Source organism: Aulonocara sp. 'chitande type north' Nkhata Bay, linkage group LG23 (genome assembly GCF_057382095.1).
Source record: "Aulonocara sp. 'chitande type north' Nkhata Bay isolate Kocher_YH1m ecotype deep benthic linkage group LG23, A_spYH_male_GT1.1, whole genome shotgun sequence".
NCBI lineage: Eukaryota > Metazoa > Chordata > Actinopteri > Cichliformes > Cichlidae > Aulonocara > Aulonocara sp. 'chitande type north' Nkhata Bay.
Genome location: NC_141365.1, coordinates 14,233,400 through 14,349,217, shown reverse-complemented (window position 1 = coordinate 14,349,217; position 115,818 = coordinate 14,233,400). Strand labels below are relative to the sequence as shown.

At 40.6% G+C, this 115,818-nt stretch overlaps 1 protein-coding gene and 1 long non-coding RNA gene across 3 annotated transcripts; one reads left to right on the top strand and one right to left on the bottom strand.

The window, feature by feature from the left end:
* Nucleotides 1-10,528: 10,528 nt before the first annotated feature.
* On the top strand, nucleotides 10,529-104,166 carry gabrg3 (gamma-aminobutyric acid type A receptor subunit gamma3). Of its 2 annotated transcripts, XM_086283146.1 has the most exons (10): nucleotides 10,529-10,831; nucleotides 11,043-11,188; nucleotides 52,682-52,749; nucleotides 75,740-75,960; nucleotides 80,963-81,045; nucleotides 92,083-92,220; nucleotides 97,021-97,173; nucleotides 97,424-97,447; nucleotides 99,712-99,911; nucleotides 100,897-104,166. In XM_086283146.1, exons 1-10 carry the CDS (start codon nucleotides 10,779-10,781, stop codon nucleotides 101,176-101,178), a joined length of 1,368 nt encoding a protein of 455 aa, XP_086139272.1. In that variant the 5' UTR covers nucleotides 10,529-10,778; the 3' UTR covers nucleotides 101,179-104,166. The 2 variants fall into 2 exon arrangements, with proteins under 2 accessions (XP_086139272.1, XP_086139273.1); XM_086283147.1 differs by lacking the exon at nucleotides 97,424-97,447.
* On the bottom strand, nucleotides 84,370-89,376 carry LOC147301406 (uncharacterized). Its single transcript, XR_015127166.1, has 3 exons — nucleotides 89,106-89,376; nucleotides 88,882-88,993; nucleotides 84,370-84,476 (listed from the first exon to the last, which is right to left on the bottom strand). It is a non-coding gene; the product is annotated as an uncharacterized LOC147301406 (long non-coding RNA).
* Nucleotides 104,167-115,818: the final 11,652 nt, after the last annotated feature.

Here is a 115,818-nt window from a genome sequence, read left to right as displayed (position 1 = left end):
CCTGATGGTGGAATTAAACTCAGGACCTTCTTGCTAACCACCGTACCACCACGCTGTTCTTATTACCATTTGATTCTCATTTCATTCAGATTTTCTTCATCTGGTTAATGTTTTTATTTATTTGTTTGTTACGAACACCTTTTTCCATGGGTACACATCTGCCTCTGCTAAAGCTTCCCAGACTCTATCCGACTGCTTTTAGTTCCAAAATATCAGCGATGATAAAGCATGAAAAACCTTCATCATCTCGGCTGTAGCATTGCATGTATGGAATGTAATCTGATGAGTGCAAGATGCTTAATCAGTTTCATCCGTTCATATAAATACGCACATTGAGTGAATAAATTTTTTGCTACATCGACGTGGTGAAAGAGACGATGGCTTAATCTTGCTTGATGGAACAACAACTGCATGTTCCTCTGCTCCTCCTTTGAATACATACATCTATATCTGGCTCGTGTAGCAGTCCACTTGTTTGTTAAATCTATCGTGGGGGTCTCTGTGGCAGTAACATCTGGCTCACATCTGTTCAACAAGGATTTAGCTCTGTTTAAGTTGCTTTTCCCGTTCAGCAAGGCCATACTCTAAGTCACAATAAGCTGTCACCAACATCACATGTCCACAGCCCAGGTTTATCCCTACCTGGGTCTGTCAGACCATCTCTCCCTTCTGCTACACCCAATATACACACAAAAGATCAAGAGCACTGGGATTACAACCAAAACCGTGAGAACATGGCCGCAGGATGCTATTCCGATGCTTCAGGACTGTTTCCACTGCACAGACTGGGATGTATTCAAGGTGCAGGACACTGACAATCGTGTCGCATTGGACAGTTACACCTCCACTGTCTTGGACTACATCTGTTTCTGTGTGGACAATGTAACAACTTGGAAACGATTCCGTGTGTTCCCTAATAATCCACCCTGGATGACACACGGAGTTCAACAACTTATTCGAACAAGGAACAACGCTTTCAAATCCGGGGACCAGGAGGCATACAGTGCTGCCAGGGCCAACCTGAGAAGAGGCATCAAGACTGCCAAGCAGCAGCACAGGAGGCGTATCGAGGCCAGGTTTGAGAACAACACAACAACACTCCTTGGGGGGCTCAACCCGGGGTAGCGGTCACGTCCGGTTGAGGGCTCTGTTGGCTCTCAGGTGACTGTTTCCTCGCGGCTGCGTGCAGCGGGGCTAGGGGAGGGTCTGTGCTGACGGACGCGGGTTACTGACCTGGCAACCTGGCTGCCCCTGGGTGGGTCCGGGATGGGCGTGAGGTTCTGGGGGCGCTCCGTCTCTGGGCTGGGGCCCGGGCCGGGCCTCGGGGGCTCGGGTCCTGGTTGGTGTGTTGCCAGGGTTGTGGGCGGGTGGGTGCATGGGGGCCCGGCCCTGGAGCAGGGTGCCGCCGGTGCATCGAGCCGCCTGGGGGGCTCTTCAACTGGTGGGGGGGATGGTCACATCTTGCAGGAGCTTTCTTCTCTCAGGAACTCTCTGCAGGAGGGGGAGATACAGGAGAGGTGGAGGAAGATCTCAGCCTGGGCGTTTACCGTCTTATGTAGTCTGGAAGATGTGTGGTTGGTGGGGTGGGTGCAGTTTTCTCTGTGGTGGGGTTGGGTGGACTGTCCAGGGCTCTGTGGAGCCGGGGGGCGCTACTGCACTGGGCCCCGGTCTGATGGGCCTGGGCCCCCCTTCCCTGGCGGGTCGCGGAGGGTGGGAGTGCCTACTGGGGTCAGCGGGGGAGCTGGCCCCAGGGAGGGGTTACCTGCCCCTCCCTTCCTTCCCTCCCCATCTCCAGCTGCCTCCCTCTTCCCGCTCCTCCACAACCACCCACACATGCAGGGCCTTGGAGTGGGGGTATGTCACCAGGGTGCAGAGGAGGCTACCCCCCCCCCCCCCCCCCTGTCCCCTTCTGGCTGCCTCTGCCTCAATTTTATCCCACAACTTAGACATTCACATTATTCACACTCTCATTACACATACATATAGGATCTTGGGGGTGGGCACAATCACGGAGTCCAAATCACCATCAGGGTGTATACCTCACCCCTGACGTCGTTGCCCACCTCTCAATTTTAAATACACTTAGTCATTGAGGGTTAGCAGGAGGGACTATGCGCTTACCTGCTGCTCCTTGGCAGGTAGCTCCATGCCCTCCTGGGTTTTAATTGCACCTTAGAACACATATGCATCAACATTACAATGAGCGGGTGTAGGGAGGTTTGGAGTCTTCTCCCACCCCCATTCTCTGCGGCCTGCTGGAGCGGGAGGGCTAGTAGGAGGAGTTGGCCGTCCGACTGCGGTCTGGGGTGTGGGGCCTCCCTGCTGCTGCGGAGTCGGGGTGGTCTGCCTCTCCCCACCGCAGGGAAAAGGGTAACACCACCTGGGTCTGGGTGCAATTCCCCCCTCCAGGGGCAAGGGTACCTAGACCCGGTTTGTAGAGTACGCTTGGGGAGTGTGATTATGTGTACAGCGTCTCTTTATGTCTGTCTCCACGTTGGTTGAGTGTGGAGTGAGTGCATATGAGAGCATGAGGGTGGGAATGGATGTTTGTGTCTGTGTGTGCCTGTATGTCTGTGTCTATATGTCAGGTTGGGTATCAGACGCCACCTCTCTGGGGACACCTCAGGCCCTCCAAGGTTTGGAGGCCTATCTCCACCCACCACCACTTCCCCTGCCGGTGGCGGACTCCCTCAGGTGTCGGTGTGTTGGTGGTTCTTTGTGTCTGGGGGTGGGCGTCCGGGTACACACCGGCTCACTCCTTGGCGGCCGCTTGTCGGGGCCTGGGGCCTGGGGCTCGCTCGGGCCCCTTTGGAGGTGGGGTGCCCCCGGCCTCTCGGCCTAGGGCTCGGTCACTCAGGCGCAGCTGGGGGCCGGCGGAGCTCACGGGCGCGTCACTGCAACTCCCCCTGACTTCTGCTCCGCGGCTGCTGGGCGAGCCCTCATCTGGGACTCTCCTCAGCTCTTACTGGGACAGTGGCGCGGCTGCCCCTCTGTTGGTCTTCCATGGTCTCTTGTGTTCTGGGGGCCTCTGGATGTCTGGAGTTTTGATCTCCTCCATACCCGCTTCACACCCTGGAGGACGGGGCTGTGGCCCCCCCACACTCCCTAGCAGATCATTACATGGAGAAACCTTTGGAATGCAAGCATGCTGATCCACACAGGTATGCACACATGGGTATTCACAGACGCAGACTAAAGCTTTCTTGGCTGCTGCCTCAAAGCACACTGTGCGCTGTCTATCTTGCGTGCTGCACAATATCGTTTATTACTTAGTAAATACTGATATCTATGACTAGCTAGTTTATTGTGATGGTGCTTTGTTTTCTCTATTATTATGTTGCTCTTTGTTGTTTGCTGTCTCCTCTGTTTGTTTTTGTTTGTTTGTTTGTTTGTTTGTTTTTCTCCATACAGGTGACCCAGGAGTTTTTTTTTTTTTTCTCTCTCTTCCCCCCCCTTCTCACCGTCTCTTCTCCCCTTTGGTTTTCTTTCTTTCTCTCCCCCTCTCTCTCTCATTCATTCCCCCTGTCCTATTTATTAAAAAAAAAAAAAAAAAAAAAAAAAAATGACAAAGGATGAACTGAAGCTCTGCCATCACGTAATGTCGCATACTGCTGTTTCTGATGTCATTTAAAAAAAAAAAAAAAAAAAAAAAAAAAAAGAGAACAACACAAACCCAAGGCAGGTCTGGGAGGGCATCAGGGCTATCACGGACTACAAAAGAAGAACACCATCACCCTCAGCCGACAGTTCTACTCTGGCTGAGGATCTAAATCTCTTTTATGCCCGTTTTGACAGGGAGAACACCGACCCTGTCCTGTCCCCTCTCCCCTCAACCGACCCTGCTCCGGTCCTGAGCACTCATGAACTGAGGCGTGTGTTCCGGAGCATTAACACCAGGAAGGCGGCCGGGCCGGATGGAGTGCTGGGCCGGGTGCTAAAAGACTGTGCTGCGGACCTGGCGGACGTCTTCACCTCTATATATAACACCTCGTTGTCCTGTTCACTGGTACCATCCTGTTTCAAAGCAGCAACCATCGTTCCCATCCCAAAACAGTCAAATGTCACATGTCTGAACGATTTCAGACCTGTGGCACTCACCCCCATTCCCGCCAAATGCCTGGAGAGACTGGTCATTAAACACATCAGAGCTGCTTTTCCACCATCCCTGGACTCGCACCAGTTTGCATACAGGGAGAACCGGTCAACCGAGGATGCGATCGCCACAGTGCTGCACACATTACTGAAGCACTTGGAACACAGGAACACCTATGCACGGCTCCTCTTTGTAGACTACAGCTCGGCTTTTAATACCATCCGGCCATACAAACTCCGTCCCAAACTCCACCAACTGGGACTTAACTCCTCTCTGTGCAACTGGATTGTGGACTTCCTCACTAACCGTAGACAGAGTGTCAGAGTGGGTAAGAACACCTCTTCCACCCTTGTGGTCAACACCGGTGCCCCTCAGGGGTGTGTTCTGAGCCCTCTGCTATACACTCTCTTCACCCATGACTGTATTTCCTCCTGCACGTCCAATCTCATTGTTAAGTTTGCAGATGACACTACAGTGCTCGGACTTATATCCAACAATGATGAGACAAACTATAGGACAGAGGTGCAACAACTAGAGTCATGGTGCCACGACAATAACTTGGTCTTAAACACCAAAAAGACCAAGGAGATCATTGTAGATTTCCGGAAGAGGGGTCATAACAACCATCTGCCTCTCTTCATTGGCAGTGAGGCGGTGGAGAGGGTGAGCAGTTTTAAATTCTTGGGGGTAACTGTGACCGAGGACCTGTCCTGGGGCAACCATATCACCTCAGTTGTACGGAAGGCCCAACAGCGCCTCTACTACCTGAGGAGACTGCGGAGCGCACACATTCCCAGATCTCTGATGTTGAACTTCTACAACTGTGCCATCAGCAGCGTTCTGACGTATGGATTTCTAGTGTGGTTCCCCAGCTGCACCAAGGCCGATCAGCAAGCACTCCAGCGGGTGGTGAAAGAAGCTGGCAGAATTATTGGAACAAGTCTGCCAGAGATCAGTAATATCTTCCCCACTCGCTGTCTGAGGAGGGTGCACAGTATCCTGCGGGACCAACATCACCCTGCGCGCCACCTTTTCCATCTGCTGCCCTCAGGGAGAAGGTACAGGTCTATACAGGCCAGAACATCCAGACTGGCCAACAGCCTGTATCCACAGGCTGTGAGGCTCCTGAACTCTCTGCCCCCCTCTCACGGACAATAACCATATCCAACTTCTTAATAGCAATGAACTGGTCTGCATTGGTGCATCATATCTTTATTCTCTTCCCCCTCCTGCCCCCCCCCCCCCCTCTTTCTTAAATAGATAACTATCATATCTGATATCATATCTCACAGTACAATAATACTGAATGGGTTGCATTGTTGTATTTTGTCATGTTTCTCAGGTCTTTGTCTGAATTTCTACGAACATTATTGCTAAGGATTGTCTTATTGCATTGGAGTCACACTGGGTTAAATATGTACACTTGGGTTTTAAGGGGTATTTATTATTTTCTTCTTTTTTTTTGGGTTGTATGGAAGCCCCAAACGCAATTTCATTGTTCTTGACAATGACAATAAATAAATAAATACTAAATACTAATCAAACCACACTCCATGCTTAAAGAATGTGTTATTCCTTCTGTCCCTTTATGCACACATTTTAAATGCCAGACTAAAGAAAAAGTGACATTTTCTTGATGAACTGGGCCAGTGGCACTCCCTGCAACCTGTAGGTCAAGCTAACCCATCATATGAAAGTCATTAGCTTTGTTTAAGGACAACATGGGATTCAAAGCACTGATTTCTGATTTGATTTTGTGGCGCTGTATACTATTGATAGCAGCATAAACACGACAAGTAGACTTCTCCCTTGGTGGAATGGATAACGCATCCGACCACTGATCAGAAGATCCTAGGTGCACTCTTGGCCTGCTCTGCACTTTGAACGCTTTCCCCGGGTTAATCAAGGATTCTGGTTATACAGCATCAATGTATGCTAAGACTTTATATTGGAAGAGCCTTACAAACCCAATAACTCTTCATGACTAAACTCTTAATAACAGTGAGGAGGAAATGCATTTTTAAACAGAGGAAACCTTCAGTCGAAGGAACTGAGACAAACGGGATTTGAGCTGCAGTCACCTGACTGAAAGTCAGGTACATCTGTGTTTCCATCACTAACCTTCTCACGTTTCTACAGGTTATATCAAAGCTTTTTCTCTAATATTGACTATCACAGGCCTTTAAAGCCTGAAACATGAAATAATTCCCAGAAAAATCTTGATTTTTAAAAGAAATCAAATGTTTATTGATCCTTCTGATGAAATAAAATAATATTAATGTATCAAATGCGATACACTTGACTTTAAAGTGTAGGCTGCATTCACGTTCTGTTATAATAACCATGAATACAAGTTTGCAGCTTGGAAATAGCATTCAGTTGCAGAAAGCATGCAAACCTATCTTCATGTCCAGCCCTTTAAAACTGTTTGTTTGCAAGCTCTTCTTATTTGGTTTGGCACAGTTCATGGTGGACAAACATCAGAAGTGGAAACTATTAAAAGTTAAAGAAACTTACTGTGCCAAGTAAAAAATAAACATTCTTTTCATTATGCATACTGTATAAGACATGTCTCCAAAACTGCTTGGTCATAGGACACATTCACTGTACCTTATGTTCGGGCATATAATGCAGCTACTTTTTCATCATACAAAATATCTATAGCCCGTGCTTATAGCTCTCTGGTGTAAGTTGATACATGAAATGCTGAATGTGCATTTTGATTAGAAGATTCATATGTGAATCTAACTTTCCTCTGCAGCAACACGAAAAAAATGTAACATCAGAGCATTTAAAGTGGTTGTGATTTTGTTTTTCACTTATCTTTCCTCCACCTTTATAAAAATTCAGTCACTGCACAACCTTCAGGGTCAGGTGGAGGCATTGTGTTGAGCTAGATAAAGTATGAAATCACCAAAAAGCTTTCAGAAGAAATATTATAGAAGTGAAGTGTAATATAAAAAAAAATCATTAGTTAACTTTGATTCACAGGTTTTAAATTGCATGTGCTTAACAAAAGCCTTTTAATATAATAATACAGCGTTTTATATTATAGTTGCAACGTGCCAGACAAAGGACAAAAACACATTTGTCAGAAAAGTGATAAAAAATGAAGATAACAAAGCTAACATTGTTAAATGGAGGTCAGAGAGGATAACAGCCATAAACAGGACAGTAAAAAAGAGTGAAAGTTAAAGCAAATTATTCAGCCTCATCTTTTTCAGCATTGTATTTCAAAGTCATCTTCACATCACCAGGAACATGAATCACTGAGGCTTTGCAGGATGCTGAACTGCTGGATTGATTAAAGGATTTGTATGGAAGATATTCTGAGGGGTTTTTTTTCTCCCCACAATGCTTTTTTTTTTTACATCTTTGCAAATTCTGACATTTTCTGTGCGACCTTTGATTTCGTCAGCACAATATCCTGCTCCCTTGCTAATCAATGTACATCAGTGCCTTACTGCAAACTTTAATTTAGAGCTTGGACGGATGCTCACACAGTGCAGTCATGTATGCAGAGAAGGAAATGACTTAAAAAACAACAACAAAAAGAAAACAACACATTAAAATACTGATATCACAGGTATCCTGCAGGCGTGGAGTCTCTGCACTGATGCATAGTTCATGAAAGAAGCACCATGAAAGATAAGCAGAAAACTTCTAAGTGGTATAAACTGTCTAAACTGTGTACAAAAACAAAGGTTATGCTGCCTCTGACAGAACGAGGAAGAAATTGTTTGATTTGAAAACAGGTTTCATTTTTTCTTCATCAAAGAATTTTAAAACTTTGCTGTGTTTTACAACAAATTCCCACTTGTCACAAAAAATGCTAGAAATCAGCGCTTTCTTGTCAATCATCTCACCACCAGAATCTGCATGTGTGCACTTCACTGAAAGCAAAGGCCAGCATTTAAAGAAACGTTTCAAAGTAGCGCTAAAACTCTAAAAACAGATAACACAGTCCTGCTTTACTTCCTGTGAGGGAAATATTGAACTTTTCGCTGCGTGACTGTAAAGTTACTTTACAAAGGGAAACAATCTGTTTAATAACCAACTAATAGATTGATGAAAATCACATAGATGCTGTCTTATTACTTTGGCAAGTTTCGCAGGTTTAAACGGAGAAAAAAAATAGTGAAAACTCTTAGGCATTATTAAACTATCGTTATTTTTTCTACACTGAAATGTGGACTATATTGTATTTGTAAAGCACTTTTCAAATTAATTAATATCTCTTGTGGATGTTCACACTGAAAGTCAATTTATGCCAAAGGTAATACAAATTAGCATGTCCTTAATCACTTCCTTTGGGTCTACTGAGCCTGTATGTTTGTAGTAGGCAGCACATTAGTGACCAGTTAAAGCAGCAGGATAATGAGGACGATTTATGTTGTAGCCTTGTTTGGATGGAACAGTCCTAATTAGAGCAGCACATGCAGCACTCAGTGTTTTAGAGTGTGCAGATCTACTTTTAACCAGCAGAGGGTGACAGCAGCACTGCAGACAGGCTTCACTATGGGTCTGTTAAAGCGCACATCCAACCAGGCCCGTGCATGTGAGTCCTGTGAGGCTGCTGTGGCTCACTGCTCATCGTGCTTTACAGTGCTGGCACAGAGGGATTATTTATCTTTGTGTTCTTGCTGGACAACTCCTCCTCTATTGTCCAGCCATTCATTTGAAATCAATGCCACCAAGGACCAATCAGAGTGTTCTCTGAAGGAAAATTATGATTGCTCCTGAAGAGGGTCAATCATAAAACTGTCAGAAAACACCTTTACCTGCAGCATGGGGTTGCTTGTTTTATGCCTTGTCATCGGTGGGGCTTCATGCCCTTGGTTTTTTATTTTTTAAAGGTACACTTCAGTACTTTCTCTAGTCCCCAGTTTCATCCTGGTGATGTCATCCGTTTTGTCATCAGGGTTATTCTGACAGAAACTGAAAACAGACATGTTTTGGAGGTGTGAGCATAGGAGGCAGCTGCATTGTGGGAAACAAAGCCTGACTAAGCAGCAATCTCTGGGGCTAAAAAATTTAAATCATCACAGAGGTGGAAAAAAACTGCAGTTCCTCTAATGTCCACTTGAGGCTCCAGCAGTGAGTCAGTCCCCATAGACTCCCCTGTTAAATTGTCCAACTTTACTGGAGAAATAAACATGTCTACAGCCTACTACAAAAAATGTTTTGGGCTCTATAGTTAATGTCCCCCTTCTTGACAACTGGACAGGGGGTGCATGTAATAAAAATTCACCCTCTTTGGGTGCTTTGATTGACACGTGGATACCAAAGCAGGCATCTACTTATTAATGTCCTAGAAATGGATCTCTTGAGTGGTGTCAGTGCCTCTTGGAGCATTACTTCTGCAGTTATCTGACTAATAATATGGATGATGTGCAGTTAATTGTACTAAAAGAACATCCAAGAAGTCTGAGCACCAGTTTGGGTGAGTGAAATTCTAGGACTATATAAGTATGTTATGTCTGCTTGCTCCTGATTCACCCCTACAGTTTAGCCTATCTGAGGATTAGCCTTCAAATAATCAAACTCCATCTTTGATATACAGCCTATGAACTTGACCCATACTAGAAAATAAATATCATAATGTTTGAGCCTTTTTTCCATCTTTGGAGTCCTTTATGGAGGCACAGCATTCAGTGGAGCACCACCTTAAGCATCCAGCCTTAAATAAATCACATCCTCACAGGGAGAAGACAGGGGCTGTAAACACAGCATGACAAGGGCTCTCAATTACAATCTCAAACACGGCCACAAATGCGGCTTCATTCTCTAAGAGGCTGCATGCCAATTAGCAGCGTTTGGTAGCTTTAAAGGGGCTCTTGCTGCACTTTGATATGCAAGCTTTCAAATGAATAACAAAGAGGCTGCCTCACAGGTGCATCATTAAAACACATGCAACAATTAGTCGATCAATAAAAGCAAATCAGTAGACAAATGAGAACGGCTGTTATCTGATAATCGATATCTAGCTTATAATAAATATTAAATAAATATAAATTCTATTTTTATATATAGAACTTTTTGGTCGCACATAAGAGGCAATAAGATGACATCACCCGTATCACTTTTACTGTTCTGTCAGAGTTTTTGGCACCATTTAAATTTTAAAAATCCACTAAAATAAGAAACTTTAGTTCCTGCCATAAAAATAATCATATCTATGCACACAGACGCTCCTGCCTTGCATACAAATAATCTATACTGTATTCACAAAGGGATGCGTTCTTTTGGCACTTTGTACGGATAATTAGAAAGAAAGCAAAACACCACTAAAGAGAACAGGTGTAACAGCTCTAATAAGATCTGTAAAGTAGCCCCTACAGTGGAGTGACGCAGGTTTGGCCACGGAGGAGTTTTTGGTGGACCAGGGGCTTTTAGAGGGACGCATTCAGTGTGCGCACCTGCGTAAAGCACAAGCAGCGTCCGCTATCCAGGAATTGCAACCCTGTACAGGTGAGACCAGCTGCTCCTCCGTCTATACGAGGAGGCACTCCCACGAGGAAGGATCTATTTCACAACAATGAATGACATTTCTGCTGGATTACAAACTACGAAGGGCTGCTCTTACGTTTTCTCCCCTGAGCAGCAGTGACCGTCGCGTCCAGACACCGACACCTTGCGCACCGTCCTCTCACACATCTCTACTTGTTGTCCTCCTGCGACAAACATGACATCCCCGCTACTGGCTTATATCCTACTTCTTTCAGCCCTTCATACCTGGTAAGTGGCGCCCTTTGGTCGCGTGATGCGTTTTGGTGATGCTTTAAATGCTCAGGAAACTTTGTGGCTGGCTCTTAAGTTTGCGTGAAGGACTCAGTGACACTAACGATGTCTTTGCGTGCATGCACTCTGCAGACTGCGCTGCATGTTTTAAGTCAGTGTCATTGCTCCTGCTGTTTCCAGCCACCTTCTTTTATTTGTGTCCCTGTAGCTCTCTAACAATCGAGTCCGAGGAGGACTACGAGGATGTCACTGTGAACCAGATGCTGGCTCCTAAATCCCAGCAAACCGACGCCACGGAAATACTCAATAATTTACTGAAAGAATATGACAAGAAACTGCGACCGGATATTGGAGGTAAGGGTTACTTCTGTCTAGGGTTGCCAACTCCCTGAAAAATAAATAAGGGACACCTCGTGGCCAGGGCCGGGCGACCCAGTTGTCTTCACCCTTCCCAGTGTGGTGAATTTTCTAGCTCTTTTTTTGTGTGTGAAATTATTTTTTTTTAACCCTTTGACTTGAATTTGATTTAAGTAGATGTGTATTCTTTGTGATATGAACACATGTGAAACAAATGATCATTTAGCCATTTATTTTTAGCTCAAAATGACAACATTAACACAGTAAAACAGGTCTCTTTCTTAAACAGAAGCCTGTCATGCTTAACTTTTGAGAATATAAGTAAATCTTTCTTTAAAAGAACTCTGTCCTGCTTAACTTAAAATAATAGAAAACAATAGAAAGAAAAATATTCTTGTAACAGTGCACATTTAGTGCATTTAGTACAATTGGCTTCAGTTGAGGTATTATTTCAGCTTTTCTAATGCTAATCAGCTGCTCCCGTTTGAAAACCCGCTTGTTCCCATGATTACGCATCTTAACTCATCATCATTATTCATCTATGTATTACTTTTATGTATTAGTCATCTATTTGTTGTAATCATCTATCCTTGCAGTCGTTTATTACACAAAATAAATTATATTATCACACTTCTGGCCACATAGCGCTGATATTCACTGCACATGCCCATATTAACTTTTTCCAGCCAGGTGTTTTCCTTTTCCCATTCTTCCCTTTCTCTGAGGGGGAACAAACATTGCTGCTCTAACGCTGGGCTTACACTGTGCGATTTTTGGCCCATTTTGAGCCGATTTTTGAGTGATCGGACCGATTTTGGCCTTCATCGTGCGACGTGTAGTATACGTGGGGTAACGAGAAGTGATTAACACCTCACGACCAGCTCCCGATCATCAATCGCTCGTGAGCCGCTCACACTGCTCGCGCGCAAACACGTAAACGCCGTGAAAAAGACGGAGCAGCACGGCTGTGCAGCGTGTGATCTGGACACAAGCGATGGAGGCACAACTTGTAGAACTTTGAAAAGCTCATCCGAGCCTTTTCGATGTGGCCTCACAAAATTATCACGACCACAACAACCGTGAAAATAGTTGGATCTACATCGCTGCTAAATCACAGCTGCCTGATCATGTTTTTCATTAGCAATTTAGCAAAGTTGATGGTGGTGGTGTGTCTGTGTGAGTGAGAGACAGAGAGAGCGAGCGACAGATTTTCTGTTATAACCTTAATTTTATGGACGCACAGTGTGAGCACTCAGGTCGCATCAGAGCATCGGGCGGTATAGTGTGAGACCCTGCATCGTGACCTACCAACTTCTAACCCCTGCGAGTCAATCGTGCAGTTTGAGCAGGAGCTGAATAACGCGACTGAAAAAATCGCACAGTGTCTGCCCAGCTTTAGGTGTACTGTCGTCCGAGACTTGCACCGCAGTGACGGCGTTTGTTCCCCTGTTGGCCATGCTTCTTGTTGTGGTCATCTGTTGTCTTCCGGTATTTTCTCCGTAAGCGACCTTTCCTCGACCAATGAGATGAGCGGTAATCTGAATTGTCATACTCGAATTGTCATAAGTGTGCTGTCAGCTCATTGGTCACAAAGCAGGAGAGGGGCTGGGAATTATGTTTTCAAACAAAGCGTTAATTCCATTAACATTTATAGACTACTTTTGATTCTCACTGTATTACGGGACAAAGTGCGTCCCTTATTAGCTCAATACGGGACGTGTACTTTTGTTTCTAAATACGGGACGATTCCGTATTTTAAGGGACGGTTGGCAACCCTACTTCTGTCCCAATTTCTCAGCTAACTAATCACAGAATTTGAATGCAAAGCAGCTTTCTCCTTATAGCCACACCTGTGTGAAACCTGGGGATGCTATTAGTTCTAGAATCAGATAAATGTAATGTTTAATTCAGAACCTACATAACACTGTACGCACGAACTGTGTACTAAAACCTTTAAGTGTCAATATTAGCTAAAGCCTTCCCAGGTTTGTCGCCACTGCTAACACTGAGCCCAAAAAGTCTGTTCCGAACATTTTACAAGCTTAAATGTTCTTGTACAAATGTACATAAAATACCTTTTTATTAGTCTTTTTTTAAAGGTTTGCATTAATGAAAGATGCCCTCTCTGAAGACTCCATAAAACTGTCCAGCCGTTATAATGAAACAGCAATACTAAGTAAACCAAAACTTTTAAAAGGACTAAAAGTATTGACATTTTAAAATGTGAACTTACTATCAGCTATTTAAACACTACAATCTTCAGACATCCACACATGAAGCACAGGGGATAGGTGATTTCCTCCATCTCTCTTTGGCTGATAGAGGTGTTGGAGTAGCACTTTATAAAGTCTAACTTCAATAGCAGTGACAATGCCAGGGAATTTCTGAATATTGTAGAATTTATTTGTTCCTACAGCAGATGTGATTGTGCGGTGTTATTCCAGGATGTCAGGACCATTCTGCAGGAAAGTCTTTGACGGTCAGCTCTCCTTGGTCTTCTTTGGGTTTTTTGTGGTTGTTGAAAAGCTTTGAGGTGTTTGACTTCATCACCCTGTTGACTCGTTCATTACAAAAATCCAAACTTGAGGGTGGGACATGTCTCTGAAGAATGGAGTGCTGCTTCTCCATGGTCAGAGTGGCGTTGATTCAGTGCACGTGTCCAGAATATTCCCACCCTCTATGGGTTTCATATAATGTGGTAACATCTCCTTATAGACACTCTTCTGTTGCTACCACTATCATCAAGATATTATTAATATTGTTTTTCTTGCTATTCGCTGTGAAGTGCTCCCTTAGTCTACTCTTGTGGTCATAACTTTAAAGCAATGAATTTAGGGACATTCTTTCTTATTAGATGACACTATTTCATGCATTTAATGGGCAGGTAAAGTTTTTTTAGTGGTTTTACTTTCTGACCCACGATCACAAAGGGTCAAGGTGTAACTCATCAGCATGTCCTCATGAATATAAATTACATCTGAAGGTGGAAACTTTGAGTGGAGGAGAGAGAGATGTAATTCCCTGACTCATTTTCTCCTGGATAAAGTGAATGTGTTTGTCAACTCTGAAGACTCTGAAGAGGCTCTGCTTCTGTTCTTGTTCAGGGTTTGCAAAGTGGCCTCTGGTGGCAGGCTGCTGCCATATGGTAATGTAGTTAGAATCAATGCATAACAAAGAGGGGCTTCTTAGAACACACTTCTGTGAGTTGTTGCTCGTTAGGTATTAACTTAAAAATGGACAACTTTCATCTTTGCAAAAAGAACAAGCAAGACATGGTTGAGCTGGAGGTCAGTCGTTAACCATCTGACAAAGCAGAGTTGCTTTGCAAGCAGCAGCAGCAGGCGACATCCAGTTGACACCTAACAGCCTGTTGTGTTTAACAGCAGGCGTCGCCTCAGATGTGACCAAGATTCAGCTCGTGATCACGATTTCTTCTTTGCTGATGGAGGGTGTTTGCATTTGTAGCCTTGATGTAGATGGCACCTTGCTAACAAAACCTGTCCACAAATATCTAACTAGTGCTGGCAGGCCTGGAATCGGTAGTCTTGGTAAAATCATACTTTTATTAAAGGTGCTGCAGTTGCTATAGATGTGCGTAACAGTGCATCAGATGACTTTTTATAATGTGAATTTGTTTTGTTTTTTGCAATGATAGCCGACAGATAATGACACTGGATTCTTACTTTGGGACATGTAGGCATTTCATGCTAATATCAGCACTTTACCATCATCACATAATCATCACCAGCTGCTGTAATAAATCATACACCCAGTGACGAGAGTTAGTTGAGTGCTTGCGACTCATGAAGTGTGTGTATATGTGTGTGTGTGTGTATGTATGTATATATATATATATATATATATATATATATATATATATATATATATATATGTATGTGTGTGTGTGTGTGTGTGTGTGTGTGTGTGTGTGTGTGTGTGTGTGTATATATATGTGTGTGTGTGTATATATATGTGTGTGTGTGTATATATATATATATGTGTGTATATATATATGTGTGTATATATATAAAAATAAAAAATTTTATTAGGGGTGCAACGATATTCGTATCGATATTGAACCGTTTGATACAGTGCTTTCGGTTCGGTACGCATATGTATCGAACAATACAATTTTTTTTTTTTCAATTTTTTTTTTTTTTTTTTTTTTTGTGTCCCGTTTGGATCTATAGCCATCAGAATTGTTGTCTTGAGGCCAAGAAAGATGCCAAGAGGATTTATTTTAAGTGGATCATCATATTGGTCCATTTGATTGACCTTTATTATAATTATGAATTTATTTTATTTTCAGTTGCAAACGGGACAGACATGACTGTGGGATAGGACAGGGGGAAAGAATGAAAGAAAGAGGGGGAGAGAAAGAAAGAAAACCAAAGGGGAGAAAAAAAAAAGAATGTTATGTATTTAGTAAAATCAGTTTATAGTTTGTGGCACTACTTTCTGTTATTGAGTGTAGAACACAAAGTGTGGTGTATGCGCGCATGGATATGCCTGCGCCTTGTTTTCCTTAGACTGGTTATTAAAGTAAATTCCTACGACTAAAGAAGGCGTCGTTACTTACCAGTTAAGTTATAAGAGAACATAACAGACTGGCGACGAGGATTAAAACGGATCCCCGATGTGCATTGGACGACAGAGAGGGGGAAATCCTTGTGAAAGTGGCCAAAAAGACACGAAAAACGGTTAGGGCCAAAACAACTAACCCTCCGTGTGGATGCTAGCTCACCTGCCTGGCTAAAGAGAGGACGTGAGTAACATCAATTATTTTAAGTGAAGGACGCTTATAAAAATACCGAAAAATGTCAGGAGGCGTTGGACAAATGGACGTTTTCGATAATGGCACAGAGGATTGGACAACATACGTAGAGAGAGTTGAACAGTATTGTCGAGCTAATAAAGTAGAGGACGAGAGGAAAGTTGCTGTGTTACTGAGTGTGATGGGAGCGAAAACATACAACTTGTTGCGCAGCCTCATCACACCGATCAAACCAGCTGACAAAAGTTTCAAGGAGATCACAGAAGTGCTCCAAAAACATTTCCAACCGAAGCCACTGGTTATAGCCGAACGTTTCCGATTTCATAAACGAAATCAACTAAAGAATGAGTCCACATCGGAGTACATCGCGGAACTCCGGCGGCTGTCGGAACACTGTCAGTTCGGGGAGGGGCTGTCAGATGCGCTGAGAGACCGTTTCGTCTGCGGCATGAACAATGAAGGCACACAGAAACGACTTCTCACAGAGGATAACCTCACTTTGCACCGTGCATTAGAGATAGCAATATCGATGGAGACAGCAGCAAAAGATGCCGGAGAGCTTCAGGGAAAAGGCACGGAGCCGTGTTCTGTAAACAAAATATATCCGCAGCGCAATAACAAATTACCGATGTGCTTCAGATGCGGCAAGAAGTCACATGACGCTGCTAATTGCTGGTTTAAAGAGAAAGAATGCCTGCAATGTAACAAAAAGGGGCATATACAGAAAATGTGTAAATCAAAGCAGTATGATAAAAAGAAAAACAAAATGTGGAAAAGAGACAGAAAGCTGCATGAAGTAAACGAGTCAGAGCCAACTGATTCTGAGGAGGATTTGGCATGCCTGGAACTGTACACAATGCAAGAGAAAGATAACGATGCAATATGGCTCACACCTAAAATACAAGGGATTGAGTTACAGATGGAACTGGACACCGGGTCTGCTCTCTCACTGATTTCATATGAAGATTATAGAAGCAAATTCCCCAATCTGAAACTGAAGCACACCTCGGTGAAACTGAAAACGTACACAGGTGAAAGAATAACTCCTCTGGGAAAACTAAAAGTGAAAGTGGAATATGAGAAAAAGAAATGCAACCTGGAACTTTGTTCTGAAAAATGGAGGTGTGCCATTATTTGGGCGTGACTGGTTGAAACACATCCGCCTCAACTGGAAAGAAATAAAGTCAATGAGACTGAAACGAGGCCTGAGTGCAAATTCTGTAGATGAAAGACTGAAACAGATCCTTAATAACCATGCCCAGGTGTTCAAAGATGGAATCGGCACCCTGAAAAATATTAAAGCACAGATCATACTAGAGGACAATGCAAAACCAAGATTCCACAAGGCACGCCCTGTACCTTATGCTCTACGCCCTAAAGTTGAAGCAGAGCTTCAACGCTTGGAAGAGCAAGGAATACTCACCAAGGTGGAATGGTCAGATTGGGCTACACCAATAGTATCAGTAAGCAAGAAAGCAAGTGACAGTGTGCGGATCTGTGGTGATTTTAAGGTTTCAGTGAACCCAGTTCTCCGCATAGATCAATACCCACTTCCACGGATAGAAGACATATTCACAGCAGTAGCAGGTGGCAAACACTTTTCAAAAATTGACCTTGCCCAGGCTTATCTCCAGATGGAAGTAGAAGAGACATCCAGAAAATATCTGGTAATAAACACTCACAAAGGCCTATATCAGTACAACAGACTGGTATTTGGTATTGCCAGTGCCCCAGCAGTATGGCAACGTGCCATGGATCAGGTCCTACAAGACATTCCAGGAACACAGTGTTTTCTGGATGACATAATCGTCACTGGTGTTGATGAGGAGACTCATCTGGCTAACCTAACAGCAGTCCTGGCCAGGCTAGAAAAATATGGACTGAGAGCAAACAAAAACAAATGTGAGTTCTTTAAGGATGCCATTGAGTATTGTGGACACAAGATCGACAGACATGGGCTCCACAAAACCAAGGACAAAGTTGAAGCAGTCCTGAAGGCACCAGAACCTAAAAATGTGAGTCAGCTGCGCTCTTTCTTGGGCTTAATTAATTATTACCACAAGTTTCTACCAAACCTTTCAACAGTTCTGCACCCGCTGAACTCTCTGCTGCAACAAAATGTCAAATGGAAATGGACAAAAAAACTGTGAAGAGGCATTTAATGGCGCTAAGCAGCTCATTACATCAGAGGAGGTTCTGACACACTTTGACTCCAATCTACCACTTCGCCTCGCCTGTGATGCCTCACCATATGGCATTGGTGCTGTGCTATCTCACAAAATGCCTGATGGATCGGAACGCCCAGTTGCCTTTGCTTCAAGGTCCCTAAATGCAGCCGAACGCAACTATGCGCAGATAGACAGAGAAGCACTCAGTCTAGTGTGGGGCGTGAAGAAGTTTAATCAGTATTTATATGGACGACACTTCACCCTGATCACAGACCACCGACCGCTGGTGTCCATCTTTAACCCTCAGAAAGGTATTCCAACCATGGCTGCGGCACGCTTGCAGCGATGGGCCTTGTTCCTAGGTGCACACACCTACACCATTGAGTTCAAAGGGACAAAGTTACATGGAAATGCAGATGGACTTTCACGTCTTCCACACATGCAACCCACTGAAGAACTGACTGATCCAGCTACTGTGTTTCACGTTACACAAATGGAACCCCTACCTGTCACAAGTGCTCAGGTGAAAAGGGAAACGAGCCGAGACACAATCTTGTCCAAAGTATACGATTTTACTGTGAATGGTTGGCCGTCCTGCACTGACACTCAGTTCTCTGCGTACTCCACCCGCAAAGACCAACTATCCGTTTGCCAAGGATGTGTTATGTGGGGAACTCGTGTCATCCTGCCACCCAAACTACGTACAACGGTACTGGACTCACTGCACATTGGACATTTAGGTGTGGTTAAGATGAAATCTCTTGCTAGAAGCTATGTTTGGTGGCCAGGCCTTGACTGTGAAATAGAGAACATGGCAAAATCCTGCACTGGTTGTCAGCAGACGCTGCGTCAACCTCAAACAGCACCTGTACACGCGTGGGAGTGGCCATCCGCTCCATGGCAACGCATCCATATAGACTATGCTGGCCCATTTATGGACCAAATGTTCCTAGTTGTGGTTGATGCTCACTCAAAATGGCCAGAAATCTTCCCCGTAAAGCAAGCAACAGCTGCCAGCACGATCAATAGCCTTCGGTCACTGTTTGCACGCACAGGTCTGCCACAACAGCTCGTAAGTGACAATGGTCGTCAGTTTACTGGGGAGGAGTTCCAGTGTTTCCTTCGGAGTAACGGCATACGACATATCACTTCAGCTCCCCATCATCCTGCAACAAATGGACAAGCCGAACGGTTCATTCAGTCCTTCAAGCGGTCAATGAAAGCCAGTCGCACAGAGGGGAAGCCGCTACAACAGAAAATAGACAATTTCTTACTGGCTTACAGGAACGCCACCCATGCAACAACTGGACACACACCTGCAATGCTCTTCATGGGACGAAATCTGAGATCACGTCTAGATTTGCTGAAACCAGACATTCGCAAGAATGTCCAAGACAAACAGTCTTCCATGGTGGACGCAACAAGAAACAAAACTAGATTCTTCAATGCCGGACAAAAAGTTCTCGCCAGGGACTACAGAGACTCAAGTCAGAAATGGCAGCCTGGCACGATCCTGTCACGGACCGGACCACTGACATATACTGTAGATGTTGGAGCCAACTTAGTCTGGCGTAGACATGTTGATCAGATTGTAGATGCGGAAAGCCACATGGTTCCACAGCCACCTGAGAGCACATCTACACACCAAGATTCAGAAGAGTTTGCCCTCGCTCCACCACCTGAGGTTCAGGATTTACGTGAAGCTACCGATGCTCACACACCTGAACTTACCACACAGAGCACTATGGAGTCTGACCAAATAGGCAGACGGTACCCTGAGAGAAATCGCAGAGCACCTCAGAGACTGAACTTATAGGTTTCACGTTAATTCTGTAGGAAAGCAGTTCAAATGTTTAAGAGGAAACAACCTACCTACATGTTGTAAATCACTGAGTAGGTGTCATATTTCAGTTCAAGTTAAATTATTGGTTTACAACATTATCTGAAATATTTTGATTGTTTGGTACCTATTGTGTTCATCAAGGTTGGATGGGAGGAACTGTTATGTATTTAGTAAAATCAGTTTATAGTTTGTGGCACTACTTTCTGTTATTGAGTGTAGAACACAAAGTGTGGTGTATGCGCGCATGGATATGCCTGCGCCTTGTTTTCCTTAGACTGGTTATTAAAGTAAATTCCTACGACTAAAGAAGGCGTCGTTACTTACCAGTTAAGTTATAAGAGAACATAACAAAGAACAATACAAAATTTGTAATTTATTTTATCAACTTTCCTTCTGACGATGCTGTCTGTGTTGAGCGCTCAGTGAATCTGCATTTGACTACTCCGCCTAGGCTCGAGAGTGCAGCCTAGGCGGAGTAGTCGAACGCAGATTCACTGAGCGCTCAACACAGACAGCATGGTCAGAAGGAAGAGCGCAGGGCAAGCTAGCGAGACAGAAGTGGACCTCCCCACCCTCATTCAGATCTGGCGTTTGGAATTATTTTGGTTTTCATGTGACGTATGACCCTGAAGGTAAGCGAGTCATGGACTAAAGTAAAACAGTATGTTGGATGTGCCATGCAATGCTCAATTACATGGGTGGGAGCTAGTGTGTTAGCGCAGTTAGCTCGTTAACGTGTTGGCCGTCTAGCCCCTCTGTATAGGGTAGCTCGTTAACGGAGATTTGCCATGTTGTGGCGTTAAGGTTATTTCAACGAGATTAACCTGAAAGCACTAGTGGGAACACAACGAATATGACTGCACATTTACACCGACATCATCCTAGTGCAAAGACAAAAACAACAAGCATGCATGCTACAAACTTTAGCCGAGTCATTTAGACAGCTGTTAGCACAGGATTCTCCTTATGGAGACCTGATATGTTTAATATGCTGCTGAGAATATAGCCCAGAAGAAGCGGATAGTATAGCTTTTATTTTGGAAAGAGACATTTCTCTGTAATAAACTCTCTTTTCCAAAGATGAGTGATTCCTCAATCAGATACAGGGCTCGCAATATCGCTAGCCCTACGTCCTGGGGCTATCTCTGCCCTGCCTGTCGGGCTATTGTAGGAAGGAAAAATATATGTCAATGCTTTTGCATTCTTTCAGAAATGTAGCTGGGTAATTATGTCATTGGCATCGGTGAGCCACTGTCAATATGTGACATATTGAAATCGTGTTTGAATTTGCGCTTGTTTTTTTGCTTTCACTTTGCAATCGCGCGAACTGTGTATAGAGAGCGACAGCACTGATCTGTGAGTGATGATAATTTGTGCACCAATTCCTCTGACATCGTCTTATTAATCGTTAGCTTACTATGCAAACATGACAAGTGAAATCTCCCACAGCTTAAACATGTGAGAGGTTGATCGCGCAGAGAATCGCTGAGCTTATGTGAGTGCGGCAGGATATATATTTCACTACGATGACCTGGATGACTGAGAACCTTCACAGACAGATATATATTTTAGTTCTGCTGAGCCAAATAAGACGGGTCAGGGTGAAGAAGTGACAGCCAAAGAAAAGCTTACCACAAAACGGAGAAGTTATGACAAATCAGACTATAAGGCAAAAAGAAAGTGCAGCTTTATGGTTTCATGGACAAAAGAATTTCTGTGGCTGCAATATGACGAGCTAAAAAACAACACGCACAAGGGTTAGGGTTAAATTTAAAAACTGTACTTTTGTGTTAAAATATATATTTATAATTTTAATAAATGACAAATTAAAAAGGCATGAACATTTTTTTTTTGTATCGAAAAAATATCGAACCGTGACACCAAAGTATCGAACCGAACCGTGAATTTTGTGTATCGTTGCACCCCTAATATATATGTGTATATGTGTGTATGTACATATATGTGTGTGTGTGTGTGTGTGTGTACATATATATGTCCTGATATGCAGAGGCAAAGAGTTTAGGAGCAGTCACCGCAAATGCCCGGTCTCCTCTGTGTTTTAATCTGGACCTTGGGACAACTAGTAGCATTTGGTCCGCAGAGCTCAAAGATCTTGCAGGAGTATACCAGGTTAGAAGACCAGAAACATATGTAGGAGCTAGTCCATGCAGCGTCTTAAAAACAAGTGTTAAAATCTTAAAATCAATTTGAAAACTGTTTGGCAAATCAAATCAAATCACTTTTATTGTCACATCACATGTGCAGGTACATTGGTGCAGCACATGTGAGTGAAATTCTTGTGTGCGAGCTTCACAAGCAACAGAGTTGTGTAAAATACAATAATGTAAACAAGCAAAATACAAGAATGGCTACATCTGAAACTAATAAATATATGTACAATATATAATAGTATATGCATTTCTGGATGTGTATACTAAATATTTTTCTACGTGTGTGTGTGTGTGTGTGTGTGTGTGTGTGTGTGTACACATATTTTACAAGTTAAATAGAGTAAACAATGAATAGAATTGTTTGAGGATGCTCTCAATGGCACAGTGATAGAAGGTCCTGAGGATGCGGGGGCTCATGCCGAGTCTTTTCAGTCTCCTGAGAAAGAAGAGGCGCTGCTGCGCCTTCTTCACTGTTTTGTTTGTGTATACTGACCACGTAAGATCCTCAGCCAGGTGTACGCCAAGGAACCGGAAGCTGCTCACTCTCTCCACAGCAGCGCCGCTGATGGTGATGGGGGTGTGTACTTCTCTGCACCTCCGGAAGTCCACTATCAACTCCTTTGTCTTTGTGACGTTGAGGGTGAGATGGTTGTCTTGACACCAGTGGGTCAGGCCGCTGACCTCCTCCCTGTAAGCTGTCTCATCACCGTTGGTGATAAGACCCACCACTGTAGTGTCGTCCGCAAACTTCACAATGATGTTGGAGCTGTTAGTGGCTTTGCAGTCGTAGGTGTAGAGTGAGATAGGTAGGATTTAAACCATTCCAAAACAATTCATTTAATTCCGACACATAGTTGCAGCTAAAAGATAAGAATCCCATGATCTATTGTATCAAAAACAGCACTGAGATCTAATAATTTTAAAATGTCAGAATCTCCTGAGTCAGTAAAAGTTAAAAGATCAGTTTCAGCACTGTGGTGCATTTTAAAACCAGACTAGAATACTTCACCAATGTCATATTTATCTAAGAAGGCCTGGAGCTGCCAAACCTACAATTTTCTCCAGAACTTTTGAAAAAAGGGCACTTTAGAGATTGGTCTGTAATTTGATAAAACTGTTGAGTCCAGATTCTGCTTTTTAAGGATAGGTTCCACAACAGCATGTTTAAAGTCGGAGGGAACGGAGCCTGACTGAAGACTATTGACAATGGAAAGTAAGCATGAACCAACAGTGTCAAAAAACTTGTGCAAGTTCTTTCAAATGCAAGCTGTAAGCTCCGGAGCTAAAAGCCAAAAGATGGCAAAACCACCTAAACATGTTATCAGCCTGCTACAAAAGTGTCTGCTAGGCTTCACCTGAGTTTTTGGAGTCACTCAACAGGAGCTCTGCACTGTCCTCCATTGTTCAAGCATTTTTGATGCAATTATATGGCGATGGCTGCTGCGTCGTTCATTGTATTAACCGACCATCTGAGAAGTCTGTGCTGCAGTTTTGATGAGTGAAATTTTAGGATTTTATTTGGATGCTTCAAGATGAACTGCTGAGTCCAGAACCAATAGATGACATCACAGTGGCTATATTCAAGCTTTTTATACACCCAATAGCGAAACTCTTCTCATTTCCAAATGTAGATCTACTGATCAAGATTAATCATTCATTTGGGGAGAACTGCATTAAGAGATAAATTAGTGTTCTCAAAGCATGCAAACTGGCCCAAGTTTTCTCTTTAACCTAATTGGGAAGTCTTAACTCATTCACTGCCATTGACGTCTATAGACGTCAATTGAAAAACTTACGTTGACTGCCATTGACGTCTATAGACGTCAATTACGTTTTTCAATGGGAGGGGGCAGGTGTGGGATTTGAAGGGGAAGGTGACTGGAAAGGCAGAAAAACCCCAAGGGCACCTTACAACACCGACCCTGATAGCAGGCTAGACGGTGACCTAGGCAGGCACCAACTTGAAAAACTGAAGCCCACCAGCAGTAAAAGTAGACCTGCAAGGAGGTGCAGGGTTTGCGCACGTAAGGGATTGCGCAGTGAGACAAAAATGTGGTGCAAGTCTTGTTGTGTGCCCTTGCATCCCGGAAAGTGTTATAATGATTACCACACAAAAGTGAATTATTCATTGTGAATAAATGTTTCACTATGTACATTTTATTTTTTCATATATTTGTAAATAAATTGTTTTGATAAAACATAACCTTTCTCAGTGTTATTTCTGTTTTATAGAAGTGAAAAACTATTTTATATGTTAGAGGTGTCACAAAGCAAGAAATATTAGTGTCAAAGGCACTTTTCTGCTTGAAATGTATTTTTCACAAAAAGCTCGTTTTCTCCCTTTTTTTGGTCAAAACAGGCATTTTTGGTGGAACCCACCTCTCTTCTACAGCTGATTACTAAAGAATGGAAAATGGTAGAAACAAGCTTTTTTTTTTTTTTTTGGATGAAAGAAGAGTCTGTTCTTCATTTTGGTAGGTTCAGCGTTTATATGATCATAACACACAGTTTTCTGTGGCTCTTCAAAAATGAGTAAAAATGCTCAAAAACCCTGGCAGTGGGGAGTTACCTGATTTGAAAATGGCTGGCAGTGAATGAGTTAATAGATCCATAGAAGAAGAGACCATTATTGTCGGCACCTGCACCATTTGGCTTCAAAAAGGGAGAAACCCACAGATGATGTCACAGTGGCTACGTCCATCTTTTGTATACAGTTTGTTGTTTTGGACAACGAAGTAGGTGGATCCTTCAGCATCTCTTTGAGATTCTTCAGTCACTGCTTTAGCAAACAGGATTTTTACAACCTGAATCTTGTATAATATCTCTGTTACTATGGATACCAAGTAGTGCAAGCTCTGTTGTTCCTGTCTGGGAAAAAATAAAGGGCACAAAAGAAAGAAATGTGATTGGTACGCTAGGTGTTACTCAGTGGCACGTATAGATGACCTCACACATGCTCTGGAAAAGCCCTTTCAATGCATTCCTGAGAGAGATGATCCCGTTCTTACATCCTTAGTGCCACTTTATTAGAGTTACTTTCTCAATGTTTCACTCCAGCAAATAACCCTGAACTCTCACTTTCCTCAGTTGATAGAACAAACCTAAAGTTTACTATGTAATCTGCTCATCCTGTGGTCAATTTCAGTTTTTTAAACTGTTTTTCTTGGTGTTTTAAATCCTCTCCTGACTGTTGTGATTCATACAAACAAGGGATCGGTTAGATTTTCCATCAGCATACGGCATAACGATGGCCTTTGTCAGAGCTACATAAATACCGCTTGTTCTAGAGTTATCCAGTGCTCAGCTGGATGCTTACTTTTAATCCAAACATTAATGTCATGTAAATTTGTTTTCTCTTGCTATTACTCATGTGCTTTCACTGCAGTTTAATCTAAGCTTCCTGAAGCTTCAAGAATAACATATTGGAGAGGATAAATAATGTGCAATTTCCCTGTAGCTCGGTAATCTATTTTTCATTATAACCTGGTAACATCTAACAGTAATATAACTGAGTTTCCCTGGAAACCACAATAACAAAAAAAAAATCTCAAACAGGTCCATTTAGTAGCTTATTTGTGTGCTTTCAGTAATGTTACTTAATTCCTTACAGCAGTTAGGGCTCAGGTCCAGATCCAGTCCAGATATATGTAGATATGGGAGGTGATAGCAGTGAAGCCATTAGACTCTGAAGCAGATATAAGTCCTGGTGACTGTGGACGCCATCTGAGTTCAGTGAACTCACTGTCATGCGATGGACACGGTCAGCAGCAATGCTCACAGCTGTTTTTCCAATCTTCTGTTGTCCAGGTTTGATGAGTTACATCAACAAAAGAGATTTGTTTTAAAAGTGACCTGTTCTGCTAATTTCCTGCTTCGTTTATTCCATGACTTTATCAGAGTAAAATGGCCTGTATTTATATAGCGCTTTACTAGTCCCTAAGGACCCCAAAGCGCTTTACATATCCAGTCACCCACCCATTCACACACTGGTGATGGCAAGCTACATTGTAGCCACAGCCACCCTGGGGCGCACTGACAGAGGAGAGGCTGCCGGACACTGGCGCCACCAGGCCCTCTGACCACCATCAGTAGGCAACGGGTGAAGTGTCTTGCCCAAGGACACAATGACCGAGACTGTCCAAGCCGGGGATCGAACCGGCAACCTTCCGATTACAAGGCGAACTCCCAACTCTTGAGCCACGATCAAGCTTGGCATGAGTCACAGTTCACAATAACATTAATCAGTTCATCCTGTCTCATCCCTGTGTCTTTAAACCAGTTTTTACCTGACTGTTAAGTCAGAACTCATTATTTGAAGCTTTCATGCTTATTATGAGCCTGCATCAATATAAACACTAATATATTTAAACTTAACGACCATTTTATTAGGAACACCCATTCAGCTATTGAATCAGCAGTAATGGTAGCAGCTAAATTCATTTAGGCATGCAGACATACTCAAGACTTTAGATTGAGCATTAGAATGAGGAAAAAAAGAGATTTAAATGACTTTGAAATGGCTGGTGTCACACGATCTGTTGAGTGTTTCAGGAACTTTACCCTCAAACAACCATCTCTAGGGTCTAAAAAAGAGAAAATATCAAATAATCGGCAGTTCTCTGGGTGAAAATAGCCAGATTGTAACTCAAATAATGTAATAACTCTAACCACACATTACAACCAAGCCATGCAGACGAGCACCTCTGAATGCACGCTAAACCTTGAAACAGATAAGCTACAGCAGCAGAAGAGCACACCGGGTGCCACTCCTGTTAGCTGAGAACAGTAAGCTGAGGCTTACAGTTCATGTAGCCTCAGCTTACTGTTGATGTAACTCATCAAACCTGGACAACAGAAGATTGGAAAAACAGCTGTGAGCATTGCTGCTGACCGTGTCCATCGCATGACAGTGAGTTCACTGAACTCAGATGGCGTCCACAGTCACCAGGTCTCAGTCCCAAAGGTGCAGTCACCTTTGGGATGTGGTGGAGCACAACAAGGATGTGCAGCCAACAAATCTCCAGCAGGGCTGTGATGCCTTCATGCCACCTAATTAATAATGTCCCTTTTAATGTATGAAGTAATAATCTCTTTGCAAAGACATACACTGGAAAAATACCATTAATGGAGATGTCAAAGCCAGGAACCATTTGAACTTCTGGCCCAAAAGGATTGAAGAATTATGCCCACATGGTGAAATTGAGGCATAGCTGATTTTTCTGTGTGTGTTCAGACAGCAATACTTTGCTGAATGCTTTATGATGCCATGGTATACGAAATATACCTGTAACCCTGTCTTCGCTTCTTTGTTTGAATTTTGTCTCTAGCACAAACTATAACAGCATTCCGGTCATTTAAAGGAATGGCTACAATTACATATTATATAAACGTAACTGACATCCAACAGCACAATTTTCACTCTGAAAAGGAAAAGAAACAGCCATGAATTTACGCTGAGCCAAATGGTCAATAGGACCGTCTAAAAAATGCTAAGTGCAATTATGAGGAGCATTTCAAGAGCCTGAAGAGTCACAAATCTGCTTTTTTTGTGTATCGCACACACAAAAAAGCCTCAACAATGTTCTTAGACTGACGGTAGCTCAGACAAACTTTCTCAGCACTTTTTCTGCACACAAATGTATATTTTTAAAAATCCTGTTTTATCAGGATTGTGATGCAAACATTGACATCACATCACTTATAATTTTACACTGAATATCAGGTTGAACACGGTTCATACTAAAAAATCTAAATTAGCAGCTGCATAACGAGTTTATCGTTTGTGTTTTTCTATCATTCCCCTGTCGTGGAAATGATACAGGGAGTGCAGAATTATTAGGCAAGTTGTATTTTTGAGGAATAATTTTATTATTGAACAACAACCATGTTCTCAATGAACCCAAAAAACTCATTAATATCAAAGCTGAATGTTTTTGGAAGTAGTTTTTAGTTTGTTTTTAGTTTGAGCTATTTTAGGGGGATATCTGTGTGTGCAGGTGACTATTACTGTGCATAATTATTAGGCAACTTAACAAAAAACAAATATATACCCATTTCAATTATTTATTTTTACCAGTTAAACCAATATAACATCTCCACATTCACAAATATACATTTCTGACATTCAAAAACAAAACAAAAACAAATCAGCGACCAATATAGCCACCTTTCTTTGCAAGGACACTCAAAAGCCTGCCATCCATGGATTCTGTCAGTGTTTTGATCTGTTCACCATCAACATTGCGTGCAGCAGCAACCACAGCCTCCCAGACACTGTTCAGAGAGGTGTACTGTTTTCTCTCCTTGTAAATCTCACATTTGATGATGGACCACAGGTTCTCAATGGGGTTCAGATCAGGTGAACAAGGAGGCCATGTCATTAGTTTTTCTTCTTTTATACCCTTTCTTGCCAGCCACGCTGTGGAGTACTTGGACGCGTGTGATGGAGCATTGTCCTGCATGAAAATAAGTGCCTGGAAGTGCCTCCTCGTGGTGTGGAGTTTTTGTTTGGTTGTTGTGTTCTTTGTTGTTGCAACCTTTTTTCCCTTTTTCGGCATGTTATTGGTAATACGGCGTTGCCGGCTCCTTATGTTATGATTATCTATAATAAAGACTATGTTATTTACTAAGAACACCTGTCTGTTTTCCTTTCATTCTGTTCTGGACTCATTTGTTACTGGTCCCCTCACTCGCATGCCTAGACCCCTTCGGGGGGGACGTAACACACTGCTTGAAGAAGGTGTCTTCCAGAAACTGGCAGTAGGACTGGGAGTTGAGCTTGACTCCATCCTCAACCCGAAAAGGCCCCACAAGCTCATCTTTGATGATACCAGCACAAACCAGTACTCCACCTCTACCTTGCTGGCGTCTGAGTCGGACTGGAGCTCTCTGCCCTTTACCAATCCAGCCACGGGCCCATCCATCTGGCCCATCAAGACTCACTCTCATTTCATCAGTCCATAAAACCTTAGAAAAATCAGTCTTGAGATATTTCTTGGCCCAGTCTTGACGTTTCAGCTTGTGTGTCTTGTTCAGTGGTGGTCGTCTTTCAGCCTTTCTTACCTTGGCCATGTCTCTGAGTATTGCACACCTTGTGCTTTTGGGCACTCCAGTGATGTTGCAGCTCTGAAATATGGCCAAACTGGTGGCAAGTGGCATCTTGGCAGCTGCACGCTTGACTTTTCTCAGTTCATGGGCAGTTATTTTGCGCCTTGGTTTTTCCACACGCTTCTTGCGACCCTGTTGACTATTTTGAATGAAACGCTTGATTGTTCGATGATCACGCTTCAGAAGCTTTGCAATTTTGAGACTGCTGCATCCCTCTGCAAGATATCTCACTATTTTTGACTTTTCTGAGCCTGTCAAGTCCTCCTTTTGACCCATTTTGCCAAAGGAAAGGACGTTGCCTAATAATTATGCACACCTGATATAGGGTGTTGATGTCATTAGACCACACGCCTTCTCATTACAGAGATGCACATCACCTAATATGCTTAATTGGTAGTAGGCTTTCGAGCCTATACAGCTTGGAGTAAGACAACATGCATGAAGAGGATGATGTGGACAAAATACTCATTTGCCTAATAATTCTGCACTCCCTGTATGGGAGTGATGGATGCACTGAAACAGCAAACAAGTGAAAGTCATGAATAGAACGGGACTTTTACTTTTTATGGATGATGTGTGTGCTAGACTGTTCAGCAGTCACCCACAGGATGTATGAGTCCAGACTTCGTGTCTGAGTAATAAACACAGTGACCTTTTCACTAAGCTTCTTCAGGGACTATTTTTCTGGTGGGTTTTTTTGCTGTTTTTTTTTTTTTTCTATCGCACCCACGAGGAGTCATTTACACGGAAAATTATTATTCTATAGTGTATCAGAGATCTGTATTCCTCCTGGCCGCCCAGCCACAGCACACTAAATTAACTTGTATGGATAATTTCAAAGAAGAGACGATAAATAGGATGCGGGCAATTAGCATTTATTTTTTGTAATTCCCCTGACCACACACCACAGATAAGTACATTAGAAAGCCATTTGTTGTGTTGTGGGTCCTTTGATGACAGATGGTGAGCTGAAGTCATTTGACCTTGTCCTGCTGGCATTAATGAATGTGACTTTTTAAACTCGTAGTTAAACAAGAGGCGTTTCCAACACATGGGCTGAATGTAAAATGATGCCTCTGTTGATGTTGTGGAGTGAGAGTCAACTTTAAATGTCCAAATGTCATTTTTTCCTGTTATTGTACTTCACTGGTTATGATTTTAGGAGGAAAATATAAAGAAAAGGTGAAATTTAAGTAAACTTGATATTTTTCCCACCTGGTATTGTTTTTTTTAACCTTTAACTGTCTGAGTGGCATCAGTTGTGATCCCAGCTGTATATTTTTATGTACTGTAGTAATGTGAAATATCATAAAAACCCTCCTTATAATTAATTTTCCAGAATACTTGTCCTGTAACTTCTGATCATTGGTATAGGTTAAAACATGGAAAGCTGTGTGGAAATATGTGTTTTTAACATTGTGGACTTGGACTTGTGGATTCAATTGTAATTTGTTGGTAATTATTCAGTGATTAGGCTAGGGGTGGGCGATATTACGGAGCCCCGCAGGGGACATGGGAGAAAAAAAAATTAAGACGGACTTTTGCGAGATCTCTCAAAACTAACTCAGGATCTCGCAAAACTTTTGCGAGATCTCACAAAACAAACTCGGGATCTCGCAAAACTTTTGCGAGATCTCGCAAAAGTTGAATTCCAACAATGGCGGCAGCTACTTAGTTGTAATATTACTCTTTCTGGGTCACAAAATACACTTTTAAGATATTTTGAGGCGTGAATGTAGTTGTGTAAACGTCAGATACCTGCTCGGTTTACAAGACATCACATATTTGCAAAAGTGCTCCGATGTTTTCGGAGATCTGACACCCACTAGCTCGAAGCTAGCTTCTACAGCCGGGAGGGACACCGCTTTCCCGGCACATTGCGCCTCGACCTCCCGGTCGGCTTCGAGCTGGCGGCCATCGAAGAATGCGGCTAAAACTTTTGCGAGATCTCGCAAAACTTTTGTGAGATCCCGAGTTTGTTTTGCGAGATCTCGCAAAAGTCCGTCTTAATTTTTTTTTTTTCTCCCATGTCCCCTGCGGGGCTCCGTATGATATAAACGATACATGATAGAAACGATATAAATTTGGCCAACGATAGAGATTTTGACTATACCGCTCTATCGCATGTTGATGATGTCATCAACATGCGCAATGCTTTTTGGTCGAAAGCATTGCAGCGGCTACAACCATGCAAATTATGCCGACAGTCATGGCAAAGAGATGAAGCACTTTTGAAATATGGGGAAAGCCAAAAACTGCGCTTCCTCCACTTCCGTAACATTGATTTATTAAAGTTGAATTCTCTCGCAGCTGTTCTCTTCCCATGTTGTTGCAGTATATTAATAACTAACCTTGTATTGTGGATGAATAATCTCAGTTGTTCTCCTGACTGAAGTTTGGCCCGTGTATAGCATCCTGCTATGCGATTGCATTTGTTCATACAGAATCCCTCACGTTAACTTTTATCGAGTGGAAAAAAATTTGGCGTTCATCCTCCAGCTTCACTGTGCTAATGTTATGCTAACATAGCTGTGTCGCTAGCGATCACGTAGCACAACATTATATACCAGGTAGTCGAACTTCAGTAACCCTGCAAACGCCACTGCTGTTTAGTTTTCTGTCTTCATTTATGTTGGAAGTGATAGCAGAGCTGTACGTTTTAATTAGTTTCAGAAATCTCAGTCAGAACATGGTATGTCATGTTTAGGTGGAAACTAGCGAGCTAACTTCCTGTTAACTTCTAACTCCGTTAAATTTAATAAATTCTGTTTTCATGGATGCATGGATGTTAAACTTAATTGTTACACCTGCTGAAGCAGCAACGCTGATGATTTCATTAAAGATGAAAGAATTTAGACCGTTTTTAACTCTCAGTGTTCGTTTGACTTTGGGACCTGAAATGGACGGAGTTTTGGACCCAGATTACTCCGCGAAGCTCCTCACTACGGCAGCCGTAATGCTCTGACAATCCATCAAGCAGTGCGGCTTACCAAAGTTGTACTAAAACATTTTTAACAGATTTCTGCACACCAAAATCGGTTTGAGGTCAGTAAGCACAACCAGAATTCATACATAAGGCAGACTCTCGATTTTTGAGAAAATTAAAGGATTTTAAGTGTGCCTTATAGTGTGGAAAATGGGTTATACAGAAGAAAAGAATATATCGTGATATATATCGTTACCGCACGTGCTTCAAATTATATCGCGATATGGATTTTAGGCTATATCGCCCAGCCCTAGATTAGGCATTACATTTTGTAAGGAGCAGTTTTTTTAAATAACCTAGACGCTTTTGATTTGTTCTGCTGAAAAAAAAAAATTTGACACCAACATGATGTTTGTTCAGATTTAATTTAATACACAAGAATGGGAGTTATAAAGGATGAATAATAATAATGATAAGAAGAAGACGAAGAAGAAGATACGAAGAAGAAGAAAGTTGTGAAATTACTGTTACAGCAGCCAAAAACATAACAAATAAAAAATGAAAAACAAATACATTACACTAAAGAAAGAAGCACTAAAATATTTAAATAGAAAAAGTTAAATAGAAAATATAGAAAAGCGCTCAATAAATCAAAATCTCAATATGATACAATAAGGGGCTTCAGTATAAATTAAATGCAGGTATCTCTAACATCTGTGTCAGTGTGTCAGCTTCGTGTTCCACTGCATCTCCAGCAAATGGTGGGGGGTCGGGATCCATTCATTATCCACATCCATTAACCACAGCCATTTGGGTAACCTCTGAGTTAGCTGATTGAGGAATCCAAACAGGGTGTTGATTCAAACAGTGATGAATTCCCTCGGTGAGTAACAGAGACACATTCCAACAGCTTGCAGTTCAGCATTCAGGTCCCAAAAACGTGGCTTTTTCACTAACATGCCTGATATTACAAGGACATGGTACTGGAACCCGTACCTTTTAGACATAACAGGTGGAGTCTTCACATTTATTCTTACGTCTCTGTCGACCTGAAAAGTCTCAAAGCTGATGAGTGAGGCAGTCTCAGTGCAACGATCCATGAACTCTTCTGGTCTTAATAATCTAATCAAGTTCATCCATATTATTGTCCAAACACCACACTGATCAGCTACATCTTATTACGAAGTCACCAGGTCATCTAGATTTTGTTGTTAAAATGACAAAAGAGTGTGTTTGACTTCTTCTGAAATAAAAGTGTTTGAAATCTATAACTAATGACTTTTGAATAGTTAGTAATATCTGTCACATGCAGATAAAGGAAATGGTACAGGTATGATAAACACATGATAATAACTTATCACTTTAGATGTTAAAACACAGGCAATTTTACGTAAAACACTTTAAGAAATCACTTAACTGTATATGAAAGATAAATATAGTTATGGTTGGTGATGTTTCATTTGAAGCTTAAGGGTTTAGGGGACCGTAACTCCGACAGTCTTGGTCGTTGTGTCTTTGGGCAAGACACTTCACCCGTTGCCTACTGGTGGTGGTCAGAGGGCCCGGTGGCGCCTGTGTCTGGCAGCCTCGCCTCTGTCAGTGCGCCCCAGGGCAGCTGTGGCTACAATGTAGCTTGCCATCACCAGTGTGTGAATGGGTGGCTGACTGAATGTAGTGTAAAGCGCTTTGGGGTCCATAGGGACTAAGTAAAGCACTATACAAATACAGGCGATTTACCATTTACCAGTCTATGGAAGAGGACTGGTCAAGTTTAGCACATATTCCTGTATAAGAATTCCAAACAGCTGTGTTTACAACACCTCTGGATTGACATGTTGTCACACTTTCCTCAGGCAGCTTTTTCTAGCTCCATTACCAGACGAAAAATTACGTTATACAGTAATGAGACCGCTCGAAGTGACAAATTGTGATGAACGATGGCAGTCATCTAATCTATGACAAATGAATTGTTCTCTGTGACTGCTTCACAGTCAAGGCGCCCCGTTTATTTTTTTCTTTAAACATGAAACAGCAGTAGTTTGCATCTGCAGGAACATAACCCCTGTCCGATTTAAAAACAATGGGGTGATGGATGAAAAGAATAAAAGTAGTGCTGCATAATAACAGGCGCACATACGTAGCCCTCTAATGAACTTTAAATGTTTTCTTTCATTAATGTGCACAAAAGGTTTAAAGCTAACAACTACAGTAAAATAAGAGGCTTTCAAATGACAAAAGAGGAAGAAGTACAAAAGAAATGTGCAGCTTCAAGTGGAGCCCATTCACACAGAAAAATGACGGAGACATTTGTTTAGACATTTGTTACCTAGTAACTATTTTGGCTCCTGTCAGGATGCGTCAGACTCAGCTTTGAAAGCAGTGACAGTGATTGATTGATCCAGTTTACACATTGTACGTTTGGTTCACTCTAATACATCACGAGTATTTGTCTCAGTGTCTGGGAAGAAGAGAAAGCCTCCTTTGTATAATGTGGGAGATGAGCGGGGCAGTCTGTCACAATCAAGTCAACCGGTTATTGTTACTGTTGTTTGTGGATTTAGACTTAAACATCTTTATTTATACTGCTTAAAGGATTTTTGTGCAATTAGGTTGGAAGTTTGATCATGATCCAAGGAACAGATATTTCTAACCATAACATAAGGTTGAAAGCATCCTAGAATTCAAGTTTAGATTTTTCTGTCAGGGTGATTCATGTGGCCATTTATAAAGAGCCTTATAGTATTACTTCAGTAACTGCAATGTGCACCAGTAAGCCACAATATTAAAACCATTTGCTTGACCAATAGGGGAATATACTCGGGACTTGTGCAGGTGCCCTGTGGTCTCTGCCTCGGGGCCATTGGCAGCAGATCTTTTAGGTCCTGTGGGTTGCAGCACAGTTGGTGTTCAAAATGCTGAGGAGGGTTGTCATGAACCACAGTGGATGCACACAAGTGGGATCCAAGAGCAGACTCAATACACCTAATGCGTATTGAGTCTGAAGAACAGCTGAACAACCAAGTTAGCGAAAATGTGGAACTGAAGAAAACCACGAAGACAAACGAAACAGGGAGGCCGTAATTGGGACCGTGGGAGGGATCAGAGCGGGACCGTGGGGCTCAGAAGGGGGAAGTGTGTCCGTGGGAAGCGAACCCGAGGAGGCAGTGATGAGGACAGATGGTGCACTTAGTGATCCGAGCAGGCTGAAGGACAGGCAGGTGGCAGACACAAATTGACGTAGTTCATGTAACACATATATACAAAGCTTTTGCGGGGAGCCCAGTTACCACTGAGGGGTGACTAACGGACTGGCGTGGAGCATCCGTCAGCGCAGGGTTAAATAGTCCTCCAGGTAATTGCCCGGAATGGGATGCAGGTGTGATGGTGATGGTCCAGCCCGGGGGTGTGGCCACCGGGGCATCCCACACACTCCTTAGACACAGGGCCACGGACCATGACAAGGGTGGTACATGTCAAAACAACCTACTCACCAGGACCCAAGGTTTCATAGCAGAACTTTGCACTTTAACAAGATGATTAATAGGCATAACTTTAAAGTCAGTGGTTTTATTGTTTCAATTTAAATCAGGGGCTCTGTCGAAATACATTTAACGGTCACAATCTGTGATGCACTCTTTATACGTGCAACAAGAGACAGCTGAAAAGTGCTAAAAGCACTAAGGTGTGAGTACAACTCTTAGATTGAAGTTGGCCTTGATTGCAGCTGTATTGCAGTTATTTTCCCACACTTTCGTTAAAGGGCCCTCCTTAAACTGGCTCTGGTGTCTACTTACTGGGTGACAGATGATCAGCTGTGGTACAGCTAGCCCGAAGGGGGTGATCTGTTCTGCTTTTTGAATATTTCAGAGCCCTTGGCATTTCTTCTTGCAATGAGCTCAGACAGTGAGAGTAGAAGTCTTTATGCCATCAGTCCTTATGCTGTGGCTTAGAGTATGCAGACGCCAACCGAGAGGCTGGGACTATCCCATGTGTGGTTATGTCATCAGGAGTTCCTTTTTTTTTTTTTTTTTTTTTTTGCCTGTCCCGTTTGGCTCTTTTGCCATCAGAATTGTTGTCTAAAGGCAAAGAAAGATGCCCAACGGATTTACTTTACCAAATTGACCATCCCAGCCTTGCCACAATGGTCCATTTGATTCACCTTTTATTGTTTATTTTATTTTCACTTACTGAATATGGGACAGACTTGACTGGGGGAAAGAAGGGGAGAAAGAAAGAGGGAAAGAGAAACAGCTGAGAAGAGGGACGGGGGAGAAGGGCAAAAACCAAAAACCAACAGAATGAGCAGAAAAAGAAAAAAAAGAAGAAAAAAAGAAAAAAAAATGCATATATCAATCACCTGGGTCACCTGCTGAGAAAGAAAAAAGAAAACAAGCAGAAGAGAACAAGAGTAATAGAATAAACAACATCACAATGATATATGGGAATATGACAGTAAATACTAAATATTAAACATTATTGTGCAGCACATAAGATCAACAGAACACAGTGTGCTTTGAGGTAGGAGCCAAAAAGGGTGTAGTTTGTGGGTGTGATCACCCGTGTGTACACCTGTGAGCATGGACGTGCTTGTTTTTTTTTTAAAAGGTTCCTTCATGTAATGATCTGCTAGAGGGTGTGGGGGGGCCACAGCCCCGTCCTCCAGGGCATGAAGCAGGTATGGAGGAGATCAAAACTCCAGACATCCAGAGGCCCCCAGAACACAAGAGACCAAGGAAGACCAACAGAGGGGCAGCCGCGCCACTGTCCCAGAAAGAGCTGAGGAGAGTCCCAGATGAGGGCTCACTCAGCAGCCGCGGAGCAGAAGCCAGGGGGAGTTGCAGTGACGCGCCCGTGAGCTCCGCCGGCAGCCAGCCGTGCCTGAGTGACCGAGCCCCAGGCCGAGAAGTGGCCCGAGCAAGCCCCAGGCTCCAGGCCCTGATAAGCGGCCGCCAAGGAGTGAGCCGGTGTGTACCTGGACGCCCATCCCCGGACACAAAGAACCACCAACGCACCGATGTCTGAGGGAGTCCGCCACTGGCAGGGGAAGTGGTGGTAGGGGGAGATAGGCCTCCATACCTTGGAGGGCCTGAGATGTCCCCAGAGAGGTGGCGCCTGACACCCAACCTGACATATAGACACAGAAATACAGGCACACACATATACAAACATCCATTCCCATCCTCATGCTCTCATATACACTTACTCCACACTCAACCAACGTGGAGACAGACATAAAGAGACGTTGTACACACGATCACACTCCCCAAGCGTACTCTAAGCCCCGGGTCTAGGTACCCTTGCCCCTGGAGGGGGGGAACTGCACCCAGACCCAGGTGGTGTTTCCCTTTTCCCTGCGGTGGGGGGAGGCAGACCGCCCCGACTCCGCAGCAGCAGGGAGGCCCCACACTCCAGACCGCAGTCGGACAGCCAACTCCTCCTCCTAGCCCTCCCGCTCCAGCAGGTCGCAGAGAATGGGGGTGAGAGAAGACTCCAAACCTCCCTCCACCCGCTCATTGTAGTGTTGATGCATGTGTGTTCTAAGGTGCATTTAAAACCCAGGAGGGCATGGAGCTACCTGCCAGAGAGCAGCAGGTAAGCGCATAGTCCCTCCTGCTAGCCCTCAATGTCTACGTGTATTTAACATTGAGAGGTGGGCAACGATGCCAGGGGTGGGGTGTACACCCTGATGGTACTTTGGATTCCGTGTATCGTGCCCACCCCCAAGATCCTATATGTATGTGTAATGAGAGTGTGAGTAATGTAAATGTCTAAGTTGTGGGATAAAATTGAGGCAGAGGCAGCCAGAAGGGGACGGGGGGGGGGGTGGCCTCCTCTGCACCCTGGTGACATACCCCTACTCCAAGGTCCTGCATGTGTGGGTGGTTGTGGTGGAGCGGGAAGAGGGAGGCAGCTGGAGATGGGGAGGGAAGGAAGGGAGGGGCAAGTGACCCCTCCCTGGGGCCAGCTCCCCCGCTGACCCCAGTAGGCACTCCCACACTCCGCGACCCGCCAGGGAAAGGGGGCCCAGGCCCATCCAGACCGGGGCCCAGCGCAGCAGCGCCTCCCGGCCCCACAGAGCCCAGGACAGTCCACCCAACCCCACCACAGAGAAAACTGCACCCACCCCACCATCCACTCTTCTTCCAGACTACATAAGACAATAAACACCCAGGCTGAGATCTTCCTCCACCTCTCCTGTATCTCCCCCTCCTGTAGAGAGAGCCCCTGAGGAGAGGAAAGCTCCTGCAAGATGTGACAATCTTCCCCACCAGTTGAAGAGCCCCCCAGGTGGCTCGATGCACCGGCGGCACCCTGCTCCAGGGCTGGGCCCCCATGTACCCACCCGCCCACAACCCCGGCAACACACCAACCAGGACCCAAGCCCCCGAGGCCCGGCCCGGGCCCCAGCCCAGAGACGGAGCGCCCCCAGAACCTCACGCCCATCCCGGACCCACCCAGGGGCAGCCAGGCTACCAGGTCAGTAACCCACGTCCGTCAGCACAGACCCTCCCCTAGTCCCGCTGCACGCAGCCGCGAGGAAACAGTCACCTGAGAGCCAACAGAGCCCCTAACCGGACATGACCGCTACCCCGGGTTGAGCCCCCAGGAGTCATCAGGAGTTCCTGCTAGCTCATGTGATTAACAACCAGACTAAAATATGCAGCAGTGGGTAGTAGCTACTCCAACTATGGGGAAGGACAAGAAAAAAATGATAATAATAATTTTTAAAAGATTTTTCTAAAGCTTGAGATACTTAATAAATTATGTAGTCACGTGTGTGAGGTATCTAGTCAAAAAGATTGGTTGGTAAAAATGTTTCTTGGTAATAGTCAGAATTTGAACAAGTTTTTTGGTCAGTTATTATAATCATAAGTCAAAATTATGACTTACTGAAGCAGGATTATAGAACAGTTATTCAAACATTTGATTTGACAAAATAATCAGATTGTAAGAGAAGTTTTTTTAAGTGAACTTATGTCATCAAGGTAAATGAGTTGTTAAAGCCGGTTTACGTTAAGTTAAAAGATCTTTTTTTTAACTTAATATTTCAATCAAAGTTTCTTTGTCTGATAAATGAAAGGATTATAAACATAAGTAATAATGTTGTGGTACGAGGACTAGTAGAAAAACTATATTTCATGTTACATTGTGACTTAGATTGAAAAGAGATACTCAAAACTATGATTAATTTTAAAATTAAACATTTGAGTTATTTCACAATTTTAAAATGACAGAAAATTAAGACAGACATTTTCCACTTGAGATTATATGATATAACATTTTGTTTAACTACAGAATTACAATTTTAATTGCAAGATAAAATGTTAATAACTAGATCAAAATCATAATATCCAGTGTTCTTATATTCACCAAGTCTGTAGTTAAATACGGTTCATTTTTATATAGTCAAACTTTTTCAGTTTTATATACTTTATGGTAGGTTTATACATTATGAGTCTTTATAAGTATAGTATAATTATGACAACACTTTGCCATCACTGTGTAGATCAGAATCCAACTGAATTAGAAATAAAGAAACACAATAATTACCAAGATTAGAAAAAACTGATGTGAATTTTGCAATATATGTATTTAAAAAGTTTAACAAATACTTTGTAATGATATTAATGTGACAACACATAAACTAATTAGACTTGAAAATCTCATAATATGAAGAACTGTATTAAAACAGCTCTAAACAAAGCGAGCACAACAGCAAACTGGAACCACCAGATAACAAAAGAGTCAAGAAACAACTCAAACATTAAATATACTTAATCTCAAAAGGAAACTAAAACTCAGAAAACTAAGAACCATTTCTCAAAGACCTGGGAACCATGGCACTTACTTCTTGCTCTATACCTTTTTGTGATAAGTCCTGAGAAATTACTGAAAAACAGAAGGTAGCCACTCAATAGAGGATTTGGTGGGTAGAGCCAAATTCCCTCAGAATAACACAGGAGGTCAGAAGAACTGATCAGTTTGACTATTTAAATAAACTCGGATGGTTACGAATGTTACATCCAGTGAAAGCAAAGATAATGAAAATGCATTTTCAGTGCTGTTTGTCATTGTTTGACAGTTCATGGAGACTAAAGCAGCAAAAGATAAAGAGAGGTGAGAAGTAACATGGACTTATAGATGAGTACCGTCCTGGCATTCCTTTGTCTTTTATTTTATTCAAATCCGTTCTCTTTGAATAGAGCTGACAGCCGAGCGCGGCCTGACAAGGACATTTCTAATTTTGTTTTACCACAGAAAGGCAAATATGCAGCTACGGTGACACGTTTTTGTTTGCCGTAAATATCACTGTCAGTGTGTCAAACACAGAGACGAGGTTGCAGTTTGTCTCCGCTCGTCACCGCCGGCTCATGTACAGACAGGGCCAGGCTCCAGTGCAAACCTGAAGCAAGATTAGCTAATGTCTCTATAGACCTGTTCATCATGCTCTGCCCACTCTAATGGCAAATAAATCTCACAACAGGCTTCCCTTCATTGGAGGAGCGTATAAATGTCTCCAAGTGCCCGTTCACCAGTGCACAGCTGATCGCACACTTTTTAATGTGTTGGTATTTGATCTGAACAGTACAACATATTTAATGGAACCACAGATAGTATTCTCTGATGGCTGCATGGATAAATAACCTACACACTAATGCTAATTAATTTCTAGTTCATGCCATCTCTTTCCCTAAAGTTAATGAGCTGTCTCCATCTACTGATTGACTAGTCACAGCCTAACTGTTGCTAAAACAAAGAACTTACAGATCGAAATTTTTAAGGTCAGCTGTGATTCTTTTTTAAAACGAACTTGCATTGAGCTACAAAAACTATGAAGCTACATCTCCTTCACTGAAACATTTCAGAGGGTTGTATTTGTAATTCTGCAAAAACTCTGGTACATGTTCTTTTTCATTTTTGTGTATAATGTGTCCTTTTTATTATGTAGCTGATTGTCTTGATTTTTATGTTTTCTTCTTTTATTTTTTTTTTATTTTTGTTAACCCATTTTACACTGATCTATGAATCATTCAAGCATAAAAAAGGCGCCTAAAAGGAATGAAACACTGTTAATCCCACATAACATAACAAACAAGTATGAACCAATTCTAAAAATGTACCTTTAGGGACTTTGTTACAAGCAGTATGTCACAAAAAATAGTTTTCTAATTTCTTTAGCTGAATCATTGAAAAATGCCAAAGATAATGCAGCTCGACAGGCATAAAACAGATTTTTTTGGACTAACAAGGTGATTCTCAAAGAGCTATTAGCTCAAAACTTGGCCTGTCTCAGCATGGTGTGCAGCGTGTCCTTTAAAAATAAATAAAGGATCATCTATGTCTAAAACATTCTCAGATTTTATGAAACAGAATGATCTTGTTGATCCATGGAGATTTCGCAACCCTTCAATCAAAAAATTTTCATTCTTCTCTCAGGTCCACCAGTCTTATTCCAGGATTGATTATTTTTTCATCGACAGAACTCTTAATTCATGTGTTAATTCTTCCGACTATTCTGGTATTGTAATATCTGATCATTCTCCTCTGCTATTGGATGTTCATCTTTCTACCCATAAACGTAGCCCTCCACTTTGGAGATTTAACTCTCTCCTTCTGGCGGATAAAGAATTTTGTGAATTTATTTCAGGCTCTATTGAGGAGTTCTTGTCCTTCAATCAGGATGATTCTGTCTCATATTCTCTGCTATGGGAGACTCTTAAATGCTACCTGAGAGGTCAAGTTATTTCTTACTCTGTCCGTGCTAATAAAAAGATTAATGCCAGGCTTAAAGAACTTATAGCTGCAATTAGTAACCTTGATCAAAGTTATACACTGAACCCTTCTCCAGAATTACTGAAGCAGCGCCTTGATTTGCAAGCAGAATTTGATCTTATGTCAACCAAAGAGGCTGAGCACTTATTACTACGCAGTCGTGGCTCATATTACGAATATGGTGACAAGGCTAGTCGCTTGTTGGCACATCAGTTACGACGTCAGGCCTCCTCGCGTGTGATCCCCATTATTAAACACTCTGATGACAATATTACTACAGATCCCTTGGAAATTAATTCTACCTTTAAAACATTTTACTCTTTGTTGTACAGGTCCGAATTTCCCACGGATAAAGCTAAAATGAATGCATTTCTTCATAATCTTTCAAACCCTGTTATTGGTGCTAATGATGCGGGGCAATTGGACTCCCCATTATCTGTTGAAGAAGTATTAAAAGCTATTACAGCTATGCAGTCTAATAAAGCCCCGGGCCCGGATGGGTTTCCAATTGAATTCTATAAAACATTTATTGGTAAATTGGCACCATTGCTTTTGTCTGTGTTTAACGAATCCTTGGAAACCGGTTCATTACCACCTACTTTCACACAAGCAACCATAGCGCTCCTTCTCAAAAATGACAAGGACCCAACCTCCTGTGGTTCCTACAGGCCATTATCTCTGCTTAATGCCGATGCAAAGGTATTGGCTAAAGTAATTTCATCTCGCCTTGAGGATGTGCTTCCTCGAATTATATCTGAAGAGCAGAATGGCTTTATAAAGGGACGGCAATTGTTTTTTAATACCCGTACACTCTTTAATGTTATTTACTCAAAGCGTCTATCTGAACTTCCTGAACTTGTGATTTCTTTAGATGCTGAAAAGGCTTTCGATAGGGTGGAGTGGGAGTACTTGTTTGCAGTTTTAGAGAAATTTGGTTTTGGTGATAAATTTATTTCCTGGATTCGGCTTCTTTATTCGTCCCCTAAAGCCAGTGTTCATACTAATGATGTTTACTCTGATTATTTTGCGCTGGGTCGTGGTTGTCGTCAAGGTTGCCCTTTGTCTCCCTTACTCTTTGCCATTGCCATCGAGCCTCTGTCTATTACATTGCGATCTTCTTCTGTATTCAGGGGAATCATCCGTAATGGAATTACACATAAAGTATCATTGTATGCGGATGACTTGTTATTATATATGACTGACCCCGCATGCTCCATCCCTGCTGTTTTAAGTATTCTGGAGAACTTCAGTTCGTTTTCAGGTTATAAATTGAATTTGGGGAAAAGTGAGTGTTTTCCTGTTAATACGGCAGCACGTCAACTTCAACAGTCCGATCTACCCTTTCGTCTCAGTCCGTCTGGGTTTAAGTACTTAGGGATTAACGTGACTCGCTCTCTAGCTGGCCTTAAATCAGCAAATTTGTCTCCTCTTATATCTAGGGTCACATCTGATATTCAAAGATGGGGTAATCTCCCCCTTTCTTTAATCGGTAAGATTAACGTTGTTAAAATGAACATCTTACCAAAATTTTTATTTTTATTTCAGTCAATTCCCTTATTTTTGCCGAAACATTTTTTTGTTTCACTGGACAAGATTATTGGTTCTTTCATTTGGGGAGGGAAGCCACCTAGGGTCTCTAAAACTTTGCTGCAGCGATGCAGATTTAGTGGAGGACTTGCATTACCTAATTTTTTAGTCTATTACTGGGCCGCTCACATCCATAAACTTTGCTACTGGCTAAAATCTTCTGGTTCCTCGTGGTGTAAATTGGAGCTATCATCATGTAAGGGCTCTTCTTTACCGGCTTTGCTCTATTCCTCTTTACCCGTGAGACCCTCTCTGTACACTGATAATCAGGTGGTTCTTAACACACTCAAAATCTGGTTTCAGTTTAGACGTCACTTTAATTTTGTAATGCCGTCTTCCTCGGGTCCTCTAAGCGAAAACCATTTGTTTCCCCCTTCACTTTTGGACTCGACATTTTCAGTGTGGTGTGACAAGGGTATAAAACAGTTCAAACATTTATATGTGGATGGTGTTTTCGATAGTTTTCCCAACTTGTCTTCTCGTTACAATCTCCCTGTTACCCATTTGTTTCGCTATTTTCAAATTCGAAATTTTGTTGCTAAGTGTTTCCCAAATTTCCCCTCTTTACCTCCAGAACAGCAGTGGGACACTACGTTATCATTTGTTCCTCATCACAGAGGAACCATTTCGAAACTCTATGATGCTATTCTGTCTTTTAGTAACCACTCTAATGTTAAGCTTAAGCGTACATGGGAAGAAGAACTGGGATTTCGAATACATGAGGAGTCTTGGGAACGGGCTATAACGAGGATACGATCTTCCACCTCCTGTGCTCGTCTTGGACTTATTCAATTTAAGGTCATACACAGGGTGCATTTCTCTAAGTCTAGACTTTCTGAATTGTATCCAGAAGTGGAAAATAAATGTGATAAATGCCATGGTTCTCCTTGTCACCTTAGCCACATGTTTTTTCTGTGCCCTGAGCTACAAGGTTTCTGGACAAGGTATTTTGCTATTATGTCAACTGTTCTTGGGGTAACTCTTCATCCTTGTCCTCTGATTGCTGTGTTTGGGATTCCTGCTCGCTCACTTACACTTGATTCCACACAAAGGGATATTATAGCCTTCACATCCCTATTAGCGAGACGTCTAATATTGTTGCATTGGAAGTCTGCTAAGTATCCTACTATTTCCCGGTGGCTTAAAGATGTCATGTTTTTTTTAAAACTTGAAAAAATTAAATATACGTTGAGAGGTTGCACAGCCAAATTTTTTCACAAGTGGCAACCCTTTATCTCTTATTTTGCTAGTCTAGAGGTATTGCCTGTTTAAATCTACTTTTGTTACTGTTATATTCCTCTAATATGTTTGATGGTTGTGTTGATCTGTGTGGGACTGGGGGGGGGCGTTGTGTTTTGTTTTTTTGTTTTTTTTGTTGTTGTTTTTTTCATATATATATATATATGTTAATTTACTTAGAAAATTAAGAAAGGTTGATTGTATTTCGGTAACTGCAAGTACTGTTTTCTTTTTTCAATAAAAATATTTTCAAAAAATAAATAAATAAATAAATAAAGGAACTGGACAAGTAGAGGACAAAAGCAGAAGTAGCAGGCCTAAAAAATTATCTAAAGCAGATGAACAGTATCTGAAAGTCATGTCCTTAAGAAATAGGAAAGATAACAGCAGAGACCTGACACAGGAGCTGAGAGAAGCATTTGGACCTTCAGTTGATCTGAAGACATATCGGCTGTCAACGAGTCATTCTTAGGGAAACAGCGAAAAAAGGCTGTGGTATGCCAAGTTACACAAGAACTGGACTGAAATCAGTGACAACAGGTTTGATGAAGTGAAGAATCCAAATGTGGAATTTATGGTTCAGACAGCTCAGGCTGTGTGAAGAGTAAAAGTGGTCAGACAGTAAGCACAGTATTGAATCTTTCATACATTACAAATATTAGAAGCACAAACAGAGAACCAATATTCTTTTATAAAATATAACAATCATTTTAGTTGCTAAATGGCTCGAGACATTTGAGGGTTTAATTTGTAATCAAAATGCTCACTTGCCCTTTGAAAACCTCGACCTCCACATACTTTTCATTGCACAGTATGACATCACAGTACTTCCTGTTGAACTTTTTAGGTCAGTGATTCATGCTGATCCATTTAAGCATAAGAAAAGCACAGTTACACAGCAGTATACCTTTATATAATGATAGATGTACTATGACTCACGTGTGCAATCAAAAGAAGGGGAAATTTTGGGGTCACTTTAAGTCATTGTTTTTCTGCTTGTTTGACCCTTGTCTCCATCTCTGTTGACTGTTATAAAATACTGAGAGTGTGACTCTTCCTTATTTGAAGACTGACCTCATGAGTTTTTTGTTTTGAAAAAGAAAATTGACCGGTGTTTCTCATGTATGCGTGCTGTTCAGGAGCGATTAGCACAGGTGAGGAAACGAGCAGCACGAGTGTGTTGCTGCCCAACTATCAGGGTTAATTGTGTCCAATTACTTTGTTGCCTGGGCGGTCGCTCTGCTGCCAGCACGTATCCTGTTGCAGTCACTGACATAATCATCTGACAGCTTCCACACACTTCACCTGTAGGAGTGTAAGTACTTGCAGCCTGGCCTATGTGGTGGTGGTGGTGTTAAAAAAAGTTATGATGAGAGGTTTTGGACAAATATTCCAGATATTTTTACATTTTACCTCAGATCAATTTAGTTTGCTCACCAGTTGTTGTGCCATTATGAATATAGTGGCCTTGAAAAGCTGCCTCAGCGGGAGCTCTCCAGAAATGTTCTCTCATGTGCCATCTGTTAGCATGTGAAGCGAATGCTGGAAGGGAGACTGGCAGGTGTAAAAAATTCTTGCTGTGCATTTAATTGGCTGAGACATGAAGACTCTAAAGACAGGTAATGTAAAATGATGGAAGAGCTCATGTACAGACAGGGCCAGGCTCCAGTGCAAACCTGAAGCAAGATTAGCTAATGTCTCTATAGACCTGTTCATCATGCTCTGCCCACTCTAATGGCAAATAAATCTCACAACAGGCTTCCCTTCATTGGAGGAGCGTATAAATGTCTCCAAGTGCCCGTTCACCAGTGCACAACTGATCGCACACTTTTTAATGTGTTGGTATTTGATCTGAACAGTACAACATATTTAATGGAACCACAGATAGTATTCTCTGATGGCTGCATGGATAAATAACCTACACACTAATGCTAATTAATTTCTAGTTCATGCCATCTCTTTCCCTAAAGTTAATGAGCTGTCTCCATCTACTGATTGACTAGTCACAGCCTAACTGTTGCTAAGTGGTACTGTATGCAGGTGCTGAATTACAGCCTGCCACCCAATTATACTGTACATAATGAAGAAAGTAATGTAATGCAGCTTCACTGCCAAAGATACACATCTTCAATGAGACATAATTAAATACTGAACTAGATTTTGTTTGTAGTCTCTTACAGCCCACTCAGTTCGATCTATTCTTGCTGGAGTGGAAGACAAGAAAAACTTTCCATTTATGCTCAATTCTGTGTGTATAATGATATGAGTGGCAGACTTTGTGAATGTCTCTTATTTCAAAACTGTGGTTTCTTCATTTCTGGGAGAACTAGCCGTTTCTTGATAAGGCAAGACTGACAGACTTGTCGCTTGCGCCTACTGGTTATGCAAAATCAGAAAAATTGCCAGAAGAATCTCCGCCGATGAGTCGTGAAGCAAGGTTTTAGAATTGGAAAATTTTTAAGTTGTACAAATGCTGATTCACCTGTTTGTGTCATGATATGCAAGGGTAGATTGTGTGAAGAGAAAGAGGTGGAACCAAATGCAGACAACGGAGAGGTGGAAGCCTTTATTGTTGGCTGCACAAAATACTACAAAGCAAAAGGCAAGAGGAGACTGGGATGACTAATAAAAACATAAACTGCAGAAAGCTAAACACAGAAAACCAATACTTGATAACCTGAGACCTGGATGGAACCTTTGACTTGACAAGACAAGACAAGACAGCTGATATGACGAGACAAAGGGGAAACTCAAAACACGGGACGCGAGACTGTTAAAGTAAAACAGGAACCAAGAGATGTGCACAAAAATGCAGACTTGACATTGTGACATATGGAAGAGACACAACTGGGAAACAGATGAATAAACATAAAGACAGAACCAAACCTACACTGGAGACATGACCCACTAAACATGGGAGGCCCATTTATGACCTGTCATTTTATTTGCCATTAGAATATTTTAAATTTCATAACTATTTCCTGCCATGAATTTGTGAATATATTTCTTTTCATGCAGGAATTGGCCTGTTAGTCTGGCTAATGGTTTCCAGGATTATGGAAAATTGCCTGAAAATATGTATGTTTTTTTTTTAAAAAACATTAGAATCATTGATTTGGTTGTAATTTGGTGGTAATTATTCCATAATTAGGCATCTCGTTTTGGCTCGTTTTTGTAGTCACACAAGGGAAAATAGTGGCACAACCAAAATTGTGATGGTGTGCATTGCCTTTGAAATGGTTATTCCAAAGACATGCACCTGGTCTGCAACCACACAGACTTATGCTTTTCTCTGATCACACATAGTTTTATCAAAGTTTTAAAATAAGTCTAAGTATGACATTTACAAGGTCACCTACAATTATCCAGCCTGTAGTCCATGTTCAGATTTTTCTGGATGATACACTTTTAAAAACATATTAAAAGACAATTAAAGCTGAAAATAGGATATTTTTATAGAAACAGATCTCAATTCGCTAGGATGGTGAACCCCAGCAAATCGAAGAGAGTATGTATTGCATGTCTGTCAGTGACAAAGCTCTGCTGCAATGACTGCCTCCTTACCGCCGCTCCTTGATTGAATTTAAACAAAGAACTTACAGATCGAAATTTTTAAGGTCAGCTGTGATTCTTTTTTAAAACGAACTTGCATTGAGCTACAAAAACTATGAAGCTACATCTCCTTCACTGAAACATTTCAGAGGGTTGTATTTGTAATTCTGCAAAAACTCTGGTACATGTTCTTTTTCATTTTTGTGTATAATGTGTCCTTTTTATTATGTAGCTGATTGTCTTGATTTTTATGTTTTCTTCTTTTATTTTTTTTATTTTTGTTAACCCATTTTACACTGATCTATGAATCATTCAAGCATAAAAAAGGCGCCTAAAAGGAATGAAACACTGTTAATCCCACATAACATAACAAACAAGTATGAACCAATTCTAAAAATGTACCTTTAGGGACTTTGTTACAAGCAGTATGTCACAAAAAATAGTTTTCTAATTTCTTTAGCTGAATCATTGAAAAATGCCAAAGATAATGCAGCTCGACAGGCATAAAACAGATTTTTTTGGACTAACAAGGTGATTCTCAAAGAGCTATTAGCTCAAAACTTGGCCTGTCTCAGCATGGTGTGCAGCGTGTCCTTTAAAAATAAATAAAGGAACTGGACAAGTAGAGGACAAAAGCAGAAGTAGCAGGCCTAAAAAATTATCTAAAGCAGATGAACAGTATCTGAAAGTCATGTCCTTAAGAAATAGGAAAGATAACAGCAGAGACCTGACACAGGAGCTGAGAGAAGCATTTGGACCTTCAGTTGATCTGAAGACATATCGGCTGTCAACGAGTCATTCTTAGGGAAACAGCAAAAAAAGGCTGTGGTATGCCAAGTTACACAAGAACTGGACTGAAATCAGTGACAACAGGTTTGATGAAGTGAAGAATCCAAATGTGGAATTTATGGTTCAGACAGCTCAGGCTGTGTGAAGAGTAAAAGTGGTCAGACAGTAAGCACAGTATTGAATCTTTCATACATTACAAATATTAGAAGCACAAACAGAGAACCAATATTCTTTTATAAAATATAACAATCATTTTAGTTGCTAAATGGCTCGAGACATTTGAGGGTTTAATTTGTAATCAAAATGCTCACTTGCCCTTTGAAAACCTCGACCTCCACAGTATGACATCACAGTACTTCCTGTTGAACTTTTTAGGTCAGTGATTCATGCTGATCCATTTAAGCATAAGAAAAGCACAGTTACACAGCAGTATACCTTTATATAATGATAGATGTACTATGACTCACGTGTGCAATCAAAAGAAGGGGAAATTTTGGGGTCACTTTAAGTCATTGTTTTTCTTCTTGTTTGACCCTTGTCTCCATCTCTGTTGACTGTTATAAAATACTGAGTGTGACTCTTCCTTATTTGAAGACTGACCTCATGAGTTTTTTGTTTTGAAAAAGAAAATTGACCGGTGTTTCTCATGTATGCGTGCTGTTCAGGAGCGATTAGCACAGGTGAGGAAACGAGCAGCACGAGTGTGTTGCTGCCCAACTATCAGGGTTAATTGTGTCCAATTACTTTGTTGCCTGGGCGGTCGCTCTGCTGCCAGCACGTATCCTGTTGCAGTCACTGACATAATCATCTGACAGCTGGTGGTGGTGGTGTTAAAAAAAGTTATGATGAGAGGTTTTGGACAAATATTCCAGATATTTTTACATTTTACCTCAGATCAATTTAGTTTGCTCACCAGGTGTTGTGCCATTATGAATATAGTGGCCTTGAAAAGCTGCCTCAGCGGGAGCTCTCCAGAAATGTTCTCTCATGTGCCATCTGTTAGCATGTGAAGCGAATGCTGGAAGGGAGACTGGCAGGTGTAAAAAATTCTCGCTGTGCATTTAATTGGCTGAGACATGAAGACTCTAAAGACAGGTAATGTAAAATGATGGAAGAGCTCTTTGCTATGCAAATGTGAACACTCGTGGCAGCAGTGTGTCACAGCTGTCACTTAGCTGTTAAAGCTTGAGGTTTAAATGACACTTTTACACCTGTCCATGAAATGACCGAGAGCAGCAGAGGCGGGGAAAGCCAGGGGTGTCCCTCCATGAATAAGGCAGGCTGGTGTAAATTAATTAAAGAAAAGAAGAAAGGAAGTCCTTTAAGTTGTTGTGTTTGGAATGTGTGTATCGATGTATATTGATGGTGGTTGCAAAAAAATGAAGACTGAGGCAACTTCCTGGTGTGAAAATTGTTGGCTCAGTGTGTTACAGCCATAATTACCAGATTGTACAGATGCAGCCAATCTCATCTTATTTGAAAGCCTAGCATGTATTTAGTAAGTTATCAGTTGCTGTATACATATCACCTAATACGAGCCCTTCTAGGTGGCTTGGTGGATCCATAGATCAATCAAATATTAGACTGGATGTAAATTTTGGAAAACAAGAAGCAAATACAAACACCACCCACTGAACACTGGACGTGGGATAGACGTGCATTGGGTTCATCAGTCCATGACCAATTCTGGACATCTATACAATGTCCAAACTAGGTCCACAAATTGGACGTCCAAGCATGACCCAACTTGGAGGTCAATATGATGGTCAACATTTGAACTTTGGACTGGGTATTTTGTGGTTTATTCATTTAAATTAATCAACTTATTTGTTTTTAACCAGGTCAAACTGTAATTTATTAAAATGTGTTGAAATAAGTTTAAAAGAACATTTGCATTATATATGGTTCATTTTTTACAGTTATCCTGTTTTATTGTGAAGAATGAATGAAGATTGTGGTTGTGATCAGTAGCTAGACTGAGAGAAGTTGCGACAAAAAGTATGAGAGTTAGTCCAGTTCATACACAAACACTTGCACAATCTGCTAGATAGTCTTTGTCGATATAGCCATTGTGCAAACTTCCTGTGAGAAGCTGGGGACATTTCTGCTCCAAATTCACCGTGCAGCTGCTCACTTTTGTTTTAGCATCAAGAGCCCGCACCAACCATCCACTGATTATGGACCATCACTCTGCATTCCTTTACACATAACTGTTTCCCATGTTTCCAGGGGGTGGGAACAGGTCCTCCACCCTCTGGAAACATGGGACTACAGAGCCCCTAGAAGCAGTATAAAAGTGCCATCTAAAATGAGCCTAAGTTTGACATTGAAATAATTTCTGTCATTAATCCAACATCTCTTTGCACAGTGGGCGGATGTTTTAAGCTTTGTTTACATATAGTGTATACTCTTTGCAGGCCACAGTCACTGACATGCTGTGGTTACATAGATAACCCTCATCATGTGTAATATTAATCATATTATATAATATTATATTAATGATTTCCTTAAGTTGAGAAACATTTTATGTTACCTGTGAATTAAGGTCACCACAGTCACACAAACACAAGTCTTTTAAGCCTATTTTCCATTAGTACCTACTATTTTTTGAAGCCATTTTTCCCATTGCCGGGTTTCAAAAATGGCGGTTTTGATTTTCATGAAGGAGACACTCTCATGACTCATTAAGAGATGCTACTGACCAGCTAATCGGTGGCATGCAGTCTGACAACGCCACATTTTAGTACCTGTTCGGATCGCTTGGAACTAAAAAAGTACCTGGTACCAGGTACCTAATGGAAAAACCTGAAAACTGTGGTGAACCGTGTCGAGTCAATCTAAGTAGGTCACTGGTATATAAATAGCAACAAACTGTGTTCAGGAATATTGTGAAGGTAAAACTGTGTGACGTGTCTCCTCAAGTCTGTGGTTAAATAATTATATTATGCTGTGATTAGATTAGTAGCTTACAAACTAACCGTTTTGCTCTGTTAGCTTCTTGCTACCTGTGCTGGTGACCTCATGTCAGATTTTGGCATTTTTAATTTGTTTTGTCATTTACTACCTTCATATGATATAGAAACATCAGTCCACATCCACTGGTCCAGTCAGAGATGGAGGCTCCAATGGTTTATCACTTAATTGCATTTAGCTGGTGTCTCGGGTGTAATTCAGCTCACGATTAGCTGGCGAGGGTGAAAACCTGCAGGGAAAAGTGGGACCAAGACCCAGTGGACTACTTCTGATTTTCCTCTGATATTCTACATGGAGTTGTCTTTGTCTGAAATTAAAGTGTAATTCTGCGCTGCACTGTGGTGCAGTCTGTGGCCCGTTGGTGAAAACGCAGCATAATTGCTGCATTAAAGATTTTTAACAACCAGAACTTCCAGAGGGTTGCTTCTCTCAGCAGCTGCTCATTCTTTAAATAATTCTGAACAGTAAATTTTCATTAATGCATCTTCGCTCTGCTTCTCTTTGATTTACAAAGAGGCAGGTATGGTTTTTAAATGTCTCAATCAGCACTGATTTTCTTTACCCTTTTTCTTCTGTTTCCCCTGCAGTTAAACCAACTGTCATTGACGTTGATATATACGTGAACAGTATCGGGCCAGTTTCTTCAATAAATATGGTAAGTCAGACCTTTCTCCATTAATCTACATGAAATTATATGTACATGTGGGTTTATGAGGAATACACAGTGCACAGGTTGAAAGGTGAGAGTGTCTCAGCAGCAGCAGCTGATTCAAACTTTTGGATGTCAGCGACTGACACTTGAACTAATTCAGAACAGTTTACCTGTCTGTGTGCAGATAAAGATATTTTAGGTCCATCCTAACACAAATATGTTTACCTGTTTTTGGTACTCACCATTTATAAGATAATTTCACTGGAACAGCTTATACAACATGGCCAAAATTCATTATGAATTTTGAATGATATTAATATTTATCTCTGAGAGTTTGTTTTTTTTCTCCTAATGGATCTGTCGGGCATAATAGAGAGTGGATATTCCTAATATGGTCATCTCGGGGCATGGCAGTGCTGCGAGTACATAAGTTCCAGTCACCTGCTGGTTTGCAGGAGACAGCCAATCAGATAAAAGCTACCTTAAAGGGAGACAGCTTGTTTCAGACACCGAGTCTGGTTTTGAGCTGTGCTCATACAAAGCTGTGCGGTGCGCTCGGGAATTGAGCATAATAGGTCTAATTCTCCTGCTGGTACCAAAACAAATGCAGAACAACATCTTTATCTTTCATCTTAAAGCATCACCACTTCATTTATCTGTCAAATCTGTTTCCATAACTTATTATTTAGCAGTTACTTACTTAACAGTTATTTACTAACTGTTATCTTTTCAAGCAGCAACATATGAATATATGTAACTTTCCACTTTGATGATTTTAATGTACAAACATATCTAATCAGTATATAATAGTATTTTAGCATTTAGTGCAGTATTTAGCACTTTTCCCCCCTCTGTTGTGCAGTATAAGGGTTATATTTTATTTTAACATGTTGGCTTTAAAATTTAATCTGAATTTATTCCAAAACTTGCATATATTGCATAAATAAATGTAACACTTCTTATAGTTTAAATTCTCTCCTTACATTTCTGCATGTATTATGCGCAGCATAATTCTGCTTAAAGCATAGCCTTGCTCGTTATCTTTTATGTTTCCTCCAATCCTCAATATAAAAGAAGAAAAGAAAGGAAAAAGTGCAAGGACAACATACAAATATCACAAGAAATCAGCACAGAAAAATGAAAATGAAATGAATAAATAAAACCTCATCTCCCAGAGGCTGAGGAGCCTGCAGCATGAGAGGCTTAAATGCTGTCAAATCAGAGGGATGAGATCAGTTTGGATGTAGGAAGAGGAGGAAAGCATACAAATTGTTAAGAGAGGTGAGAGATGGTCACTTTTAACACACTTAGAGTGTATGTGAAGAATGAGGGAGGGGCTTCTGAAGAAGATAGAGAGAGGACTGATTGTCTGATAAGCTGAGGGATGTGAGTTGCTTAGTTTAAAAAGGAAGAACTGCTGAGCCAAACAAAAAACAGGATCATTTCTGTGTGGCATTAAGTCTGTAAAATAAGAGAAGTAAGTGAAGACAAAGGTAAGGCCTGCAATGCTTCATCATAAAATCCATCGTTTGGTTAATTACTGTAGTTTTTTTCTAATGCCAGTATGACATACTATTACTGCTGTTACTGCTTTAGTCAGGTGTGTTAGGCTGTCTGTTCACAGATTGACACTGAAATAAGGAATTTAAGTTCTTCATCTTTGTTACTGTTCTTTAAGCAGCATTAGCAAAACCTTGAGGAAAAAATTATTTAAATTGTGATGCTCACAAAGCATTCATGCAAGAGATTTTATGTGGTTTGTAAACTTTCACAGCCCTGGTCTCAGAGCTTCTGCTTCCATTGTGCCATAATGGCCCCTTTAAAAAATGTGTTACCTCTATTTAGTCTTTTGGAGGCTCACCTCTTCGCCATATTTCCTCCTCCTTTGGTGTTTCAGCAGTCTGCTGCTCTCCAGTCCTGATTGTAAAAGGAATGCAGTCAGCACGTGCCAATCAATAAATCCATCCAAATCTCTCATTTTTGATAACATGATATGATTAACACATAATCTATCAATTTCTTTATACACTGATTCAGCCAATTGCTTGAACGCATTGGCATATATGAGATTGCAGAAAAGCAAATTATCGATCTTTTGCTGCCTAAACAGTCATCAAAGTTTGCTATTTGATGCCAACACTACGGGTTGCCAGCTATAGGCTAATATTTAATACAGCAAAATATGTCAATCAATCAGCATTTTATTTACTGCTTCACAACCACATCACTTCCTTTTTTATTAACTTTCCCCCTTTTAATGTTGTATTAAGTGCTTTAACAATCAGTCTCCTTTTTATGTATTTTCATGAGCTTTGTCTATCTCTGACTTATTTCACACAAACTACTCTTTGCTCTCTTGTTAAATGTAAATAAATATTGATTTATTTCATTAATAAAGAAGGGACAAGGAATATAACCCAGTAGATAAATAGGGTAGGGCAGCACGGTGGCACGGTGGTTAGCACTGTTGCCGCACAGCAAGAAGGTCCTGAGTTCAATTCTAACATCAGGCCGGGGTCTTTCTGTGTGGAGTTTGCATGTTCTCCCCGTGTCTGCGTGGGTTCCCTCCGGGTACTCCGGCTTCCTCCCACCGTCCAAAGACATGCAGTTTGTGGGGATAGGTTAATTGGATAACCCAAATTGTCACTAGGTGTGAATGTGCAAATGAATGTGAGTGCGAATGGTTGTTTGTCCCTGTGTGTTAGCCTTGCGACAGACTGGCGACCTGTCCAGGGTGTACCCCGCCTCTCGCCCTATGACAGCTGGGATAGGCTCCAGCGCCCCCCGCGACCCTGAAAAGGATAAGCGGAAGTGAATGGATGGATGGATGGAGATAAATATGGTCTTCTTTACGAGCACGGTTAGTTCCGTTACACCTCAGATGAGCCTGGGGACATTTTGTGCCACTCCATTTTCTTTTTTTGTTTTCATGCTGTTTTGGTTGTGCTGAATAAATATAGATAATTTTTTCCAGGTGATTTGTTTTTTTTGTTTTTTGTTTTTCATTTTAGAATTGTTGCCTCAGTTCCTTAAATTAGCTTAAAATAGCTAAGCTACAGTGGGGCAAAAAAGTATTTAGTCAGCCACCGATTGTGCAAGTTCCCCCACCTAAAATGATGACAGAGGTCAGTAATTTGCACCAGAGGTACACTTCAACTGTGAGAGACAGAATGTGAAAAAAAAATCCATGAATCCACATGGTAGGATTTGTAAAGAATTTATTCGTAAATCAGGGTGGCAAATAAGTATTTGGTCACCTCAAACATGGAAAATCTCTGGCTCTCACAGACCTGTAACGTCTTCTGTAAGAAGCTTTTCTGTCCCCCACTCGTTACCTGTATGAATGGCACCTGTTTGAACTCATCATCTGTATAAAAGACACCTGTCCACAGCCTCAAACAGTCAGACTCCAAACTCCGCCATGGCCAAGACCAAAGAGCTTTCGAAGGACACCAGGAAAAGTATTGTAGACCTGCACCGGACTGGGAAGAGTGAATCTACAATAGGCAAGCAGCTTGGTGTGAAAAAATCAACTGTGGGAGCAATCATCAGAAAATGGAAGACATACAAGACCACTGATAATCTCCCACGATCTGGGGCTCCACGCAAGATCTCATCCCGTGGGGTCAAAATGATCATGAGAACGGTGAGCAAAGATCCCAGAACCACACGGGGGGACCTGGTGAATGACCTGCAGAGAGCTGGGACCAAAGTAACAAAGGTCACCATCAGTAACACACTACAACGGCAGGGAATCAAATCCCGCAGTGCCAGACGTGTTCCGCTGCTGAAGCCAGTGCATGTCCAGGCCCGTCTGAAGTTTGCCAGAGAGCACATGGATGATACAGCAGAGGATTGGGAGAATGTCATGTGGTCAGATGAAACCAAAGTAGAACTTTTTGGTATAAACTCAACTCGTCGTGTTTGGAGGAAGGAGAATACTGAGTTGCATCCCAAGAACACCATACCTACTGTGAAGCATGGGGGTGGAAACATCATGCTATGGGGCTGTTTTTCTGCCAAGGGGACAGGACGACTGATCCGTGTTAAGGACAGAATGAATGGGGCCATGTATCGTGAGATTTTGAGCCAAAACCTCCTTCCATCAGTGAGAACTTTGAAGATGCAACGAGGCTGGGTCGTCCAACATGACAATGATCCAAAACACACCGCCCAGGCAACAAAGGAGTGGCTTCGTAAGAAGCATTTGAAAGTCCTGGCCTAGCCAGTCTCCAGACCTCAACCCCATAGAAAATCTGTGGCGAGAGTTGAAAGTCCGTGTTGCTCGGCGACAGCCCCAAAACATCACTGCTCTCGAGAAGATCTGCATGGAGGAATGGGCCAAAATACCAGCTACTGTGTGTGCAAACCTGGTAAAGACCTATAGTAAACGTTTGACCTCTGTTATTGCCAACAAAGGTTATGTTACAAAGTATTGAGTTGTATTTTTGTTATTGACCAAATACTTATTATCCACCCTGATTTACGAATAAATTCTTTACAAATCCTACCATGTGGATTCATGGATTTTTTTTTTCACATTCTGTCTCTCACAGTTGACGTGTACCTCTGGTGCAAATTACTGACCTCTGTCATCATTTTAGGTGGGGGAACTTGCACAATCGGTGGCTGACTAAATACTTTTTTGCCCCACTGTATGCAAAAACGGCCAAATTTTATCCTAAAGCCCAAAAATGCCCCATTGAAAATTATCAATCATGATCCCACATTTATTTTGACATTAACTAATGCGTTCCTTTATGTTCAGATTTTATTTTGGACTACTTGCCTTCAATTTTTAATTTTTATTTTTTCCACCTTTTACCGTTCAAAGCATGCACATTTCACACTTTTTCTATTTTCTGCAAGAGTGCCTTGCTACTAAAGTAAGTGTGTGTGTGTGTGTGTGTGTGTGTGTGTGTGTGTGTGTGTGTGTGTGTGTGTGTGTGTGTGTGTGTGTGTGTGTGTGTGTGTGAGAGAGAGATGTTCACCTTCAAGTTTTTTCTCTTAGAAGGTGACGCTCGGGTTTATAAAATAATTCAATAACAGTAAATGATCAGTAACCTGTCAGAGCTTTAAAGATCTCTTAGCAGCAAGAACCAAAACAAAATTTGACAGTGTTTTGCACTGCACCCATGCTTAAAGTATGGTCAGTAGTGCAAGAGCTGTCAGTTTGGAGATTGCAAGACTTTGCAGCACACAGGAGGCTCTGGAAATGCTTGTGCAAAATATTTGTGAAGGTGATGCCTCATCCTCCTCTGAGGACTGAAGCTGACATGGAGGAGGCCTCAGTGGTAGAAACAGACCATCTAGAATCCAACTCTGACTCATCTGAAGGTGAAAGTGGAGAGGAGTTGAAGCAGTGACAGGATGGACTTCTCCATCTCCATATTTTGGTCCTCTACAAAAACTACAACACTCTGCTACATGCCAGCAGGAAGAGGTTAAACCCGGGACCAACACACCATGCCACCAGCTATGCACTGCTGCTGATGGATGAAATCCTGCAGCAAATTGTGGCCATGACAAACCTGCTTGGGAAAGACTAAATACTATGTTTATGAAACTACTGTGATAGAACCATATCCAGTATTGTCTCGGCTATAGCCTAAACCAGGCCCAGATGTACTCAAAGCTAAATGCTAGTGTTAGCTCGCTTCAGTTTTCTAAAACAAGCACGTGTCTTTAGTTATTCTGGGTGGTTAAACCATCTCATGTGTAACATACATGTGTAAGCTGTTCCACCCATCCATTATCAACTTTTCTGCTGGCTGTCAGTTCAACAGTCTTCACACACCCACACACAGTTTTTCCAAAGTCTAATCAGCAAAATTAGGCAAAAACACCTCTGTGGTTGCACCATGGGTTAGCCGCGGGCTTTAACCTTGTCATCACTGTTGCCACTTGAGTGACTTTGTCACAGATGATGAATGTACAGACGCTTTTAGTCACTTTATTTCACAAAAAAAAAAGAGGAAAGAAAAAAAGATTTCGTTGTAGCTGCAGACATCAGCGTTTTCCTCAAACCTGATACAGCTCTCGAGCTTTGCTGTTGGTGCAAACTGAAAGCTACTTTTTGTCACAGTGTCTGGAAGAGGAAAGTGCAGTGCTTGCACAGACCTGTGTGACCCAGAAGAAAAGCAGGAAATAAATTAGATCTGCTTGTGTTCAGATACAAACCAAATCCTCCTGTCAGAGGAGAATCATTGTGACATGCTTACTTGTTCCTGTATTGATCCATTTTGTCATGCTGAATGTTTCACTGTTGCTTTGATGTTCTGACTTCAGTAAATGAAAAGCAAGCCTTGAAGTTTATATTTGGGATATTTGAGACAGTGGGAGAAATATCTTTTGACCCTGTGCTTAATTTGTGAGTATGCTTAACTAACAAAGAAATGAACAGTTTCTAAAGTTTATGGTTCTTTCATTTTATTGGCGAGAGAAAGAATGTCAACCACAAATCCAGAAAAATGTATTTCATAAAACTTAAAAATTCATTTACAAATAAATATTTGATTCTGAAACAAAATATGATTTATTACCTAGTGGAGAAACTCCTGTTGGTAAGCCTTTTCTTGTAGTTGGTCACCAGGGTTGCATACATCTTGGGAGAGAATTTGGCTCACTCCCCTTTACAGAAACTCTCTAAATCATTCAAGTTTCTTGGCTTCCGCTTGGCAACTGAGGTCTGGAGACTTGCTAGGCAACTCCATGACCTTAATTTACTTCTTCTTTAGCCACTCCTTTATAAATTTGGTGGTATGTTTTGTGTGATTGTGATGATGGCAAATCTATCCACAACCAATTTTCAGTCTTCTGGCTGAGTGAAGGAGGTTCTCGTCCAAGATTTTCCAGTACATGGCCCTGTCCATTGGTCTCCCCAATGCAGTGAAGACGCCCTGTTTCCTTATCAAACACAACAGCCCCAAACCTAATGTTTCCATTTCCTCCCAACACAGTGGGTCAAGTTGACGCCAAACAGCTTGAATACAAAGCTGTGCGGTGCGCTCATTTTCTTTTGCGCCTTCTTTTGCACTGCAGCATTTCACTCAATTACAGCATACTTTGTTACCAGCGATGTTTTTGGTGACTGCAGTCTCAACTGCTGTATAGTGTTGGGCTGATCAACTGCCTTTTATCTTCACCCAAAGAGGCAAGATCTTTGACGGAGTTGCAGACCGAAGGTAACTGATGGTTACATTATTTGGAAATAGGAGAAATATAAAATGACCAACAGTTATCACCTTCTTGTCAGTCTTCTTGCAGATGGTCTTGTAGCCCATGTGCAGGTCTGCAATCTTGTTCCTGATGTGAGGCAGTCTTTGGGCTTTTTCCAGGTGGTGGAGAAGTTTGAATGGAAGAAATGGATTCTATGGACAGGTGTCGTACATGCAGATAATGAAATGATCAGGAGCATCTATAATTAATTGACTGATTGAGAGCCAGAATTCTGACTGGGCTGTCGGAGATCAAATACTTTCTCTCAACTCAATGACATGCAAAAGTTGCATAAAATTTCTCAATTTTTATTTTTGGATCTTTGGATTCTTTGTAAGTGAGCAAATGCACAAATTTAGCAAGGGATCAAATAAGTATTTAATTTGTAAATATGTAATTTGTCCTTGAATCAGCTTTACTGCTTATAAAGTGCTCTATAGGCTGTAAAGCACCGTCTCTGCTGTGCAACCAGCTTACAGTATTGTAAATCGTATAGTCACAGAGCAGTTCATGTGGTCACATCAGTTGTCATACTTGTATTGGTTCTAATTACAATGCAACGTTTATTTCAGGGTGCCATGACTTCTCCAAGAGACAGGTGGTGATTAATTCCTTTCTGAAGAAACTCAGCAGACCGTTTTCACATGTCAAAGACTTTTCTGCACACCTGTGGTGACATTTTTAACAATGGCCCGATTAGTGTTCATTTGTTCCCTTATACATTATGCCTAGTCCTGTGACGAAAAGCTGGCAGCGCCTACGTAGAACTCGTGAAGTCGAAGTACTGCCGGAGACAAAATGAAACCCTTCATTCTGAATCTCAAACATTCATACCGAGATGCTAACGTTCTTCCATTCAAGCATAGTTTGTGTGTATCTGTATCTGCGTTCAGAGGTTTGCCAACCAAAGTCACTCCTGTCAAAGCAAGCAGCACAATTTTATTTCTTCACGCATGAATCCAGCAAGCACAGATTAAAAGACATTGTCCAAGTTGTATAGATTTGAACTTTATTATTATTTTTCCAGTTAACGCTTATTTTTATTCTTAAAATGAAGTCTATGAGAAATTAGTCAACCAGAATTTTACAAGAGGTCAATTTGGTCAATTTGAAAAACTGTCTTTGAAGATTATTTATCTTACAACAATCCCTAAATTTGATCAATGTATTTCTATTTTGGAAAGACTTTATGCTTAATGCTAATTGGCATAAATGCTAAGATATCAGGTATTGTCATCATCTTGAACATCATGAGTTAACACTGAATACAGGTGAAATGTGTGGCATTATTTTCACACTAAAGTTTTATCTGAGAACAGATAAAAAACTTTCATCTTTACAGAAAACACTTAAATGTTTGTCTAACATTGATTAATAGTGTGCTTACTAAAAGCTTGTTCATGTTGCTGGTAAAAACAGCTTTTTGTAGGCTGTTTATTGAATCTCCTGAGGAAATAGTATACCTGATAAATTGCCTGTCTTCTAAACCTGTCAGAAGGAAGCGAGTCCACAAAAGATAATATATTACATGTCATGTCCCAGCTGCTATGAAAAAGTGAGGACAGGACAAGGACTTCTACATGTAAGATTTAATTACAGTACCAAAAGTTCACCCTGTCTTGCAAACACAATGAAGTTCCACTTTGAACAACTTCATTTAAAAAGTGACTTGTAATAACTAAAGAACAGACTCTTCAAACATGCACGACTGTGTCAGGAGATAAGGACTAAAAATTCCACGTCCACTTTAAAGACAGAGTATTCAGATTCGACCCAAATCTGAAGAGAAATTAAAAGTTATTACATTTTTTATTATCATTATTCATTTTTTGTATGTATTCCGGCTATTATTAAAAGCTGAATGTAATGGCTAAACAAAGGTGCTGGAAATGAGTTTATATATATTCACTCCTGTGAAAAAGTTAATTATTGCCTGCTTCCTAATTTTAAATTTTGTTTGGTTTTTTTTGCATATTTATCAAATTAAATGTTTCAGATTAAACAAATTTTGATATTAGACAAAGAAAACAAATATTAATACAAAATGTAGTTTTTAAATCATTTAATTAATTAGGGGGGAAACTGTGTGGAAAAATAATTGCTCACTCTTGTTAAATCATGAATTAACTGTGATTAACCCAGACCTGATTACTGCCTGACCTGTCGAATAAAAAAAAAAATCACTTAAACGGAGGTTGCCTGACAAAGTGAAGTAGGCTAAAAGATCTCAAAAAGCAACATGTCGCCCCGCAATCTAAAGAAACTGAATAACAGATCTTTGGAAAATCTTCTGTGACCTGATGAGAAAAAAGCTGAAGTTTCTGGAAGGTTTGAGTCCCGTCATATCATACAAGTAACGGCAGCAGGAAAAGGAACATCAGAATTCCCCTCTCTACCAGAAAATAGTGAAGGAAAAGGTCCTAAAAAGAAAAGCAAAACAAAAAACGAATGAAGGTTGTGAAGTAGCCTGGATTTAAATCAGACTGAGATACTTTGGCGCGACCTTAAACAGGCTGTTCTGTCAGTGTTTTCTGTTTGGACTTTTGTCAGTATTTAGTTTACATGCATGTTTCCTGTTTTGTTGTGTTAGCCTTTTGTCTGTGTGCATTACGCCAAGTTCTACTTCCATTGTCTCATTAGTTCGATTTAGTTCAGCTGTGTTCTTACCCGTTTCTAATCATTCTCGTCATCCAGTGTATTTAAGCCCTCGGTTTCTCTCAGTTCCTTGTCTCATCATTGTTGGTTCCGCGTGTGTTTCCAGTCCAGTCCAGTCATTCAGTTTAGTGCAATCTGTCATGTTCTGTTCATTCTGTCTTCATAATAAACACCGTCCACATCCTCAATCAGCCTGCGAATCCTGCATTTGGGTCCCCTCTTCTCTCTCTCCACACACCGACGTGACATGGTCATGCTAAAAAAAACCTCCAGTGTAGCCGAATTAAAACAATTCTGCAAAGGCAAAATTCCTGCATGTGAAAGACTCGTTGCTAGATATCACAAATACTTGATTGCAGTTCTTGCTGCCAAGGGTTGCACAACACGTGCATGTTTCTTTTTTTCACAGACGAGTAGGCAGGCTTGGATAACCCACTTTTCTTAATAAAATAACTGATTTTAAAAAAGAGATTTTGTATTCACTCGGGTTATCTATATTAAATCTGTTTAATGAGAAATTAGAGGGAAGGTTAATGCTTTTCAGAGTACTGTATTATATTATATATGCATATACACTAAAGAAAGGGGTTTTTTTTTTTTTTTATTAAAAGGTGATCATATTATTTCTGAAAAGAAAACAAGTGACTGTCGTGTCTTCTTTACCTCACTGTGCTGTATTAAGATATAATGAGCTCCTAACTGCTCTCCTGAGCCTGGTGGGTGGAAATCACCAAGCGGCGCTAATCAGTTGATGAAAAGTACAGTTAGAATTGCTTTTATCCCCCCGATGCCCACTACAGCAAGACTCAGCCATACCTCAAACAGAAACAAACTTTTATATTTAAAAAGTACAATTTCAATAATACCTCTGTGGTTTTCTACATGATCTAAATGCTGCTGAAATGAATTAAAGACAGCATGAGGAGAAAAGCTTTTGGGGCTTAAACTTTAAGAATTGAAGACTTAATATTACGGAAAAACCACTGGCAGCTTGTTACCAGGACTTTGTCCTATAATTATAAGCAGACTTCTTTTCCATAAGTTGTTTATTTTAAACTGTTGATTTGCTCCTCCAGTTTTTTTTTGTCCAAGTAATGGTCTTTCCATTAGTGAAAACTTTGTCGGAGGTAAACTGTAAACTGACATGGTAATTTCCATGTGTTCCTAAGTGAAAGAGTCGATCAGACTGGACTTTTCAGGGCCATGTGTTTGATGCTCCCGAATTAGAATACCATACACCAATGTGTCATACACCTGGATCTCTCAAATGTTCCTCTTGTGCTGGTTTATGGTCATAATTTAGTGTATTTGCATGTCAGTCCCAAAGAAATGTGCTTCTTGTGTAAGGTATTTAATGCAATAAAATCAGCATTTTATGAAGTGCATAAATCAAGATTATGAGGGGTAGGGTCTTTACAATATAAAGCGCCTTGAGGCAACTGCTGCAATTTTGTGCTCTATAAATATTTCATAGTTTATTATATAAACTTCAGTACATTGTATTTTCAGACTCATGTTAAGAACAACCATCATCACATTAACCAGCAGCCAGAATTAGTTCAGTCAGATCATCTAAACATTATGCACTTGTAAATTCTCCTTTGGGTTAGGGTTACCTTGTGATATATTTAATTAAAGTAGGTTATATTATTTATTTATATATTTTCAGCATTTGACAAAAACCCTGGGGTCTGGCTGGGCAGAGGAAAAGGAACAAAAGCATGAAGTAAAACCACAACAAGAGAAAACTAACAAGAAACCAAAGACCAATAATAGTGAACATGTAGACAAATGCAGGCGAGCACAGGCAGCACAACACTGCACAAAGAACCCAACAGAAAACACAGACCAGGACAGATCCCATGCCGAGTGTAAAACAATCAGGGTCATGTGGTTTAGAGAAAAGGTGTTGAAAAGGAAAGCATCTAAATGGGGACCGATTTCCAGTAAGCTGTTTAATTTGAAAATAGTGACAGTGAAGCACAGCAAGAAGGAGCTAATCAGAAAAAGCAAAGCTCTGAGACATGTTTTTGTTAGCAGTGAACAATATGCTTAATCAGAGAAGACCAAATCTTTGTAATCATAAAGTAGTTGTGTTAATACAGAACTTGCTGGGAATGCAGTGTCCAAGGAAGCCTCCTGTAAACAAGGAATTCCTGCCAAACAAAAGCCAACAATGCTTTTCTCACTGAGAGCTTCCCACTCACAAGCTGTTTGTTATACACTGGATGACCAGAGAAACACATTATTTATGCCAGCTCATTTCCTGCTGCAGAAAGAAGCTGCTGGCAGAGCTCCTCCAACATCCCTGCTCGTGTGGTTTTCTTTAGCTCCCACCATAACATTAATTTGTAATGTCCCTGCAGTTTGCAGTCACTGTAACTGTTTGGCTCACACCTGCTAGAATACAAAATGACCTTGATCATTTCTCATCCATGGTGTAAAGAACAGTTTTGTAACTGATGGTTTAACAGTTACAAAGCGTCTAGTTGAACAAAGAGAATGTTGCATTTCTTATTTTTACTTTGTGGCTGAAGATTTGGGAAATTAAGCCATCAGCATGAGGATCAAATTATGAGGCTCTCGGTAACACAACATAGAACAGGTCTCTGGAATATTAATATTCTTCACGTGTGGTTCAGTTAGTATTTAATGAACTCAGAAATATCTTTTCTGTTTTTAGCAGTGTTCATAATTTTCATGATACCTGTGCGTACAAAGGATCCTCTTTGTCTTGCCTACTGTTAACAGAAGCAAATTTTCCTAGTAGGAAGGAAGGATTCAGTGTGTTTTTGGTTTGTTCTCTTGCAGGGCAGATTGTCTGATAAAATCTGCAAAACCTGAGGTATCAGTTTCAGTGATGCAGTTATGTGGGAGAGTCTGAGCACCTCTGGGGATGTCACAGTGTGTTGTTTTTGGGAGTTAATGTACAGCCACTGTATCAAAAGACATAAATAATCCTTGGTTTTTTTTCTAATATATTTGTTCTTCACAGTTTATTTAAGTAATCTAAGAGTCAGCGACTACCTAGTAACCTTGCTTGGCAGTAGGGGTGGGCGATATAAACAATATACGATAGAAACGATATAAATTGGCCAACGATAGAGATTTTGACTATATCGCTCTATCGTGATAGCGCATGTTGATGATGTCATCAAGCTGCGCCTGTTTTGGTCGAAAGCATCGCAGCGCTACAACCATTATCATCTGCAAATTATGGCGGGCGACAGTCATAGCAAAGAGATGAAGCACTTTTGAAATGTGGGGAAAGCCAAAAACTGCGCTTCCTCCACTTCCGTAACATTGATTTATTAATGTTGAATTCTCTCGCAGCTGTTCTGTTCCCATGTTGTTGCAGTATATTAATGACTAACCTCGTATTGTGGATGAATAATCCCAGTTGTTCTCCTGACTGAAGTTTGGCCCGTGTATAGCATCCTGCTACGCGATTGCATTTGTCCCTAACCACCAGAATCCCTCACGTTAACTTTTATCGAGTGGAAAAAAATTTGGCGTTCATCCTCCAGCTTCACTGTGCTAATGTTATGCTAACATAGCTATGTCGCTAGCAATCACGTAGCACAACATTATATACCAGGTAGTCGAACTTCAGTAACCCTGCAAACGCCACTGCTGTTTAGTTTCCTGTCTTCATTTATGTTGGAAGTGGTAGCAGAGCTGTACGTTTTAATTAGTTTCAAAAATCTCTCAGTCAGAACATGGTATGAAATGTTTAGGTGGAAACTAGCAGGCTAACTTCCTGTTAACTTCTAACTCCGTTAAATCTAATAAATTCTGTTTTCATGGATGCATGGATGTTAAACTTAATGTTACACCTGCTAAAGCAGCAACGCTGATGATTTTATTAAAGATGAAAGAATTTAGACCGTTCGTTTGACTTTGGGACCTGAAGCGGACGGAGTTTTGGACCCAGATTACTCCGCGAAGCTCCTTACTACGGCAGCCGTAATACTCTGAGAATCCATCAAAACATTTTTTAACAGATTTCTGCACACCAAAATCGGTTTGAGGTCAGTAAGCACAACCAGAATTCATACATAAGGCACACTCGATTTTTGAGAAAATTAAAGGATTTTAAGTGTGCCTTATAGTGTGGAAAATACGTTATACAGAAGAAAAGAATATATCGTGATATATATCGTTACCGCACGTGCTTCAAATTATATCGCGATATGGATTTTAGGCCATATCGCCCAGCCCTACTTGGCAGGTATTTTCAGCTTCTGTTAGAGTTTTTCCAGGTCTCGTTCTGGCCCAGTGATGTGACTCTCTGTCCTTGACATTACTGTATTTCAGAAAGTGCCTTCCATCCATACTTTTAGTTTTTTTTTTTTTTCTCCCCTGAAAGAAACTTCAACTAACAGCACAAGAATCAAGGTTTGAGAAAACCTTTTATTGGCATATATTCAATTTCTTTAATGACCCTGAAGCCATTCAGACACACAGCATTGCTAACTTCATCAGTCTGCTACTCAGTCTTTTGTTAATATTCCTCATTCCGCTTTAACAGCTTTAGTAAAATATTCTTTTAGCACTAACAGTCATGATGTCTAACATGCATTCAAATTTGTGCAATGATAGAAGTTGTGTATAAAATAATGTCTCTCTCTCTCTCTCTACATAACTTCATCTGATTGGTCATAAGCAGAAGGTCTGAACAGCTCAGACATCTTCACACAGATTTGGCAGTAGAAAAAAAAAAGTTGAGCTGTCTGCAACCTGAGCTTTAGTCTCTTAGGAATTATTTGTTCATACAGTGACCTCATCATTGATCATTTGTGTGGTGTCAACAACTACCTTATTTAAGAGGAAGTAACAAAAATACTGGCAGCCACCATTGCTACTCAACAGAAAAGGTCAAAAAAAGCAGAACTGGTCCACCTTTTTCTCTTTTCTCTGGTTTTAGTCCAAGTTTCAGGGACGAGTCACATGTTGGCAGGTTGTAGTTTCATGCAGGAATACCGGAGGAATGCATGCGCTGGGATGCGGTCTCAGAATTATCAGCTGTAGCTGGGCAGTTGATGAAATTAAAAATCTTAATTCATTACCAGTGTCACCTGTATCTGATAAGTTCTCTGCTAACTGGATATGCTGGCCATTATGATCAGTAATGTTCAGAGGACTTAAGGCTGTTGAGTGTTAGCAGAAGGTTTGAAATATTTTTTTTTTAATTGGCTGAAGCAGACTAAAAGACAGAAACACCGGATAGCTTTTTTGTGGGCTGATAAAGTTAACTCAACTCTGAAACATGAATGATAACCAAAATAAACCACAACAACCATTGTTTGCGTGGTCTAGCGATCCATGCTAAAACCATCCTCAGTCCATTTACGTTCAGCAGACTCTTTCAGTGGGAGAAAAAAAACGGAGTGAGGCAGAAACAGGTTTGCATACCACGTCAATGTGTTGAGGTTGACCCAAATGCAGATGAAGACACGGGAATGAACTTGTGATGTTTGCTGAAAACCTGATAAACAAAAGTCACATGAGAAACTACACTTCAAGTTAAAATGATGACAGAGACAGGGAACACGTCCAGAAAACACCACAAGAAATGGCAAAGATCTGGTGAAAACCAGATAACCCAGAACAGTATGCGCAGTCAGTTTTATCACATGCTTGTGATCACGCGTGCCCCGAATCTAAACTGAATCTAAGTGTGAATTATTTGGTTTTCAGCCTTCACCTACTGTATCTGTGCACTTTGAGCACTAGGCCCTACCACATGGATGATAAAGTTAGCCTCCTTCTTACATGTAACCTTTTGCTGCCTTTAATAAGTACAAGAAGAAAACCCTTAGCCGGGAAGGAGAGTGCCAAGATGACTCAAAGCAGAGGACAGATACAGTATGTACTTTGTGCCTTTTTCTGCATAATCATTAAGTGCCAGCTTCACACTGCAGGGCTGAAGCTGTACACTTTGCCCTAGTTTATCGTTCTTGGTGCAGTGACCCACGCTGAACTTACGAATTGGAAATTAACAATACAACTCTAAAAGGCTACAGATTTTAGCAGGACGATGTTTAGTCAGGCAGGTAATTGCTAGGTAGTTGAAAACAAGGATGTGGCAAGAATGAAAGATACAGCTATTTGTGATTTTCAGAAGAAATACTTGTTCTGAAAGTGCTTCAGTTCAGTTCATGTGAAGTAAAATATAGACTTTATAATCCTTGAAGAACTTGAAGTTGGGCACCAATAGTGCAACCACAATCTTTGGAATAAAGTCGATGAATACCCAAGGGTGAAAATGCAGTTTGCTCTCATTTTTCTTTTATTCTATCCATTATTCTATATTTTCAATTCTATATTCATATGTTGGCACATATCAGCATGCCAGCTCTACTGCTGCCTTTTAATGTCCAGTTAAAAGTCAAGTCTTGTTCACCTTTTCTGAGAAACTCCCATAATAAGGCCTGACCTCAAACTTTTGATAATAGTATACAAAGAAGCAAGATTTATGTATTCATCTAATGTTACCTAAGTTGCCCTATTTTATTTGAAACACGGTCTGCACACAAAAGCTAACCAGCTGAACAGAAATGCCAGTTGGGTGTTGATTAAATTAACTGCTCTCTTACGGCTCAGTCAACCGTGTTTATCGATGATTGGGGGTTTTTTTGCTATTCACACCCTCAACCACTTCTAACTGTAAGGTGATTGCACAGGCCACCTGGTGGAAGACCCCAAACAGCCAAGTTCTGATCACACACAGTCACTGTCAGTCAGATTAGTAGAGGTTTGCAAATAATTGCCATCTAAATTGTAAATGCAGTCAATCGATCTGAGTCAGTCTGCACCAATGAGCACAACTCGTCTGTGTCCAGTCTTTTTGCAGTAGGGGATTCAGCTCATCTGGTTGCCAACTGGTTGTATTCTTGTCATACTTCTGTTTAGATTTGAGACTACCAAGCAGATATCCCATTTTGTAGTTAAATCACCATCCTGCAGCAAATGCGTCACTAATAGTGGAGGAATTTCAGTTTCAGATCCACAAGGTTCTGGCTGCACTCTGAGTGTAAGTATTTACCATGAATTCTTATGTCAGGGTTTGAATGGAAGGTCCCAAATTCAGACTCAGTTGGGCAGGATAAAGAAAAACTTAACGTAAAGTCCAAAAACCAAAATGCATTCCTCAAGGGGAAGCAGAGAAGCAAAGGAAAATCCTGTTTTAGCCTCCCTTCACTTTAAGTTTTAGGTATCATTTTAAAATTTTAGTTCTAACCTTTAGGGCCCTACATGGTCAACCTCCCCAGTATTTATCTGACCTGCTGAAACCACATTCATCGTCTCGAGCTTTAAGGTCATAAGATCAGAGACTGCTGGTGGTACCACACACTCGTTTTAAAACTCATGGTGATCGGGCCTTTCTGGCAGTGGCACCACGGTTGTGGAATTCTCTTCCACTGTCTCTACGCTGCACGGACTCCATTGATTCTTTTAAAAAACAGCTGAAGACATTTTTATTTAAAAAAAAAAAAGCATTTGATTAATTTCCTCTTATGGTGTTTTTATTGTTTTGCATTGCTGTTTTATTTACTGTTACATTGTTTTATATTTCCATTTCTTGTGTTGTAAAGCACTTTGTGATTTTTATCTGTGAAAAGCGCTATATAAATATAATTTACTCACTTTACTTACATTTTTATTTACAATTTACAGTGTCCCACGGTTTTGGAATTGAGTTGTAACCACAAATTATAATATATCAAACAACTCGTGTGTGCGTGTCTTACTGCAGAGCTTATAGATGCATAATTCCATGCAGGGGTCAAAGAGGCAATTTTAATGTTTTATATTTCAAGTATTCCTCTGCATAGGCAGAATGTGGTGATTAGGCATATCCCACCCATTTGAGGCGACACAGTGCAGAACAAGGTTATTCTATAAATTGCTTTGCATCTAAAAAAGTCATTAACAAAGATGTATTTACATAAGAAGACAGGAAGGTTAGTGGAAGATGGCCCTGAACAGCTGAACCACTGCAGGCGGTTCAGAGCAGAGGTGTCATCCTGCCTCACATTTCAGCTGTACATTCATTCCTGAGCCATTATTCAGCCCGGTGGCTGTCTCATTTGCATTCTGGCCACTTTAAACAACGGGTAAACTGTGGCAGAATAATTCCTCGACATTAAGCCATGTGCATGTGCACATGATTTAAAAGCTGATGAGGAATTATTCCATTATGAGAGTAAATGTGGTCAGCGTGACCTAACTTAACTTCTGTCAGACAGGACAGAATGAGAAATGATGGGATAATATTTAGCTTTCTCCACAGTGTATTTAAAAAAGTAAATTTACACTGGTGCCTCATATGAACCTACACTTATTTTGTCAAGCATTTTCCATGTCTACATGTCAAAACTGCAAATGAACAGAATACCCTTATTATCTTCAATTACCAAAAACCTCTATAAAAACCTCATGTTTGCACTTCTGCACATGCTTTTAAATAGCTTGTAGCTTGCACTTTTTACATTTAGAATATAGTAACCCTTTTTAAACACAATTAATCACATTTTTGGAGAACAACAAAAGGACTTTTGTGAAAAATTAGTAGTTTTTGATGTTTGTCAGTGTTTCTAAGGGAGAACAATTTTCAAAAGCCAAACAACACAAAAGCTTAAGAGTTAGGTACTCACCATCATCTGTGATAACTCTTATACACTGAATGAAAAAAACCAAAACATTGCATAATGTTATGGCCCGTCTAGGGGTGGCCAGACCATAACATAAGGGTGATCCATCCCCGTATGACCCCAAGCAGCACATCACACAACGAGTACAATTTTGATGGTGATTTATTTAGAGTGAGTGAATTTTAACAAAGCAAAAGGAACGGACTATAGCTTTGGGGTGGACCTAACGCCAAAACAACAAACAAAAGGGAGCCTATCTAAAGGATGTACCAAACTTATCTATGAAAAGAATCAAACCAAATGACAATGACTTATCTCCCCAACTAACAAAAACATGAGAAAAAGGTCATCAAATAAAAAGGCAGTCCACCCCTACATGCTCCTGTATAAAGAAACAGCGGTCGGTTAAGGTGAGCTGAGGATGAATGACTGGCAGTCCATGGCGGTGTCATCATATACGTTGTCTCCAGGTAGTTAGCCAATCCGTACATGTTTTCTTGTCCGCCCCCTGTATGCACCAATCACGGAGAGGCACCTGCACACTCAAATTTGCATATCAGCCAACATTACGACAGCAGTTGTAACCAGTGTTGGTCAAGTTACTTGAAAAAAGTAATCAGTAACTAATTACTGATTACTTCCCCAAAAAAGTAATCTTGTTACTTTACTGGTTACTTATTTTCAAAGGTAATTAATTACTTAGTTACTTAGTTACTTTTTAAAAAACATAATTTACAACCTGAATAGGTGATAAAGCGATAGATCTTTCAGCCCAATTCTACTTTTTCTGCATAATCCATCATACAAAAAGTAATCAAATGGAAAAGTCTCTTTTTTTTTTAAACTTGTTTTATCAGTTTTAATCTTTTAACTTTATGCATCAAGCAAAAATTAAATTATATGCACCATTCTCTGACTTGAAGAAATTAGTTTAACATCCATCCATCCGCTTATCCTTTTCAGGGTCACTGGAGCCTATCCCAGCTGTCATAGAGCGAGAGGCGGGGTACACCCTGGACAGGTCGCCAGTCTGTCGCAGGGCCAACACACAGGGACAGACAACCATTCGCACTCACATTCATACCTAGTGACAATTTGGATTATCCAATTAACCTATCCCCACAAGCTGCATGTCTTTGGATGGTGGGAGGAAGCCGGAGTACCCGGAGGGAACCCACGCAAACACGGGGAGAACATGCAAATTCCACACAGAAAGACCCCAGCCTTTCTGATGCTGGAATTGAACTCAGGACCTTCTTGCTGTGCGGCAACAGTGCTAACCACCGTGCCACCGTGCTGCCCTATTAGTTTAACATTTTCTCTGGAACTCGAATGCCACAAGCTGTCGGGACAGTTCACAATTGGTCAAAGTTTGTCCAATTTGAAGTCGGCCGGCACAAAAGAACTACATGCTCCCCCACTCCCCAAAAACTGAAATTTAATGGTTTACTCACACACAATGAGGGGAGTTGGGGTCTTTCCACAGGTGCTCAAGCCTGGTCGCAGAGATTTGGTCCCATTTAGCCACAGAAGCAATAACGAGGTCCAACTCTTCCAGTTTATTGATAACACCTGGCTCACAGGTGACATTGCAGTTAATCATAATAGTGTTAAATGGGATGAAGGTCACACCAAATTGGGAAAATCATTATTTTCATGCCTCTGTCTTTTTGTAGAGAGACATTGCCATATCGAAATGAGGTGGGCCATTTCCCAAACTGCCAACACAAAGCTGGAAACGCTGTTTTATTCTTTTTTTCTTACTGGACAGCAAATCAAAACCTTGCTGGTTAAAGTGAAAGATGAACATCTTTTATTCTGTACTTTATATTGAATGAAATGATCATGTGGAGTCCATTTGTAATGCACATCAGCACCTTTAAATTTAACATGAGTATGTACAGTATCTCTACATCAGCAATCTTAATATAGCTGCTCCTCTGAGGCATTTGAGGTGAAAGACCCATTTTCTTCACAGTAACACCTGCTGTAATGACTGGAAGCAGCTGCAAGCAGCAGGGAGGGGAAGTGTGATCGATACTCCTTCAGAATAGTTAAAATTACCTCTAATGTGAAATTATACAACACACTCAAAGCTAGAATTGCTGATGGGTAAGGGTTACGTCTCTCCCTCCACCTGCAGCTGACTGTTTCCAGATGTGATTCAGCTCATATTAAGTTTCATTGTTTGATCTGCAGCTCTGTTCTTTCACTGGTCATTAAGTGCTGGATATTATTTACATTTTTTTCCCCTGAGCACCACACAATTAAAGGTCATGAGTACCCAGTGGTTCTCTTGATTATGGACTTCCTTCTAATTGGTGAGCTATTCAAACTGGTGCAGAGACTGGGTAAAAGGTCAAATGCATCTCCGGCGGTGGCAGCAGAATAAAAAGATGTAGGTTGCTGGAGGAGGGCAGGCTATCATTAATTTCATTATGCTTCACTTCTTTGTCTGTATTGTTACCAGAGGACTGTAAGAACTCAGCTGTTGCTGAGGAGGATTTTAGCTTGGCATATCGCAGATCGCACTAGCACAACTCATCATTGCTCATCTACATGATTTATATGTTTTCTTGTCACAACACGGATAGTTACTGTATCTTTTGAATAACAGTCAATTGTTAGCTTGATTAAATTGCATCCTATGTGCAATTAATGTAATAGTGATGTGGTTCTTTAATCACGTTGTGTCTTAAATAACTTTTTGTTTTAGTTTTATTTTCTTAGGTTTTAAAAAGTACTGAGTGAATGTCTAAGCATCATCTGCAGACCAAGAAAACCTCCAACTCCATGAGTGCTGCTACCATAGAGTGCAGGATTTCAGCGTACTGAGTGAAGTCGTGCTTGCTTATAAGAGCAACACTGGGCCGAACTGTACATTGAGAACATATATTTACTCATAAGAAATGCAGGAGGCTTTTCACTGCCACTTTACACCTTCAGGTGCTAAAACCACCACAAATACCAGGAAGTGTCATAACAGTATATTTGTTTGGTTTTAAATCCTGAAAAAAAAAGACTTTATATCAACGGCATCATCGGCTCTTCGGTGGTATGCTACTGGATTCATTTTCAAATTTTCCTCCCTGCTTAAATGGAAGACTGTAACCTGCATATAAGCTTTTTGATAATAACTCTTGGCAGAGTTAGTAAGTAGTTTTAATATTAGGAGAGAATTAAAAAACCTACATGAGATAAGATTCAGATAATGTATTTGAGAGTTAGATAAGAAGTAGAGTGAGTCAAGACTAAAAATGTAAATAAGTGAGAGAATGTCAGAGGTTCAGTTTTCACTTTACCATGAAAATTCGAAAATAATTTGACTAAGAAGAAATAATGGCTACAAAATGATCGTGGTATCAAATGTAGGTAAAAGGAGACCTGTGATTTGCTCTAACCTGTACTGAGCAGCCACCTATTGCACTTGGTGATATGGAGCCTTGACAATTTACCCAGAATGCACTTTTTGTACTTTTCTCCAGTAAAATATTAGAAAACAGTCAGTTTCAAATGCATTTTTCATGCCTAATTTTTTTTTTTTTCATTTTTCATGTGGATATCACCTTATGAAACTCTCAGGGTTAAAAAAAAAAATGCAGAAAAATGTGTGAATGTGAGTTTGAATGGTGGGCTGTCTCTCCGTGTTAGCCCTGACATAGACTGGGAACGTGTCCAGAGTCTACCCCACCTTTTGCTCAATGGCAGCTGGAATACGCTCCAGCCACCCTGCGACCCTGAATTGGATGGATGGATGGACAGACAGTCATGGACGGGTTTTTGTAGTTTAAAATGAATGCCATTCAATTGTTCTTCTTTTAAAGACTTCACAGAGTCAGCTAAATGGAGCTGAAGTGGTAAATTGTTCTTGAGTCTTGATGCTGCAGATGAAGAGCTCTGTCCATCCTACTCTTCAGGCTTGAATGAAGGACAACTAATAGAGTATATAGTATTTTAATGAATACAGTGAGCAGCAGTGTGTTTAACAATATGATTTTTTTTTTTTTTACATTTCACAGGTCTGCTGGTTAACACAGGCGTGCCATCGGTCTGTCCATCAGCTGTCTCATTCTCATTTACATATTTCACATTAATTGTAGTAAATTACCATTTTATTCAAAAAAATACAAATTGATAAAAAATAATGTAGCCTTTGAAAGGTCAGACCAATGATGGAATAAGCATCACTGGTCACATATGGCCAAGTGAATACATAAAATGATAGACGCTGACCCCGGTGAAAATGACACATGATTGATGGTATAGACTCATGTGTTTCTGACACACACAATACTCCTATAAAGAGTCATTCACAAACAGAAATTCAATAATCCTGGTTAGCAGGTGACATCGCTCCTGTTTTCTTCCCATAGCCACAGAACAGCATTAGTATTTTATTTTTTAATAGTTTGGATTATAATATGGCAAAAAAAATGATGCGTTGTTTGGTTTTGTTTTTCTAGGAATATCAAATTGACATCATCTTTGCCCAGACGTGGACCGACAGTCGCCTCAGATACAACAGCACAATGAAAATACTGACTCTGAACAGCAACATGGTTGGACTTATTTGGCTACCTGACACCATCTTCAGAAACTCCAAGACTGCAGATTCCCACTGGATTACAATGCCTAACCAGCTGCTTAGGATATGGAACGATGGGAAGATACTTTATACCTTAAGGTAAAGACAGAACTCAACACAGACATCTGTTCATGTTTTACTGTAATACAACACAGTCAGAAGATATGCAGAATTGTCCCTCAGCGTACCCGGACAAATATGGAGACACAGTCAGAGAGTGTAAGGAACCCTTTAATCCTGCGAATTGACCTGACCCCCAAAGTCCAGTTCAGTGTCCAGACATACCATGCCCTAAAAATCTAGTGCGATCACTAACCACAGACGCTTCACTTGCAAATGCCTCTGTGAAACTCATGCCCCAGTTACATGCATTCAAAGATGAACCTCCCTGTACTTAATCCATACATTCTTCAGTTAATTTTTGTAGCCGCTTATTAAACTTGGGGGTGGAGCATATCCCAGCTGTCCAGATGGGGTACATCCCAGACAGGTTGCCACTTTGCTACAGTGTGTCTACATAAATAGCTCAGGAGGGTAGATCATCTACTAATCGAAAGGTTAGTGGTTTGATGCTCCAATCTGCATGCCAAAGTATCCTTGGGCAGGATAGTGTACCCCAAGTTGCTTTCTGTTATGTGAGTGTTAGCTAGAAAGCACTTTGGTGTAGAAACAAGTGCTTCAATGAATGTGTGTGAATGGGTGATTGAGGCATGTTCTGTTCAGCACTTTGAGTACTCAAGCAGAGTAGAAAAGGACTGTATAAAGCTCAGTCCATTTAGCCCATGCAGGCACAGGGAGAACATGCAAACTCCACACCCAGCCAATTATTAGGCTGCTGCGAGGTGGTGGTACCAACCGCCACCTTTTGAAGTTTTGAACTGAAAACTTTGAAAGGTATTTAGACCGTTACTGCTGGACTTTGTAGAGCAGTTGAAGCATTGAGTCAAAGTGTTCAGGTGCATTTTAAGTCTGGGCTTTTTGCTGGGCAACTCCAGGACAGAGATTCTCATTCTTTTGTGTTCTTTTGCCTCTATGCTTCTCAGCATGGCTTAATTGTATATGCATAAACTTGTATATCCACTAAGTATGCATGAGGTGCCATAAATAGCATATGGCATACCCACATTCTTACGTCTGTCCCCATATTTGCTTATTTCTTAGTTCTGTTTGTTTTAATACTGGACACATAATCATAATTTGGCAATATAATATTATGTACACAAATAGTTAAAGTATAACATAGTGAACATAGTATAACAATAGATTTACTTGTGCTTATAAATAAAATTTGAAATGTATGTTGTTTCATTCGGCCCCATTTAAGCTTCTGATACATGTGCTCTCTATAAGGGTCTTTGTATTCTCACTGTGCTCATTTATCCTGTAATTTGAGCCAGTTTCAGTGTTTTTAGGTGGGACTGATGTGCCACCAAATATCACTTCCCTCATTACAGGAAGAAATGCTGCAGTGTGGGCTTTATTCTTTCAGTTGTTAAGATAATGTTACTGTTCTTACTGCTAATTTTGCTTGAGTTAGCAGGAAGAGGCGTTAAGTGATCGGATGTTTCATCTTCAGTATGTGATGGCATTTTATTTTATTGCACAGCATGTAACAGCAATGCAAAACAAATGTCCTCTGTCTGCTTTTAACTCCTTGCAAGAACATAAAATTTTCCCCAGTCCAGAAAATTGCCTGCATAAAACCTGCACATTAATCCTCTGCGTAAACGTGGGATTTCTGTAACCCTGTGACATCATTCCTATGGTACATAGCATATCAACATTTTTTTCCATATGATTTTTGTAATTACTTTTCTGGATCTTGATGTTTTCTGTGCCGTGTCACCTTTGAGCCAGCAACATCCATTCATTTCATCTTGTAAGGAAATTTAGCGTCCTTATTTAATAATAAAATGAAGGCAGCACAATTGTCCAAACAGAGCAGTGCAAGAGCAATTAGCCTCTATCTTCAACTATTGTAAGTGCAAATTGGTTGCTTGAGATATAAGACCAATTTACAGAGGCATCTACCCTCGTACCCTCGAGCACTCTTTGTAATTGCAGCACTTCACATTTATAATAAAATGCTCGTTCGCTAATAAGCATCTCTCGACTGTCCTCGGTCTTTTTGTAGCCGCCCTTATGTTTGACATCTTCACATTTTTTAATTGACACTTTCTGTTGAGGCAACTGTATTGCCAAGTATTCCACACGTAGTGTCTTTAAAGGCTATCAGACTTTTTTTATTCACACAGAGTAGTAAATCCAACAAAGAAGTAGCAGCATTTCGGTGTCCAAGTCAAGCCATAAACAAAGATTGGTCCTCATGAAGCTTTATTCAGAAGCGTGCAAACTTTGAGGAGTAATATCCGCTGATGGCATGAGACAAGGCTATGAAATGTCATTTGGTATTAATTGTGCACTGGCTTGGCTGGAGTAAACAGAGATGACATTTTGTGATATCCATGCCTCTCCCACATGCATCGTATTGTCCCAGTTCCATGCCTTAATGAGGCTGAAAGATCATACCAGAGTCACTCTGCAAAGATCCTTCTCTCTGCTGTTCTTCGCTTTTTACCGTCTTTTTGTTAATGTGACACATGTAATCTACACGTACAGAGCATTCCTTTTATACTTCACTGTAACTAAATTGGGAAAGCCATTTTGGAATAATTAATATAATCCTTTAAGATTTTTTCTCCTTATTTTAATGGTTGATTACTCAGTCACATGGTTTGATGTGTGAACAGAACCAATTCCATTATGTAAAAAGAGGTCAAGGCATCCTCATCACTTCCTGTAGCCTCTTTTTTCAGTGAAATAAGAAATGCCATTTGCTCTTTTTGGTTTTGTCTTTTTTTTATTATTATTATTTTAATTATATCTCAGTACAGCTTTACCCCTTTCTATTATTAATTATATTATTATTTTATGTCAAAGTGCATACAATCACATAGACCTGGGGAGAGGGATACAGCAACCTAAATGACTGTCTTTTGAGTTTTATAAATCCATTGAAGGACAATAAAGGCTGTCACAAGTGCACAGTCAGCCAGAGAAAGCCATGAAAACTGTATAAAACTATGCACATTCACCTTGTGTCACTAAAAAAGATCTAAGCCATCGGTCCCCTCTTGCTGTGTCCTGTCATGTGTGGCAGTGGGACATTTAGAACATGGAACATGGAGTAGAGTTAGATGGACTATTCTCAGAGAGATATCTCAGTCCTGAGCAGTTATTGTGCTACTGCCCATTAATCTGGAATGGGCAGTAACAGTGAGCAGTACAATGAGAAAGATTATTCATAAATGAAGAACATCCAAGGCAGTGGATGTCGCAGTAAATTCACTCCAAGGTCAGACCGTGAAATCCTCGGAAACTGGAGGAAAAAAAAGTGCTACATCTCAGACTCTACAGGCTTCGGTTAACACGTTAAATGTAAACGTTCATTACAGTACAATTCGAAAAAGACTGAACAAGTATGGTTTGTTTGAAAGGAGGCAGGAGAAGTCTCTTTTGTCTAAAAAGAACGTGGCACCACAGCAAGGTTTGGAAAAACTTCTGGCACAACGTCCTTTGGACAGAGGAGACCAAAACAGGGATGTCCTTCCAGAACACACAAACCAAAACAGCGCATTAGCACTGACACCTCGTACCAACTGTCAGCACGGTGGTGGAGGGCTGATGATAGGGGCTTGGTTTTATAATTTACATTTTAAAATTTGCCTCCACTAATACACAGTGACTGGTGAAAGGAATATAATGTTTCGTCTATTGTATCGGCTGTCTACCCTGAAACAGTGACCTTTGCCCCAAAGGTGAACAGACAAAATGACAGATTAACGAGTCCAGAGTGGCATCTTCAGATGTTATTCAGTCTCAGTTGCAATCACAGAATTTTCAAGTTTTTCATTGTAAAGTAACTTAAAGAATTAATGACTGAAATACGTCAGCGAGTTCAACAGCAAAACAGAGTTAGAGCTTCGCTTCCAGGATATGAAACGCATAAGTGAGATGTGGGCTAACCTGCTGACCGAAAATAAGAAACGGGCCAACAAGAGTTTACCCGCCAAGTACAAAGTCTTGCTAGGAGATTGAATACTTATTTCACTCAATGACATGCAAATTAATATGCAACTTTTATAATATTTGTTTTTGTTTGATTTTAGTTTTTTGTTTGTCTCTCAAACTAGAAGAGTCTGTTTGTTTCTTTGTAAGTGAGCAAACTTAGCGATTCAGCCCTGGATCAAATAATAATTTTGGCTATTCTAAATTTCAAATTTATATTACTGGGCTTAATCTGAAGCCAGCAATATGCAGGCAAAAGAGCAAATAAAATTAAAAAACACCCCCAAAACAAACAGTGCAATCAGACTCCCAGAGGCACAGGCTGAAGCAAGAGTTTAAGGAATGGACAACATTGACACAGAAGGAAAATCTGAAGATCTGTTTTAACAAAGCTGGAAAGCTTAACTGCAAAGAGTAACGAGGCATTCAGCTTGTATAGCTGAACAAGGTGGGCCAGAAACCTCATAGGAAACTAAACCAAACTGGAAGTAAAATCCAATAAAATACATAACATGAAGTGCTCTATATGCTTGAGCCTAAAAAGGATTTGAGCACATTTTTGAGATTTTGTAAATGAGTATGTGAAGAAACAAAATACTTTCTCTCTTCTTTCACTTTCTATCAAGTCAAAAAAAAACCCTCAGTATTAACATTATGTTACACAGATGTTTTGTTTCATGGCCAATGTTTTCTTTGGGTAGAAATGACCATGGAAGGGCATAAAGAAGCATTTTACAGGGGTTACAAAGGACAAGCTGAAACTGAAATGGAAGAGTAGCTTCTTTGCCCGAGTGTGCAGTAGCTTTGTGATTTAGACGTTTCTCACACTTGAAGCTGCATCACACTAGCTGATTATCATACTTGAATCCCTAATATGTAGCTGCGAGGACGCTTTTATAGCTAAATGATTGTTCCTCCTTTCACATTCCACCGATTCCATCGAGATCATACTTTGAAAACCTGAATATGAATTTACACCATCTGGAGCAAAGCAGAAGAGGTTCATTACAAGAAAATCTTGTTCTCTTTGCAGGTTGACCATAAACGCAGAGTGCCAGCTGCAGCTGCACAACTTTCCAATGGATGAACATTCATGTCCGCTCATCTTCTCCAGCTGTGAGTACGCTGTGTTCAGTGCAGTGTTCATCTTCTCCTGTATCTTCCATGTTTATGAGAAGTACAGGATGTATTTTACTCCTCTGCATTTTCAAATTATGTGCATTGTTTCACCATGAGCAGAGCTATACGGGTCACACAGGATCCATATGATCCTGCTTTGTATACTGGGATATATTAACATGTGTTAATACATAAATTGAACAAACACGGAGAACAATTAAGACCAAAAATGACCTAGGTATAACAAAGACTTTTACATGTCTGCATCCAGTGGCCTATTGCGTTAAATCTTCCTGTACATATCATGTTTCCAAAAAGCAGTTGTTCTGTTCAGTTAGTAGTTTTGTTTTGGGCATTTATTTCTTACAGTTAATGTAAAGGATGTAGTATACTTCAAGGAAGAACCATAAAACCACCAAACGATTAGTTTGGTAGTTCGAACCTTGGCAGCTCCAGTCTATATGCCAAAGTATCGTTGGGTAAGAAACTGAATTCAATGATGTTTTCATTGAATTGTGAGTATTAGATAAAAAGCACTTAGGTGTAGGAAAAAGAGCTTGTGTGGATGGGTAAGTGAGGCAAGTTGTATAAAGTGTTTTGAGAGGCATTATATAAGAACCAGAATGTGGGAACATTCCTGACTCTACAAAGGCTTTAAAACTTTGGCAGAGCAGATGCGTTCGTCCACCTGGAAAAACTGTATTAACTGATTACTCTATGTGTGTGAAAGAGAGTATGAAGACCCATGTCACATGTCCCAGAATTGTTGTGCTGTTGTCCAAATGGTTACCACAACTCTTTAATTTAATTAGGTATTTCTGAGAGGCAGCAGGTTTTATCCTCCGCTTTTCATTTCAGTGTGGTTATAAGTAGTCATGGCAACATTTGAGCAACATCTCTTTGGGTAAGCTCATACAGAAGTGCCTGGACATTTTAAAGAAAATAAGCATGCCATAAAGCAGGGGTCAGCAACCTTTAACACTCAAAGAGCCATTTGCACCTGGTTTCCACGCAAAAGAAAACACTGTGAGCCGCAAATACTTTTTGACATCTAAAATCAAGATAACACTGTATATATTGTTTTTTACCTTTATGCTTTGTGTGAACAACTAAGGTGTGTTGCTTATGAAATCCATGAAGTGCTACAGAGAAAATTACATTTTATTTATGTAATTAACACATTTTGAACTCTTAAAGAAATATAACAAAAGGAAAGACACCCAGCTGAACTAAAACGATCCATGTAGCAAATAAAAACTGTTGTGAGCCGCCACCCTTATATCGCCTTTGGGCTTTTGGAGCCTTGACCTGGCTTTTAAAAAATAATTGGAAAAAAAGCACTCTTCTGCTGAAAAAAGAAAAATAGATATTTGCAAAATTCTGCCTAAATATGTATTTTACCTGGTTAATGTGTGTGGCGGGGCGTGGTCTAGGAGGACGTACCTGAGCGGCACCCGCAATCACGTCTTTTATGATGTTTTGGGCCTTTTTAAAACAGTGGGCATTGTGTAGAACTTCCAGTGTGGGGAGAGGGCAGCCAGTGATCTTTTGGGCGGTGTTAATGATCCCTTGGAGTGCTTTCCTCTGAGCCCCTGTACAGCTAGTGTACCAAATACATATGCAGTAAGTTAGAACACTCTCAATGGTGGCTCTGTAGAAGGACACCAGCAGTTTCTGTGTGATGTTATTCCTCCTGAGAATTCTCAGGAAGTACAGTCTCTGTTGGGCCTTTTTCAGCAGCTCGGAGGTGTTCACACTCCAGGAAAGGTTCTCCTCTATATTGACTCCCAGGAAGCGGAAGCTTGCCACCCTTTCTACACAGTCCCCATTTATGAATAGTGGTTGGATCTCTGCCTTTTTCCTTCTGAAATCTATTATGAGTTCTTTGGTTTTTGAAGTGTTGAGGAGGAGGTTATTGGCCTTACACCATGACGTCAGCTGCTCCACCTCGTCTCTGTACGTAGACTCGTCTCCCTTGGAAATGAGCCCCACCACTGTGGTGTCGTCTGCAAATTTCACAAAGATGTTGCTGTGGTGGCAAGGAGTGCAGTCGTGTGTGTAGAGAGAGTAGAGCAGTGGACTGAGCACACAGCCCTGGGGTGAGCCAGTGCTGAGACTCAGGGCTGAGGATGTGTGATGGCCAACTCTGACTCTCTGTCTACGGCCCGAGAGGAAGCTGTTGATCCACATTAGTTAAAGTTAAAAAAGATCTAAAATAAATAAAATACACTTCAGCTAAATACTTCTAATTTATTTTCCCCAAGCCACGCGGAGCCGCACTATACGGACTAAAGAGCCGTAGGTTGCCGACCCCTGCCATAAAGCATGGCAGGGCCAAAAATAACAGTTCATCCAAGATTCCATTTGAGGCTGGCTTAAAAGTGAGCAAGTCACCATACACAACAGTTTATGAACATAGCTAACCAGTGTTAGCTGATTATTTAGCATAATTTAGTAATTTCTGTCCTCAAAATACTAAAACCGATGCTTTGAAACTGGCAGCCAGAGGGGATGTCACAGTGGCTACATCTATATTTTATTACAGTCTGTGCTTGTGTGTTTTTTGGTGGCTTTTAAACATCTGTTACTTGTAGCAGATCACCCAGTACAGATGTTACGGTCTAGTTTTATACTTCTAGTCATTGGCCACTTGTTTTGTCCACAGGCCAAACTGAAGGATCTTTAAACATTACCGCTTTCACCAGACTAGCATGCCTCAGCTAACAATTACAGCTTCACAAGGATATCATCAGATGGAACAATGATATGATGCTGTGGATGTTTACATCGCAGTTTCCGTCTTGATTTCAGGCTCGCTCCTCCCTTACCATCCAGTAAACCTGGCTCACAGTGAATGTAGAAACGTGTCTAACTTGAAGCTTGAGGTGTCTGTGATGTGTTATTTGCAGTGGACCTTCAGTGGCCTCTCAAATTAGAGGATTGAATTGGTGTGATGAGACCTTGCGCCCTGTGTTGCCTATTAGGGTTTAAAATATTCTCGCCGATCTGCCTCGACTGTGGACCCATCCTGCTGTGATCCAATAAACCCACTTTCTTACCAACTGACATTACGCTGGTTTCCATGACGATGTGTCAGTTTTAAGATTAGATTAAGTCAGATTTGCTTATTTTAAAAGCCATCATGCCTCTGGAGGATTAGAATAATCAACACGGCACATGATTCAATGCAGTGCACACAGATGAAGAGAGCAGGATATAGATTCTGTAGCTATTCAGCAAATGAGAAGCAGAAAACATGCAAGGGGTTTCCTCTGATGTCAAGTTTAATCCTAAACTTAAATGTAAACTTCACAGATGTTTTACGGAATGTTTTATAGTCTTTCAACTCGTTGTTCTGATTTTTGTTCAGACCCATCAGCAACCTTTTTTCCAAGCACTCAGGAGGCTGACTTCCTGCTCTTTACAGCCTGTGGAAACAGACAGCAGACACACAGTGAGGAAGTAAATAGTGAGCACAGGGAAGGGCAGGTGTAATACCTGTTGGCTGGAAACACAAACTTAACATAACTTTTGTCATAATATTTTGATGTACCTTCATATTTTTAGGGAGTTTGATAGCACCCCATCTAACATATTTTTTAGCTGCTCTTTGTAACTAAATTGTTCAGTAACATCAGGCTGTCATCATCCTTAATTTGAACTTTATGTACATCCATAAATCAGTGCTTTCTGGCTGAATTAAGGGTGATGGAGACAGTTTTTGAATTTAAGCTTTCTTACTATTTGTTTAAGCAAAAACAGCCCAGTGTATGTTTCTGTTACCCACCCATGTGAGGAGGAATACAGCTTATAACTTATTTTAAGCAGGTGTGGATTTACCCGTCTGTGTTATGAAAGTTACTTACTCTAAAGTAAGAAAGGTTAGAATGTGAAACTGTTCATTAATGTTAATGCATAAAGCTGAGCTAAAGACCTAAAGACCTTTTTGACCTGACTTTTATTAGAATTAATATTAATTCTGCTCACACTTTTTACCTTTTTTAAATTACTTATTGTACTTTTTAATCCTCTCAATTATTGTTCTTTTAATTTTTTGTGTGTGTGTGTGTGTGTGTGTGTGTGTGCGCGCGCGCGCGTGTGCGTGTGTGTGCGCGACTATGCTAGGGGCTGTTTTGCATATGTTGTTCTGTAAAGTACTTTGAGCTGCAAAGCTGTATAAAGAGTACTATCTCATAGACACGTGCTGGATTGATTGAAGTTATGCATTCTTATCACACTAAAACTTTGTATCCAAAAATATTGTTTTCATATATTTTATTCATGTTTTGAATGTTTCTGGTTTGTGCAATATATCAACTATATATAATAGTTTTATTTTCATTAATTACTGAAATAAAGACCCTACACGATTACTGTAGGGTCTTGGTCTTACAATATAAAGCACCTTGAAAGAACTGTTGTTGTGATTTGGCATTATACAAATAAAACTGAATTGAATTTATTAGGTGAGAAAGTTATCAGAGAAAACTGCTCATCAACCTTAAAGTCACCATTAACTTCCTCCATTTGTTTAGTCTCACACTTTTTTCCTAAGAGTTTGTTTTATTGTCCTTTTTTAGTTGACTTCCAAAATCATGTCCATAAGGAGCTTACACATCCGGCGAATGTACTTATTAGAAACTAGTGTTCACTCTTATTCTGTTGTTATTCTGTTTTTGGTCATTGCCATGCTTTTAACCACTGCACTCTGTTTACCAGCTATTTGATAAATGTGTCTGTAGATCATTACTCTCCAAAAAAGAATTTATCACTCGGTTCTTCTGCATGTTTTTGTGAGAAATTAACATTTTGGAGGGAATATTGTAACTCCTGGTAATAAAAACTGTTTACTGAGGATATTACATGTTTTCAGATGAGTCCTTCATTTCCAGGTCATTACTGAGAGCTATCCAATTTCCTGCAGTTTTAAATGAGTAGTGTTATTGTATGATCCTGATAATCTCTTTTTCACTGGATTTCCTGCAGAAATGATCACGCAAAGCCACTGACCTATTTTTCTCCTTTGGGAACCTGTGAAACAGCCAGATGCTTCAGGTGCAGCTACTGTGGCTTCATTACAACAGAATTAAACAGAAAAAACAATACCAATGACAAACCTCATTCGTCATTGTCAGCTAATCAGCTTTATAGATCTGCACACTTGCAATTTTACACCAGAGCTCGGGGAAAAATCAATTGTAGAAGAGACTGAGATACCAGCTCCAATTGCAGCAGATGCAAAAACCACAACACTGCACTTTCAGTCAGGAGCATGGGCTGTATATAGAAAAAATATACAATCTCTGGTAGAGCTGGGCGATATGAGATTTTTTCATATCACGATATGTTTTTTTCATTTCAGGCGATAACGATATCTATCACGATATAAGCCAAATAACTATATTTGTAAGATTTAAATGTGCCGTTGCTCACAAGTAAAATGTGAAATAATCAGCAGCTTGTTTTTATTTAAATATTTATTTCCCATAATAAGTTCGACAGGGTAGATGTACTTAAGGAACATGAGACTTTTTCAGATAGATAAAGGCAAATATTGCAAACTACACAAAAGGCAGCCGCTAAAGCGTTTAAGTTTCAAAATAGAACAAACGAAACAGACTAAATTGTCAATTCCACTTAGAAACAAAATATTAATTCTAAAAATAAATCTTAGTTTGTTTTACAGAAGAACAGACAAAACTGACTAACCTTTGTCAATATCAAATAAACTGAGAACTAAAAGGAAATTCTCGATCTCTCCTTGTTGTATAGCTGAGCTTTTCAAACAGTTGTAACAGTTACTTTAGTCTGACAAAAGCCGAATGACGAATTAGCGCTTCCAGTCAGAGACTGAGGCTACGTCCACACGTACACGGGTATTTTTGAAAACGGAGATTTTCCGTTTTCGTTTTAAAAAATAATCCCGTCCACACATAAAGGCAGAAATGAAGGAAAACGCTGCTATGAACATGCCAAAGCAGCAGGTGGCGCTAGATTCCTAACCGTGCAGAAATGTTGGCCAATCAGAAGTCTAGAAGCCTCGGTGGGAAAAAGTAAACAAAGCTGCGGCATAGAAGCAGAACAGAGTCGTATGTGTGGACGGACAGTAACTGTGTGTATATGTAAGCATTTAAACACTGCAGAGAGTAGAATTAACAATAACAGTATTGTAGAAATTCATTTCACCGAAACAATAACGTGGCGCACAGTGTGACGCATGCACCAGTTTATTGTATTTCCCGACTTGCTTTCGGCACAATTTACAGTGCACGCTACTGTTTTTTGTCAGACTTGAAATAGCCGAAATACCTTCACACTACGGAACTTCTTTGGCTCTTCCGTTCGACAATCTCTCCGGCATTGGAACCATCATCTGTTTTCTCTTCTGTAACCTTCGGTCACGCTCGGTTGATTTTTCTAGTCGGCACACTCATTTCCTCCATTACGCGCTGGCTCCATTACCCGCTGGCTGCTTCCCAAACAAACACACGTGCGGCTTGGCACTTGTGCTGTACGTAACAAGTCACGCGACGTGACGCTGCGGCTGTGATTGGTTCGGCTCTGCGCTACTTAATTTGGATTGGCTGACCTTTTTTTTTTTTTTTTTTTTTTTTTTTTTAAGAGGACAAGAGCGGCGAGGTCTATCGTGATAGCTTAATTTCTCTATCGAGTAAAAGTTATATCGCGATACATATCGTTATCGTTCTATCGCCCAGCTCTAATCTCTGGTAAGGAGCATGACACTTTTACAAATAGGAGTCCTCACTCCCATGTCAAATTTCTAGCATTTTAAAGACAAAATTCCCTCACTGATACTTTTAAATACTAATACTTTGATGGTTTTGTTTATTATTTTTAATAAAGTTCTTTTTCTTAAAGACCAAACCAATATTTTAACAGATTTCCAAAAAGGAATTCAAATAAATATTTCCATGTAAACCTGGAAATGATTCAGAAAATTTGGAGACATTGCTCTTGAACTGGTAACCACCACCAAAATGTCTCCAACCTGACCAAAAGAAGTAACTCTGCGTTCTTTAGGCACCTGTGTAAAGAGCAGCAGTTCTCTGCCTTGTCAATGTCAGAGGTCAGAGGAGAGATGGAGAAAGGCCAGATTGCTGGATTACAGCAGCATCCCACACTGGGTTACACTGCTGTCGGCTAAGAACAGGAAACTGAGCTTACAGTTTACATGGGTGCATTAAAAATTGGAAACATTTTGCTTGGTCTGATGAGTCTCGATTTCTTCTACTGTCAGTAGAGTCCGAATTTGGTGTAAACATCATGAAAGCATTCGCTCTACCTTGTGTCCAAGGTTCTGGCTGCTGCTCGTGTATCAACTGAGCATCATATAAACACACAGCCTGACTGACTATTGTTGCTGACCGTATCCATCCTTTTATGACCCCAGTGTACCATCTTCTGATGGCTGCTTCCAGCAAGATAACACACCGTGTTGCAAAGCTCAAATCATCTCAGACTGGTTTCTTGAACGTAGCAGTGACTGAATGACTGTACCCACACTCACAGCCTCCACAGTCATCACAGAAGATTCACATCATACACGTGCAGTCGACAAATCTGCAGCAACTGTGTGATGACAAGAGGGCCAACCCGCTACTAGCAAGGTGTACCGATTAACAGTGTTGGGAAGGTTAGTTTTAAAATGTATTCCACTACAGATTACAAAATACATGCCCCAAAATATATTTTGTAATGTATTCCGTTACGTTACTCAATGAGAGTAACGTATTCTGAATACTTTGGATTACTTAATATATTATCATGCTTTTTACAACTACATGAATGTACTATTGCTGTGTGGTTTCTTACTATTGCTGAAGGTCTGCGGCTCCGAACCGTGGTAAAGGGACCTCTGGCTAATACGTTGGGTTCGTGTTGGGCTCGAAGCCGAAAACTAGCTTTACCTTGTTGTCTGGGTCAACTTTGCTTGCGAGAGACAGAGAGAGGCTTTGAAAGGCTGCTCCAATGGAACTTGTTGTTTTTGGAGGAAAACACGAACACAGTGTACAGTCGAGTCTTAATAGCTTACTTACAACTGGGCTTGTCAGGCACTCTTCTTGGCTGCTGTGATTATTATTATATTTACATGCTTCCAGCTCCCATTTCTGCTCAATGACAACTCTACTTTTCCACTCTCCCTTTTCCCCCTCCTCGTGCTCACAGACACATAACGTGTATGGCAGTCCATTCTCCCTGCAGCATGGACTACACTGCCCATGAGGCTACATTCTTTAGGGCTATGCCTGTAGCATTCTGCCTATCCGGTTGTTCAGTCTGACGTCACTAGCTGTGTCTGGGTCTAAACTCCGCTGCAGGTCCATATATCAAACGATCACTATGGCATTACTGAGAGTTGAAAAACTGTCTAAAGTCTTTCATCTTTAATAAAATTATCAGCGTTCTGCTCTACCAGGTGTAACAATTGAGTTTAACATCCAGGCATCCATGAAAACGGAATTTATGACATTAAACGGAGTTAGAAGTTAGCAGGGAGTTAGCTCGCTAGCTTCTATCTAAATACAATATAGCATGTCCTAACTGCAGGGTTTTGGAAACAAATTAAAACGTACAGCTCTGTTATCACTTCCAGCATAAATGAAGACAGAAAACTAAACAGCAGTGACGTTTGTAGGGTTACTGAAGTTGGGCTAGCTGGTATATAATGATGTGCTACGTGACCGCTAGCGACACAGCTATGTTAGCATAATATAAACAAGCTAACTTTTTTTCCACTCGATAAAAGTTAACGTGAGTGTTCTCGGTGGTCAGAAACAAATGTAATCGCATGGCAGAATGCTGTAAAAGGACCAAACTTCAGCTAGGAGAACAACTGAGATAATCCATCCACAATACGAGGTTAGTCATTCATATACTGCTGCATGGGCTGGGCTGTAGTTACATCCTAAGGTTTTAAAAACTGAGCTTAAATAAATGATTAGCGGTAATAAAAGCCGAGGAGGTCAACAGGGATCACTGACTGTTTTAGGAGCTTTTTGAGATCAAATAGAAGAAAATACATAACATTAAACATGTTAACAACACAAAAGCCATATTAAACGCAGACTACTTTAGACCCGGAAGTAGGATTCGTCGCGTCATCACTGAACAACCGGATTAGCTTAGCACAACAACAACAACAACAACAGCTCTCTCACCCAGGAAACACACCCTCACCCTGTAACCATGGCAACTGTAACAGAACATAGCTGTCAAACAAAACCCAAACAGTCCTGACCCGCCACAATATGAAACAAATATCGCTGTGTAATCCATTTATTTCAACAAAGTAACTGTATTCTAAATACCACCTTTTTAAGCGGTAACTGTAACGGAATACAGTTACTCATATTTTGTATTTTAAATAAGTAACGGCGGTACATGTATTCCGTTACTCCCCAACACTGCCGATTAAAGTGGCTGCTGATACTGATATTAATGATGATATATTACAATGTGAACAGTGAACCCACAGTCATCTAGAAATCCCAGTCTCTGAAAACATGCATATGGATCAATACCTGCTTTTGCTGGTTATGGGATTAATTTGACCAAATAACCACAGATTTAAATTAAACACATTTTTATTTGTTGTTGTTCTTGTCGTGTCATATCTCTCGGATAAATCTGTTACTGTTTGTATGAAACAGCTGACGTCTGAAACAACCGTTCTGCCTCGTGGAGTACCTCAGGGATCTCTTTTGGGTCTGATTCTTTTGATTTAAATTAGATGGCATATCAGCTTCTTCAGACTTTTCGGTTCAATCATGCTGGTGTCAAAGGCTGAACTTGAGATGAATTTTCATGCTTTTATCTCTTCGTATTTGGAATTTTTGTAACAGTCTTTTTACTTCAGATTTTAAGACTGTGCAGAATCCTGTCACAGAACTTTTAACTGGTGCCAACAGAAGATCACTCACCACTCCAGTTTTGGCTTCTCTTCATGTTTTACCAAACATTTTAGAATTAATTTTAAATTTTTAGTTTTAACTTTTAAGACCTCCATGGTGGATCTCCCCAGTAAATCATGACCTGCTGAAACCTCAGACTTTTTGCTGCTGGCCCCACTAACAGCTCTAAAACCTGTGGGGATCGGACTTTTCAGGCAGTTTTACCAAGGTTGTAGAATTCTCTTCTGCTCTCTCTACACAGCACAGACTCTACTTCCTCTTTTAAAGAAGCAGCTGAAGATATTTTTATAGAGTCAAGCTTTTAATCAGCCTGTTTTATGTTGAATTATATTATGCTTTACATTGTTATGATATACTTTTAGCTAACTATTGTAACCTTTCTTGCTGATGTGCATTATATGGATTTTGTTCCCTTGCAGATGCATTACGTATCTTCGAGCCATTACTAATGCTTTATGCAAATCCAGTGTAGGAGGCCATGAATGAAGTTAGTTTGGGTAAAGCGGTGCTCTCAACAGATGTTGTATTCTATACATTTTTAGTTTTACGAAGGGTTTGGTAAATATTTAATGACAGCATTAATGGCGAATGGAAGACTTGTGGAAAATGTTAATAGAAGTCATTCATCAAGCATGTTTGAAAACAATTAGCAGTTCCCTCACAGTTAATGTTTTTTGTTAATTGAAACCCTATTAAATCAAATTGCTGTCAGGCAGGATCATAATTTTGTTAGCCTTTCTACTTAAAATGATTATGTGTGTGTTAAAGATTCAGGCTAGCATGACACCAGAGCAGAAATGGAATCATTAACCCATCGTTAACCTCACATGATCAATTGTAAAAGCGCTTCCAGGCTCTGTGTGCAGCTCGTGAAGGTCAGACGTAATATTTAGATGGACTCACTACCTTATTGAACCAAAGCTTTCATTTAATCTGCTTTATTTTTGCCTCTGCCTCATCCCAGTCTTTTCATTAGCCAGCATCCACCTTAAGACAAATGTTGCTCCGGGTGGCCCTAGGTCTGTCTGCACAGGGTATCCATCATTAGGATGTGACATGTAGTGCCAAGGGTCACACACACATATGCTCTGTGTAATTGCAGATGGATACCCACAAGATGAAATGATTTACAAGTGGAGGAAGAACTCTGTGGAGGCGGCTGACCAAAAGTCCTGGCGTCTGTACCAGTTTGATTTTATGGGCCTGAGGAACACTACAGACGTCATAAAGACTACAGCAGGTAAAGAAGCACAAATTCATCTGTTTAACATTCGTAAACATTGCTGCTAACAGGCTGGAAATGGGTTGATATTTGGAGTCAGCGTGCATTGAGACAGTGCCGCTTCATTTCCACTCCTTCATTCTTTTATTGTGCAACGATTTGTGTTACAAAATCATGTTTAGCCAAACTGTTTGGAGACTAATTTGGGATATTAGATGACTATCATGCTCAGAAAAGAAACGGCAACAATAATAAGAAAATCTGGCAAGAAACAACAGATAAAATATTCACAGGACTTTCACTGCCTTCCACTCCCACTGCGGGATTTCATCCAGTTTGTCAATGAAAAATGACTTCTTTCTGTTTAAACTGCAAAGTCAAACTCTTGCTGTCCCTGGGAGGTCCCTACTAAGATAAATACATATTCATTAGTTAGACCACTTACTGTTATCTTTTTGTTTACACTGAGATTACAAACAGTAAAGGTCCCCAAAATACAGCTCTTTATTTCTCCATCTGTCATTAAATACAGTTCACTGAACGCGTTTTTGCCCAGTGGTTCCCAAAGTGGGTGAAGATGACCATAGGAAAAATATATAATATTATGTATAAGTATATAATACATATACTCATCAACTCCTCGTGAAGTGGTAAAGAAACTGAAAAGTCTAGCAGGAAATAGAGGCCCTTCACCTTCAAACTAAAATCTACACCTTTTGAAACATGTTGGTTTCAAAGGCACTTTTTCCGTTTCTGGTTTGATTTTTGGTTTTCTTTCACAACCAGTTGGTGGTTAGTTGGCAAGTGTTTGCAGACTAATTGGCATCATCTTGCAAACTATAGATAACAGCAATCAATAAAAAGAAGAACGCGCAGGATGTTCCATGAGGATGAAGTAATGCTTCATCAGCATGAGGTCCAGGACACCATTATCACACTTGCATCTAGAAGGTTTCAAAGTATGGCAAACTAGCTACTGTAGCAGCTTATTAATGTTAGTGTGCTTTATTGCCAACGCTTTCGAAGCCACGTCACTATTACTTTTTGTCTTGTGTGCAGTTTGTGTTGTCACCTGCTGACTTGGTGGACTCGGTACTTGAGAGTGTTGGATTTCCACTGGAAAAAAATCAATTTCCATAACATGTGTTAAACTTCCATAACTTTTTTTTAACTAAAATAAAGAGTCAAGGGGCAACTGCTGTTGTGCATCAGTACCACAGAAAACAGCATTCATGCTGAAACGCATTCACAGGCTTTCAGAGGCGTTGAGGACGCTCTCATCTTTTAAGATTTGTTACAGTCTGCTGACATAATGGCAGTAAAAAAAACTTATTTTTTTCATATTCATAAAATTCTTATATATATTCTTATATATTTAATTTCAGCCCTACTTGCCTTCATTAATGTTGCCAGTTACTGTAGGAATAGTGAACGTCTGTGTCCACAGACAGTTTTTTATCTTCTTTCTTTTTTTTTCTTTTTTTTTTTGACATATTCGATGAAGCCCAGCATTTACACCACTCACACTTCTCACTGCCTGTGTGGTTGGGAGATGAGGCTGATGTCACTAACATGACAGTAAATGAAAACGTTTGGAATTACTTTACCACAGACGCTGATACTAAAATACAGAAAAGCAATTACAGAGTGTAAACGGATGAAAAGGTTTTACAAAAAAAAAGAAATGACAATGATGTATATGTAGTATCGAAAAGGGGTTCTGATGTTATGTCAGAAAATTTCTTTTAGGGTGTAAGTAGTTAACTTCATGGATTATCACTGACTGAAAGCATAACTTTTTCTAATGTATTTCAGTGTTCCTCTCAGTAATATTAAACATCGGCTGTAGAGAGAAATAATTTATAAGGGCCCGCATTCACAGGAAGCTGTATGTGATCTGCATAAGGCTGACTCAGCTCTTGTATTTTTAGAAATGCTATACAGTACTGTTCAGAGGTTTTTGGCTCTTAAAATTAAGTAAAAACTCTTCCAAAAGTAAAGATACTTCATACAACATGCAGTAAGCAGAAATAAAATGAGGCAGGTCATTTGTTCCAAGCATCTTGTGGAACTTTCTGCAGCTGTTCCGTGGATTTAGTCTCCGTGTTTTGTGTCTTTGTGTAATCCATGTAATCTATGTTCGACTCTGTGGTGTTGTATTCAGGGGTCTGTGTGCAGGCAAATAATTCACAAGCAGCTGTGAGACTCTTTTCAAAGGCAAACTGAGGAAAGTTTCATTACTCACTGTAGAAATACCTGAAAGGAAAAATAAATTCTCAATATTCGCTTATCAGATTTCCTCTGGAGGCGTTCATTTATCATCCGAACGAAGCAATTTATAATTCATCTATATATGTGCCAACATAAATTTGATAATTAGTAACAATCTCTCAGAACATTAAACTTTAATGAAAATAAATTAATGGCAAAAACCATCAATAAAGAAATTTTAACTGGAACTGTTGCATTTTATATGACCAGACTTCCATTAACTGTCACGTATCTAAATATCCTTATACATGTTCACAGTGATACTGCCCATTGAGGGCAAGTACACTGACTGTGATGCTGGGAAATAGAGGCTCACTGCACAGTGCTGCCTTTATTAGATTCAACAGTAGAATTACCTGATCTTGTTTTTTAATGGCTGACAGATTACATGTTACTCCCCGCTGCCTGCCTGCTGTCTTTAAAGACATGTGATTGTCAGCCAGGTGGAAAACAAAGTGATGATTATGATTCTGGTCTGTAGTTCTCGTGTTACCCTAACTCACAGTTCCACCTGGCTACATGTGCAACAGTATCTTTTCATTTGCCATGTTTAAAAAAAAAAAAAGAAAAGAAAAGTTAATACTTGTTACTTTATTGGAATTATTATTTAATAATAAATTAATTATTATTAGTTATTATTCTGTAACATGGCCTGAAATGTCATTATCACATAATTACTCATTAACAGTATAAACTACACACACACAAATAAATATATAAATGAATAAGCCAAAAAAACACTTCAAAGTGATTAATCTGATGTGCAGGTAGAAATGCAGACTACGTTGCTCATCGTCACACACTGGTTTTTGGTCAAGTAGTCAATATTAATCCTACAGGATTTGTGTTGGAGAGCCACCACTGGTTTTCATCCATTCTATACTGGGCCATAATTGGACAGATTAGGCAGCCAAACTGTAAAACCAGTATTTAATGCTATAGCAATATAAACATCTGTATACTTAACTTATTTTTACATAATCTGTTCATAACTATTCCACAATTTATACTACCCTTATCTGTATATAATCTACTCTTATAGCATTTTCTGCTCTTGCACTTCTGATTAGATGCAAACTGTATTTCGTTACCCTGTATTTATACATGTGTAATGACAAAGTTGAATCCTAATCCTAATTAGAAATTTCTGTTAAAATCATATACAAATAATGTATTACTGCACCAAATCTAAAGGACTGAAGTAAAACCACAGACAGCATACAAGAAATCACATATTGGCTTGTATATCAAGTCTTGTTATGAAGCCTCGATAGCAGCTTTTTAGCCATTGCCATCTTTGCGCTTTTAAACCAGATGTGATAAGGGGAAGGGGAAAGCGGGAAGTCATTAGCCAGTGAGCATACCCTGGATAATCTTCCTCTTGGAATGACCGAAATGTACAAAATGAACTTGATGTTTTAATCAGCATTACCTGATATAAGTTACTGAGCCCATAAACCAGAAACAGTACGTATTTATTTATACAGAAAAAGAAAGTCTTTTTGCAACAACGGATCACGCCCCTCTGGTGGCCTTTAAAATAAATGCATGTTTAGGGCACTTTTGATATACTTTTTAGACCATTTTTTTTTATGCAGTTGAAAAACTGTTTGCACATTTAAACGGAACTTGTGTAACTCGTGTATGATAAGTGACCTTAAAGGTTATTTTATTAATCTTTTTAGCTGCTTCACAGCGAGCTGTTGTCACTCACTGCTGTTTGTTGGTTTGTTTGGGACATTTATGGCAAATGGCCTGTATTTGTATAGTGCTTTACTAGTCCCTAAGAACCCCAAAGTGCTTTACACGTTCAGTCATTCACCCATTCACACACACATTCACACACTGGTGATGGCAGCTACATTGTAGCCACAGCCACCCTAGGGCGCACTGACAGAGGCGAGGCTGCCGGACACTGGCGCCACCGGGCCCTCTGACCACCACCAGTAGGCAACCGGTGAAGTGTCTTGCCCAAGGACACAACGACCAAGACTGTCGGAGCCGGGGCTCAAACCGGCAACCTTCCGATTACAAGACGAACTGCCAACTCTTGAGCCACGATCGCCATTTATGTACTTATTTAAATGGTAACAATGCAGGGATTGCAACAAAAAAAAAAGAAAGAAGAAGAAGACATTTGTGGACTTTTCCACAATCTTTGTTTCAGCTTGCATTCTTTGGCCAGATTTACTAATGCCCTGCCCCAGCACAAACTGGGTTTGGCATAAAAAAAGTGTTTTCTATTTACAGAGTGCAGTAACAAGTGTATGGGAAGTCACAGTTTCACAACTGACCCTGTTGCATGAAATTCCTTCTGAAGTCGCAACATATAGGGGGGAGAATATTTAAATAAAGCTTGTAAACTTATTTACCAAAGGTTTGCGATATGTAGTTAATGGTTAATTGCACCAGTATTTAACATGTCTTATTTTTTGCACTTAATATCGAAATGAAAAGAACCACCCCATTGTGTGGAATTTTTTACATGATCAGAACAACTGATTGAACCATCCAGAAGTTTCACATGGTTGTTATTTTCACACACAGGCGACTACGTGGTGATGACCGTGTACTTTGACCTGAGCAGAAGAATGGGCTACTTCACCATCCAGACATACATCCCCTGCATCCTCACTGTGGTTTTGTCCTGGGTGTCCTTCTGGATTAAAAAAGATGCCACTCCAGCCAGAACAGCTTTAGGTACAGTGAACTGATGACACCTGAGGGTCTGTCTTTAAAGGAACAGTACTGCACCGCATTAAATACATGGAAATAATACAGGAAGCATTACTTCAACATCCCACTTACAAGATTTAAGTTTGCACTTTTTGGTTATGTGTTTTTGAGGATTCATCTTTATGTGCTTCTCAGATATTTGTCACTAAAATCACTCCATCTGTCTGCTCTTTTGTGTTTTTCTCTTTCGTGCATGCTTTCTGTTGTTGTGCAGTCCTGTGGAACATTTTTTGTGAAGGTAACAATTTTTATTTGCTCTCTTTTTCTCCATTATTCACATCTGAGTGAGGAAATATTGACCCAGCCTTGAGTTAAAGGATTGGATAAAATGCTGAGTTTAACCACTAAAATTTCAAATTTATAAGCCCTCTAAATGTAGCTGTGTAAGCTGTTTTTACCACTGTTGTGTGAAATTATATTTTTGCTGATGAATGTGCTGTTATTGGAGCTAAAAAGGAAAATGCTACAGCTCGGTGTCACAAGGCTCCCTGTATCGCCCACCATCACCGTGTTCGATACTGTTCGCTCACACAGAGTTAGAAAATGAACGAGTGCTTTTAATCTGTCATCTTTGCTCTAAAGCATGCCGATCAATCGCTTGCAAGTTGGGAAGAAGAATGAAGATAATGAATGGATCTTAGATGTAAGCTGATTGTAAATGTATCTGGCAAGCCAGGCCAGTGTGGGAGTAAAGATAAAGCCCCTTTAGGACTCAGTCAAGGTCAGAAAACCTTTCAGCTGACTTAAACACTTACACTTCTAACTTTGTTTAGTAGCATGCTTATACTCTATGAACATTTCTTTACAGAACCTCATAGTTTCACACTTTAAGCTGTCAGTAAAAATGCCTCCGAGACGTTCCTCTCATCCAGCCTGCTTTTCATGCTGTTGTTTAGAGGAAAAACTCTGTGTCACAGCAACAGCAGAAGTCAGGTAAGAGTAATCACTGTGGCAAGCAGAGGCTAAAGGAAAAGTGCGAGATGTCCGCCTAAAATAGATGGGGCCAGCCTGTTACCATAGGAACCTCAGTGAAACAGTAACGGATGTTTGTTTTTTTTCCTTTAAAGGCATCTCTTTAAAGCTCACAGAGGAGCGAGATTGGCGAGCGAACAAATGAAATTATTCAGAGATGCTGGAGGGATAGAGATTCATTATATCTAATTAATTCATCGTTTGTCACATAAATGACACATTTGGCTTCTAACACGACTAAATAGCACAAGCAAAATAAAATAAAGGCCTACTGTAACTAATTTAATACAGAGCGAGCCACGACAATTAATAGGAAAATATGAATTAATACAACATAAGAAATAACTGTGTGTTTGGAGGACTGCACGTAAATACGCTTCTGTAATTTTTACATGGGATGAATTCCCACACGTGTTGCTCATTATCACTCTTCATGCCCATCAGTCGCATCAAACCCCAAACACAAGTGTTGTTGTTGGTGCTGACAAAGGATATGTTAATCAAAAACATTCGAGTGATTCAGTCACCTACTTTGTCACTTTTTTTGTTTTTACGTGCTATTAGTATGATTGCTCATGATTATTATTATTTATAATACAGAGGAGGTACAGGAGTTAGGACAGTCTCCTCACAACACGAGGTTCCTGAGTTGGAACTCTCCATGTGCAGTCTGCACGTTCTCCTGGCGTCCTCCCACAGGCCAAAGACATGCATGTTAGATAAATTGGTGATTCTGAATTGGATATGAATGGTTCTCATTGTCCCTTTGTTAACCTTGTGATAGATAGACTGGTAAACGGGTTGTACACCTCTCACCTGGTGACAGCTGGGATACGCTCCAGCTCCAACCCACCCACACCTGCCTTACACCCCATAAATCGAGATGGAGCTAGGAAAATATATAGAACTAAAACAGAGGATGAACTGAGAGGCCTGTTTTGAACACGCACAGCTACTCTAGAGTCCAAAACTAAATATGTGGAGCTGGTGATCAGCACTGAAAGGCAACTTTAACGAATGGGTAAATGGGTTCTTTGCTTGTGGTGATCTGTTGTGTTTAAAGCAACAGTATCACTGATCTCTTCACTGCGACTACCTTGTCTTTGTGTACTCATCGGTGTTTTCAGTGCTGCACTTTCATTGAAATGAAACCATCAGTGTTCTCTTGCGTCTCAGCGTCTAATGTGATCATAAAGGATCTCGAGGCAATCACCTCACAGATGTGTCGATATTTATGTCGATGAGAATCTCTCGGTTGTGTAATCCTCGTCCTGCCTGGCTTTTGCCGGACTGTCTGAGACACTGAACACGCAATGCTTTTTTGAGTTGTTTTTCCACAGTTATTGTTATAATTCTGCATCACCAGCTCAAGTGTCTGTAGAGATTTTAATGTCGGCATTGTGTCACTTTATAGTGATGTGGTTAGCAAGCGCAAACAACAAAACTCAGTTTGGACCAAAGTCACATTCCAAGTGGAAACAGATCCAAAAAACTTGTGTTTGACTGAGACGACTTTTGTTTGTCCTTCAGGTATAACCACAGTTCTGACCATGACCACTCTCAGTACTGTGGCCAGGACATCACTGCCCAGAGTGTCTTATGTCACCGCCATGGACCTTTTTGTCACCGTCTGCTTCCTGTTTGTCTTTGCTGCTCTGATGGAGTACGCTACGTTAAATTACTACTCGTACAGCGTTCGAAGACCCAGCTACATGGAACCGAAAAGACTGGTGAGCTAGTTTGTGCATTTCAAACAGATGTGTTAAATAGTCTCACTGAGTTAGGTCGGTGAACTCTGAGGAAAAAAACGGTAAAATGTATGCACAGGATTATTGTCACATGTTAGAAAAGTAGTTTTTTTCTGATAGTGCTTCAGTTCTGTTATCAAAGGATTGAAGTAAGAAAAGTGCTCAGAGATGAGATGATGTGATGGTGCCTTATCTACGCGCTTTGATGGGACATCACTATTTTACAGGACAGGCGGGCCATCAAATACAGCGAGAACAGAGTCTACCTCATGTCTTGTGCTCTCATCTTACACTTAGTGTCGCACATGAAAATGTTTCCAGACACTGTTAGTGGACACACAACAGACTCAGATGTTCTTTTAGTTCGTCCACTCATGTCAGCAAAGTATCTACAAAGTATCTTTCAGCTTCTTTTATCAGCATCATGATTGCAGTGTGAAAACGTTCCCTGTCAGATTTTTAGACATCATTTCTGACAGCTTGCAGATTAATCAACAGGTGGAAAGCTGTTGAATTTTACTCTTTCATTTTGCCTCAAAGTTTCCTTACAGGGGAGGTTATTATGAACGATTATTTAAAAAAATAGATATAAAGACATTTTAATTCGGACTTTAAGAGGCTACTGCCCGTGTTATGGGAAAAATGATTTACTGCCACTGCTGCACTCACTATTTCCCTCATGTCTGGAGAACATGTAGATATTAGACATGTTAAGAGTTTGTCCAGACTGAGCTGCCCTAACAAGGGTACAAAAACACACAGTTGAAAAACATAATCAATGGATATAAAGACGTAAGTTATTCTCCCTCAGAATACTTTAATCTTACTGAGACTAAATGGCTACAAATTGGACCTCAGATCTGTAACCATCAAACTTTCTGGACAATGTTCTGCTTTAAGAAAAAAAAACCTTCTAATGTGATGGGGGGAAAGCATTTGGTACTCAAAAGACTTCTTGTATTTTCAGAACTACTCAGTCCTCGATGTGAGACCTCCTCCACACACAGTCATCGCTTTAAACAACTCCATGTACTGGCAGGAATTTGAAGACCCTTGTGTCTACGAGTGTCTGGACGGAAAAGACTGCCAGAGCTTCTTCTGCTGTTTCGAGGAGTGTAAAGAAGGCGGTTGGAGGAGAGGCCGCGTCCACATAGATGTACATGAACTGGACGCATACTCCCGCGTTTTTTTCCCCACCTCCTTCTTACTCTTCAACATCGTCTACTGGGTAGGCTATCTCTACCTTTAGCACACTGAGGGTGCCTGCTTGGTTTCAGGAGATGGACAGTGCAGCTTAACAGAGGTAATTCAATCTGAATAAAAGGTAACACCAAATAAACTCTTTCCTGTGGACCCTGAAGAAGTTACCTGGAGATGAAAACACAGTCAGGAGGACTGTGTGTTTGTGGTGTGTGTGTCTGTGTGTGTGTGTGCAGCCCTGTGCCTGGCAGAGATTTCAGCCTCAGTGGCTTCAGGTATGAGAATACATCACAATAGTGACTCTCTTCATATGCTGTACACAGAGGGATGTCAGGATGGACAGTGCACTAACGACGACTTGAAGACGAAGAAGAAAATGTGTCCCAGACTCCTCAGTCAGGAGGATGGCTTGTGTTGTAGGGAATGCTTTTATCCAGTCATCAGTCAGATCCAGATGATGAAAATCCAAGGATGTTCAAACCACTCATAGTGCCTTCCTCTGGAGGGGTAGATACTATCTGCTACAATAATCAGGGAATAATGATTTATTAAGAAAAATAGAAGAGCCTGGCTTTGACTGATTATGGCTATTCTCATTCAGAACCCCATTTAAAAAATGGCCATTTCTTGGAAAACACAAAGGATTATTAGATTCTTATCACTTCATTATGACTTTCAGCCACTAGACATGGCTCATCCCTCCTTCGTCACAACACTTTGAGTTCTCTGTATGTTATAAAGATCAGGCTGGTAAAAGGACGATTCAAATGAACTTGACAGCCAAGATAACAGCGTGTGCTTTACTGGTATATTTTTAATACATTTTATGGTGTTAAACCAATTCTTTCAATGGTTCTTTATACTGTTTGTGTTACTATAGTAACAAGTCAAACTGTGGGTTTTACTTATTCTAAACCCAGAGGGGAGAGGAAAATTAAATTACTGAAGAAAAGTCTGTCTTTGGCACAAAAGACCAGCCAACAGAGATCAACAACCACATGTATGCGCTTATGAAAAAAATACTTTCATTTGAAAGACGTGCTTTTTCTATATTCTGCGAAATACACCTGTTGAATTCCTTGTATTAGATAAGAAGACTTCTTCCAGGACCTATATATGAATTTAGAGCTCACAGCTGGATCGTTTAGGTTAGCATAAAGACTATCGTCTTGGAGTTTATGAATTTTTCCTCCCTGCAATTTGGTTTTTGCACATACGAGAATAAGTCTACTCTGCTTCACTTAGTTTGGCAGGACCAACATCAGTCACACCAATAAATCTGTAGGAACATGACAAAGATGTGGCTTCAGTTAAAATTATCCCATTTAACTCTAGAACACTAATGTGCAGTTTTGTAACATTATATTTAAGTATAAAACATACTTTCCATCAAAATATATTAAAGTACAACAATACATAACAAATTGAAGTACTCTTCCTTTATTTCCCCTATGATCTAATGAAATAAAACGGCTCTAGAATAAGTCAAAAATTTAGGAATCATTAAAAAAAATGAATAACAAAAAATACAAATAATGGAACTGGGAGCTTGTTTTTCGGTCCACCCAGTCCTGAGACATGTGAGCCTTGTCTGGTGAAGGCACAGTCTCCCTGCATTACAGAAAACAGTGAGCGAGAGAAACACAAAAGCACTTATTCTGAGAGGAGAAAATGATCTGCTTAATATTTTTTTTTTTTACCATAAAAATTCTATTGGACATTACCACTAAATGATATTTATTCATTGTGTGAGTTAAAATCACCCAACATTCGTGTTCTAAGGTTGAATTTAAATACATATTCCTGGTACAAAATAAAGTATGTCATAAAAAAGTAAAACTTCATCAACTTTTAATGCAAGAAGGATCTAATAAAGCTATGCCAGCTCCAGATTAATAATATGCAGTTATTAACACAAATAACATTTATAATATCCAGGGATGCTAGGCCTGACCTAGACTCATTTTAAGTTCCCACCAAAACAATAAAAACCAGCTTCCCTCTTATCTAATAAAAACCCAGAGACAGCACAGACAAAATATACAAGACTGCAACCTACCAAACAGTAGCATAAAGCATATAACAATAACATGAAAGAGCTTAAATAATACAGCAGGTCAGGTTATAACAGGCCAAACGAAACCCAGAACCTGCTTCAATCAATCATCTAACTCTGGACACGGAGGCAAAATATTCTAGAATGTGTAATTTTTCCTTTAAAAGAAACCTTAGCAGTGAGTTGTTGTTGATCAATGTGAGTCACACATATGGAATGAACCTGAAGTTTTCTTTTACATTTGCAGTAAGATGTGGAGGCTTTGGAGGTGGAAAATTTTGGGGTTAAATGTATTTACAGGCAGCAGGCGCAACAAAACTGTTTATGTCTACCAGCTGGATTGTCACAGATTGGGCTCCTTTGAGATGAAACACCCTGGGAGCCGAGGCAGCCATGCTTATAATGGAAGTGTTCTTTTTCTACATGAGCATATTCACACCGTGTATCGGCGTCACACAGCAGCCACTTCTTAGCGCACACTAGATAAAGTAACTAGGCAAAGAATAGTGTTTGTTCTGCTGTTTAACTAATGCCTAGGTTCAATATAATGGGTGTCACTGGTACATAATTGTAGGCACAAATACAATAATCCTGCTTATTACAATCACCAATCTCTGTTTGCATGCAATAAACAGTTACAATTACGCTGAAGAGGCTATGTTAGAAATAGAGTTATAGTTTTAATATGGACTGTTTGTATCATAATTTGATTTCCGTGTTTCCACCTGGCATTAGCGACCGTTGAATTGCCTTAGTGTAGCCCACCCTGAGCTGAGACGAACACCAGAAAGACGTATTTACCTCTGATAAATAACCTCAGCGTGGTGAAGACCTCACTTCAGCAACGGTTACTCCTTTGCTTTTGGCAGTAAACCAAGTCGGAACTTTTTATATCCCTTTTTCAGCTTTTTTCTTTTAATTATATTTGCTATGTTTGTGCCAAATATTTCACACAGGTGCCCTCTCATTTGTTTATTCAGACACGCCTGAGCAACCCTAAAATGGTTATTTTAATGTTTTAATACTGAGGAAACAGCACGGTGTGGTATGCTGGAAAAACACTCTACCGGGGTTGACACTGAGTTATGGTACAGGAACGCATACGTGAATAATGAATTCAGAGCTTTTCTTATTTCTTTATTTGCATCAGTTTAATTAAACGACATCTTAAATGGGAAATGTCAACTTGAAAAAGAATACTGAAAGAACATTTTCAGGATTTCCACACAGAAAAAGGGTAAACTATGTCAAGAATGGTGTAAAGTGCCGCCCACTATGCCAGCAGCTAAAATGAATGAAAATGAAAATGTTGGTTTGCGTGCTCAATGTGTTTCTTCAACAAACACAAAATGCTGAAAGCAGTTCTTTTGATCTCTTTATTTCTCAACTTGAACAGCCACGTATCATTTTCTCTGTCCTAATTTGGGGGCAAAAATGTACTTTTATGATCCATGTTTGTGTTAGCGGAGCTGCCCAGATGTGACAGTGCCCCGACTCCCTTCTGCTGACACATGAAGGGCGATGCAATAAGATTTTCTGAGTGGTGCTCTACCTTACACTCTTACACTACATTATCATGTAAAGATGAAAAACAAACAAACACATGCTTCAGTTCTTGCTTCTTGGAGGCCTCGCTTTGCTTTTGTCAAACAGGTGATTGAAAAAAAGGCGGACATGTAAAGGGGATCTCACGCTAGTTCTGTTTCACCGGCAGAATCACCAGGATTCACCAGTCGGTCAGTTTAACCTGCCAGATGAGATCTGCCTGTTCATGGACTCTCCACGCTTTGTATTATCAGGCAACAGAAACTAAAACAACAGAAACAGACATGGAAGTGGTATCATTTAACTCACTAACAGGTCAAACGTTACTGTGAGCTTGGCTCTGTATGATGTTCGGACGTTTCTGTAGGGTTTGTGTATTGCTACTTATGTCAGAGCTCATCTCTGGACTTTACATAAAAATGGAAGATGTTCTTTAAACTGTAAATGTGAAGCCAAAATACTGGCAGAGCCATCTTGTACTGATCATTTGTAACTGTGCAGTAATGACCTGGGTCTGGAAAACATGACAGTTTGCAATTAACACAGAATATTTCATATTTTTATCATTTCTAGTGAAAAATATTTTTAGGACGTAAGTAAGTTTCTGGCTGCATTGAGTCACTGAGCTCTTAGGTCACTAGGTATAATATTAACAGTAACTTAGTTAACCTTCAATGTATGAACGTATGAGCTCGTATGTCTGCCATCACCCATTGGATAGTGAAGCCTCGATCGAAGCTTCTTCTTTTTTTAAATAGCAGATGTCAAAAGTCAGACATTTACAGTTACAGGCAAATGATAAATTGTCACATTAAAATATAAATAGTTTTTTGGCCCTTTTGACTCTAATGTGTACCTTAATTTACAAAATTTTTGTTGTATTTGTGAAAATGTTAAACTTGCAGAGTTATCAGTTAACACTATAAAATACTACAATTTTACTTACCAAATCGGGAGCGCAGACATTTTGGGCAATCTCTTTGATATTTGCCTTAAAAACGCACAAACATGCTATAGAGGTCTAACTCAGTGGCCAAAATTGGCTGAGGTGAAATCTAGCAGATATCTAGTGGCAAAATCAGCAATCACCAGCCACTCAAAGCAGCCACACACCTAATAATGTACAACTTCAAGCCTTAATTAAAAAAACAAGAACAACTCCACTGCAATTATTATGGAACAATAGCAGCTGCTTAAGCCAGGCTGGCTGTAAACACGTTTATTTCTGCAGCAAAGCTGCCCAAAACAAACCTCGTGGAAAAATGAAGAATATGACAGAAAACATGTTGTTTGGCTCATGTATGAATTAAACTCCAGCTGGCCGTGTCACCACTAAGATAATTGAGATATTTTGGCTTCACTTCTGAAGAATTTTCTACCATCAAGAAATTCTTTTTTTTTTCATGATATACATGATAAAACACTTATGAGTCTCCATGAGGCACAAAGCTATGATTTTATTGAGCATAATGAAAACTAATATCCGGTTGTTCAGTCTGACGTCACTAGCCGTGTCTGGGTCTAAACTCCGCTGCAGGTCCATATATCAAACGATCACTATGGCATTACTGAGAGTTGAAAAACTGTCTAAAGTCTTTCATCTTTAATAAAATGATCAGCGTTCTGCTCTACCAGGTGTAACAATTGAGTTTAACATCCAGGCATCCATGAAAACGGAATTTATGACATTTAACGGAGTTAGAAGTTAGCAGGAAGTTTGCTCGGTAGCTTCTATCTAAATACAATATAGCATGTCCTGACTGCGGGGTTTTGGAAACAAATTAAAACGTACAGCTCTGTTATCACTTCCAACATAAATGAAGACAGAAAACTAAGCAGTGACGTTTGTAGGGTTACTGAAGTTTGGCTAGCTGGTATATAATGATGTGCTACGTGACCGCTAGCGACACAGCTATGTTAGCATAATATAAACACGCTAACTTTTTTTCCACTCGATAAAAGTTAACGTGAGTGTTCTCGGTGGTCAGGAACAAATGTAATCGCATGGCAGGATGCTGTAAAAGGACCAAACGTCAGCCAGGAGAACAACTGAGATAATCCATCCACAATACGAAGTTAGTCATTCATATACTGCTGCATGGGCTGGGCTGTAGCTACATCCTAAGGTTTTAAAAACTGAGCTTAAATAAATGATTAGCGGTAATAAAAACATTAAACATGTTAACAACACAAAAGCCATATTAAACGCAGACTACTTTAGGCCCGGAAGTAGGATTCGTCATGTCATCACTTAACGACCGGATAGTGTGCCCTTTTAAATTGAGACGTCATTTTCCACTGACTCTACCGTGTGCTCTCTCCAGTGGCATTTGAAAAATTCTAATTTCTACCATCAATGTCATATTTTCTAGTTTTCCATGGACAGCCCAAATTATTTGGTATTAACTTTTGAGCCTGCTGGAAAGGAAAGGGGTAAACACAGGGAGAGCTACAGGCTGTGATTTGATGCTGGGCCAGTACTGGCATGTGTGTGACTCCACACTGAACCGGTGAACCAGCTCTGGGCTCTGTGTCATCTGAGGATGAGCAGGTCTCAGGCAGATGGGGAGGCTGAGCTGGTGACAGACAGGAAACGTATCCGTCACCAATGTGCTGGGAAAGCTCTTGCAAAGAAAGCTGTGTCAAAATCTTTGCAGTATCGGCGCAGCTTTGATGAGCTGAAGTATATCAAACCACCGAACTTACTCAAAGCCACATTCGGAGTATTGTTGCGACAAACAAGCCAAAGACATTTCTGTTTCATATTCTTCTCCGACGGCTGAAATAATGCTCAAGGAAGCTGGACTTTTTTTTTTCTTTTTTGATAAATGCTTTCCATGTGCTCAGTGCAGTACAGTGAAGTGTCATTGGAATGAAATCTATGAGTGTAACAGTAATAATTAGCCTATAAATGCTCTGAGGTGGTCTGTGTCTTTTTTCCAGTTTGTCCACAGCTGTATGATTTGCAGCAGAAACCCCACTAACAGCTTCTGTAATTGCTGAAGAGGCTTCAGTCTCTGCTGATGTACACAGTGTTTTTTCTACCACAAGCTTTCATTTACAGCCACGTTTTTGCTCTCGCCAGTGATTTTTTTCAGCAGTGGTTTCATATTTTGGTCGTCTCTCCTATTTAACACAAATTGAACTGTACACTTTTCTCCTGCTTTAGGTTTTCAGATTTGTGGCTCAAGTGTGACATACAATAGATGTTTCATTACTCAGTGGTATAGTCAAGTGCAAGTGTTGAGACTGTACTCCTCTGCAGCGTGGTGTCCTGTGAGTTGGGTTCTTTTGTTGGGTTGTTGTTTTTGCTCCTTTGGCTCCACTGCATCTACAGTCCATTTCCGATGCTCATGCTATTTTCATACCCACGGTTCTTTTTATATCTAAAATGTGCATTACTACTGAGGACCACAAAATATGGAATAAAGTTTCTTTTTCATAAATGAACATCATTGTGCTTGATTCTGATGTTTTAATGTTAACGTTTTAAGGCGTTTACAACCTGGAACAGAGGAATAGAGCGGAGGGCATTTGCTCAAACTGGAACAGACATTTTTTTTAACTGAAATTCAAATATAATCATTGGATTAATTTACATCTTAAATATATTACACTGAACAAAAATATAAACGCAACACCTTTGTTACTGCTCCCATTCCCCATGGGATGGACGTAGAGACCTAAAATTCATTCCAGATACACAATATAACCATCCCTCCCAAACAGTGGTCACAAATCAGTCCAAATGTGTGGTAGTGGGCACATCTGCCATATTGAGATAATCCATCCCACCTCACAGGTGTGCCACATCAGGATGCTGATCTGACATCATGAGTAGTGCACAGGTGTACCTCAGACTGCCCACAACAAAAGGCCACCCTGGAATGTGCAGTTTTGTCTCACAGCAAAATGCCACAGATGCCACAAGCAATGAGGGAGCGTGCAATTGGCATGCTGACAGCAGGAATGTCAACCAGATCTGTCGCCCGTGCATTGAATGTTCATTTCTCAACCATAACCCGTCTCCACAGGCGTTTCAGAGAATATGGCAGCACATCCAACCGGCCTCACAACCACAGACCTCGTGTAACCACACCAGCCCAGGACCTCCACATCCAGCAGGTTCACCTCCAAGATCGTCTGAGACCAGCCACCCAGACAGCTGCTGGAACAATTGGTTTGCACAACCAAACAATTTCTGCACAAACTGTCAGAAACCGTCTCAGGGACGCTCAACTGCATGCCCGTCGTCCTCATCGGGGTCTTTACCTGACTCCAGCTCGTCGCCGTAACAGACTTGTGTGGGCAAATGCTCACATTCGATGGCGTCTGGCACGTTGGAGAGGTGTGCGCTTTACGGATGAATCATGGTTCACATTGTTCAGGGCAGATGGCAGCTGAGAATGTCCCAGTTCTTGCATGGCCAGCATACTCACTGGACATGTCACCCATTGAGCATGTTCGGGATGTGCTTGACCGGCGTATACGACAGCGTGTACCAGTTCCCACGAATATCCAACAACCTCGCACAGCCATTGAAGTGAAGTGGACCAACATTCCACAGGCCACAATTAACAATCTGATAGACTCCATGCGACGATGTGTTGCACTGCATGAGGCAAATGGTGGTCACACCAGATACTGACCGGTTCTGGGTCCCCAGACCCCCAATAGCGCAAAAAACTGCACATTCCAGGGTGGCCTTTTGTTGTGGGCAGTCTGAGGTACACCTGTGCACTACTCATGATGTCAGATCAGCATCCTGATGTGGCACACCTGTGAGGTGGGATGGATTATCTCAATATGGCAGATGTGCCCACTACCACACATTTGGACTGATTTGTGACCACTGTTTGGGAGGGATGGTTATATTGTGTATCTGGAATGAATTTTAGGTCTCTACGTCCATCCCATGAGGAATGGGAGCAGTAACAAAGGTGTTGCGTTTATATTTTTGTTCAGTGTAAGATAATTTCCAGAAAAAAAGAAAATTTCAAAGTTATAAAGTCAAAGTTTTGAGATGGCTCTGCCAATCAGGAAGCTTTGTCATGGTATGTCTTTTCCTTGTTACACAGGAGCAGAAGGTGCAAGTCATCAGCTATCAGTGCTACAGCTGCTGGTCATGAATGAGCAAACTGGTTTTAAAAAATAATGTAATCCTTGTGTTACTAGCTAAATCGCATGGCGTTATTAGCACAACAGCAACTTCTTCATGTTTATATTGCTAGTTTACTGATGCCATCACTATTTGATTTTGAGCGCCTGTATCTGAACCATCTGTTTCCAGGTACTAAAGAAATGATGTTATTCACGGAGCTTCCTGATTGGTACACCTAACTGCAACTTAGTAACTCCAAATTTGAAGAAAACAACAAAGATAATTTTGATTTATTCATTTGAGTTCTTCCTTTCAGTGGTGGAAACAAGCTTCCACGTTAAAGCGAGCTAAAAGAGTAAAATAAATTTGAAAAGTTAAAAAGATATTTGTCAGTGAATGACGTCACTCATGATGTCTCTCAAGGCTCATTGTTGTAATCCCAGAAATTATCTGAAAATCCATAAATGAAAAGAAATGTAATAAAGTATAAAACTTACAAAAAAGAAAAGTAATAGCACAAAAATGCAGAACATTTAGATACTGCAAAGTATGTGCAAGTAGTAAAGTGCCAAAAAAATGAAGGGCACCAATAATCTTAAACACCATTTACAATGACAAGGGTTTGGAGTAAGTGTACAATGATCTGCCACACCACACAATAAACATAGCAGAACTGACAGTGTCTATGAATTTGTAGAGCTGGGAGAAATTATTTGTAATAAAATGTAAACATTTTAGGTGCAAACGCTGAAAATGAGCAAATCAGCCAAGAGAGTCTGAGAAAATATGGAAACACAAGATCATTCAACAATGTCTTGCTGCATGGTTTTAAATCTTTTCTATTTAAGTCTTAATCTGCAACAGAAATCTGAGTTTTTGTCTAGATTTGGCCTCCAGGAGCTGCATGAACTCAGCTTAGAGGTTTCCTGCACATGAACAATGATGAAAAAAGCTGTACAGGACTGAATGACAGGTGAATAGGTTTAAAACACTCAAACAATAAACACTGGACTGTAATGAGCATGATGACTAGATCCACTTTCATGCAAACACACCCACATCTAAAAACCGCTCTTGGGGAGCTCAGTGACGTCTGTGATTTTTTTTTATTTTGTGGATTAATTGGAGACCTATTTTTTTGGCAGTGACACAGTGTTCTCGACATGCTTTATGGGTTGTGTTTTTGTTTTGTTTTTTTAACAGTTTTCACAAAATCAGCTGCTGTTTAGGATGTGATGGATTTCATCATTCACTTCCATTAGCGATTACGCTACATGTGTAGCATGCCCAGATCCAACTGAACCCTGCACACACTCTTAATGCAGGCCAGCACATAGCCAAACAAACTTCAACCTTTAGTCTTCAGGCTTCTAGATGAGAACAAAAAGCTTCAGGGATTCCAAGTTAAAATAATTAAGGAATCCTTAAAAACATAAATTCAAAATGCAAAAGAGGATGAAACCAAATGGGGAAAAAAAAGTCACACAAGCCAGGGAGCATAAGCAGCAGCTGTGTGAAAAAGTGTTTGCCCCCTACCTGGTTTCCTAGTGTGTTGCATATTTGTCACACATGTCTCAGATGAACAAACAAATTTTAATATTAGAAAAAGATAACAAAATGCAGTTTTAAATGATGATTTCATTGATTTATCCAAACCTACCCTGTGTGTGTCCCTGTGTGAAAAAGTTATTCTTGTCAAATCATGAATTGTTAACACTTTTAGAAAGCTGAGTTCAGTTTTACTAAACACACTCAGGCCTGATTACTGGAAGAACTGTTCAATCCAGAAGCCACTTAATTAGAACCTGTCGGTTTCTCGGGTGTTTCTTTTGATCGTGGCATGATGTGTTGCTTTTTGCGATCTTTTAGCTTGCTTCACTTTGTCAAAGTCACTGATGGAAAGGATTACAAAGCCATTTCTAAGGTTTTGGGACTCCAGTGAACCACAGTGAGAGCCATTATACAGACATGGAAAGAATACTATGTGGACTGATGAGACAAATAAACTTTTTAGAAGGTTTGAATCCTGTTACATTTGGCATAAAACTAACACAGCATTTCCGAAAAGGAACATCATTTCAACATTAAATTATGGTAGTGTTAGTGTGATGGTCTGGGGCTGTTTTGCTTCAGGACCTGAAAGACTTGTAAATGGAACCATCAATTCTGCCGTCTACCAAAAAGTCCTGAAGGAGAATGTCCGGCCATCTGTTTGTGTCCTCAAACTGAAGCACACTTGGGTTAACCAGCAGGACAATGATCCAAAACACACCAGCAAGTCCACCTCTGAGTGGCTTACGAGAAAACAAATGAAGACTTTGGAGTAGCCTGGTCAAAGTCCTGACCTGAATCCGATTGAGATGCTGTGGCATGATCTTAAAAAGGCAGTTCATGCTCAAAAACCCTCCAATGTGGCTGACTTACAACAATTCTGCAAAAATGAGTGGGCCAAATTTCCTCCACAGAGCTGTGAAAGGCTCCTTGCAAATGCTTCATTGAAGTTGTTGCTGCTAGGGGTGGCTCAACCACTTATTAGGTTTAGGGGGCAATCCCTTTTTCACACAGGGCCATGAAGGTTTGGATTTATTCCCCCTTTAATAATAAACACCTTCATTTAGAAACTGCATTTTGTGTTTACTTGTGTAAATCTTTGTCTAATATTTAAAATGTTTGATGATCTGAAACATTTAAGTGTGACAAACAAAAAAATAGGAAATCATGACAGGGCAAACACTTTTTCACACCACAGTGTCTCTTTGATTCCTTTCCTTGCTTCCTTTACTTGCTTCTCTTAGCTTTGTTCCTCCACTGCATTTATCAGCAGAGGAGGTTATGAGCAGAGGAGGTGAGGAAGGAATATAATGAGAGAAGAGTCCAAGCAGCAGGCAAAATGAGCAAAATGAGGTGGTGATACTGTAATATTTATCTGACCTTTGCATTGCCTTTAGTGGTCATTATGAGTGTGTTAACAAGTCGTTAACTCAACTGAGCTGGTTTATAACCAAGCCACAGAGGAGGAGCAGTGCGTCACCCAACATTTGATTTGGAAAATAAACTTCTACAGCTCCTAAATCAGATCCTTCCACTCACTAACTCTAGTCCATGAGCCAAAAAGGGTAAATTTGCTGCTGTTCCTGACAAAACAAATGACAGAGCCATTGATTAATTGCCTTAATGCTGAAAATTAAGCACCACACAGGGAACAAAACAGAAAAAGCTATTATATTTTACCCTAAATATCATAACAGATAATAGTCTTTATTCTTAATGTGCAATTAAAATTAAACTATAGCAGTGCTGATGTAGGTTTACAACAGCAAACAGGGCAAAAAAAGGAGCAGAGTTGCTAGGTCAAGACTATCCCCTCTAAGGCATAATCATAATTTTCATATCTAAATTAATGACGGAGTAAAAGCAAAGGTCTTGGAAAATCTCAGAAATGGTCCAGTAGGTATTAGCAAAGCGGAAGACATCAATCAGAGTAACAGTAGTGCAGCACTGATGTGCAGTAACGTCTGCTGTGAGTTGTCTGTTGGGCTCCTGGTGCACACGTTGATTCATTCAGGAAACAGCGTGGCTGCACACTCATTAACGGTCTCCCTCTCTCTTTGTGACAGTGGTGGAGTGCTCCAGCTGTAGCTGTGTTTTGCTGCTACAGGATAAAGAAAAACAAGAGTAGTCCATTTCATTCACAGATCAGCACTGTGGCTCCGTTCCCCTTTAACTGCCAACAAATTGCAGGTTGCTATGGTAACAGAGATCTCGCAGACAGAGGTGGACAAAGAATAAGTCCAGGATGGGAATTTGACTCTATCCCATGCCAGCTTGCTCACACAGACAACACAAGCACTCCTTTTTCTTTCTTTCTTTTTTAGGCAAACAGTGTGCGTTGAAGTATTGGGTATCAGAGCAGATAGAAACAAAAACTAATTAGGAATACATCATCCACAGAACATTAATCTACAAGATATAGCTGATCAGGTCAGACAGCATGTTGGGAGTACTGGGATATTCCCAGTTGGTTAAAAAAAAGAACATCACCATGCATCAGAAGTAACTCTCACCTATAGACATGTACACACTGCAATTTTAGCAATCTCCTAAATTAATTGCAAGCCACCTTGTGCAGCATGTATCCAGTAAACTCAAGTAAAACTAAATACATTATTCTCAACTCTCTCATATCTTCCCAAACTGCAGTCTCTGTATTAGTTGTTTAAGTTTAGCGAGCATTCTAGCAATGATTAAATTTTATATTGGATTCTGATGACTTCTCCTCGTCATCCTCCTTTGGGGAGGTTTTATCAGAGTCTGAAGCTTCCTCAGTCCTCTTAAGGTAACTTATCGATAGGTCTTCTTGTGTCTTGGGTGGTTGTAGCTCTGTATGCTGTATGAAGAGCTTTAATTGCTTGAGTAGAAAAGTGTTATATAAGAGCCAGTTCATTTATCATTCACCAAGGCTGAACAGGTGCACATGTCCAACTGTTAGATGTGTGATGTGTGTGTAAACCAATGCAGATAGCTTTCAGTTTCACTGGCTGCCATATTCATAAAGCTGGTTAGTTAGCTTGGTGATTAGGTACATGACCAATTGTGACTGTGACATAATGGGTGGATAAAACTGCTTTTCACTGGTAAATGTTAAGAAAAAAAATGTACCCACATGAAAAACACACTTTACTCATCCCAGTATTTTTATATACTACTGTTACGTTCCCCTAAAAAGGTCCAGGTGATGAAAGAAGGTAACAAAAAGTGTCCAGGTTGAAAAAAGGAGACAGGTAGGCAAATGGTTAAATTAAAGGGTTTTATTAATGTTTCTATTAATAAATAAACTAAAAAAGACAAACAAGCCTCTGTCACCTTTTAAAGAAATAGAACAACAAAACTCAGGTGTTGGTCAAGGAACTGAAAAGTAAGTCTCTCCACTGGTGCAACACACCAAGACTCTCTCGCACTAGGGCTACGTCCACACGTACATGGATATTTTTGAAAACGGAGATTTTCAGTTTTCGTTTTAAAAAATTATACCGTCCACATGTAAACGCAAAAATGAAGGAAAACGCTGCTAGGAACATCCCAAAGCAACAGGTGGCGATATATTCCTAACCGTGTAGAAATGTTGGCCAATCAGAAGTCTAGAAGCCTCGGTGGGAAATAGTAAACAAAGATGGCGCGTAGAAGCAAAACCGAGTCCTATGTGTGGAGGGACAGTAACTGTGTGTGTATATGTAAGCATTTAAACACTGCAGAGAGTACAATTAACAGTATTTTGTCTAAGTCGCCCATTGTAGAAATTCATTTCACCGAAACAATAATGTGGCGCACAGTGTGACGTCAAAAAAGGCGCACACCTTTGACGCTGTGTTTAATGCAAAAATGGAGTTTTCGAAAATATCCACCCTGGCAGACGTTTTTGAAAATCTCCGAAAACGCCGTTTACGTGCGGACAAAGGTGCAAACGCATAGAAAAATCTCAGTTTTCAAAAATACCCGGGTACGTGTGGACGTAGCCTAGAGCTCACCTTTCTCTGGCTCTAAGTCTAAGTCTAAGACCTTCCCAAAGTGTGGGGCCCGCCCCCTAGGGGGGGCGCAGAGCCATTGCAGGAGGGGGGCGCGGCATGAAAAGGGAAAAAAAAAAAACCAATGCTTGGACACTGCTAGTAAGGGCGCCCACACAAATGCAAAGCAGGAGATGAAGCATCGCTGAATATGTTTCCAAACCAACTTCGTTCTAAGCCAAAGACTAGAAAATATGGTGAAGCATATCTTCCCTTTGGTTTCACCTGCACAAGTGCCGAGGTAGGTCTCCCCTGCAGAATTGGTCTTTCCTTCGTCGGGAGCAGCGCTGGGCTGTTTAAATCACAGACAAACAGTATCCCACATTCTTGATTTTTAGTTCACAAACACTTCTTGTAATGACTAACTACTCCTGACATTTTGGAGATGTTAGCTCTTTATACAGTAAAGTTACAGCGGGATACAAA

Excerpts from the sequence above, each read along its gene's own strand:
- gabrg3 (XM_086283146.1), top strand. The coding sequence starts at position 10,779 with ATGACATCCCCGCTACTGGCTTATATCCTACTTCTTTCAGCCCTTCAT. Across the intron at positions 52,750-75,739 it reads CAGTTTCTTCAATAAATATG|GAATATCAAATTGACATCAT; the intron begins GTAAGTCAGACC and ends TTGTTTTTCTAG. Across the intron at positions 97,448-99,711 it reads GTGGAACATTTTTTGTGAAG|GTATAACCACAGTTCTGACC; the intron begins GTAACAATTTTT and ends TTTGTCCTTCAG.